General features: G+C 42.4%; 11 protein-coding genes across 17 annotated transcripts; 10 read left to right on the forward strand and 1 right to left on the reverse strand.

Annotated features, from left to right (window-relative positions):
* Window positions 1-109: 109 nt before the first annotated feature.
* On the forward strand, window positions 110-7,658 carry wdr31 (WD repeat domain 31). 2 transcript variants are annotated; one of them, XM_048242508.1, is made up of 11 exons: window positions 110-361; window positions 1,092-1,212; window positions 1,370-1,502; window positions 1,982-2,111; window positions 3,029-3,103; window positions 3,902-4,046; window positions 4,202-4,302; window positions 4,463-4,530; window positions 4,688-4,829; window positions 5,770-5,932; window positions 6,236-7,658. In XM_048242508.1, the coding sequence occupies exons 3-11, from the start codon at window positions 1,456-1,458 to the stop codon at window positions 6,394-6,396; spliced, it is 1,032 nt and encodes a 343-aa protein (XP_048098465.1). In that variant the 5' UTR covers window positions 110-361; window positions 1,092-1,212; window positions 1,370-1,455; the 3' UTR covers window positions 6,397-7,658. The 2 variants fall into 2 exon arrangements, with proteins under 2 accessions (XP_048098465.1, XP_048098464.1); XM_048242507.1 differs by having other exon boundaries at window positions 1,150-1,212.
* A 1,485-nt stretch (window positions 7,659-9,143) lies between these two features.
* Window positions 9,144-13,441, forward strand: LOC125294619 (RING finger protein 225). The gene is made up of 2 exons (XM_048243501.1): window positions 9,144-9,466; window positions 12,702-13,441. Exon 2 carries the CDS (start codon window positions 12,830-12,832, stop codon window positions 13,439-13,441), a length of 612 nt encoding a protein of 203 aa, XP_048099458.1. The 5' UTR covers window positions 9,144-9,466; window positions 12,702-12,829.
* A 10,594-nt stretch (window positions 13,442-24,035) lies between these two features.
* On the forward strand, window positions 24,036-33,558 carry tor4ab (torsin family 4, member Ab). 2 transcript variants are annotated; one of them, XM_048243673.1, is made up of 3 exons: window positions 24,036-24,471; window positions 31,984-32,370; window positions 32,493-33,558. In XM_048243673.1, exons 2-3 carry the CDS (start codon window positions 31,984-31,986, stop codon window positions 33,333-33,335), a joined length of 1,230 nt encoding a protein of 409 aa, XP_048099630.1. In that variant the 5' UTR covers window positions 24,036-24,471; the 3' UTR covers window positions 33,336-33,558. The 2 variants fall into 2 exon arrangements, with proteins under 2 accessions (XP_048099630.1, XP_048099629.1); XM_048243672.1 differs by lacking the exon at window positions 24,036-24,471 and adding an exon at window positions 28,557-29,343.
* A 3,257-nt stretch (window positions 33,559-36,815) lies between these two features.
* On the forward strand, window positions 36,816-37,454 carry LOC125294620 (radiation-inducible immediate-early gene IEX-1-like). Its single transcript, XM_048243502.1, has one exon. It carries the CDS (start codon window positions 36,993-36,995, stop codon window positions 37,452-37,454), a length of 462 nt encoding a protein of 153 aa, XP_048099459.1. The 5' UTR covers window positions 36,816-36,992.
* A 4,962-nt stretch (window positions 37,455-42,416) lies between these two features.
* On the forward strand, window positions 42,417-43,617 carry LOC125294719. The gene has a single exon (XM_048243674.1). It carries the CDS (start codon window positions 42,481-42,483, stop codon window positions 43,090-43,092), a length of 612 nt encoding a protein of 203 aa, XP_048099631.1. The 5' UTR covers window positions 42,417-42,480; the 3' UTR covers window positions 43,093-43,617.
* Window positions 43,618-56,762: 13,145 nt separating this feature from the next.
* Window positions 56,763-77,123, forward strand: ddr2l (discoidin domain receptor family, member 2, like). Of its 2 annotated transcripts, XM_048243706.1 has the most exons (18): window positions 56,763-56,939; window positions 63,874-63,978; window positions 64,434-64,466; window positions 64,652-64,754; window positions 65,102-65,330; window positions 67,341-67,488; window positions 68,356-68,461; window positions 68,716-68,902; window positions 70,088-70,337; window positions 70,754-70,843; window positions 71,164-71,309; window positions 72,161-72,368; window positions 73,636-73,880; window positions 74,359-74,486; window positions 74,791-74,988; window positions 75,440-75,674; window positions 76,007-76,156; window positions 76,268-77,123. In XM_048243706.1, the coding sequence occupies exons 2-18, from the start codon at window positions 63,921-63,923 to the stop codon at window positions 76,400-76,402; spliced, it is 2,649 nt and encodes an 882-aa protein (XP_048099663.1). In that variant the 5' UTR covers window positions 56,763-56,939; window positions 63,874-63,920; the 3' UTR covers window positions 76,403-77,123. The 2 variants fall into 2 exon arrangements, with proteins under 2 accessions (XP_048099663.1, XP_048099664.1); XM_048243707.1 differs by lacking the exon at window positions 64,434-64,466.
* A 3,141-nt stretch (window positions 77,124-80,264) lies between these two features.
* On the forward strand, window positions 80,265-84,842 carry pheta1 (PH domain containing endocytic trafficking adaptor 1). Of its 2 annotated transcripts, XM_048244615.1 has the most exons (3): window positions 80,265-80,430; window positions 81,454-81,558; window positions 82,032-84,842. In XM_048244615.1, exon 3 carries the CDS (start codon window positions 82,053-82,055, stop codon window positions 82,947-82,949), a length of 897 nt encoding a protein of 298 aa, XP_048100572.1. In that variant the 5' UTR covers window positions 80,265-80,430; window positions 81,454-81,558; window positions 82,032-82,052; the 3' UTR covers window positions 82,950-84,842. The 2 variants fall into 2 exon arrangements, with proteins under 2 accessions (XP_048100572.1, XP_048100571.1); XM_048244614.1 differs by lacking the exon at window positions 81,454-81,558.
* A 541-nt stretch (window positions 84,843-85,383) lies between these two features.
* On the forward strand, window positions 85,384-100,557 carry ube3b (ubiquitin protein ligase E3B). Of its 2 annotated transcripts, XM_048243858.1 has the most exons (27): window positions 85,384-85,592; window positions 86,169-86,302; window positions 86,580-86,750; window positions 86,959-87,076; window positions 87,217-87,276; window positions 87,368-87,481; window positions 87,743-87,839; window positions 87,927-88,012; window positions 88,252-88,334; window positions 88,740-88,845; window positions 89,178-89,298; window positions 89,816-89,993; window positions 90,856-91,025; window positions 91,661-91,828; window positions 92,171-92,342; window positions 92,527-92,645; window positions 92,805-92,919; window positions 93,199-93,298; window positions 93,746-93,865; window positions 94,938-95,114; window positions 96,061-96,309; window positions 96,729-96,794; window positions 97,004-97,062; window positions 97,557-97,739; window positions 98,034-98,145; window positions 98,491-98,583; window positions 98,966-100,557. In XM_048243858.1, the coding sequence occupies exons 3-27, from the start codon at window positions 86,590-86,592 to the stop codon at window positions 99,155-99,157; spliced, it is 3,219 nt and encodes a 1,072-aa protein (XP_048099815.1). In that variant the 5' UTR covers window positions 85,384-85,592; window positions 86,169-86,302; window positions 86,580-86,589; the 3' UTR covers window positions 99,158-100,557. The 2 variants fall into 2 exon arrangements, with proteins under 2 accessions (XP_048099815.1, XP_048099814.1); XM_048243857.1 differs by lacking the exons at window positions 85,384-85,592; window positions 86,169-86,302; window positions 86,580-86,750; window positions 86,959-87,076 and having other exon boundaries at window positions 87,222-87,276; window positions 87,368-87,473.
* Window positions 100,558-105,139: 4,582 nt separating this feature from the next.
* aldh3b2 (aldehyde dehydrogenase 3 family, member B2) lies at window positions 105,140-110,031 on the forward strand. Of its 2 annotated transcripts, none has more exons than XM_048243216.1 (10): window positions 105,140-105,291; window positions 105,409-105,604; window positions 106,833-106,943; window positions 107,373-107,493; window positions 107,600-107,685; window positions 107,779-107,860; window positions 108,280-108,669; window positions 108,953-109,119; window positions 109,380-109,479; window positions 109,659-110,031. In XM_048243216.1, the coding sequence occupies exons 1-10, from the start codon at window positions 105,224-105,226 to the stop codon at window positions 109,856-109,858; spliced, it is 1,521 nt and encodes a 506-aa protein (XP_048099173.1). In that variant the 5' UTR covers window positions 105,140-105,223; the 3' UTR covers window positions 109,859-110,031. The 2 variants fall into 2 exon arrangements, with proteins under 2 accessions (XP_048099173.1, XP_048099174.1); XM_048243217.1 differs by having other exon boundaries at window positions 105,219-105,291; window positions 105,390-105,604.
* Window positions 110,032-110,047: 16 nt separating this feature from the next.
* Window positions 110,048-112,859, reverse strand: mmab (metabolism of cobalamin associated B). The gene is made up of 9 exons (XM_048243220.1): window positions 112,699-112,859; window positions 112,501-112,565; window positions 112,182-112,275; window positions 112,025-112,082; window positions 111,873-111,945; window positions 111,605-111,702; window positions 111,285-111,349; window positions 111,055-111,114; window positions 110,048-110,980 (listed from the first exon to the last, which is right to left on the reverse strand). The coding sequence occupies exons 1-9, from the start codon at window positions 112,800-112,802 to the stop codon at window positions 110,896-110,898; spliced, it is 702 nt and encodes a 233-aa protein (XP_048099177.1). The 5' UTR covers window positions 112,803-112,859; the 3' UTR covers window positions 110,048-110,895.
* A 129-nt stretch (window positions 112,860-112,988) lies between these two features.
* Window positions 112,989-122,273, forward strand: mvk (mevalonate kinase). The gene is made up of 10 exons (XM_048243218.1): window positions 112,989-113,377; window positions 114,902-115,049; window positions 115,197-115,344; window positions 116,262-116,417; window positions 117,168-117,271; window positions 117,431-117,476; window positions 117,603-117,693; window positions 118,573-118,692; window positions 118,893-119,046; window positions 121,396-122,273. Exons 1-10 carry the CDS (start codon window positions 113,300-113,302, stop codon window positions 121,545-121,547), a joined length of 1,197 nt encoding a protein of 398 aa, XP_048099175.1. The 5' UTR covers window positions 112,989-113,299; the 3' UTR covers window positions 121,548-122,273.
* The last annotated feature ends 19,799 nt before the right edge of the window (window positions 122,274-142,072 follow it).

Here is a 142,072-nt window from a genome sequence, read left to right on the forward strand (position 1 = left end):
TTTGCTGCTGTCAACCTCACCCATGGCCTCACCCCACCCTGCGCTGTATTCTGTAGCCTACCACGTGACTACACCTAGCCTAGTTACGAAGAAAGCGTCGCTAAGGAAAGTGAGGAACACTCCCTGGTCGAGCCGCATTGAGTTCTACAAGAAAGTTCTTATTTAGAGATTGTGCGCGCGTTGCTGAAGAACACAGACTTGGTTGCAGTGAATTTGTTCTCTTTTTAATTTTCTTGAATTAGTTAATTGTTATGCAACTAAGGAAATGCAACGAGGAAGATTTCTTGTCTGACACGCTATGAAGCCGTCCAGATTGTTAGCTGGCTAGCACTCTTGGTAACGTTACCACTGTCCTACTGAGGTAAGTCAAGATATGGTTAGTTTTAGTTTTGCAACTTGTCAAACGTTAGCTAAATAGATAGCTTCACCCGCCTATAGGCTGTACATTTCTTCTTTGCTTTATAACCACTCGCTCCAATTCGACAAGAGACAAACAGTAACGTTATTCTTGCCTTAACTTCATTAACACAAAACATGACTTTGTTGATGTTCTAAATTGAAGTGATGCATAATGTGAGCCACCCTTAGTAAACTCCCTTATGTTATAAACAAACAACAACGTTAGCTACACTCGATAACTAGCAGTTGAGGTAGCTAGCGTATCTTTAGATGTCAGGTGGTTATGCTATCGAAGCAGACACTGTAGTGTGCATGCATGCCACAGAGGTTGTGGCCATAACTACGAGATCATCTTCTTGCTTAACTTGTCTGTCATAGTACATCTCTGCATGAAGCCGCGAATATTGATTACGGTACAAAATATGAACGACCTCTCCCTCCGTTAAGAATTCTCTTGTATAATGCGTTCTAAGTTATTTGTTTCCATTTGCCTTTGTACGAAAATGTGTCACGATCGGTGTCGAACTGCCATCTTAATGCTTTGGCTTAATTCGATGTGGCAGTAGGCTAATTCATTGTAATAGGATTTCGCAGCCTGCTCGCGTTCTCGCTGTTCAGATGTGTTGTTATGTTCTGGAGCTAACTTAATGTCTTCCCCTCATGCTATCTATCTTCTTTTGCAATCTGGTCAGTATCCATTGCACAGGTTGTTTGGTTATGTCATACCAAAGTCATACCATTTTCCCCCAGAGAATGCCATTCGGGGACCGTGGCTCTACAGAAACTGTTTTGGCTCACATGATTATTTAAGAGGTGTGTACTGGGCTTAACACAATACTATATATATATATATATATATATATATATATATATTTTTTTTTTTTTTTTTTTTTTTGGCTTGTTGATTGTTTACACACTGTATTCATTTAATTGTGGTTCTGTTGTGATCCTCCCTGTATTGGGTGCTTAGCCTGTTACTGCTGTGGTGTGCCCATGTGGTTGGTGGTGCCCAGTCCTCATTGTGCAGCTGCACCCTGGCTCCTCTGAGCGTCAGGCATGGGGAAGCTGCAGAGTAAGCTCCGCAAACGCTCTGACCGCTACAGGTGAGGCCCTCACTTACCAGCTGTTCAGACCCGAACCAGCGCCTACAATCTGTATGTGGATAAACTACATTGCTGTTAAACTGGGTAATGATTTAATGCTTAATGATTTTCTATATATGATCAGTATGGGTCTACTTGGATAATCCTGTGCTGTCTGAATTGTGTCACTAGAAAGGGCAGATAAATAGAGTGCTATTATTCTCCACTAGTGTCTGTAACTGGTGTGTGAGGAGAGAACAGGTTCCTTTTGTGTACACTTCACAGTCAAAGCAGTTTTGGTAGTGATATTCATCAGTGATTTAAATTCATGTTAAATATTCACCTACATTGGTTTTTGAATACACCAAGTATGTCACAGGTGTGTGTCTGTGTCTGTGTGTCTCTTGTGTGTGTGTGCATGTGTGTGTGTGTCTGCATGTGTGTATGTGTATGTGTTAATATGTGTTAATTGTTCCCCTCTCCTCGGTGTCTCGCTGCAGAGCGGGCAGGGATGCGGGCGAGGGCCCGCCAGTGTCGCAGGTGGTGCAGTATGAGCCGGCACACTCGGATGCCGTCAACTGTGTCATCAGCCTTGCCCCTGAGCTCTGTGTGTCCGGAGGAAGCGATCAGGTCAGTGGCCACAGCAGCATTTAAGCAAAAAAGGAAATGTGTGTGATGGGGTGTGACAAAGGAATTGAGCAGCTATGACGTTAGTTGGGATGTGATAAAGGCTAACATCAAGACACGGGGAGATTTTGCATGGATTAATAGATGGTTGTTATAGTTCATACAGTATAGCATGAACATAACAATTTTGTTTGTTTATGTTTGATCTTAAAGGAACACGCTAACGTTTTTGGAAATTAAATTATCTTATTTGCTGTCTCCCCTAGAGATAGATAAGATGAAATATACCCTTCTCGTCTCTGTGCGTGCAGTAAATCAGTCTGATGCACCCACCGTTAGCCTAGCTAAGCTTTGCTCATTAAGGTGGTCAGAACCAACTAGTCTATAGCTCCCAAAAGTGACAAAAGAACTCCAACATTTTCCCCCAACGTTTACAGGTTGTGATTTGTATAGTTACAACATGTACAAATGGCAATGTAAAATTAGACACAGCAATTTTTTAAGCATATGCAGCTCTGGAAACAATTAAGAGACCACTGCACATTTTTCTGATGTCATCCTACGGTTGCTAAGTGCATTCGAATGAGTTGACGGTCATATTAAAAGTTAAGAGCACTGCAAATTTGAATATGACCGTCAACTCATTTGAAGGTCACTCAGCAACCGTAGGATTGGATCAGAAAAATGTGCAGTGGTTTCTGAATTTTTTCCAGAGCTGTACATACTTGGAACTATGTTCTCATTCAGGCAGAGCACTGATACTTGAGATTTGCAGTAGTAACACAGGGGCTTTTCAGGTGCTAGGTGCAAATCACTTTGCCCAGGTAGCAGTGAATGAGCTAATTCCCCAAAATGTTGGCGTGTTTCTTTAAAAAGACCCAAGACTGCCAACCAACCCTTGACCCACTTGTATGTCATAGGCAGTTGTTGTGTATGACTGGAAAGGAGGATCAAGATGCCAGTCCTTTTATGGTCACACCAGAGAGGTCACCAAGGTAATCAAAAGTGTTGTTTTTCGTGTGTCTCATGATTTGTTGCTCTATTTTTGTGTTCTGTGGTTTAGAAGATTTGTGTAGCGCTCTAGAATCTTTGGTTTAGAACTTATGAGAATGGGCTATAACGATCATATTCACATGTCATCATTCATTCTATGTCATCATAGGCCATATAAACATTTTATTTTGACAAGGGAAAACCCTGGTTAGGCCCCTATTCAAAAATAATGCAAACCAGGATATGTTTACCTCAACCAAACCACAGATGAATATAATGTAAATATGTTGTTCCACCAACTTTTTGACACTCTCAAACACAGTAGATATCATGTTATGTTCGTTATGTGTGGATGGTTATATCACAAGTCAGTGGTACCGATGAAAGGTATTGTGGTGCTCTTATTACTTTGTGAGGACAAACAGCCTAAAAATATGGTCAAGATAAGTCTATAAGGTACCTCTGTTGAGGCCAGACTGAAAACAAGAGATGCCTAAAAATCACACATTTACTTCATGTATTGATTTACTTGACTGTATTGCCTGGCTTCTATCAGATTGTTTGATATGTAATAACACTTTGAAAGTTCAATAGTTTTTAATGCATTTGAATGGCTGTCAAAAGTTGACTCTTTTATATAACATTATGGTAACCTAATGGAAAAAAAGATTGTGTCCTGAATAAATGAAATGGTGAAATATAAATCTTTTTCTCAGTCTTAATCAGCTAATGATTTTCTGACTTTTGTATTCCTCAATATAAAAATTATTGTTGCTAATGCTCCTGCTCCTCCCTCCCAGGTGAGCTGCCTACCTGGCAGTACGTGGCTCTTCAGTGCCTCCAGGGACAAAAGTGCTCTCATGTGGCAGATGGGCCGTGATGCAGAGCCCATTCAGGAGTTCTATGGGCATGAACTGGTGGTCAACGGACTAGCTGTCAGTCCAGGTGTGCTCCTCGTGTGTGTGTGTGTGTGTGTGTGTGTGTGTGTGTGTGTGTGTGTGTGTGTGTGTGTGTGTGTGTGTGTAAAATTAAAACCAAAAAAGATTTAGGCAGACACAGATAGGAGGATTTAAGATTATTTATTTATTTTTTTCTCATAGATGGAACAAAGCTGTGTACTGGGTCACGTGACAACTCCATGTGCCTTTGGGACATTGAGTCTGGAGAGTGTCTCCAGAAGAACACAATCTCTCGCAACCTGGTTAGTTTTAAACTACATATAAGTTTCCCATAATGCATCATAGCTCAATAGCTTTAAACACATGGTAAGACATTTGACCCCATAAAGAACACACTAGCACTTTAGCCCTTTGAGGGAAGTATTCTGTTTAAAAGTCCATCTTGATATATCTTCCTCTCAGGTCACTCATGTGTGCTGGGTTCCTGGTGGTACCACAATTGTACAGACGTCTGAAGACAAGACAGTGAGGTGGGTTCAAAAGGGGAGATATTGTATCCAACACTGACCTCCATTTTTGGATGAGCACTGAATTCCAAATGCTTTTCTATGTGAATCAGTGTTGTATAGACCCTTGTAGACCCCATGTGTGATTGGGGCACTCACTGACCATTATGTCCATCTTTAGGGTGTGGGACAGTCGTACATGGCAGATCACCAACGCATTTCCATCCAAGCGCTACATCCAGACTCACTGTGACATCGCCCCAGACTGCTACCATGTGCTCTCAAGCAGCAATGGCTTTGGGGGACAGGGCTGTGAGGCCACGGTGAGTGTGTGTGTGTGTGTGTGTGTGTGTGTGTGTGAGTGTGAGTGTGAGTGTGAGTGTGTGTGTGTGTGTGTGAGTGTGTGTGTGAGTGTGAGTGTGTGAGTGTGAGTGTGAGTGTGAGTGTGAGTGTGAGTGTGAGTGTGTGTGTGTGTGTGTTTGCCATTTGTTCTTCAATGACCTTTCTGCTAAACACTAAATGTCTGTCTGTGTTGTGATGTTACATAGTATATAGAGTATATAGCCAACCCCATGATGTGAAATTGCATTTGTGAAAGGAGTTGTAGATTGTTTTGATAAGTCTGTTATTTGTGCTTTACATCAGCTGTAGTTTTGTGACAGGAGAGCGCTGTTAGTCCCATATCATTCAAAGTTACAGTTTGTGAAAATGGTAGGCTCAAAACAACTGGTCTGCACTACGCTACTATGTGTTATTGCAGAGTGTGACTGTTGTTTTGAGAAAACAGAAGATAAATAAATGTGGTCAAGTTCCTGCTTTAGAGAATGCACAATTTGTGGATGTAAACAAAATGGTGCCACATTTTGTTGTTCTCAGTAACGCACCCAGGGCTTTTACTAGCAGTTAAAGTAGAAACAGGACACAATGGTTTCAAGAAAGAAAACAGCTGATAGTGTTTTTAAAAGCTGGTGTATTAGACGTTGAAAACTTACATAACAGACACAAAATGTTCAAAAGATTTTGAAAGTTCAGGTGTAGCTGCAGTTTCTGCCTCTTACACACATGTTCACAAGATACCAGTTAAATCTAAAGATGGTGCCTGTAAAGTGATTTCTTGAGAATAATCAATCAGTTTTACTTGTTGCACTTTTAAAGGTAATATTGCAAAGGCACCTTTTAAGCTTTGTCATGCCATTAAATCTTTTTTCTGCTTACAAATTGATAAAATATTGACCACTGTCCCTTTACACTGCCCTGGTGTAGCTGTGGGACCTGAGGCAGCCCGGCTGTAAGGTGGTGGAGTACCGTGGTCACCTGCAGACCACGGCCTGCTGCGTGTTCCTGCCCCCCAGCCCCGACCTCGGCTCCATGGTGGCCTCGTCCTCCCATGACTGCTCTGTCAAACTCTGGGACCAAAACACTGGAGGTAACCAAAGCATTCAGTGTCTGTGTGTCATTATAGATCTCTCTCTCTCTCTCTCTCTCTCTCTCTCTCTCTCTCTCTCTCTCTTTCAACAACTGGACACAGTCCTCCATGCATGCTATTCCTTAAAAGTAACTGCTCGTCAAAATTGTAAAACTGCTTGCGTTGTTCTAGCTGTGTAGGCAAAATAGCATTCAAATCAGGATAATGCCTCTCTTTCATACTTTCTCTCTCTATCTCTTTTGTATATTCTTTCCTTTCTCGCACTCTACATTTTGTACTCTCACACTCCCACGCTCTACTCAGCTTGTCTCTACACCCTGACCATGGACGGCGCAGGCCCCCTGGTCTCTCTGGCGCCATCGGAGATGGGCAGCCTGCTCTGCGCCAGCTTCAACGGCGGCCTGCACCACCTCCAGCTGAGCCAGTTGCCCACCCTCAACCTGAAGGAGGTGGCCAGGTTCTGATCCCGCTGGCCCGTGCCCTGGGAGTGCTTTGTGGGCCTACGGGCCCAGGGTGCTCATAGGAGGTGAACTCTGTTCAGTCTGTGACCTTGACCTTGACCTTAGTGTGTAGTTGACCCCCCCCCCGGCGACGCTGCATCTCATGCTCAGAGACTCAGGGAATACAAACTGTGAGGAGAGCAGTGGAAGAGAACTGTTCATAAACTGCTGTGATTTCTCTGGGACAATGAGGAGATGAGCCTGAATCACATGAATAGTAGAGGGAGCTTTTTAGCAAGATGGCTGCCGCTGAGCAGGCTAAAGCTACAAAGCTTCAGTTGAAGCTTCAGTTGAAGTCCAGTATGGCTCAACAAGGAACCAGGCCACACAGGAGAGAATCTGATGTCATTTTTAAAGAATGTAATATTGTTAATGAGCAACAAAGCCATCAGTCAGACTTCATTACCAATTTGTATATTGAGACTGGCTTTGTCTCCTTGTGTTATGTTAAGGGCACAGATGCAATGTTGTTCTCTGGAAAACACCAAACCAAAGATGTTGGTTGTCTTTCGAATGTACCCACTGTAAGCAATATTGTCTGCTGGTTTTGATATTTCACTAAACCAAATTGACCACAGGGTTCACACGATCATGGAAATCCTGGAAAAGTCATGGAATTGTAAAATTCCATTTTCTAGGTCTGGAATAAAATTCTGTAAATTCATTGTAATTAAAATGTATTCTCTTGGTACATACATGTAATGAAATTATAATTACTATTGTACTAATGGATATTTCCTTGTACAATTTCCACTTGAATTTGGCCTAACTACCCTATTCGAAAATGAATGGAAACACTCAGTTAACTTGATTTTCATTGAAAAATAGGGCCCATCTGGAGTAAGTACACAATTTGTGTATGTGTAGGCTGCAAAAGGTCATGAAAGTGTCCTTGAAAACTCATGGAAATAAAATGTCAATGAAAATGGGTGGGAACCCTGTGACCAGTAGTCACTTGTCCCTGGTCAGTCTTGAGTTACTGGTGCACGCAGCCCTGGATAATTCGTGTTTATTTTAGTTTGCCAAGCGGTGTTCGCCCCGTACCACTCAGTTTTTCCGCTCAGTGACCGAAATCAAAACTGTGACTAAAAAAATGTGAATAGAGCAGTTCTCTGGCCTGTTTGCGTTGTATGTCCTCACTCACTCTGTCTCTTTGGTGTATTTATGTGTGTGTATGCGTGTGTGTATATGTATACACTGTCTGGTAAATTATTTTGCAAACCCTGGCCTTGTGCTTTTGCCTTCACTGTTTCCCCTTGCCCAGTGTTATTGTGTAAAGTGCATTTATGGCTGACCTCAGTGCTCACGCAGTCGGGAACAGCTGCTCAATGTAAACAATACCGAAGCATTGACAAGTCTGAACAACCGTTTACCAACACAACAGCAGAGTAGATGTTTTCGGTATCCGTGGTGACCCCAAGTGTGTCCGTCTCACGCAAAGACACACTAGCGCAAGTCCTCCAGCGTAAAAGCAGCTGAGTCACGCGCTGACCGGGTCAAGGAAGTGAACTTAACAGCACTGTGGGGCTGTATCTGACTAGATTAAACCCATCATATTGCGTGGAGGAAAGTTGCTTTACTGAAATAGAAACAGAATGACTACACAACAGTATAGGTAGGTAGAGAGTTGTGCAGTCTCCATGGATTCTGCATGACACAGCAGCTGTGTGGCTTCCAGAAGTGCTCTGTGTTTACTGAAAGCTTGTGAAGTATGTTCACAAGCATGTACACATATACATACACACACACACACACACACACACACACACACACACACACACACACTGGAACACAAACCCTCCAAATGGCTTCCCCTATAGTTTCTGTGGATCAGAGTGGATCCCTCTCTACAGCCTGAGGTTTGGGTGAAGGAAATTGCTTTGAAAGAGTATCCTGTGCCCTGAGCAAGGCTTAACATCACAGCTTAGACTTCTATGACACCAGGAAGGGGGCACGTTGACATATGCCCAGTGGGTCACTGAGATGAACTTTCATCAGGAAAAGAACTAGATACCAATCATATTGGCAAATCTCTAATGAGATCTGTAAACATTGGCGTTATATTTCTGTCACAAACACCCCATTCATCTAAAATTCAAACCAGAATGAGCTTGAGTTTCTATTGCAGAACACATGACTGTTGTGTCAGTTCATTGAATACTATCTGATATCTGATACTACCAAAATAGAATAAAACATTTATTTTTCATTTATTTGAATTCATTGCTCAACATAGACTTCATTTGTTCCAAATACCTTCATCAAAAGTAGTAATTCATGAATCAAATATTTCATACACGTGTAGCCAAGTCAGTTGTAGTCTGTTGTTTATTGATGTGTTTATATTGCAGGTTATATTGCAGGATGCTCTACACTCTCTTTCCTGTTGTTTACATCACTAAAGATCAGAGATCTACCAGACAAACATGGCCATTTTAGTATTTAGTTGTTCACTCTGAAACCTATTTTTCACCTTATTGGCTATGTTCAGTTCTTACAATCTCTCACCTGACTATGACCATGAGTATGTTACAGACTTTGGAGATTGTTGTAGGCCTATGGTATACTGTAGTAAGTACACTAGATCATGGGCACAGTACAGTAAATAACCTAAACAGACAAACGTAATATACCAGGCTCAGTATAGCAAGGAATAGGTCTGGTTATCAATTGTGCCAAAAAAGTTCACCTGTCGCTTCATTTGTTCCATTTGTGGCTACCCCAGTTCCCTTTGACTCGACTTGAGGGAAGTTTACACACCTAACCTCCCACAGTACGTCATTTGACTAGGCTGTGCAGGTTTCCTCCTAATAATTCCAGTATTCAAATGTTGTATTGCTGCATGAAGACAGCAGGCAAAGATATCAGATAGCGAGGCTGTGCTGTGCTGTGTTGGGCTTGGCGAGTGTGGCACTCAGAAAGACTGCAGTCCGTTTCAGTCTTCCACTGGGCCGGCAGCTCATGGCTGCGAGGACCCCGTCATGACCCTGAGACTGGACACAGCAGGTAATGAGGGAAGGACTTGAGGAAGATGGTGAGTCGACGTGTTTTTTTGTTGTTGATATTTTTTAAAGAAATAAGACGAATGCTAAGGGGGGAAAAGGTGATGGAGCTGGACTTTTAATCTTTAGCCATACGTTTCCTTTTGGGATGGGAGTGGTTGTGATCCGTGAAATGATATGGCAATAGAGCTAACATGTGGGTCAGATATTCATATCTTGTGTAAACAGCTACTGCAACACCTTTCTTTTGTAGTAGTCATAGACTCGAACATAACATGAACATAATGCAAAATGACACCAATGAGTTCTTACTTTTTTTTATTTGACTTTTTTTCCTCACACACTTATCACACTTATGAGCATCAACACATTACCCAAAGGTCACTATATTTTCTGTTGTTACAGTGTATTCCAGACTGAATGCAGTATAATATGCTGGAATTACCCAAATTAAACTTATCCAACAACAATATCATATCATAATAGTTCCTCTATGCAAAATACAGTCACGGTACAAGGCAATCAAATGCTTTGGCTTCACCCTGTCTATACTGTCTGTGGCATTTGGACAAGGACAAAATGGCACCACGGCACTTATTCTGTTTTTATGACAACAACTGAAATGGGAAGTCACATAGAATTACAATTGCAAGACAAACTCAGCTTTAGAGAAGCAGACTTGTTATTGAAAGGTCGCCAATTCAACCCTCTAGGCCAGCAGGAAAACTGTGGATGGCGATGTGAATGATCAGTGCGTTTCCTCCCTCTACACCTGTTGCCCTTGAGCAAATAAATAACAAATAAATAGGTCAGATGCAGGTTGGATATCACTGCCCAGTGATAATAAGGAACTTAACTTATACTCTACTGATATTATATAATGAGCCAAGACTGAAGAGACATGTATTGACCTGATACATTTTTAATGATGCATAATAGATGAAGTGATTCATTCATATAATCACCTTAGACATAAGCCTACCTAGTCTAACGACAGCAGATTTAATCAGTAGGAAGGCTAACTGGCTGAAACAGCTAGCAGTTTTCACAGGCACCTGTTGTGTAGGTGATGGACAGTTAATGGATGTTCCTATTTTAGACACACATGGCCTACACACAAACACAAACTCTCTCTAGTTTTGAAATGTTCATTAGTTTTCAGTATACCCATATTTTCAAATATACCCATATTTTACTATGTGTAGCACTGCTCAGTAGTTTTACTTTGTTTCATGTTTTTAACAAATGTTTTTATTTTTATTTCAGTTAATGAAATGTTTTTCACTGCTATTTTTAGTTTTGGTTAACTATAATAACCTTGCTCCGTGCACACAGCCACGTTCATATCTTTGATGTCATCATTAAGGATGAATATTTTCCTCAGCTCTTAGATAAGTGTTTACACACTCACAGGGGTGAACTTAGACGACTATCTATTGTTTACACTGTCACAGGAAGTCTTCATGCGTATCATCTTCATGTGTATATCATTAATCTCCAAAGAGATTCTTTAAATAGCAACAATTTCTCACGTTTGCGAAAGCTTTGCTTTGGTCATGCTGACCACTGCTCTCACTGTCTGGGCCCTTTCCAGAAAAGGTGATGAGAGACTTACAGTTAACGTCCAGTCACACACAGTCAGTTTTTCTATGTTTAAGAGGGGAAGGAGGGCCTCATTAATCTCCCATCCAAAACACACAGCGGGGGCTCATGGAATTTATTGTCATGGGGTCAGCACAGATGAAAGAATGGACATGGGTAACGCAGAGAGAAGGAGACACTTTAGGACGCTATACATACATTCTCAGACCTTTATTCACGTTCTGAAGCTCTCAAAAGCCACTGTCAAACAACAGGAAATTATATATTTAAGACTGAAAAATAGGTTACAACTGCATCATTAAAATATCCCTTTAATATCAGTTAAACTAAAAAGAGAGTTGAATGTGACATGCCTCAGAAACTGAAATTAGTCAGTGTTAAGACAACATTTGAACTACATTATCATTTATTGTTTCTTATTCCTTGTTATTGTTATTTATAATGTTGCAGTACTGCTTTGCATTTCACTTTCAATCTTTCCAAGTCAAATTTGTGTATGAAAGAGAACAGAGATCTAGATTTTTTCATGAATATGAACAAAACCTACAATGTTATCTTGATAGAATGTACCTTTCAACCAGAGCGCTTTTACATAAATCCAGTTTATAAACAGTCTGCACTGTAGTGTTATGTGAGGTGCCGTTTTGTTATTCCATGGTTGTATACTCTCTGCTTGGATAGAGCAGGACAAGAAGCAAGACTCCAAAATCCAGACAATTCCAATTTAGTTCAAATAAACATTGAGAGACACTATTCTATCTCATATTCACAAAATATGTTTAAGGTGTTTAGAAATTACTCGTAGGCCAAGAGCCAGACCAACACGGAAGTTGGAGATAGTGCTGGGTTTGAGGTCCAGTTTAGGGCTGATGGCTGATCGAGAGCAAGTATCAAAAAGAACCACCATGATATGAGTTGGAAATGGATTATCAGTTTAAGGGGCATGAATAATTGTTTGATCTCCAAGGTTGATGGCTGTGATGTGACCTACCTGAACTATGCTATTCTGAATTCATGACATAAGACAAGCCACTACCTGGATTATGTAAAACATGTCAATCTGCTCTTTATAGTTTACCCACCGATAAGATTAGTATTAGCTTGGCTCCACAAACATTGCTGCTCCATGATCCTGTTACATAACTCTGCAATGTTTGTGTGGGCCTCTAGGTCTCCATAAACAGATATTAAGTCAAAACTGAATCCCAGTTGTCTGATAACAGTGAAAACTATGGCAGAAAGTAATCCATTCTGTACAATCTCAGTCTTGACCAGATTGTCCTATAGCAAGTGTCATCAGAATGGACACCAATAAATGCCATCTGCAATACTTTGCTGCTGATTGTTCTGAAAGCAACAGCTTAACTAACATGTTGAAGTAAACTGTCATTTGACCTTTCTTCTCCGAGGTGTAACGTTAAATCAATGTAATTCACCACTGAATGATTCCTTATAAGAAACTTTATTTAATGGAGAACTAGTACTGTTGGTATAAAAAACTTTGGGCATCTTTAAAACCCAGAGTGTAACACTGTAGCTGCCTGACTGCTCTAGCTGTTGACTGCAGCAACTCGAGCTAGGTTTCCTTTAATGCACACAGTGAATGTCATCCAGTTAGGTGGAGACCACAGAAAATAACTAATAATATCTTGCTTTCTTTCTCAGATTAGAAGTGGTGTCATGTCTTTGCCTATGAAACCACATCACCTCAGCTAAGACTCCTTGTTTGCACACACACACGCACACACACACACACACACACACATCCTCCTCTGCAACCTCCACATCTAACCATGGATCCTGACCCTGAGCCAGATCTCCCGCCCTCCGCTGTGGACGACGAAGATGCTCCAGACCTGGAGTGTGCCATCTGTTTTAGCCAGTTCGACAACGTCTTCCGCACGCCCAAGATGCTCGGCTGCAAGCACACCTTCTGCCTGGAGTGCCTCGCGCGCATGAACGTCAAGTCGGCGCAGCCCAACTCCATCCAGTGCCCGCTGTGCCGCGGCCACACTCCTCTGCCTAACCTCGGGCTGCCCAAGCTGGACACGGACTCCACCGTGCTCTCCTGCCTGCCGGCTGCCATGCAGCGCGTCTACAGCATCCGCTTCAGCCGCAGCAAAGGTCGCCTGCAGGTCAAGCGGCCCGACGAGGGCGTCCTGCCCTTGGCCGCGCGGACGGTCAGCCACACGCTGGACGTGGGGCTGCCGGCCGGCAGCGGTGGCAGTGGAGGAGCCGGCGGGGAGCAGTCGGGCCAAGAGCGGGGGCATGGGAGAGGCTGCTTGGCCATGCTGCGGAGGCAGGCGCAGAGGCCACCCTGCCGGGCCTGCATCATGGCCACCACGGTCCTGCTCATGGTGGTGCTCACCATCGTCGTCATCTTCCTTCTCTCGTCTCGGAATTAACACAGTACACTCTCTTTCGCTGCTCAGACAATATCCCTCCCCAAGGGACGAGCAAAGACTTGCAATACAGCATGTATGGTGATTTATTTGCATTGGAAAAACAGGACAGATGAATGAAACTGTACCTGCATAGGCTTACCATAGACTTTGGTCATAGACTGGTTGTGGAAAAATATCATATACATGCATCTATAGCACTTTTATTTCTAAAGCTAACATGTTCTATTTATATTTCTTGAAATTGGTCATATAGGCCTAACTGAAAAGTTGTTCAGAGGGAGAGTTCTCCTTCAGGCTCTGGAATGATGGTAAAACTGAAACAGAGTATCGTTTCTATGCCAAACTGTGAAGTTCTATTTTGCCTACTATTAAAATAATATCTATTCTCAGACAGAGAGAAACAAAGCCATTAAATCTTTCTTGTAAAATAATGCCCTACTTAAATTATAGCAAAGTCACTGTATCACATGACCTGCGACCACATAGACAACACGCCAATTATTTTTTGTTTTCAGGTCTTTTTCCATCCAAGAGCTTTCATGCAAATGACTGACTGGCGCCATACAAATCTACAGTTACTTTTTTGCATGACTCTTGACTATTTGACACTCTCTCTGAAGAAGTCCTCGAATCTAACAACAGGCACACAATGAATTGAAGAGCCCTTTCAGAAGCACTTTTTTATTTTTTTTTGCACAATTAATGTTTTTTTTTCTTATACATTAACAATTTGAACCATTGTTTTTTAATATTTCTGCAAAAATATTTCCCTAGATTATCCTGTTACATTTATTGTCCAATAATTATTGAAAATTACCTTATTTGCATTTAGTTGTCATTATTGATTGATTGAAGATGTGCTATTGTTATTCAGTCTCCAATTTTAGACCGAATGGACTTGGACAAAAATGTGTCCACGAGGTGGCGTGCAATACATTACAAATGTAGTCCTAGGCCTACGTAACCTATTCAAACTCACGACATGCTTGCGCAATGGAAAAGTACAGCATGAGTGAGTCTTCAGATTACTGTAGATGTACACGAGAAGAGTAGCCACTAGCCAGAGAGGACTGACAAAGCTCATGCGATGACAGGATACGCGGTATCGTGGTACTGCATGATCATGCGTCTGGGGATGTCCAGCTCAGCTTGGAAATACATTATTACGCAGGGTGATGAAAAAAACTAATGTGGAATGTTATTTAGGCTATGTTAAAAGTGCGAAACAGAATGAGTTGCTGTAGTAGTCGCATTAATTAGAAGCCTATACATTATAGTAATTATATAGTGATATTTAGATAGTTCATGAAGTAACAGAAGAATCTGACCCATTTGATCGATCAGCTATGAATTGGCAAGATTCCTTACAGGTGAAGAAGCGATGAAACCACCGGACGCTGGAAATGAGCTCATACCATAAGTCATAGGCCTACAGTGGCATCATTATTCCCAACGGTACCCCCTGCTCGTCCACCAATGTGGGGAATTTTAAGCGACAGGAAATGAGCACACAAGCTCCCTCTGAGACTATTCCTAGACAGTGCCTCTTAATGAAACTTCGTCTGACCTGTACAAACGTATTCTTTTACACAAACATACGGGTATTTCTGTCCGTTTGAGGGCGTTTTTGGTAGGTAACCAGGTAAGCCTGGTATTATCCTTGGAACTTGCGTACGTGGTAGCGTAATATGGGTTCCTTGGAAGCCTTTTACATGTTCAATTTCCAACTTCCGCAAGGTAATGAGTAATAATCATAATTTACATAATAAGTCGCTTCGGATAGAAGCACCTGTTAAATGAATAAATGTACATGTAACTTACCTGATTTATTGCTCTACTAGTAGAAATTCAAGGACACAGGGGCAAACATCTGTTTAATCTGTTTTTGTCAAATAGGGTTTTTTATTGGAGAATCATTAGAAAAAAAGAACAAAATTACAAGATACTTGAGCTGTTCAAGTGTCAAAACTGCGGTTTTTGAGAAATTCCTTGCAGAATAGGCTATGTAGGCTACAGAGCCCCCAAAGGACCACTGTGTGAATTAGTTGTGTGCTTTTAGCTCTGGGGTAGCAAAAATCTAAGTTTGCCGTCTTAACGTACAGATTAGAAGATCACATTACCCACTCGAATGTAGAGGACAAAAGTGTGTTGAGCAAACATCTGCATTTCAGACTTCTTTGTCCACACGAGAGTTTAACAGGTGCGACAATTCAAACATTTCCCATAGGAATTGAAATGGCAAGATGCCGCGGATCTCAAAGCAGCTTTTAGGCGAACTTCAGAGGTCTGTCTATGCGGTATTTAGCTTCCCTGATCTCCCGAAAGAAGATCTAGGTGGGTGGGGTCAGGCTAATAAGTTTTCTAAATCAAAAGTATTGCAAAGGGAACGCAAAAGCATTGCAAGGGAGTGCAAAAGGGGCTTTAAAATAAATTCCTACCTCTAAAAAGATAATTCCCACCATGGTCCTCAGGGGCTCTGTATACAGTATTTTGGACATGAGAATTGCATTGCACTGCACTGTACTGCAGAAATGCAGAATTGGAAATTAAACTGCACTACTACATTGTACTTTGTAGTTATTTTTGTAAGGGTGTTAGCAACATTTTCACAAAATAAATGGTAAAACAAAGCTTCTAGCTTGTAGGCCTATCTATCTGTAACTTTATCTTTAAGAGTAACTGGTTGACTGTAGCCTTAAATCATTATCACTCTTGAGCTGAACACGTTGCACTCCTGATTCAAAAGAAGTAGCTGAGAAGTAGGCCAACGCTGCCATGTCCTGATATGGACTCATATCTTTGTCAATGCTACAGAGTAGAAAACATATTAATCACTACTGAGTGAGTGCACTTCAGCTTTTGAGACACAAATATGGTAGATGTCAAATGTTGGCCAGTCAAGTGTCTGCCGAGACAAGGGATAGAAAACAGCACTGTCTACCCAAGAGCTGGACGTATGGGCCACTTAATGATGATTGAAATTTGGTGGCTCTGCCCACACATCCAACACCGACATGACGTGACATTTACTTTCTGAACCTAAACCTTTCAGCCTCTCTAGAACTGTCTGTGAAAACTGCCCTGCACTGTAGGGGTCATTGGCAGCAAATCTCCTGTGGTCAAGGGGGTTATCCCAACACTGTAAAAAGTTTAACGTAAAATTTACAGCAACTTGCTGGCAGCAAATAACCAGCAAGTTGCTGTATTTCACTCTACAGTACACCTAATGTATATGAAATCACAGTACCTATGCCTGATACTGTAAATGCAAACTACAGTAGTACTACCAGTGCTGTAATGTATACAGTATTGAATTGTCTACTGTATTTTTAATCACAGTACTTAGTCATACTGTAACTTAGTACAGTAGTAATACCAGTGCTGTAATATTATATACAGTAATTTTGGGAAATTCATATCCTGCTTTATCTACAGCCAGGATAAATTTGACTAGGCCTAGGTATGGTTTAGGCTACACAAACTTGCATAAATAACCATTGACAACCTGTTATCAGTTTGAAAAGCAAGTACATTTATTCACTTTTTTCCGTTTAGAAATTCTCGTGTGCTGCATCCTAACGTTAGACCAATGGTTGCAGTCAGCCTGATCCACCACCAGTAGCAGAGTGAAGCAGCACCTAGCAGAAATAGAAGAAAAAAAGATAAACAGTGTTAGATAACAATTTTCAACTGAAACTGAAGGCTACTTACAAGTGAAACTTTAGAATAATCATTTATATATATACTGTATGTTTTTTGAGTTTACTGTCAAAATGCCAGGCTGAAGATGGTGTTAGCATAACTCAGTTTCGCAAGGTATATTTAGCTGCTAACGTTAGCCAGCTGGGTGAGCTCATTGATGATGTTTGCTTGCAGCAACACATTTGGCAGCAACAGCCATTCGCGCTGTTCATCCGAACAACGGTTAATGATAGTCAGATGTGACTTAAAGTTAACTTATATCAATATTGCTAAAGTTAGCCTATTAAACTCACAAAACCGTACATGATTACGATGAGTTAACGTTAAATAAGTTAGCTGGTAGCAGCTAAACCTCCACGTTAACGTTAACCAGCAGCACATCATCTTCAGCCTAACATTGTGACAGTAACATACTAGGCCTAGCACTACTAGCGAATGTTTTATATAAATTATATGAATATAATAAACTGTAACTTACTGAGAACTAAGGTAGGCCTAATATAAATGAGACTGCCAAAACGTTAACGTAACATAAAACATTAACGTTAATGCCACCTTCACAGCAACAGCAACTATGATAGCTAGCCTAACGTTACTTAGTTGATCCAACAAGAATGGATGAGTTTGTAAGTTAGACAGTACAACGCATATAGACTGTACACATGCCGAATTTAATGTAGTACAATTTCACAATGAAACATTAACGTTACATAAATAAATGCTTGCTTACCATTAAGGTGGAGCTGCGAACTTGACAGTGCTGAACACCGTTGGTCTGACTGACTGAACTGTTGCTCAAAAATGATCTACCGCCGCCGGACAGTTCAAACGTCGTCGCGCGGTACACGTTTCAATCACCACGTCAAAATTTCCCAGTAAACCATAAATTCATGACTTTTCAATATCTTTTCAAAATGATGATTTGGATGGAAAAACAACATAATATCAATGTCACCTTGCTATCTGGGAGCTTAACTTTGTATTTATGTGCAAAAAGAAAACAGAAAACCCCAAATGATTTTCTGCCATGTTTTTTCAAAATTTTCAAAAAGCTGACAAGTGAGGGAGGAGTCAGATTTATTACTGTGTTATGATTCGCAGCACATTTTTATTACTGTAGTTTGACCATTTTTGACCATAATTCATAGCGAAACTACAGCAACATACTGTATTCACAAATACAGTACACATTTTTCTCAAAAACAGCAGTGATGCTGTGAAAATCACAGAATCTTGTTACAGTGAACACACTGAACTCCTCTGTGCAGCTATGAAACCTTTGTTTCAGCAGGGCCTGAGAAAAGAAGTGGCTACAAGTTCCTGAAATTAATTGGTGTGTGTGTGTGTGTGTCTGTGTGTGTGTGTGTATCTCTGTGTGTGTGTGGGGAGCAGTCGTATCATGGCCACCACGGTCCTGCTCATGGTGGTGCTCACCATCGTCGTCATCTTCCTTCTCTCGTCTCGGAATTAACGCAGTACACTCTCTTTCGCTGCTCAGACAATATCCCTCCCCAAGGGACGAGCAAAGACTTGCAATACAGCATGTATGGTGATTTATTTGCATTGGAAAAACAGGACAGATGAATGAAACTGTACCTGCATAGGCACCTGACCTGTACAAACGTATTCTTTTACACAAACATACGGGTATTTCTGTCCGTTTGAGGGCGTTTTTGGTAGGTAACCAGGTAAGCCTGGTATTATCCTTGGAACTTGCGTACGTGGTAGCGTAATATGGGTTCCTTGGAAGCCTTTTACATGTTCAATTTCCAACTTCCGCAAGGTAATGAGTAATAATCATAATTTACATAATAAGTCGCTTCGGATAGAAGCACCTGTTAAATGAATAAATGTACATGTAACTTACCTGATTTATTGCTCTACTAGTAGAAATTCAAGGACACAGGGGCAAACATCTGTTTAATCTGTTTTTGTCAAATAGGGTTTTTTATTGGAGAATCATTAGAAAAAAAGAACAAAATTACAAGATACTTGAGCTGTTCAAGTGTCAAAACTGCGGTTTTTGAGAAATTCCTTGCAGAATAGGCTATGTAGGCTACAGAGCCCCCAAAGGACCACTGTGTGAATTAGTTGTGTGCTTTTAGCTCTGGGGTAGCAAAAATCTAAGTTTGCCGTCTTAACGTACAGATTAGAAGATCACATTACCCACTCGAATGTAGAGGACAAAAGTGTGTTGAGCAAACATCTGCATTTCAGACTTCTTTGTCCACACGAGAGTTTATCAGGTGCGACAATTCAAACATTTCCCATAGGAATTGAAATGGCAAGATGCCCATGGATCTCAAAGCAGCTTTTAGGCTTAACTTCAGAGGTCTGTCTATGCGGTATTTAGCTTCCCTGATCTCCCTGAAAGAAGATCTAGGTGGGTGGGGTCAGGCTAATAAGTTTTCTAAATCAAAAGCATTGCAAGGGAGTGCAAAAGGGGCTTTAAAATAAATTCCCACCTCTAAAAAGATAATTCCCACCATGGTCCTCAGGGGCTCTGTATACAGTATTTTGGACATGAGAATTGCATTGCACTGCACTGTACTGCAGAAATGCAGAATTGGAAATTAAACTGCACTACTACATTGTACTTTGTAGTTATTTTTGTAAGGGTGTTAGCAACATTTTCACAAAATAAATGGTAAAACAAAGCTTCTAGCTTGTAGGCCTATCTATCTGTAACTTTATCTTTAAGAGTAACTGGTTGACTGTAGCCTTAAATCATTATCACTCTTGAGCTGAACACGTTGCACTCCTGATTCAAAAGAAGTAGCTGAGAAGTAGGCCAACGCTGCCATGTCCTGATATGGACTCATATCTTTGTCAATGCTACAGAGTAGAAAACATATTAATCACTACTGAGTGAGTGCACTTCAGCTTTTGAGACACAAATATGGTAGATGTCAAATGTTGGCCAGTCAAGTGTCTGCCGAGACAAGGGATAGAAAACAGCACTGTCTACCCAAGAGCTGGACGTATGGGCCACTTAATGATGATTGAAATTTGGTGGCTCTGCCCACACATCCAACACCGACATGACGTGACATTTACTTTCTGAACCTAAACCTTTCAGCCTCTCTAGAACTGTCTGTGAAAACTGCCCTGCACTGTAGGGGTCATTGGCAGCAAATCTCCTGTGGTCAAGGGGGTTATCCCAACACACTGAACTCCTCTGTGCAGCTATGAAACCTTTGTTTCAGCAGGGCCTGAGAAAAGAAGTGGCTACAAGTTCCTGAAATTAATTGGTGTGTGTGTGTGTGTGTGTGTCTCTGTGTCTCTGTGTGTGCGTGTGTGTGTGCGTGTGTATGTGTGTGTGTGCACCTGAGACTGTGTCTGGGGTGTATTAGCACAGATTGTTTGCTGGTGCAGAATGAATCACCCTGTGGCAGTATGTGCATAGGGTCGCTTCTCTTTGGCCATCAGGGGAACTTGGCTTCAGAGTTGTGGATTTTACTGCAGTCTTATGGCCGTTCCGTCCCGGACGGTTTTGTCTCATCGACACAAAGTCTAACTGGGAGTGAAGAGTTCAGTTTAGTTTCACAAAGCAGGGATTTGTCGGGGATGAGGTGGGTAGGCTAGGTGCTGTCACGCTACACCAGAGCCCTTCGCTGAGCACTTCTAACAAAGGGGTCAATGCACTCAGATAGCAGTTCAGATCCTTTCATCTGTAAAACTCCATTCACAAACAAAGCCTCTCTGACTCACCAGATCACCCCTGCGCATGTGTGTGTATGTGTGTGTGTGTGTGTGTGTGTGCGGGTGTGTATGAAAGAGAGAAGGGGACAGGAGGGGCAAAACAGCTACCAACATCACAGGCATCATATTACAGCCAGGTATTTAACAGGTATTACCTCAGGTGGTGATTCAAGGGGTGGGCACACTCATGTTTGTGCTGGTGATAATGTGTCTGTTGCTAGGTTACATATTGAAACATCCACAAATGGCTCAGAAGGATACTTTAAGATAAAACCACACCCTTGCACGTGTTTCGGTTGTGGCTAGAAGGGATACATAAGAACGGAAGTTACGTAACAGATAGTGAAATATCGCAAAATCTCGATAATAGAGTCCGTTTACGGACGATACTGTCACTGTAACGAGTACAGGAGTTTTGAGAAGTAGCCTACCGCAGTAATTACAAGGAAGAAACCATGGCTAAGTTTACAGTCTTAACTAAAGACCGCAGTTTTGGTCAGGACAGTGAGTTCAGCTAAAAAAATGCTTTGTTTGTATGTGAAAATCACAAACCCCACCCCCCTAAAATTTTATTAAATAATATTGGACATATTGTGACTCTCTAACTCTTATCTTATGTAGCTGTAGAAGCAAGTCTCTCTGATGTTTATGTTACTGTTTCTGCTCTACAATGGTACTGTTACCACACTGCACATAACTGTACTGTACATCAGGGATGGATAACTGAAGTGGATAACTTAGTCCTACCGGGCCCAGGCCCAGGGGCCCAAGGGGTCAGGGGGCCCTGAAGCCCAAGCCTTTGCATGGAATCATTGCCTCAATATCAACAAATCAGGATGTAGGCTATGAATCTGATTGAATTTAGTATTGGCCTTCCCCAAAATGCGCCAGAATACAGGAAATCACATAACAAATTTAAAAAAAAAATTTGGGGGAGGACCCCCAAACCCCGCCCCTCCCACATATACGACAATAAGTGGGGGGCCCTTAATACATCTGGGCCCAGGGGCCCGAAAGTTCATAATCCGCCCATGCTGTACATATCTGTCCATATGGTTCATACCATATTTATTCAGTTGTTCTTATAATATATTTTGTTATATTATTATTCATAATGGTACTGCCAATACATTGCACATATATGTAAGCCTACATGTTGTGTTCTCTACAGATGGAGTCAAGTCTCCATGCAGAAGTAGATATTGCATGCCAGGTTTCAAAAGTTGCGATCTCAGTCCAATCGTTAGCAGCTCCATCACAGCAAGTTGGTTTTACTGTCTATGGTCCATCCCCAAAGGGAAATGACAGTGTTCGGTGTGCAATTGAAGCAACTCTTTCACAACGATCTATAAAAATAGTTTTAAAAATAGTTTTCATTTATGAAATGGATATCCATGGCTGAGACGTCTAGTTAGATCGTCTTTAATATTAAGTTCTCGTAACACGGCGTAAAGTTAAACTTACGTGTCTGTCCGTACTTCTTTGGGACACCCGTGATCATTATGAAATAACTAAACTATTTATTTTGTAATAGTATTTCTAACATGAATTTATAACATAAAAGTGATGTTAAAATAGACCTCTCCGGAATAAGTCTCCGGAATAAGTCCCGCCTCCGACTCTGGGGTGCGCTGGTGCAGAATTTAGGAATTGTTTTCACTCACCTGGTACTCGGATATAAGTGGGAGTGTGTTGCATTTCCTCGGTATTCCTGGCCTAAGCCAAATAAAACAAACCTATAAAGAATGTTCAGACGTGTCTGTGGGTTTCAGGGAAGAACAACACCTTGATATTCCTTTTCGCAGAATATAGAAGAATCTTTTCTTGAAATAGAATGGAACCACATTTTCTTAGAAGAACCCATTACCGGCTCCTGGGTTGACAAATAGACGGGCAGAGTCTGATGATCAAGTTTAGAAAAAAAAAAGGCACACTAAGGTCGGTCCACGGAGATTTTGTTCATTTGTACGGCTCTTTCTTTCTAAGGCTAGGCTATGAGCAAAATCTGGGGAATGGAATCCCATAATGTTACCACTTGCGGTCAAAACACCGTTTTGTTCATGCATTATTAACCTATGGTTAACCTACATAATAATTATTTTATTCATAAGAAGTGAAGTTTAAAATTTTGAGATTCCAGACAAAAGCTACAAGGTAGGTACCGGTAATTAGCTCATTAGCTCAAATCAGTGGAGAACTACTTTGGGGGAAAAACTCAAGAGGGAAACAAATTAACCGAGAATTCGAAATCGAAATCAAAATTCCACTGGAGCTCCAAGCGTAGGCTTCACGCCGCATTACACCACTCAGCTCTCATAGTCAAGTTCAAGTTGTTTATTGTCATGTAGGCCTACTCATAAAAGAAATTATAAGTAACAAAATTATTGTGTTCAAGAGCCAGCTCAACTTTAAAGAGTAAATTAAAAGTAGGCTATTCATTAAAAAGGTAAATATTCTGTGTGTATGGGGGGTTAGGCCTATACCATGGAATGAGTGCTTGTGTGTCCACCGTGGTTTGTATAGAAATTAATATTAAGTGACACATACACGTAAAAGGGCAGTTTTTTTACAAACTCCTTGGGGAATGATTTGGAAAATTTGAGGAAGCTTGAACTATCAAATAGGATGGCGGCAGACAAATGGCCAGTGAATGAAAATCTGTCGGTAGCAGTATGATTGTCACACACTTCATAGGCAATTTGCGCAAAGCTAGAAGCGGACCTGCGCTTATCCTGGACACCGGTATGTTTTGCACAAAGGCATGGGACATCGCGTAGGCCTGTCGTTCTCATGTTGGCCACAAACTTGTCTGTAACCCTGTGTGCCTCCACTGCATCAATTGCTCTTTTCTGCAGCTGTGCATAGAGCACATCTACACGGGGCATGATCTTGTAGAACAGGTCTAAAATGAATAAAAACTCGGGATCTAAGAGCATTCGAGAAAACCCTTTAGCCTCTCTAACTGAGATTGTATCAAAATGTCCAGATGTTTCAATTATTTCGAAACACTCCAAAATAAGCTTTTAAATCTTTTCTGAGATCTTGTGAAAAAGCCGAGAAACCATAAAGATCCGAAGAAGACACGCACTGAGGATGCTGCTGACGCAGCCTTTTCCATCACCAGGTTCAATTGATGTGCATAGCAATTAGGGTACACGTCTTGCACTTTCTTACGCACTCCACCAGATGCTCCTCTCATGACACTAGACCATCAAATGTCTGTGCAATCAGCCTTACTTTATCTGTGTCACTCTCAGGTGAACAAACTCGTAGGCCTACCCGATTTCGCACTTACACTGTAGCCCTCATCGAGTTGTGCTGCAATATTAGCTTTCCCCAGCATGGCTAATTTGCACAACTCAGATGCTAGCCTCAAGTTTTTTGCCTTCTCTGAAAATGTTTCATGTCACACACACCTACACTAGCCTACTCCAAACATCCCCTTGTCCCCCAGAAGATCGGAAAAGCAGGCATGGAAAATAGAACATTTTATTGCGTTTAGGACAACCAGAGCTTCTTATCAGACATATGGCCTACCACGAACGTGAAAATGTCCGATTAAATGACCGACTCTTGTCCTTTGTTTGTTGGAAGGAGAAGTTACCCTTCCTGGGGCGCAAGCTAAGGTAAGCTAACTGGCTCATTTGTTTTGTTTTCTGATGGACTGTGCCTAGGTTGATGGTAGGCTTTTTATGGTTTATGGTTCAGTCCGCATCAACGGGACGGACCAACCTAGCCAACTTAGACCATGCCTAGGTTGGTTAAGGGTATTTGGATGTTTGTTGTTGTAATATGGTGGCAGCATGGGGCGTAAGCTAACTGGCTAATTTGTTTTGTGTTTGTGATGGGGCCTAAGCTAACTAGCTAAGCTAACTGGCTAATTTGTTTTGTGTTTGTGATGGGCTGTGCCTAGGTTGATGGTTGGTTGGCCAGGGTTTTTATGGCTATGGTTCAGTCCACATCAACGGGACGGACCAACCTAGCCAACCTTGACCATGCCTGGGCTGGTTAAAGAGTATTTTGGGTATTGGATATTTCAATGTGGTAATATGGTGGCAGCATGGAGGGGAGTGTCTCCAGGACGCTGGTTTCACTGTTAAGCCTTCATGAGGTGTCGTGGGCCTAACTTAACGAAACATCGGTGAATGAGGGTGCCCACTTTATAACCCCAATGACATGCCGCATGCTGAGTACAAATATGTCTTCTGAAGGCTTAAACAGAGCCCAGCCAAAAACTCCAATAAAATTTGTATCAACTTTGAGGGACAGCTATGACCATGCAGGAATATCCAGACCAAACGTGACGATTTTGCTACATACTATTCCTATTTATGTACCAGCATGCAAAATTTGAGCCTCCTACATGGTTTAGTTCTTGCGCTGTGGGCTTGTGAACTTTGACAAAAAAAAGGGATGGACAAAATCGACACCCCCCATTGGTGTTTTGGGTGCCCTGTGAAACTGGCTGTATCTTGGAAAGTATTGATCTTACATAAGAGTAATTTTACAGTGTGTCTCCTGGGTAACATAGGTACATCTGGTAATTTTTTCAGAATTTTTTGAGACCTAAGTGCGTGGGCCCTGGTTGAATTGACGTGGAATGACCCTACAGTAAGTTCTGACGTCGTATTGGGTGGGCAGTGGCATGATCTGCCCACCCGACCTTCTACTAACCGCACTCTAGCTGCAGTTCCATTATCGGTCGACAGATTTACATAGGCTGAAATGTGACGTAGTAGGCCTACAACAACTATGGATATGATCATTTCGAAATTTCTTTGCAAATCATACAAAAATGTAACATGATTGAGTACTTTGCCACAGATTACAATAATAAACAAACAACATTTTATTTAAAAAAATATTTTGTGGATCTACTTTTCTAGTGGATGAATCGTTAGTAGGGCTCTGCCCCTCCTGCCCAAGTGAACGAGCCGCGTCTGGTAAAATGCAGATAAAAACAGAGTGTGATAATATATAACCCATATTTAGCAGCAAAATGGACATAGACAACATATCAAATGTTGAAAGTGAAAATTTGGACTATTTCATGAAAATATATGATCATTTTGAATCTGTGCTGTGCTGTGCTGTGCTGCTTCAGATCTTCATTTAACAAAATTCTGTAAATGTTTAGGAACTGAGGAGACCAGTTGCTAGAGATTTGAGAAAGAAATGTTGTCCCATTACTGCCTGATTTAGGATTTCAGTTGCTCAACATTATGAGGTATTCTTAGTCATGTTTTTAATTCCATTATGCACCTAATCCACCTAGTTTGACAAATCTGGACTGCAGACAGGCCATTTTAGCACCTGGACTCTTCCTCTTTGGAGAAATACTTGCAGAATTCATTTTAACATTGTTTTCCTGAAATATTCAAGGTCTTCTCTGGAAAAGACATTGCCTAGATGGCAGTATATGTTGCTCAAAACTTGTATACATCATTCAAAATTGATTGTGCTTTGCCAAATGTGCAAGATGCCCATGCTGTAGGCACTAATGCTCCTTCACACTGTCATAGATGTTGGGTTTCGAACTGAGAACTAAAACAAGTTGGATCGGTTGGATACTTACTCTCCTCTTTAGCCCAGTTACAATTTTGGCTGCAGTTTTTTATTTATTGAGTATCAAACTGTGCACATAGACAATGGTTATCAGAGGTTTTCCTGAGCCCATACAATGATGGGTCTGGAAACAGGTCTGATGTTGATGCAGTGCCATCTGAGGCCCAAAAGACCACGGCCATCCAATTTGTTTTTCAGCTCTTTCCCTTGTTTGCAAAGATTTATCTGGGTTCCTTGAATGTTTTAATAATAATATGTCCTGTAGATGATGAACTCCCCAAATACTTTACAATTTCATGTTAAGAAGCATTACAATTACATTGTTTTATCATTTGTGCACAGGTTTACACAGAATGATGAATATCCTTACATCTTTACTTCTAAGAGACCCTGCCTCTCTGGGATGCTCTTTTTCATACCCAATCATGTTGCCAGTTCCCTAATTAGTTGTGAAACATTCCTCCTTTTGTTTTCTTTATCTTTACAACTTTTCCAGCATTTTTGTTACCCCCGTCCCAACTTTTTTTTGGTATCAAATTCAAAATAAACATATCCATGAAATAGTCAAATTTGTCATTTTCAACATTTGATATGTTGTCTCTGTTCTCCCCCCCACCACACACACACACACTCCCCCCAGGAAAACCAGCTCTGTCCCACATTTCCCTCCATACAGATCTTACAGTAGACTACTACGTAACTCAGCTGAGGGCTATATGACACTCGCTGTAGGCCAGGAACAGAAGTCAGACTCACGTTTCTGTGTGAGTAAGCAAAGCCAAAGGCATTTTTTAAATGGGTCTTCGGGGGCCGTGGGGACCTGCTGTAACCTTTTTGGGCCCCGGGGAGTCCCTAGTGGGCTGCCCACCCCCCAACCCCACTGTTCCTGTAATCAACAAGTTCATGGTGCCCAGCAGACCGTAGAGGGGACACCACCGTCTTTGTTGTCTCCGCTGGGAAAAGAACAACCATGGCAAGGGCTTGGGGCATTCCTCTAGGTAAGGTGGGAGCAACAGAGGACCGGGACACCTCCTGCTGTTCAATTGTCCCCCATGTTGAATCAGGTGTTGTTGAGCCACAGAGACTTTCTGCAGAATCAAAGCATCATACCTTACTAGGGAAATTGCTTAATATGTGAAAGTTACATTTTAGTGTCAGTCCATGCACACGTGCCTACATACACACACACACACACACACACACACACACACACACATACACACACCCCCAGCTGACTCAGACCCGGCTCTTGTTTGTGTGCCCGCCCTACCCCCACCTCCCAGCCTCCCAGTCTCTCCAGCTCTGCATCCCGGTGACACCCAACGACCTAAGCCACCATCACCTCACGCCCTGTCCCCGCCTGACGCCTCCTTGCCTGTGCCTGTTGAGGTGTACACGACTCTGGCAGCCTTGACAGGGACATCAAGGAGGTGGTCATCCCCCAGCCCCCACCCCCACACCCCCTCAATACCAGTGCAACACTCACCTCCATCATCACAGGCTATCGTACCCCCACCATCACTGGATATTGCACCCCTCCCCCACATGGCAATCACGAACAATGAGGTGACAACGACCTCAGTCAACAGCCATCATACACACAGATCCCAGATGCACCCCTCCCCTCCCCTTACACCCCCCATCATCACAACAGATCAAGTGAGAGCCCAACTAAAGAAACTGCGCATCAATAAAGCAGTGGGGCCTGACAGACTGTGTCCAAGGCTACTCAGGCTGAACTGGGGGAGCCACTAAAGCACATCTTCAATTTGAGCCTACGCCTTGGACAAGTTCCAACACTGTGGGTCATGTCTCACCCCTGCACCATCACCGTGACACTCACTCACACAGAGCACCTTACCTTACCTTACTATGCACAGAGAATCACAGGCTCAGTCACTGCCTCAGTCATTGCAAGCGCCTCTTGATTGATTAATCACCACTATGTGGATACTGTTTTTAGAATGGATTTAGATTAAGTGTTAGTATAATTTGTATTTTAGTATATTTAGTATATTCTTTATCTTCTACTGTCCTTATTGCTTAGTTGTGTTTTTATATTATATACTTTTAATTACTTTTTCTGCTGTTAGTGAATGTGTGTGTGTTGTCTGTATGCTACTGAGACCTTGAATTTCCCCTGGGGATCAATAAAGTATCTATCTATCTATCTCTATCTATCATCCTCCCTCCCTCTCTCTCCCCTTCTCTCACCCCTATGCTGTAATTCTCAATCTTTCCAGTAAGAGTCAACACTGGATCATTGCCCAGGGCAGGATTGTCATTGAAATCCAAACAGATGCTACCTTGAGAGCACGGCTCTGAGTGGTCGGCCTGTTTATCAGGCAGCTGTGCTGGGAGTAAACAGCCAGCAGGCCTCCTTTCGCTATGTGAGGGGAAAAAATGGTCAACACTGGCTACTTCAGGGGGAAGTTGCAATGAAAACACTGCATCCAAATCACCCCCACAAACACCACAGCGGATGTGTTGTACAGAGGCACACCTAATGTAAACGCATGCATGCCTGTTTACAGAATGCAAAACCTGACAAGCGAGCCAGAGAGAGGGAGCGGATGAGGGAGAATAAGGAAAAGAGACAGAGACAGTAAGAAAGAAAGGAAGGAAGGAAGGAATGAAAGAAGGAATGAGGAAAGAGATTGAATGAGAGCAGAGATAGATTGATTGCAGAGGTGGAGCTCTGTGCGGGTTCACAGGGTGACAGAAGAGTGAGGAAGAGAAAGGGTGGAGTGAGAGAGAGAGTGTGGAGGGGGTGGACGACACACTGGTGAGCCCTGGCCGATCTGCAGGAGCTGCCTGTGGTGGTTTTCTGGAAGAGTGCATCTGTGTCACCTACTTTTTGCCCCCGGGAGAGGCCTGCTCCTCCGATTGACGGCAGAAGCGGGGGCTGTGGATACTGACCATCGATGCCAAAGGTAGGCGACCCCCCCCCCCCCTCCGTTTGGCGCTCACTTAGACCGCATCCCTTCTACTACTCTCGGTCACTCCCTGAGCTCAGGACTTTCTTTTTTTTGAAATCCTGGTTGCCTTTTTCACCCATTCCGCATCTTGCCTTTTTGGTAAAATTCTATGGTGGCATATGTATTGACATCAGTGGTAATATTCTGAATACCCAAATGTTAAACTTTGACTCATACTGTGACTACACTACTGGCTGCTTTGACATTTGATTGCTGTGAAGCCGTTCGGTGCTCAGTGTTTGAGCGGGACAAACACACATAAACACACATCAGTTGTTATGAATACATTTCAATTCTCCTTATTCTGAACAATTTGTCTCAATATTCTATCCTCTACTCCTCTATTTCACCCATACTGTGTTCTACCATAATGTGTTCTTGTTTCCTGTCAGAGAACACTGTCCTGTAAACCATTTCCATAATGAACACTTAGGTTTGCATAACTGCCCACACAGAACATCTAGTTCACTGTAGGTCTTCACAGATTCCAACGGGCTTCATTGAAGGTCACATATGTGTCCTTTACACGCTCACACTCTCTTTCCATTAAAGTGTTTGTCTGTCGATTCCATCACATTTACAGTACTTGTGGTGACTTACTTACTTACTTCGAAGCAGTGAACACATCATAGAACCGACTTCAGTGTTAGGCTACATCCATAGAGGTTAAACACAGCAACCACACTTTTAAAAATTCTAATTCAAATTCAAAGGGAACTAACTCCTTGACCCCATTTCCCCCATACAATACCTTATGTTGTGCAGTCATGCAGATGAACACAGTCAGCTCTTTCTCTGATGATATATGGGAACTTTTTTTCGTTGTTTGCTTACCAGAACTTTTGAATAGCCACTTCCTGTTTTAAGATATGCTGTTCTAATTCGGTCATATCTGATACACTCAGATAACAGCTCCATAAAAGACAAAATATATTTCAGAAAGTGGCTCAAAGCATATACTTTTGGCAGTGCACAACCTGATGATAACATTTAATGAATCTATAAAAGTTTGTTGATAAATTGATGCAGGAAAAATACCAGCACTGTACACATGTTTTGCCATCCTCTTAAGTAATGGATTAACTATGTGACAAATTTCCTCAGCGTGCTGCACAACAGACATGTGGTTAGAGCTAATAACGAAAGGAGAAACACAAATTCCTCCTGACTAATTTTATTGGCTGTGGCAGTGGATCCAGGCCAGTAAAAATGTTATGAGTGCAGGAGAGGCTGACCTCAGGCCTGTGGAGAAGTCAAGGGGAGTTCACCATGGTGGGTTCCTAGGAGCTAGAGCATGCGCACCGCAGCCAAGGAGATGAGTATGTAGCGGGGTAGGATGAGAGAGGGTTCAGGCGGAGGGTTGTTATGACAGCAGGGTCACCCAGGGGCCACAATAAAGAGCAGCGCAAGATTGAAATGAATGATAAACCGATGTCTTGCCTGGGGTACCGCATACATGCAAAGACTTTCTATCCTCTCTCTCTCTCTCTCTCTCTCTCTCTCTCTCTCTCTCTCTCTCTCTCCAATACTCAAACTCTTTCTCTCATGATATCAAATTAGGCTAATTAGGCTCAATGCTCTACTTGCCAGTTACAAGTCTGAAATAAGACATCTTGTCTCTGCCCCAGGCACAGTCACGCACATTAGATGATAAAGAAGGTTAAGAAAATATTTTACATCATATGCAAAGCACAGCTCTAATGAGTTATTATTACAGTAGCTTTCCCAGCAGCCATAGATTTATTGAGAAATGATTTAAGTGCTGCACAATGCTTCATATTAATTATTGGCAATAAATTTAAGATTTCAGTCTATCAGGGCAAAACAGATTGGAGGCCAAACCAAAGTCAGCTCTGATTTGCATCCAAACTTTTTCACCACTCTTAAAGGTGAATTCCGGTGTGATATTGAAAGTGTATTGAAACATGATACCGAGTGTGAACGTATGTCTCATAGCCCATCTCGGCTTGTCCCCTGCACTCCAAAATCTGGCGCTAGTTAGCCGATGCTACCAACAGCTTTTTCAATAGTGGTGCTTCGGCATCGGGCTAGCCATGCAAATAAATCACTGTTTTACACCCATTTACGAGACTGCTGAAACTGGAATCCATGCATTTCCACTGAATTATTTTTGGAATCTGATACCTTATCATACCTGTTCATTCTTACTCGTTGCTCGACTTATCGTGACTAAATTCAAGATGGCTGCAAACACTAAACTTCGTGAAGATACTGTCTGTATAAATCGTCTTGTAAGTAAACTACCAGTGCTTTTTCAAAGTTCTCAATGTCTCGTTTTAAATGTCAGGGCCCTGGGAAGTCTACCAATGAAGTGTGGAGATACATTGAGCCTCGTAAATGGGTGTAAAACAGTGATTTATTTGCATGGCTAGCCCGATGCCGAAGCACCACTATTGAAAAAGCTGTTGGTAGCATCGGCTAACTAGCGCCAGATTTTGGAGTGCAGGGGACAAGCCGAGATGGGCTATGAGACATACGTTCACACTCGGTATCATGTTTCAATACACTTTAGGTCAATATCACACCGGAATTCTCCTTTAAAGGTTTCTCACACACCAGCTTGTTTTTGTACAGATGAGAGACAATGACTTGTCCAATGGGGGGCTGGAGAGCCAAGTGGATGAAGAGGGGAGGGGGGAGGAGGAGGAGAAGAAGACCACGCCCTTGAACCCCTCCAGCCAATCCCTCTTCTCCCCACAGCTTAAGGCCATGATGCGGATACGGAACAAGTACCAAGCCCTGAAGAAGCGGCGCATCAGCTCCAACAGCGCCGCGGCAGCGACCCCCAGGGCCAACATGCCCGAGGTCTTTACCTTTGAGCAGCTGACGGAGCAGAAGAAGAGGAGGAGGAAGTCCCGCGTGCTTTTCCCCAGCGACAGCCGCAAGTTCCTGCCCAAAGAGAAGGAGAGGAGTCGTGCGAAGCCCTTCTTAATCCTCTTCAGCATCATCGTCTTCCTCCAGGTGTTCATCTCCCAAATGAAATTTGGAATCCATACTGCATTAAAGTACAGCTCGTATTGCACTCATTTTTAAAGGTGTTCTACATGTAATATACGTATGTGTCTTTTTGTATTGTATGATAGGTTTACAATGCCATTGAGAACCTAGATGACCATGTGGTGAAGTATGACCTGGAGGGCTTGGAGAAGACCTTGGGGAGGGAGGTGTTTGGCCAGAAGCGAGGTGTGGAGACTCTGATGGAGCACCTGCGAGATTACCTGTCCACTTACTCCCACAAGCGGCCACTGGCGCTGTCTGTCCACGGGCCCAGCGGCGTGGGCAAGAGCCACCTGGGCCGCCTGCTGACGCGCCACTTCCGCTCGGTGGTGGGCGACCAGCTGGTGGTGCAGTACTTCGCCCTACACAACTGCCCGCCGTCGGAGAGCCCCGGGCGGTGTGCGGTGGAGCTGACGGCCCGCGTGGCGCAGGTGGTGGCCCGCGCCGAGGCGGACGAGCGCATTCCCGTGGTGGTGCTGGACGAGGCGCACGCCATGCGGCCGCCCGTGCTGAACGCCCTGCTGGAGCTGCTGCGGCCCGACCAGAGCAACGAGTTCCTCAACATCGTCTACGTGCTCCTCGGCAGCCTGGGCCACGAGGAGATCATCCGCCACGTCCTCCAGAACTCTTCCTCCTCCTCATCCTCCAGCTTCTGGAAGAGCCAGGAGGACGACATGGAGGACGTGATCCGGAGCAGTCTGGCCGAGCAGCACCCGCTCTGGGCAGAGGTGGACGTGGTGGCCCTGACACTGCTGGAGAAGAGCCACGTGGTGGAGTGCTTCCTGGAGGAGATGACGCGCGAGGGCTTCTACCCTGACCTCGGGCACGTGGATCAGCTGGCAGGGGAACTTTCCTACTACTCTGCCGGGGGACGACAGTACTCACAAAATGGCTGCAAGCAGGTGGTTGCCAAGGTGAACCTTCTTTGAGTGCAGCCATTTTAGCATGGGTGTGAGTGTGTGTGTGTGTGTGTGTGTAAGTGTGTGTCTCTGCCTGTGTGTCCAGATGTACCTCAATGTTAATGACAGTCTTTTTAATTCAAATGAAGAGCTCATGACACCAATTATATAATGGCTATTGACATTCTGTTTTTGACAGTTTTTTTTTTTTTAATTCACAAATGTGTTATTGTTATTAAACATAGCAACTGAATTACCTTGGCCTTTGACGTATTCCTTTCAGTAAGCTTTTCAACAGTTGGGCTGGGTGAATGAAATGCAATGGGTGATTTCATTTATATAGAATACCGCAAAGTTCATTCTAACTGGAGTTCATGTGATGTGTTTTGTTTCTTGTTTTGCGTTTGCTGTTCTTTTGGCACTGTCGTGTGAGGCATCCATCAATCTTGCTTGTTGTTTGGTTCACACTCGCCTCCTTGATATGATTGACACTTCAGACTTGGGCTCACCTTTCTTTTTCGCAGGTCATACAGAGTACCACGCCTACTGTGATCACTGAACTCGGGTTACAGCTCCAGGTTGCCTTAGCCTCCAAAGCAAAACATTTTGATAGACTAGCCTATTCCCTCGTCTGCATCAGCTAAAAATATTCCCCATTGAATTCCCACATTGCCTTGAGACAAATGAAGGAGACACAGTATGTCACGCGATAGAAGTACCTAGACTAATGGATTTGGACTGCATGAACTTGTTGGCAGAGGACACAGACCACACTGCCTTGAGAAATTAAAAATTAGCTCTTTATGAAGATATTTAGAAAAAGCTGATATGCACCAGTGTTTTTTAAAAGGGTTTGTAAACTGATGACTTTGTAGTTTTAGACATCTAACTTCTTCATGAACTATGGCAGAGGTAATAGGTAGACAGTGGCTGGTTCATTGGATAAATATTTAGATTTAACATACAAATTAGTGGTAATGATGTTGTTTACCTCAGTGCATTATAGTAACATATCACCTAGCTTTATTTTCAAATAATTATCATAATCATAATTATTATAATTTATTTCCATTTAATTATTATAAGTTGGTTAACCACATAACATAAACATTACAAATACAATCACCAAGACAGACATTAATATGACGTTATTATCATATATTACGTTATACATATTGGTTGTATTATTCACTATATATACATTGTAATACAATAATTCATGCTTGCTTTCTTTTCAGATAGGCACGCCAATCACAAGCACCACTCCTTTTCTAGAACTTTCCAATAAACTATTGTTGCCATGACTGTCAGCTATTGACAGCTAACAGCAGCAGCTGACTAACTTTATTTATTCACTTAGGAGTGATATCACACGCACATTCAAGGGCTGGTAGCAAACATCAGTCAGAGTACCTGCCTGTACATACGCAGACTAATGTGTACATGGACACAAGTAAAAGGAAACTTTCAGTCAAAATAAGTGACCACATGTTTATCATGTCAAGGAATAATACCTACAAAATCCATCTTTAGGTCTCATAAGAAAAAGGGTGCTTGATGTGGAAACATTGGAGGTCAAGAAACAAAACAGAAGTGGTTGGTGTTGAAACGCAGGGGGTCAAGAGCGGAAAAATACAGAAGTGTTACAGAAGAGGTCAGAAGGCAGTTGCCATGTTTGCCTGTGTGTATAATTGCTTGATTGCGTGCAGAAAATGAACAAGCTGCCATCCAAATACCAGCCCATCAAAGGGAGAAAAACATTCTTTGCATTTTTTGGTTTTTCTGCGGTGAAATACTTAGCAGTGCCCGATGGGTGGAGAACACTTAGCACCAACTGAGCTGATGGGCTGGCTGACAGTGAAAGGGGTTGGCCCCACATAAATATTTACTGCTTTAGTCTTTCACTCTCTGACTCAGGCAATACAAGAGTTTCTCATTCTTTATACATGCTCCTAATGTTTTACTGTTTAAACAAATCAAACGTAAATGCAGTGACTCTTCACTGGGTTTGTATACAAAACACACAAAGAAGAAAAAGTGACAAGTCACAGTGTTGCAAGTAATGCAACAACAGTGGGACACGTGGATGTGTTTGTTTTGAGTGTTTGTGCGCAGAGTGCACTTGTCTTGAGTGGGTGTGTGTGTGTGTTTGCAATAGAAGTGGTCAGAGCCCAACCGACGGTGGCCATTAGATAACCACGGGTGTAAACACACGCACAAAACAAGATATCAAATATAACTGAGTCACAGCATTCCTTTGTGGGAGGCATGCAGGGCAACACTGCACAGTCCATGACCTCTGTGCCCTGGTAGTTTGCATGGTCATGCATGTTTTTAATCTGGAAGCTCGAGTAATTTCATAAATGTATTGAACCTTATGCAAGGCATGTACCTATGAAGTGTGTTTGAGCCCTTCAATCCTAGAACTCTTACATGTGACATGGCTTTCAGTTTTGTGCATAAAATAACGCCTATTTATGGAAGTGTTGATTATCAGTACAGATTAACTATACAGTGATTAGTACAGCTGTTCTCACTGACTCATCTGCAAAAAGTGCAGCCCTTTTTAATTATAAATAAATTATATATTAGCCACTGCAGGCCCTCAAGCCTCTAGGAGGAACGCACAATTAGTCCCCATTTATTGAATATTTTACATTTTGTTTAGATGAATCACTGTTCAAGTTGTGGTTTTGATTGATTTAAGTCACAGGTCAGGCAGGTTTAGATAGCTTTCACAATATGCCCAAATAGTTTAGACTGCGCCAAATTACATCAAAGCAGTTTATGCAAGTGAAGCCATCACACCTTGGTTCTGTGGAGCAAGATATACAGTAATACTTGTTCTCACATACTGAGAGGGTAATTCACTTATAAGAATGTGACTTTAATTTTGAAATTGGAGCTTTCACTGAATACAGCTTTTCATATCTTACATAACTTTTATTTATCTGGTTAATTATCTGGTTTAGTTCTCCATAGTATTTTGTTTTTTATTGTTGCAGAGTGTAGATGAAATGAATCAATTAATTTGAAAAAGCTTCACATCTGTCTACAGTAAAATGTACTGTACTCAATTAAAACATGTTATGCACTTCAAGTGATCTCAGACACTAGTGAATCTGGGCATGGCATTACATCTGTTGAATATCAGAGGCTCCCAGCTTAGCTTCCAAGTCATCATGTGTGCTAGCGATGGCTGGCCCAGACAGACGGGCACCTCCCGTGCAGAGGCGCAGACACGCACCAGACGGCTAATGGCTAAGCAGCACGCTGCCTGCAGTCGGCGGTTGGGGAGCGCTGCTTTCTGGGTGTGAAAAGGTCGTTTCTTTTGCCTCTAAATATAGATGGCACTAAACATGACCTGAGAATGTGAGGCGGAGACGACGCCTTCAGGTGAGGCCGGGGACCCTCCCACTTCTCCGCTATTTAAAGATGCTGCAGCGTGAAGCAACCAGGTGTGCACAGAGCCGACTACTGTCTTAGAGAAGTTAGAGGACAGAGATAAAGCCATAGAAGAAAGTCAAGCAAACAAACTCTTTCAGAACTATTTGAGAAGGGCTTATAATCTCAGAGAGCAAACCACAGATCAAGGCCAACAGGAGGTCCGCTGAATGACAAAAGAAAACCACTTCAAGTCTTTACACGGAGAGAAGCTTATTCAGCTGCAGTTGAAGCCATTTCATCATGTGTGCCACAGAGCAACATCCTTCCCGCTGCCAAACTCTCCAAGCGGAGCGCCGAGATGCCAACCCCACGGCAGGGCGCTTGGAGAACCCCTGGGCCACCCCTCTGCGTCCTCGCACTCGCCGCCGGGTCCTCTACCCGCCGCTGGTGCGCCGTCCCCTGCCCACGGAGCGTCCAGACCCGGCGCGCCGCTGGTTGCTGCTGCTGTCCGCACTGCTCTTCCTGCAGATCTACACGGAGGAAGTGCCCTGCTGTGCCTGGGACCCCCTGCAGGCTGACGCCGCAGCCGTGAACCCCCAACAGCAGCATCCCCTCCACCACCACCACCTGCAGGAGTGCGAGGCCCTGGCCCAGAGAGGGGACCTCCTGCCGTGGGGGCCCGCCGTGGGTGAGCTGGACACGGAGCCCTGCTGTGAGCTCAGCGGAAGCCTGCCCACCCAGGCTGAGCGCGCCGGAGCCTGACTTATCTTTGCCGACTGGCTGACTGGAAGAGGCAATTCACAGGCTTTCGGTAATAGCGGGGCTTCTCTCTCTCTCCCTCTGTCTGTGTGTGTGTGTGTGTGTGTGTCTGTGTGCATGCATGCGTGTGTGTGTGTGTGTGTGTGTGTGTGTGCGTGCGTGCGTGCGTGCGTGCGTGCGTGCGCTGCAGACAGATGAGGGGAGTAGAAGGGAGGGCAGAAAATTCCAGCACGCTGCACACAGATCCGGCTCCAGCTGCCTCCGCTGCAGAAGCAGCAGGCTCCCAGCCGCAGCCCGTAACCCGATCCCCCCTTTGACGTCACAGGGCCGGTGGAAAGGGAAAGGGTTTGTGTCGGAAGGCTGGAAGGCGGGAAGGCGGGGTGTCAGGCGCCCCGTCTGTTATTATGACTCACAGAAAAAAGAAAACACTGGAGGATCCCCCAGCGAACAATGGGAGACGTGAGCACTTGACTGACTCGGCAGCACGCGTCAGCGTCTAACTAGTCTCAGTTGCTCCAGAGCATACGTAATGCATTGAGGCTACAGTATATAGACAGTGTGTGTCTGTGCTTTAATGTCTAGCTTTGGTGAGCTGGCAAAAGAGGAGAAGGGGGGAGACCCACAGACACCATGAGTCAGTTTCCCGACTCCTTCTGATGTGGAGGTTTCCCTCCTTATTTGTTTCGCTTTTGTCTGTAAACAGTCTGTAAAAAAGTGTATAATTTGTATATATAAAATGTATATAAAAATGATTAATGTCTACAAAGGTTAATAAATGACCATGTTTTTCTACTTGAGAAAATAACAATTTAATAAAAGTCTTGATAACTTAATTGTGTCCTTAATTTTTTTTTTTATTAAATCAGGAAATTGGATCATATAATTAAAAGTTCTATCTAGTGAATGAAATAAATCTTTGGGAGAGACAGAGGAAGTGTGAGAAGAGGGACAAAGTGAAACAGAGAGCAGAGGCTGGAGAGATACCTGATGTAGAAAGCGTTGAGACACATGTGCATACAGTTACCCCTGACACAATCACACCTCCACCTACACACAAAGGTATGACCGCAGGAGTACATCACCTCCAGATCACAGGCGTGAGGTTGATTAAGTAATGTGAGGAATGTGCGCCCAGTATCACATCAGCATCTCTGACATGACTGTCCTGCTGAGAGGATACAGACACGCCTTCTGGCAGTGAGCTCAAGGTCTATCTACTGTACCGCGTCTTTCCTAATCTGTGAATGACAGCATGCATACCCCTATTAACTTTTATGGTCATTTTTTTTCTACCATGGATTGGGACCTGACTTCAACATATCACATCACACAACAGAGTCCAGATCAAAACCTGATGAGGCTTTGACATGACATCATGTGCAGGTGAAAACGAATGGCTCATCAGTGCTGCTCATCAGTATAGCTCATAACACCTGTCTCATCCGTATTAGACAGACACACACACACACACACACACACACACACCTGTAAAAAGACCTCACAAAACACCTGCTTAAGGAGCTACACTCACTGTTTTAACACCCAGCCACTGCTCATGCACCTTACATGGCAGTAAACGCCTCGCTCAAACTGCCAGAAGTGGATGTGAGTCCTTATCGGCTACACTGTTTGTCACTAATATTGAGTCACCTCAACTGCTTCATCACTGCATTTTAATGATCATGTCTAACTTGACAGTGTTTTTGTTTTCTTTTACTTAGCAACATCTTAGCTACTACGTGTGCACCTATAAACTACACTGCATTTCTTTTCAAGATGCTACTGACCAATGTAGACATACAAAGGGACAGTGACTAATTGATATTTAAATTGGTAATCCAAAGATGAGGATTACACCGAGTGTGATTGGTATGGAAAAGACACTAATAATGATTTATAAAGAAAATCTTTAGGCATGTGCCCTTAGACAACTGACCCAACAAACAAACATATTTTCGCTTCAGGTTTTTCAAGTTGTTTAATAAAAGGTGGTGTATGTGTTTTGTATGTGTTATGCATTGATGTGTTTGTGTGTATGTGTGTGTATGTGTGTGTGTTATGTATACGTGTAGATTTCTCTAATTTAGGCAAACTGTGAATTCAAGAGTTGAACAATGTTAAACCTCTTCCAATCAGCCAGCAGTCTACTTTTAACTGAGAACTCTATACATATTGCATAATATGGAAATATCTCCATATCTACGTAGAGTTCCTTTCAACCAAAAGGTTACTTTCTCCATTCAACATCACAAATAGCTTACAAAACGTCATCAATGCCGTCAAAAATCCATATATTCCTCTACGTTATGGAATGCACATAAGTGTGTGAACGGTTAAGCATGAACTATTCCTTTGTTCAGATAGTTGAGAAATCTTAAGACAGAAGGAAATGTCTCCACTTGGTTTTGTGAGAATGACTACCTGACAATGGCCTTTGAGGTCATTCGCCCTGAAGGGATAAATCCGGTTGACACATCCATTGTTGAACTAAAGGGTAAATATTCCCATGAAAAGGAAATACAATACCTTGGTATTTGTCAAACTAACTGAGGGTTATTTATCAAAGTGTTTCTAAAAATAGGGTTAATGTTTCTATTCTGAGGAGAGAAAACTTTAACATTATAATACATACATTTGAAATGTCTCATTTGATTTTTTTTATATTAGTGCTGTTGTTGGTATGTGTGTGTCTTTTTAGCTTAGTTTGTATGTGTGTAAAAATTGTGCATGCCGATGTGCTTGATTTTGTGTGTGTGTCTTGTGTCTGTGTGTATTGTTAGCTTAGTTTGTGTGTGCATAAAAATGTGTGTGTGTGTGTGTGTTGTATTATACTATTGTAACTGCATGCAGATCAGAGTGCCACCTGTTGGTGACCCTGCCATGCCATGGTGGAGGATGCCATGGTGTTTGAGAGCACTGATGATCTGCACGTACACCCCAACTCTGGTGCCAGACGCCAACCAATCCCAGGGCTGCACTTGATTGGGAATTATATCACAACAATGACCCACATATCCAAAGGGCTGTCACTGATTCCTGATAATGATCACATCTTTTCAGGCTGTCACTCTCAATTTACTGACAGGCACCGTTTCCCTGGAAGCATTTGAGGCCATACGCTGCAGCATTCAATGCATACGGTCTTGTTTTCTAACACGGTGTCAGTATTTGACGGCATTAGAAGACAATGACAAAACAAACTATTAATATCTTTGAGCAGTTCAATGAAAATGTTTTTTTTTTTATAGAATCCAAAAACAGTACACTAGCAGCATCCAGTAAGGAAAGGCCTTCATCAGTGACTGATAAGGAAATAGGGGAAGACAGGAGTATGCTTGCTCTAAGTTCTATCACAAAACAGGTTCTTCCTCAGGTGTAACTCTATACATGCCAACTGTGGCTATTTCTCATCAAATACTTGTGAGATTTGCATTAAACCTGTAAGGCACACGCGCTGGCATGTTACCACAAATGTCACATGGGTTGCACAGCGCCTGACAGAATGCAGGCGCTTAAGACTGCCTTTGAAGGCACTCTCCTTTTTGGCCACATTCCCAGACTGCCCTGTCGTTCCCAGGCCATTGGGTGTAGTCATAAAAATGCACATGGTTCTCACACACCGTACCGCATAACTAATGGCTAATGGCGAGGGGACCAACTCCTTCTTGACTGTTGTGGATCTCCTTTTGAAGATGTGGCTTTTGGAAGGGTGACACACCGGCAGTGATTCTAAAGTAAACACTGCACACCTCGAGAAGGCATTCCGAGAGAGAATGACTTTCACGCCCTGGTGGCCTTTTTTCAGACTGCCTTACAACAGACACCAGACAGGAGAATGCATGGGAAACGGAAAATGGCAACGTCTGATTGGACTAAACAAGTCACTCGCTCAGTCACCAGGAAGGCCCACCCTGACTTCACACAGACAGAATCCTTTTGATGAGTTTCATGAGTGTCTGCTCACGTTTGCACTAGGAACACACTGACTAGTCGTGGAGTGCGTGCCCTCCCCCCAGACTCAAACTCACATACACTATCCCTCAAATGTCCAGCCAAATAGAAACGTGCTCTTTCTGTGTGGGCTGCCTATCTTTGGTATGGAAATGGGTAACAGGAATTTACTCACCCTCCCTTAATCAAACAGTAACTCTCTGACCTTTTCTTGCAGAGGTCCAGAAAGTCATGCATGCAGTCATCAGGCATTCAGATAGCCTGAATTTGAGTGAAATTTCTCCTGGACTACTGCATCTGACAAAGACTTTACAATCACTGTATGCATTCTGAAAAGGAAGCTGCATTGAAGTTAAAAAAGAAGATGATATCCAACAATCATATTTACTAAACTGCACTCAACTCAGCTGCCATCCACCCTTACATATCAGAGTATTTTTTTTCTTCAAGGATTAAATATTTCCCTTACATTTTAGAGTAGCCTGATTGAGTTTTAGTGCTGTTAGTTACTGTAGTGTTAAATGTATGTTTTTTTTTACAAGAAATAGTAACAAGTTTAAAGCTACCTACTCCACAGAACACAATTACTTCTGAAGGTCCAAACTATAAACTAACAAATACATGTATTCAGGCCATACTCACACAAGTTTATAATGATACTTTTTCTAATAAGACACTGAATGTTTAACATATTTTGATAGATGGGCCCCACTACACATAAGAATGTCTCAAATAACCTCAGGAATATGACCAAATTACAAAATTGAAAACATTTGAAAATATTTTTATTTTAGAACTGTTTAAATAACATATTTCCCCTGATTCACACTGTCTACTCATTTCAGCGTTCATGCTGTGAGATAAGTGCTGACTTTAATAGGAAACAGATTTTTAAAAATGTACTTTTCGCCCTTGGGCAATGTCATAGCGTTGGCGCATAAGGGAGTGGCTTTCTTTATGGGCGTCTCTTAAAAGCTTAAAACTATATATAAATAAACCTGCGGACACATTGACTAACAAGAAGTCACTTGGCTGACAACACATACAGCGAGGAGAACTGAAAGACAAGAATATTACCATGTATACGAGATCAAACAGCATCGTATTGTCTTTACCGACAAATAACTTTTTCCAGGAGAACTTTTCCTTCGCCTCAATGCCACGGAGCAAAGAACCAGAGATTTTCACCTTCGAGCAGATTCCTGCTCAGGTTCAGCACCGACCCGCTGCGGTTCTCCGCCAGCGGAGGAAAAACACTCGGGTCATGTACCCATCGAACGTTCGTAAATACCTTCCACCAGTCGAGAAGAGTGCTGCCAAGCGCTGGCTGGTGATTCTGTGCCTGGTGGTGTTCCTACAGATCTGGACCGAGGAGGGGGTCATTGACACGCAGACCGAGAGTGCCGTTCTGGACTCATCGTGCGAAGAGACACCCTTCGGCCAGTACCAGGTCCTGTCGTTCCAGTCCGCAGAGGAGCAGGCGCGCCAGATGAGGAGCGACTCGGTTGAGTCTCCAGAGAAAGAGCAGGAACGTCTTTCCAGCGAACAGAACACATGGGGCACGCTGCTGAACACCACTTGCCCCAGCTGCATGGAAGAAATCAAGTGCTCGCCAGGGCAAAACACAAACAATGGCTACGTCGTCGCTCTGCTATATACAGTTCACCACACACTGGGAAGCGACAACTAAAAAGAACTGACACTTGAGTCGCCGAGACCCAACACAGAACAAACTACAACTGCCTCACCCGGTTGAGAGACCGAACAGAGAGGGCTTGTGCCCCCCGTGAAGGGCAGACAAGAGAAACACTTTGATGGCCATGGCCTGAGTGGATCATAGATCTACACACACAAATTGAAGGGACACTGAAGGGACTGGCACTGATTGCTGACGTTACCTTAAAATGACACTTGAACGGCTTATAGATACATACTTGAAATTGCTTTGAAGGTAGAAATGACAGTTGTGAAATAACAGAGCCTTACGAGTAGACCTTAGTCTAGGTACTTGCATAACTCCTGAAACCTGCTTGATGATGTCATGTTTGACGTTTGTGTGTGTATTTACTTTTAACTGACACTACTTGAATTGAACACTAATATTGTATTATTTTTTGTGAAGTTGTTTTAGTTATTTATTTAATATGTTATTTTAATATGTTATTTATTTAATATTTTGGGCTTATTTATTTGTGAACAATGAACGTAATATAAATTAAATATGTACAAACTACTTCTTGGTCTCTGTGTTTTCTGGTTTCAAAATAGCATCAAACATACAAAAATGGCAAAAAAGTCAATTACAAACAATCAACCAGGTATATTCTGTTCTATTCAGTTTGTCTTGACAATACAGTTATGAATAAATGGTTAGATCATTAGACTTACAAATTGTCAACAGGATGTCAGATAAAACAATTTGAAACCTGATAATTTAGACATAACTGTTTGTCACAGAACCACTCATTTTAGATCCTTGGGATCAAAAGTGATGGCATAGCTGAGATGCCGATAGTGAGACTTATTTTCACAAATACTTGGTTGGTGGAATGTTTGGTAGTTTGGAAACATATGGATATTGTCACAGATTCTGGATAATATTATAGGCCTACTGGCGAGAAGCAACAATTTCTTAGCAATCACATAAAATGTCATGGCATTGGATATTAATAATACAACTCAAGACACCTAGACTCAGGTAAATAATAGCAGGAATTAAATGGTGCTTTTGCCATGCACTACTCTGCATGCTGAGCTGTGTGTGTACCCAGGGCAGGACAAGTGACAAGACCTTTCTGAATTAACTGGATCTCAGAGGAACACATAATTGCCAAAGTGAACTTTATTGTCAATCAACCATGCAAGAAGCTGTTGCACAGTGGACAGGAATTGTGTTTCTCCACACTCCATGTGCTGGTTTGTAACAACATTCAACAAAAAGAGGTAGTGCGCAGACAGGTACAGACAAATCACAACAAAGACAGACATTTGGTATTACAGCTTACATGCAGACAAATAGTAGAGACAGACAGGACAAGGTATTGCACAAGTTAAAAGTAAAAAATGTGCACAGTGTGTCAGAGATATAAATTATGAGGTATATTAATGAAGGAATAGTGCAAAGTGCTGGAATGAGGGAACGTGCAAGGTGTTCATGATATTTTCTTGAGTGAGTTGAGTAGCCCGATGGCCTGTGGGAAAACACTGTAGCTGTTGGACAATACACACCAATATTGTCACAAACAAATTCTTGAATTTCCCCTGGGGATCAATAAAGTATCTATCTAGCTATCTATCTATCATGTAGTTATTCAGGACGTAATGTAGAGCACAGTTAGATCAAACCAGGGATGGATTACTGCACGGGCCTACCGGGCCCAGGGGGCCCTGAAGCCTTTGCATGGAATCATTGCCTCAATATCAACAAATCAGGATGAAGGCTAGAATCTGATTAAATTTAGTATTGGCCATCCCCAAAATGCACCAGAATACAGGAAATCACATCAAAAAAATGTAAAAATTTCTGGGGGAGGACCCCCAAACCCCCTCTCCCACATATACGACAATAAGTGGGGGGCCCTTAATACATCTGGGCCCAGGGGCCCGAAAGTTCATAATCCGCCCATGGATCAAACTGTTAATTTACAGTTATGTGACCTACAGCTAAGAATTACCAAAGTACGCAGGAAACGAGTTGAGACTGATACAAAAATATATTTATTTTCCAAATTGTCAAGTTTGTCACAAGCAGTCTCTACAACGAGACTAATAACATTCAAAATGTATTAGTTCAATATCCTAAAAGTTCTGTATACATATAAGTCTTTAAAAAACAATGACAGTTTGGTAGGGCACTCAATAGGCTTCAAGTTTACAAAAAGCCTCCACAAAGATCAACCAGGACAGGGTCTCCTCACAATAAATAGTGGCACACAGGACACAAAAGAAAACAAAAGAAAGGGAAATGTATGATTTACAGCACAGCAAAAAATGGCCTGAGCCAAGGTAAGGTGCACTACAAGCTGAGCAAACAAAGGTGACCAAAGCAAACACTTATACAGATACTTTAAGAGTCTGCTAAATGCTCACAGTGCAAGTGTACTAAGTAGGCCTACAGAGTTATAGCAAATCTAATTCAACCCGAGTCATAGACCCCTATGGCTCAGGAGTAGCCTACCAGTTTCCAGTATGGATGAGCCAAGTCAATGGTTAATCCCGTTAGTAAATCTATGAACTAATACCGCCGGGAGCATAGACCCTATATGCCCCCGGAGTAACAGTCTCCCGTATGGAAATACCGTGTGAATGCACCAAGCAGCCGTCTATAAACTAATACAGCCGAAAGCATAGGTCACTATGCCCCGGACTAAGTCTCCCGTATGGAAATACCGTGTGTATGTGCTAAGTCAGGAAATAGCCGTCAGTAACTCTATGAACCAATACAACCGGAAGCATAGGCCCCTATGCCCCCGGAGTAACAGTCTCCCGTATGGAAATACTTATGGTTAATCTATGATTTCAATGTTTAGTTTCAATGTAGCCTACAGTGCAATCCTGTGCAACGAGCCAATAGGCCTTCAAACACCAGTATGGACAAAATCAGTGTGGCATTCAGTAAAAGAAACGAACAGAACGAAAATAAACCAAGACAAAACAGTGGCTATTATCACTACCAACACAGTCGTTCCTAAAACAGATACAACCATAGTTGGTAAACTACAACCATGCACTATGAATGCAGTAGGTGTAAACTTCAAATGTTTGTACCTGCTCCACGCTGTTGACATAAACTCCCGAACCCCTGCATTAAGCAGTCCAACCTCCGTGTGGATGCAGCTCGCACTATAACAGTTGTTACGACTGAACTGATGTTAGTTAGTGCACTTAGAACAAAACGGGAGGTCATACCTAATATGCCTAATGGACACAGCAAGGAACCTCCAACGTTCGTTTGGCATATCCCTTGTCCATCAGTTACTATGTGCCCAGTCTAAAAGTTAGACACTTGACTACCACAGCTACAATACATTTCTATGTCTGCTCAAACATAGCATACCTGTGTGAAAGCTCTAAACCCCCACAGTAGTCGTCCTAAACGAGATGCTTTGCTTCGTTGCTGAACTGAGGACAAGTATTCTACCAGCGACGACTCGGCAAAAGCACAGGTGTTGTGAATGACAAACGAGATCAAACGATACTTTGCCACGGACACGAGAATTCATCCCGTCAATCACTGTCAAAGTAAAAGCCCCCCTCCCCAAATCAACAAACAGCTCCTGCTGCAGGCTACAGTTAGAATAAAGTTGTGGAAGTATTTAGGCCTACTGAAACACTCTAATGGACAGATTCTTTATTGTGACTTCTATTTTTGGAAAGAGCTATCTCACTTAGCTGGTTACAAATCTATGTTTGCATTGTTTATACACAGTTCTCTATTTCAATATTTAGGTTTATTTGGCGTCCAAGTGTTTTCTTGTTATTTAACTCAACTGACCTGGAAAGAGACAATGTTATTTTACAAAAAACATTGGAAGTAAAATTCATAATTTATTTTGTAATGCATTTTACATCTTTTGTTTTTGTTCCTTTAAATATAATCTTGGTACTGCATAACAATGACATTCATTCTTGCCTTTAGGGATAAAAAACAACAACAACATTAAATGCAATATCTTTCCAAACTCATCCAAAGGCCTGTATGTGTGTGTGGGTGCCACACAGAGAAGAGCAGGAGGGGCTGACACGTGTTAGTGCTGTTTGTCACTGTTTATCTTCCCCATGTGATTGTTTAGCCTGCATTTGATATCTTTCATTCTTCTCCAACAGTGGGCAGGCCTGGGATGGTGGTGCCTCAGGCCACAGTTCCAAGGAAGGAAGCTACACCAAGGGTGGAAACTCCCGACCACACTTACTTCCTCCTGCGTGCAGTGGTTGGTTTACACTTCAGCCGACTCAAACCGGATAGGTAGGAGAGGCCACTTGACAAACACGCGTACTCAACACAACAGAGGCCCTGCCTTCCCTACCCCCTTCCCACCTCACACACACACACACACACACACACACACATAGACACACATTAAAACTCCCTCCTCCTACCACTCGAATCTTCACAGTTGGTCGGGCATTCCTGAGCAGTGAGTCAACCAGAAGCTGTGCTGATGAAACTGGGGGAGAGGCTAGCAGTGCGGGAGGGGAGGGGTATGAAGGAGGGGGGGAGAGAGAGACAGAGACGGAGGAACACACATGTGATTGGGCAACAAGATGAAGGGGAGATTTGATGATCTGGCCCATACAGGAGAAATGAGGCAGAAAAGGCAACCTGTTCAAACTGGTGCAGAAACATAATAAAGAGAGTGAGTTAAAGGAAGACTGAAACTCTGTAGTAGAATTCCATGGAATCCACACTTACCCTGGACAAATATTGTTCATCTTTGAAGCTTTAGTTATTTTTCTTTCACAGCAACACGTATTTTGATTCCCCCCATCAACCATTCTCTTTTCCAATTTACTGATGGCAATCGGTACAAACTTGTGCAGACAGAAAGCTCATCACAAAGATTTAGACAGAAATGGCTGATAGAGTTTGAAGAACTCCTACTTAGGAATATAGTTCATCTTTGAGGATAAGATGATTTACTGGTAGTTGCAAATGTCTAGCTATTTATAGCAACAAGTCTTGACTTTTCCCCCCCATCACCATTCCCTTTTTCATTTTACTGATGGCAATCTGTACAAACTTGTGCAGACATATAGCACATCACAAAGATAGAGAGAGAAACAAAGGCTGCTACAAAGAATATCAAATCTTCATTGTCTCTTAGCACTGAAGTTTTTTGAATTTTGAAGCATAGTTTCCTTACTATGTTTAGTAACATGTCTTTGACTGGGCCCCCATCAACCATTTTCTTTTTCATTTTACTGATGGGAAACTGTCTGAACTTGTGTACAGGTACTTGGCAACACAGAAAGCGCAAAACAGAGATGGAGTGGGGAAAAGAATAGCTCATTGAGAGTGTGTCACATTCCACTGTCACTTCAACAGAAGTCTTGTGGAATGTTGAATGTTGTTGTTTCATGCTCATATAGTTACTATTTTCTGCCTATTTATAGCTACATGTCTTTGACTGGTCCCCCATCAACTATTTTTTGTCCAGTTTACTGTCAACTGACAAATGAGCTCTCAAGTGCACTAAACAGTCACCTTCTTTGATCTGTTTAATGTCCAAAACAGTTTCTACAAGGGGAGGCTGAAGAGTCAGAAGAATGCAGCTGGAAGAGGAAGGAAGAAGGAGGAAGAGTATGGTGGAGGGGAATCTGCAGGATCACATGGCTAACTCCACGGACTGCGGTGGCTTGGCTAAGCAAGACGTGCCCTCTAAGCAAAACACTGCCGCAAGTGACCGCCATCAAAACGAAGCATGCTTGCTGAGGGTGTGAGGTCTGAATATGCTTGGTGAATGTGCCCTCTGGGATACACTTAGTTATGTCCATTTATTCCTGCTGCCTGTATGGTGTATGTGTGTTATTTAATACTGAATTTACAGAGTATTTATTGTGTCCATTTGTGTCTTTTAACTAACCTGTGAAGCTTAAGACACATTTCCACATCTGTGAACAATAAAGAAGACTATATTATAAAACAGTTACAAGCCTTTAAGAAATTACTTTTGAAAACATAATGCTATTGCACTGCAAGTAGTGTAATACTCAATTTATATTATCTGTGAAATGAAGTTGGGTGGGGCGGTGCAGGGCGATTCCAAAGGCCCTGCATTGACAGATGACCAACATTCTTATTATAGGGAAATAATAAAGAAGGGCATACATTGTTCAGTGCCACATGTATCCTCTGTACCTTTGTTCTTGTGTTGTCATACTTTTTACCTGTAAGACTGATATTTCTTGCAATGTCATCATGAATGCAAGCTGTTGGGGGTTGTGTATCCTTCAGTTGAAATGGTTTAGTGCAAGTTGTGATGAGTAACGACCTTTCTCTTTTTATAAGTGTTGCGCTCAGCAAAAAATGGCACACCTTTTTCTTTGTGAATGTGTCACATGCAGTTCTCACAGGGACTAACTTAATTTAGCATGGAATGTGAGATGGAATTTATGCTATAAATAAAATATGTGTGAATGGTGTTGCCAACTATGTGAAACATGTTGAAGTTTACATTGCAGGCAGAGGAAGTAGGTGTGAGACACCGAGAGAGGTGGGCGAGTTTCACCTTCACATTTGGTTTCTTCAAAAAAAAAAAAAAATTACATGACAAAGCATGTTTCTAGAGATCCAGAGAGAGGCATGGTTTGCTTTAAAGTATGACTGGTATGAAAAAGGAAAGGCTCTCTGTGAACATGTTGACATTTCAAATATGGAATGACAGTTGACTAAACAACTAGCAGAGGTTTGGAATGCTGTCTCAGTTCCGTTTCATTGTTCTTTCAGAAATTATTTTCAACCTGAATATTTCTGTTGGTATCTCCAAACCAAACACGCCCAGTTGGCCTAGGTGTGCCACCTGTGACTAAAGTGGATAATTCACCCAGGACTTCAATGGTATTCGAGATGATGACTTTCATTCAAGTAATACTTCAGCAGAAAGGAAACGGTTTGAGTTTGGTAATCACACACATGCTAAGCTGAATTGGTCAATTGGTTTCTGTTCCTCAATTTGAAGCAGCTATAGGCCTACTCTGACAAGCTGCGTTTAATTCCTAATAACTTTTTATTTTACTTTTGTCTAATGAATTCAAATAAAGTTTGGGGAAAGCACAATTATTTGGGAGACTTTATTTTGTGATATACCCTATAGATAGTATCACAAATCTTTTGGGATGGATTGACCGTAAAGACTGACCGTAGAGACTTCCTGCCACCTTCAACCCCCGACGACTATTTCCTCTGAGGGACGATGTGGCAAATTTGTGACTTAACAGAAGAGAAAATAGATTTTATGGAAATTCTCATATTATCAAGGTGGTACGACTGATTTAAGCAGAGGTGGAAAATGTCCAGCTTCAGAAAGTAAAAGTCCAACCATAGGTTCTACCTGTGCACTTAACACAGGTGATTTCACTAATTAGCTGCTCTACCTGGCTGAAGAGTTGTGCTAATTAGAATCAGCTGGTTTAAGTTAATGATTGGCACAGATTAATGTATGTGACTTTTACTTTCTGAAGCCGGACTTTCCCACCACTGGATTTAAGCATCTAGTGAAGACTGGCATGATGAAGACTAATTGTGTATAAGACTAAATGTGACTCAAACTATGGCCATTTCACACTGAAAAGGAAATCTTCAGTGTACAACTGCAATCAGTGATCAAGGTCAACCACGTAAACTTCCTATCGATCTATATGTTTGTATACAGGCCCTGTTTTTCATCCAGAGTTCCGTTCTGACATCATATCCTTCCCCCCAGATGAAAGATTCCGACTGTGTTTTTAAAGCTTTTTAAAGCAAACAGCTCTTATGCCACCTGTGGAAGTGCCGGAACAGTCCCACACACGCAACCATTACAGCTGTGTTGCAGCATGGATACACATACACAAACAGACCTGCTCTAACTTTCCTTAATGTTTCCTCAGCTACCCACACAGAGTGAAAACACCATAAACAAGCTGCAAGTGTGTTCAAGTCAATTACCTTATAGCCACGTGTACACATTTGAAAATGACAGCTGGGGATTGAATAAAAAGTTGAACTTGTACCAAAACTGTCTATATTACGAGAGTAGTATACCCTGCTATTGTGTGTATTGACATAAGAGCGCCACACCCAGAAAGGTGAGGGGAGGGCGAACTCCACACCTCACTGAAAAAGAGGCCTACTGAACATTGATGTGACACAGAGATTACAGAGAGCTATGTGAATAACTGTACTGTATATGTAACACTAACATCAACTCCTCCATGTTATCTGTGAAGTAATCTGATTTGTTGACATACGCTAAATGTTTTGTCAGTATTTTTCAAATAATTGTTCAGATAATGTAAGCAGTGGGCATTTGTGGCATTGTACCTATAAATGAGTCATCAAAAGTTAAGATATAGTTTGTTTAAATTGTGATATACAAACAATAATTACTTCTTTAAGGCTGCATATTAGGGCCAACTTCCTAATTAGTGGGGGTTTGATGGCAGAGGTAATCACACACACATAGTATAAGTATAAGTAAGTATAAGTATAAGTATAAGTATAAGTATAAGTATAAGTATAAGTATAGTACTCTTTTGATTCCATGAGGGAAATTTGGTCTCTGCATTTATCCCAATCTGTGAATTTGTGAAACACACTCAGCACATAGTGAACACACAGTGAGGTGAAGCACATACTACGCAGTACACACTACGCAGTACAACACACTACGCATACTCCACACTGAGCTGCTTGCTACAGCGGCGCTCGGGGAGCAGTGAGGGGTTAGGTGCCTTGCTCAAGGGCACTTCAGCCGTTCCTACTGTAGGCCACGGCTGGCCCCACATGCCCAGTATTGTGCAGCAAACATATTGCCAAAAAGGAAATGACTAAGCCTTAAAAGGTTCAATAGTTCAGTGATAACTTTCTGACATTATGATTTGACTGACATACAGTATAGTATGAAAGAAGGATGTTATAACAATAATTAGTAATAATAGTAATAGTTTAGTAGAAGTATTTCATATAGATATAATGAAATTAAATTAGAGAGAATGAGAGAGAACTTTCTGTTAATGGGCATGACGACACTGATAACAATAACTCTTCGTTAGTCACACACCACCTTTGAGAAATGGTGGCATTGCTTTCAATGTCGGCGTAGAATGCAACTTTTCAACTTTTCCTGAGAACCCACAATGAACCATTACATGTAGGAACTGCAGTCTCATCAAGGCCTGTGGCTGCAGGTTAAATAAAAAATATACCTTCAAGTCCTGTCATGTGTCTATCTGTCTATCAAACACATGCTCACACAAGCAGAGCTTGTGTTGAAAAAAAGAAGAAATCGCTCATTTAAAATGCTACCATATCAGATATTATATTGGACCCTTTATTTTGATAGACTTTATTTGTATGTCAGTCATTGCCATGTGCAAGGATAGACAAATACTGGCTCATAAAATGTAACAAAGTAAAATACAAAATACTGATGTGAAAAATGTATTTTATTAAAATACAAGTAACCCACACAATAATAATGGTATACCAACTTTTAAAAGAAACAAGGCATATTATTGAAAACGTATCCCCAAGAGACAAGAAATGCTATTTTCTAATTGGCTGGCAGGGGGTTATTAATTCTGTATACTGGGGCACTATGAAGTAGATCTGGTAAAAAAATGTAATCAGTGTCCCATATCAATGTAAACGATGATTGAACTGACAAGAAACAGACTTTGCATTAGTGGAATCAACTGTAACATATAGCAAACCCACCATCAGTTCCGTAACCAATGAATGTAGTAAGACAAATTTAATAGGTCGTCGGCCTCTTTTTAAACTGAACAGCATTTCCCTTTTTGTGCTATAAATGCATGCCAATTGCCCACATACAGTACATGACTGCCAACATGGGGGACAAACAGAATAACATCCTGTAAGGTGTCCCGATATACAGAATTAATTAACTTGATGGAGAAAACTCTTTTTACATCGGGGAGGTCTTCGCGTGCGTCTCCTCCATTATTTCTGCATACATCAGCGGATGTTATCCCTGGCATAAATCCTCATGACAAATCCATTATTAAGTGGTTTTAATGGTCTGCTGTCTGCTGTAGTGTGAATGAACATCAGCTATTAGGTACTAAAGGGTACTAAAGGTAAAGGTGGGGTCCATGTCCTAATGTTCTCCCTCAGTATCTTATCTGTATCGTTTTTAATTTTTAGTTTTGTAGTACTTGACACACCTGACAATTCAAGCTCCTGAAGTTAGTTACTTTTTCATTTTTTTCAACTTTCAATGTTCTAAGGGGATGATGAAACAGAAAAGACAGATATAATGCTTCTAAGTTGTCTACAGGGTGACATAAGTATAGTAAGTATAAGTATATATACTCTTTTGATCCCGTGAGGGAAATTTGGTCTCTGCATTTATCCCAATCCGTGAATTAGTGAAACACACTCAGCACACAGTGAACACACAGTGAGGTGAAGCACACACTAACCCCGGCGCAGTGAGCTGCCTGCAACAACAGCGGCGCACGGGGAGCAGTGAGGGGTTAGGTGCCTTGCTCAAGGGCACTTCAGCCATGCCTGAAAATTGATCCATAAAATTGATGGCACAAACAAAACAATTGGGTTTACAACCCATGTTGACCATTTTGGCTCCCTCAGTTGACTTTTAATGAAATGGGGGTAATGAAATTAGTATTTTTATGGACAAATTGCTATAGGTCAACTTTAGAGCTGAATATAGGGAATTGCCCAGGATATCATCGGGCACCCACCATATTCTTATGGAGTAACCCCTAGGCAACAAGAAACAGCAAAGAAAAAAACAAACTTTAACCGACAAAACCAAGTTAACCAAGATTCTGGCCTTTGGTTCCCAGACTATGCTTATTGTAATGGTTATAGGTAGTGCATTTAACTGAGTGATGAATTTTGGCTTAGAGAAAAAATTACAGATTTTATAGAAGTATCTAAATATTGGAAATACTCTAAATACAATCCCTCATAGTATTTTGTTACAAACTACATTAAATTTGTTCCAATCCTGCAAAATACAAATGACAAAATATGCTAAAGTAATTAAATACATATTTAAGATACATATAATTAAAATACTGCCCATGTCTGTGTTAGACATAATTTCACCTGTAAACACAAGTAGGCTACGAGCCTGAATATATGAAGTAGGATATGGATTCACTTAAATTGAGGACAAAATCGGACAGGAACTAGTGTGTGATATGCAGTCAATTGCTGGCACATGAGAGCATGAAACCTAAAATCAAAACCAAAATGTTACATGGAAACCAAGCACCCTGTCAAAGACAAAGACTTGACAAATGTAATGCCAAACATAATGTTCCAAAAAATAGGCCTACAGGCACTTCGCGTGGTCACTATGAATGACATCCTGTAAAAATACTGATGTTTGTCCTTATTTACGCTTCTCTCATCCTCTCAAAGGAACTCTGGATCTCATTCATAGTGACCATTGGATCCTTGGTTACCTGTATGACCAAGGGCCCTTTGTCAGTTTGGCTAAGCGGACAGATCTAGGGAGACTGTTGGTTGTTCCAAACTTTTCCATTTGAGAACGATGGAAACTACTGTGCTCTTGAGCTCTTTCAATGCTGCAGAAATGTTCTTGTATCCTTCCACAGATCTGTCTTCACACAACCCTGTCTCGCAGGTCTACAGACAATTCTCGACCTTGTGGCTTGGTTTTCACTCTGACATACACCATCATCCGAGAGACCATATATAAAGAGATGTGTGTCTCTCCTAACAATGTCCAATAAATTAATTTAGGCACAAGTGGACTCCAATCAAGTTATAGAAGCATCTCAAGGACCATTGATGAAAGCAGGATGCACCAGAGCTCAATTTTAAGTGTCATAACAAAGGGTCTAAATACTTGTGTAAATTAAATTATAAATATAGATTTACAAAACACTCCAAACACCTGTTTTTTTGTGGAGTGTTGCGGTATTGTGTGCAGATTGATGAGGAAAAAAATTAGTTGAATCCATTTTAAGATGAGTCTGAAACAAAACAAACTGTGGACAACTTAAAAGGGTCTGGAAACTTTCCGGTTGCACTGTATATTTTTTTGCACTATGAGAAGAGGATATGTGTCATATTATGGAAAATTCCAGTTAAAGATGCAGTCTTTTAATATAACCTATGACACTTGCTGGGTTGTCACTGTCCTGACTGTGAATTGTCACTAATTGTCACTATGCCAGCCAATCAACAATGCTTTTTCAGGAGCATGAAAGCAGGGGGGCATGTGAATGACTGTTGACAAAATGACAAATAACAACACCAGAATCAAGGACTAATGCCCCTAGTGGATCTAAAAGAATCTATTTCATTTCAGGGCAGAGAAGCAAGTGAGTTTTAGCACAGAGGGTGACTGCTTCCCCCTGCTGGGCATAATGTGGTTTGTCTTGAGAATTAAACAACAATTATGTGAGAGCAGGCAAGACAAGCTTTATAATGCATGTCATACCGAGAGGCAAATTCAACATGCTTACATCAATAAAACTAAATATATATATATATATATATATATATATATATAATAAATAACAAAATTGCAGTATGATTACAATAAAGAGCAATGTTTGTACCTAAATCATAGGCACATACTGTAAAAAATGTTTTAGAATGTTTGAAAATGGATTTAAAAATAAGGTTATGCTAAATGGAGTTTCACCATGTCTTGGACACTGCATCTACTAGTCAGCCTGAGCCCATGGATTGAGACCTACTTGGTTTATATTCTTTGAACATGACATATTCTGAGCCCATTCCTTCAGTGGCTTAGTAGCAGCACTTTGTTTCTACTCTAATCTATTCTATCTCAATCTGGAAACCTGTGTAAAAATTGGAGTGTAAAGAATGGATATGATTATCTTGGTCTTCCTGGGACACTAAGGGTGGGTCTTTGATTCTGGCTATATTCATATGATATGAAGGCTGTTTTGGTGATTGCTTTGATATGGTTAGTGAAAGTTAGATATCAGACTAGAGGGTCTTTAGGGATTTTTTTAAAATCTGGATAACATTTTAATTGACAGTGATGCCTTTAAATCTCTACATAGAATGATCTGTAGTGATAAGTAAAAGAAAAATGGTACAATTTAAATTAGAACAGTTCCAAATTACATACAGATATCATCATCAAGAATGAATGAACAAAATCATTAGGAAACTGTGTAAAATAATATTATATACCATTAATCTAAAACAACAATAAGAAATGTTACTAAAAAGTCACTTTAAAAAGCTGACATTTAGTTGCAGACATTGGCCTATAGGTAGCCACGGCATGCACATTAAATAATAATCCAGCTCTGGATTTAGTCTCTTACCCTCTCTAGACCTACATGTTATTCAAACAAACCTCTACTACAGTATATGCTGTGTGTATGTGTGTGTGCGCGCGCGCGCGTATGTGCGTATCATGTGCGTGTAGGCCTACATGTAGGCCTATAGCCGGTGTATGTTTGAGAGAGAGAGGGAGCTATTGCGTGTGAGAAAGAAGTACTGCTTGGGATGCCAAAAATGTTTCACTGCATTTCCCTGCATTCAACGTCCATGACCAGCCGAGGGAGTCTTGTTTCATAGTTAGTGAGCTATTCAGCTCTACTCGAGAGATTGTATTGCACCCCCTTCTCTAGTGGCCGGAAGCGGGATGTGATGTAAAAATCACATTGAAACTTTTTTTTCTTGAGTGTGCACATCTCCCGATGTATTGTAAAACAACGAGGAAGATCACTTTACTTGAATATTTTCCGAAGTTTTTAACTGGGTTTTGTACCTTGATGCAGCTTCGACAAAGATAAACCACTGTCGGAATCCCGCCAAGATCCCAAAATCAGGTAATCGATCATATTGACTGCAGGCCACAGGACGAGTTTGAACAGACAAAAGTTGTTCCTCTGCTGTTGATGTTGGCCTCTTTGTTACAGTTGGAATACCGAAACAAAGAGCATTATGGACAGCGCGTGTTTGTTATAAAGTCACATTGCCTGAACAGCTGTTGAATGTACACTGTGCATCGTTAAAACAACTTTGCAAGTACGGAATAGGTAAACTAACGAGTGAGTTTATAGTTTTACGGGAAAGAGAGTGTAGGCTATGGTTAATCGAAATATGCTTCATTGGATGAATCTGTTTCAGACTTTCTCCTAATTTTTTGATTGTCTTTTTTTCGTCTCACATAGTGTGTTGGATAGTTAAAAGTACCGTTACGAATCACGAGCTTCATTGTAGCCAATGTGATAGCCACATCTTTGTTTTCTTGGCATTGGAGTGGTTGGATTTGGATTTGGAGACTGACGTTAGCGATAATTTAACGGGACAGCGGTGTCACATTGGAATGGGTTAGTCTTTGTAACATGCCCATCTAGACACAGGCAAGCAATGCCATAACGGCTATTGATTCTTATTAGGTTTTCTCCATAGTCAAGACGAACTTTCCCCAGTGTTCCCGTTACCCTAGCCATGCGCGCGCATCTCTAGCGGAGCGCACGCTCCTCCACTTGTAGGCTATCAACCCAAGGCCTCCTCGCTGACGGTCCATCATGACGGTCCATCGTCCACTTTAACCTGAACCGAAACATATTCAAACTCAAAGACGTTTTATGTATTCATACTGTATACAATATCTAAGAAACAAAATGGACAGATAATGACCATGCTTATTGTGATGTGTCAGCAGAACACTTGATGAACATGCTTGATGAGAAGCACAAAGAGTAGCCTACATGTCATGTGCCTAATCAGCTGTACAAAATGCTTCAGAATGTGAGAGTTCAAAGTGTACATCTTTGGACACACACACACACATACACAGAGACTTCTCAATATGTTCATTTTCTTTGTTTTGTTGACCAAGTCAAGTCAGTTTATTTATGTTTTGTAGTTATAAATCATAAACACAAATCGTCTACAATTGCATGTTTTGCATGTGAATATGTGTTTGCTTCTCATTTTCCCAAGGCAAAAGACCAACATTATTTACATTGTATTGTTTAAAACGTTTTATGATGCCTTTACAATTATGTGTTAAAAACACTGGGTGTAATGTTGGTAATAACATACTTTAGCAAAATTCCATAACCCAAAAACACCAAGTCATGTCATAAGTCATGTCATGATGTGTAGAGACAACAGTCTGTTAAAGATATGAAATTTGTAGGCTACTTAAACAGTCACAAAATACTGGAGAATTGGGCATTTCATACCAGCACAAATACTAATGCCAACGATAGGCTACTACTGTAATATGGCTACTGTGGTGGCAGTCATGGCAGCCATGGCAAATGGAGAGGTGTGTCAGACAGGATGTTATTCTTGGTCTTTCCTCTGGTTTGAGTCAGTTTTCAGTAATTATCTCTGAGATTAACTTAACATTGCTGTTGTCGTTGCTGTACTGATCTCAGCATTCAGGATGTGAGCTTCTGGCTAATTTAGTCCACTGAAATTTATAATGATTCTGATCAAATTAAATGTCAAATCATCTAGACAATACCGTCAACGAGCTCCTGGGATCTTTTTACTTATAAATGATATCTCACAAGGCAAGGATTCTAATTCCATACTCGTTTTCTAGCTGTTCGTACAGTTCAGCTGTTGTGCTAAAACACTGCAGTGTCTGTACACATGCCTGGTTTGGTAAATGGGAAAGAAACAGACTAAACCATAGAACAAAACCATACTAAACCATAAACAATCCCAGACTAATCCATAAACAATCCTCAGACTAAACCATAAACAATCCCAGCTAAACTGTACAAGTGCGTCCATAGCACAGAAGGGATGGGTGATGGCCTATTGAGCACAAACATGAACAATTTGTTCATGAACTGCTTTAAGTCAATTCTGAAACGTTCACTTGTCATTTTAGGTCTATTGAGAACATTTTTGCCTTGTCCTTGTCCATTTGACCTATCCTGGCCACGCCCACCTAGATCTCCTTTCAGGGAGATACTAGTCTGGAATACCTTAATTCACTAATGTTTCCATCGGTTGGGAAGAGGATGACGCTATAGTTTCGAAATTGAAAGTGGCTGTGGTAAACGGTAGTAGCAACCCCTGCAAAGTGCAAACATAAATAATTGCTGTCAGAACAATGTGTACATGTAGTTACAGCAAAGGTAGGCCCACATACATTGTTTCCTGACTGCCAATGCTTTTTTATCCAGTTGTTAAGTCGTGATGCAATAATGTGGCAATAATTCTTTCTTTGGGTCCCCATAGACAATAAAAGAAACTATTTTTTTCTGCTTTTCAAAGTAGGAGGCCTGGATGTTACCTTTGGTTTCATCATCCGGCTGCACAGCTACGCCATCACTCCGTTAAAGTTAAGCGATTTTTTTAACCCTCATTAGGTTTACAGGCTGTGAAAACCGGCTGGCTGTGCTAGTAAATGTTTATGAATAAAAAAAAAAGCTCTTGGGCCTGTGACGTCAGACTTAACCGAATTGTCAGTTTTTAAAGTTTAGGCGAAGTAGGAAGTAACATTATGAATCCCTGATCAATTGTTTGGCTGGACCAGTGATTACAAAGTTAAGCTATATCTACGCCCGTCACCATACTAGTGATGGAAAGGTTTCCTAATCGGGAGTGACCAGACTCTATTCACAAAGTGAATGAGTTTGGTTTCCAGGCTACATTTGAACTACCAGAGTATACCTTTAGGACTGCTTGTGATAGTGGTTAAGGTGTAGGGAGAAAATGACAGACAGTGGAATGACTATACATATCCTTGTACTTGGAATAAACGTATAATTCCTGCTTTTTTTGTTTTAGGAGTATTTTAGTTTTAGTTATACACATATTGTGATGTAGCCTGACTCCACCTGTCTACGTACTTCCGCTCATTTACATTGTGTTACATTGACACGTTGTGTCCCCCGTGGTTAACATACGTCATTACCAAAGGTTACCTAGCGTTCATGGGTTCATGGGCTTCGGAAAAACCTTTTTCCGAGTGAAAACATCATCATTCCGCGTCATTCACGTCACGTAATGTGTGAGTCAGAGGTCGGGAACTGGGGCTAGATTTTGCTAACAGAGTTGCCCAGTTAGGGGCTCGTCATCACTTTTGTCGTCACGTTGTAGTTCGTTTGTAGTCCATGTGGCCTTTCATGTCCAACAGGTTTAATGTGAACTTGGGAATTTGCCGTTTTTGTCACTTGAAAGCTGCATATCTTTCTTTCACAAGCGTGAAAGTAGCCATGGGAGTAACAAAGTAGCCATGGGGGCGGTCCTTGTCATTCCGAAGTGCCCTGAATGCACCATTAGTGATTGAACTCGAATGATTTCAAACTTCAGACAAGCGTCCACCAACCAGGAAATAAATGTTTTCCAATGGATCTAGGCCAGACTCTCAGCAAAGTCAGAGAGTCTGGTATCCAGCAAAGATTCTAGAACAGAGCTCTGTGTGATGTATCGCAGACAATTTTCTAGTGCGCAGAATCACTGTATCGTGATAGGATCGTTATCATGGACAAAGTATTGAAACAGTATCACAAGTTACTCTGTGATTCCTACCCCTTTTGTTGATTGATATATCTGTAGACAAGCCAAAAAGGCATTTGAAGCTGTGTTGAACCAACATCACTAAAGCTTTACCTATAGTGACTACTGGCTACAACCTTATCTGGTGTGCAATGTGCCCAATGTAATACTGTTGAATAAATCATTCATTACTGTGTTAAGTAATTCAGAGTTACATGTTTAGTGTTAGTTTTGCTGGTTGTACTGTACTGGTTGTACTGGCTATAAAAAATGTATGTATGGAGTAGTAATGATACATGTCCATAACCTATGATGAGGATGTATTTGCAAAAAAACAAAAACTTGCAGTGAAGGACTTACGATAGGGTTCAATTTCACAAACTTGACAGTGGTTAGTTGAAGATGTTTTTGTTTTTGTCGGATTGTTGTTGTGGATAGTGTGTGTGTGTGTGTGCAGTGGTCACCAGTTGAGCTGTACCAGGGCCTTCCTGTGGGGCTTCTGGTCAGATGTCTCATTTTTCAGTCACACATGCATTATGTCAGTGGGGGTCTCAGTTACAGAGCAGTCTCTACCCCTGGTCAGCATAGGTGGAATGACATAAGTACTGGCTTCCCAAATGCACATTTGGTTTTTGAGTTATCTGACATGTCTTGGCAGGCTACGCAAACTCCTAAAGTGCTAGAGGAAGATGGTGCTTTCCGTGTTCTTTTCTTTAGTATGTGTGTTTTTATGAATTAAAAATATGAAGGACATTTTTTGTCCCAATTGTCATGTGTTTCTTGTTGTCAAGGAAGCACTGTTGCCATGTGATCTACAATCCAATCTGCAGTTTGATTCTTTTTTCACCCCTCCAAGACCCACTGTAAGAGCATTGGTCATGTGAATGCATGTAATTGTACTGTAGTCTTCGAGCCCCGCTGTAGTGATTCTGGGCTCTTGCCAGGCCTCCCTTGAGGACCATGTGTTGCACATTGTTTATCATGTTGCATAATAAGTAGATTAAGGCCAGCGAGCTAGCTCCGGCGCTAGTGCTATTGCTCCCAGCGAAAACAGGCCAAGAGTCCAGGGGAGGGAGCACGTTTGTGCTTTGTTCTCGTTGGGCGCTCTGATTTACTTACCTTGGGCATGCTGCGTCCTGCAATGCAAGCTGAAATACGTGTTCTGTTTGGAATCTGCATTTTTTCCTCTTTCCATTTTTTTCTCACTCTCTTCTTTTTTTGAGTCGACCTTCTGAAAGTGGTGTGTGGGTGGAGGCTGTGTGTGTGTGTGTGTGTTTGTGGGGGGTGATTACCTAAAGATGAAGGTATGTGTGTTTATGAGTTTGAATTTGGTGAGAGTTGTTTTGGAAAAGTGCGCACCCTCTCCATTTCTTGTTTTAAGCAGACACCCTTTGGTTGTTTGCGTTTGTTTTGCTGCTCTGTTTCCTCGCTGGTCACACAAGGCCCCTCTGAAAGATGAGCAATGACACAGGAATCCGATTGCCGAACAGGCCTCGGCTTGTGCCCAAAAATTACATAAACCAGCTGCGACTCTCCCTGTGCTGTTACTTATCACCCCCACCCCCACCCCACCCCACCTTGTCACCCCCGCCCTCTGAAAGCGCCCCACTGCCTCCCCCTCCCCTCCTCTCTACTCTCACTCTGTCCCTCCTGCGTTCCTTTAGGAAAACATATTGGCTTCTGGTTCCCCTGAGGCACTAGGTTATCTGTGGTGCCCGGTGAGCTGAAGAAGCCAAAGGCAGGGTCGGGGCGGCGCCACGTGACATGTGGGATAGCATGAGCACGCCACTGCTGCTCTCAAGAAAGGAGAGAGAGACAGAGAGAGAGACAGAGAGAGAAAAACACTCATCAGCACCAGAGGAATGCGAGGAGATGGGCTGGGGAATGAGGGGAGAAAACAAGGGGAGGGAGAGAGAGAGAGAGAGAGAGGGAGAGAGAGAATTTTGGACCGCATTCCTCTGTGGGTTGTGTAATGACTGTGAAGTAATGTGACATTAGCCTGGATTTGTAAACTGCTCATTCATTACGGGGGCATTGAGAATGACACTCTTCTCTGACCACAGTCAAGAACAGGGTGTAACTCTTGTATGCACTGTGCTCCACGATGACAATAACCTTGGGGAATACGCTCTAAAAACTACATGTTTTTAAAGCTCTAACCAAACCTAGACTGTCTTTGGGATGTGAAGAGAGTGCATTAAATCCAATGATGACTCCTAATTTTATGGACTTAAAGTTTTAAGTTTTAATTTTATCACCTCAAATGAACAGGTGATAACAGTGCTAAAACACTTAACCATACTCTCTGCACACATACTTTCAGGAGTCATGTCATCCTTAGAGTCGAACCTAGTCTTTTAACTAAATATGCACCCAAAAATCAGTCTCAGGCGTATATATTTCATTAGCACATGCTGTTCTGTACCTGACCTTCTATGTACACCCTCAGCATTTACTCTTGGCACCCACAGCTCTCTGTCAGAGTATTCTTTAGCGGAGTTGTGCTGGGCCTGGGGCTACAGCCCCAGCGGTATCCCCAGGGGAGTTGTAAGGAGTAAGAGCAATGAAAACCAGAGACGCCGGGAAAGAGAGTGAACGAGAGGGAAAGAAAGAGGGGGGGGGTGAGGGCAGGAGAGAGGTAGAGAAGGGGTAGCATGATAAAGAAAGAAAGAAAGAAAGAAAGAAAGAAGGTGAAACTAAAAGGGGGTAGAGGAAAGGGGGAGAGAGCGGCGAGTGCAAGCAGGCAGGAGAAAGACGAGCGGCTGCGGCAGGAGAGCTTGGGTGGGCGGGGGTGATGAGAGAGATCGTGGGGAAGGGTGAAATAACGAAAGACAGAGATTACAGAGCAAAGAAGTCGATAAGCCAAGAGGAGGAGACAGAAAAAAAGTTTAGCAAAGACCAGAGAGATACCAGTTAGGATTCTGTGCTTTGTGTCTTGTGCCGCACCATCAATGCTTTGTGTGTATTTGCACAAGTTGCTTTAGGCTGTTGTCATGTGATGATTGAACTCCTCACAGTAGGCAATGAATGTGAGGGATATGTGGATATGGTTTGTTCTGGAACATTCTCGAAACTCTCTCAGGTTTATTTTCATATGATAGAAATAGGGGTCACGCAGTCATCTGAACTCAGTCTCCACTCCTTCACTCTCACAGAAATTATTATTTTTTCTTCAGGTGAAAAGTGCACTCAGATCTGCCATTCCAAATGTTATAAAATGTCAGATTAGCTGTGCTCACTACATCAATTTCAGTGTTTTTGAAAATCTTTTTTCCCTTCTATCTCCAGAGATGTAGTCTCTGTCCAAGTCTGCTCGCAGACATCCAAGGCTCACCATGCTGTTTTTCCTGCTGCTGGTGTTACAAACCAGTGCCAATGCTCAGATAGATCCAGGTGAGAACCAAGCCCAGATACTACATACATACTACAACCATACTACTATTACTATTATTACATACTACTATTACTACTACTACATACTACTATTACTATTATAACATACTACTATTACTACTACTACATACTACTATTACTATTATTACACACTACTATTACTACTACAACCATACTACTATTACTATTATAACATACTACTATTACTACTACTACATACTACTATACCTATTATTACATACTACTATTACTACTACTACATACTACTATTACTATTATCACATACTAATATTACTGCTACTACATACTAATATGTTAAAAAGCATGCAAAGCTGTTGTTGTAAAGCTTCCCTAGTTCTTAGAATTATTCCAAACTGATCTGTATACTTTACATCCAAAATGCACTATTGAAATAATAACCTTTTCATTTATTTTGTCTTTTTAATTTCATATAGACTTATATTCCCCCAAATCTCTCTCAACCTTCTGTGAGAACTTCATATTTTTATTCTATTGTGTTTTGTTGTCATATGCATATTGCAATACTGCAACTAAGCCAAACCTAGAGTATATGTTATGGATCAATGTAACTGACGTAACATACTGAGTGGAAGAACCAAAGAACCTGGTTGACCTCATGCTCACAGTCAGTTGACTGATGTCTTGGTTGCAGCACATTGCAGATACCCTCTTGGGATGGAGGATGGCCGGATCAAAGATGATGACATCACTGCCTCCAGCCAATGGTATGATACCACTGGACCCCGTTATGCAAGGTAAGGTCTGAATAATTGTGGGAATACTGAGTATGGATGACTTATCTTTGAGAAAGCTAAGTTCTTTGCTCAAACCCTTTTTTGCTGTCAAGTTATATTTGAATAGGTTACCATAGCAACAATAGTGAGCTAATTTCCCTCTCCCCTGACACTTTTTATTTGCCTCCTAATCTTTTATGCCACGGGGCATTCTCCATATTCCAACTCCTACTTTACGGGGCTAATTCTCTGCCTTGTCTTCCTGTCTTTGTGTATGTTTCCTCTCTCTCTCTCTCTCTCTCTCTCTCTTTCTCGGCACTTGTCTCAATCTTTCTGCTCTGTCTTCTTATCTCTGCCTCTGCTCCCAGGTTGAACAGGGAGGAGGGGGATGGGGCATGGTGCCCGGCGGGTCCCCTGGAGCCCACAGATGTTCAGTACTTGCAGCTGGACCTGCGCCAGCTGACATTCCTCACAGTCGTTGGCACCCAGGGCCGCTATGCCCGCAGCTCTGGTAACGAATTTGCCCGCTTGTACCGCTTAGACTACAGCCGCGACGGTCATCACTGGATTTCCTGGAAAAACCGCCTTGGTGACAAGGTACAGTGACAGGCTCTTTATGCCCTTTGCTGCCGTTGTGAGGAATTGTGATGCTGTCAAGTTTCAGGTTTTTGGCGTTTAGTTCGGACATTTTTATTGAAAGCAAAATGCAACCCTGTTTCCAAAAACGTTGGAATTTGGTGCCAGCAACACATTTAAAAACTAGAACACTGATTGGGTATAAAATGAGCATCCCAGAGAGGCAGAGTCTCTCAGGTGTAAAGATGCGGCGGTATTCATCAAACTGTGAAAAACTATGTGGGCAAATGATGAAACAATATAGGGGTAATGCTCCTTCACATGACATTTGGAAGACTATGGAGATTTCATCATCTATAGTACATAAAATCTTTGTACGCAAGGGACAGGGCTGAAAAAACAATGTTTGATGACTGTGATATTTGGGGCTCCAGATGGCTCTGCATTGAAAACGTCTGATAACTATTGTCTACTATGAGCACAGTTTGACGCGCCATTCACAAGTGCTGGTTAAAACTACTGTGCCAAGAAGAAACCATACAATGACATGATCCAGAAATGCCACTGTCTTATCTGGGCCTGAGCTCATTTAAGATGTACTGTGGTTAGACCAATCAAAATGTGTAATTATTTTCAGAAATCATGGACTCTGCAATCCTCTAGGCTAAAGAGGAGAGGGACCATTTCTTGTAGGCTTCATATATATATGTGAATATATGTGTATATATATATGTGTATATATATATGTGTGTGTGTGTGTGTGTATATATATATATATATATATATATATATATATATATATATATATACACACACACACATATATATATATACACACACACACACACACACACACACACACACACACACACACACACATATATATATATATATATATATTGTTTTATCAATGAAAAGTTAGACTGTGAGTTACTTCTTTCCAATACCATGATACTGTGACACATTGCATGAGACCAGTGGAGAGAGGTTCCCGAGACCTAATTTCAGTCGAGATAGGGGCACCTGGTACTTCACTGGGTAAAAGCTTGACAGATCCAGGAATACAACTGGGTGGCAGCTTTTGACCTGCGGCTCATAGGTGACCACCTAGTGTCCATAGTTTGGGACACAGTACAGTTTTATGCATGAGAATCACCCTGACCTGGTTGAAGACAGCACGCTCATGGGACTTAAATAGGTAAGGAAGACACTGGATCAGGCCGTAGTTTGTAACGCGAGCTGGGTTGAGTGTTGTTTTTTTTTAAGTAGTGGAGTAACCGGAGCCTGCTGATATGTGGTGAAGAACATGCCCGTTGTGGGCGATGAGTTGATGATATGTGAGAGAGCAGAGGTTGGGGAGCTAGCGAGCGAGTAGGTCTAAATCGTCCCGTCCTGAGTCCAGCCCTCCTCGTTTGTTTGCTCAGTTGTCATCTGGTGAGGTATCACAATAGGAAAAAAATCATTGGCTTTCGTTTCCAATGCATTGGCTCAGTGGTAGAGCCAACCAGTAACCCTCTCCCAACAGCCACATCAGTCAAACAAATAGGACCTTCAGAATATATATGTGTAAAAACAAATTTCACTATGATCAAGTCTATCCAGTGTACATATAACCTATTGGAAACATTTTAATACACATTTGTATCAGAGACTGTATATAATCATGATACATAATATAAGAATATTATTCTGAAGAACAAAGTTACTCAAATACATGGTATAGCATGTGTGCCATACATTTTAATATAAACATGTAGGCCAGATAGTTTATTTTTTGCAATACCCTCGAGTAATAGACAAAACCAAGCTGGACTATTTTGCACTCTTCGTTAAAAGTCCACCTGCGCCCTGCCAGAGTCTCTGCGGAGAGGTCTGGAAATGTGTTGCCTTCCTCCCGCTGAACATCTGTTTCCTGGGCTCTTTTGTGCAGCGGTCCATTAGTCGGTCCAGCTCCCCCCAATTAGAGATTTATGATGTGATATTAACTCATGAGCATGCTGAGGTCACTCTCGCTTCATTTCCTCTCGCTAGGTGATCAACGGCAATAACAACGCCTACACATCCGTGATTAAAGATCTTCACCCGCCCATTATCGCACGTTACATCCGGGTCATCCCTGTCACCATCGTGTCAACCACCGTGTGTATGAGAGTGGAACTTTACGGATGCCCTTGGACTGGTGAGGGCTGACCGCACCAATTTGTTTTCTGTTTTCTCCATCAGTCAGAGTGGTTCTAAGATATGTGCTATGTTTACTTAAGGGGGGGGGGGTTGAAAGTTTTTTGTGTTTGCTGAAATAATGACATCATGTCCATTGCAGAGAAAATCACAAAGAAAATAAATCAGAGACTGTAACACATGTCGTTGTAACATAATAACTATGTTGCTATGTTGCTATTCTTTAACTCAAGAAAGACTTTTTTCTTCTTTGATTAAGGTAGTGTAGTCACTGGTTTGAATTAAAGAAGTACATGCAATATCTTACTTCTAAAAGAGTTGTTATGAAAAGTTTAGATTTCTTTTCTGAAAAATGAGAGGGGTTTTTCATTAATCCACCTAAAATCTTCTGTCACTCAATATGTTGCGTGTTTCTTTGGCTTCTGATTTCTTTGTTTCTGGTGTTGCCATGGGCACATGCTATGGTGTCGAGGCTGTGATGCATAGGAATAAGACCTGCCCTCTAGTGGCCCCCCGGTGTACTCAGTCAGAATGATTTGTTATGAGTTATGACATGATTAAACTGTTACACAATTCTTTGGGTTGGAACTGTGGCCACCAAGTAATTAGACTCAGTATAGACAAAACAAAAATATCCCCTTTAGGAGCCAGTGAAATTGTTTTGTTGGAGCGTGTAATGTCTATCAGAACCTCAAACTTAGTGCCCCCTTTCACTTTGTTTCACTCTCTCACTCAATCACTAGTATTCTCTCTCTCTCTCTCTCTCTCTCTCTCTCTCCCTCTCTCCTTTTTTCCTCTTTCATTTGCTCCTTGTAACTCTCTCTCTCTCTATTTCTGTCACCCTCTGCCCCTAACTTGCTCCCTGTAGATGGTTTGACAGCATACAGTGCTCCGGAGGGTCAGGTGATGATGGCCCCAGGATATTCCGTTGCCACGCTCAATGACTCCACTTACGATGGCATCTTCGAACGCAGGTATGTGGCCACATGCTGCTGTCACACACACACACACACACACACACACACACACACACACACACACACACACACACACACAGAGCTGTTTACTCTGCCACAGTGTTCTCCCTCGCTTTGGGCTACAATATTAGACAACCACACCACAAACAGATCAGATCATGCCATGCAAACCCGATTCTATTGCTACATGCTACTCTGTGCCACCATGATAAGCACCAAAAGCATCACTGATTTTATCCTCCTTTTCTCAGAAAACTGAGTGGAGGCCTGGGCCAGTTGACCGATGGCGTGATCGGGCAAGACGACTTCCTGGCCACCCGTCAGTACAGCGTGTGGAACGGATACGACTATGTGGGCTGGAAGAACGACAGCCTGGGCCCTGGATACGTGGAGATGGCATTTGAGTTCGACAGGCAGAGGAACTTCACCTCCATGAAGGTCAGGAAGACAGGGTGGATGTTTAAAACTACTATATGTCCATATTCACTTCTATATTTCACTGTTCTTTAGAGTTATGTGTTTTCTGTTTACATTTTTGTTGTCATTCCATGATTTGACCACAGTGGCTGCTTGGTAGGGCATGATGGGCTATTAACTACATTCTTTGTGGTTTACATGTCTTTCATAATATTGGCAAAAACATGAACCATAACACAAAGCTTGCTTATTAAACTATTCATGTTACAGAAGATCCTCATGTGCTAAGTTCACACTTAACAAACAAGTGCTGATCACCTCTTAGTTCATTTTCTCAGCCGGCATATAGCATGGAATGTGCAGTGGAAAATACAGATGGCAGCAGCAGGGGACAATTATATGATGACTGTATTGCATGATATTCTCAGGGTCCCTGCAATATAAATGGTACTGACAGTAGTTTTGAGAACATGCCGGGACCCAGTAAGCCCATGACATTCTCTATTCCTGTATTGACAAGAAATAGAACACAAATGCATCGAGCTTATAGGGTAAACCAGTCCAATCTCCTACCCGTACCACATCAACCTCAGATTTCCCCCATGGATCATATTTCCCCAACACTTACAGCAAAACTAGCACTCCTAAATATCAGATCTCTTTCAAACAAATCATTCTTAATTTATGATCTAATTTGCACACACAACCTTGATTTTTTTACTTTTAACTGAGACATGGTTAGATCAAGCAAACAGTGCTGCTATTCTCATCGAATCAGCTCCCCCAAACTTCAGTTTCTTGAGTGCTACCAGAGCAAATAAAAGAGGTGGGGGGATAGCCACAATTTTCAAGACGTCTTTTCAGTGCAATCAGTCGTCATTCGGTGACTTTACTTAATTTGAATATCTGTGTGCATGCATTAAGTCTTCTCCTCAGATTCTCCTCAATTTACAGGCCTCCAAAACATTCAGCTAAAGTTTTTCTTGAAGAGCTAGGTGAACTGCTATCAGTTGTTTGCATAGAGTTTGACTGTCTTATTATATCAGGGGATCTGAACTTGCATGTGGATAATCCTGAAAACAATTCATAATCGACTAAGGAAGTTAGTTTAAAAAGACACTTTTGAATTACTTTGTTTTTGTCAGTAAGAGTGTGAGTCTGTGGTCCATCAGTGTCCAACCGACATCTCTTCCTCCCCTCACACAGGTACATAGCAACAACATGTTCTCTCGGGGGGTGAAAATCTTCTCCTCCGTGGAGTGCTGGTTTAAGTCACGGCTCATTGCCGCTCATTGGGAGCCGGAACCAGAGGAGTTCCGCACCGTCCTGGATGACCGGAACCCCAGTGCCCGCTACGTAACTGTGCCCCTGGGCCGGCGCATGGGCAGAGCTATCCGCTGCCGATTCCACTTTGCTGACACGTGGATGATGTTCAGCGAGATCTCCTTCCAGTCTGGTAAGGTTGCACAGAAGGTCACACACAATTTAGAAGGTATTTCTCTCTTAATGCATGCTTAGACAAGCCCGTCAGTAGAGTATCCTAAGGGTTTTTGTTTTTGTAAATCTATGTAGCACTGGACATACAATTCCAGGCTGATAGCACAATGAATAGCACAAAGTATTTCCCATAAGTTCCCATAAGGTCTCTGTGGAGAAACTTTAAAAGGTTTTTCAGCTAGAAACAATGAATGCTATGATAATACTGTATAGACGGACCGTCATAGAATCGGTGACATGTGGAATTGACTTCTACTGTCGCGACTAGACAAGCGGGCCTACAGTGAAATTGTCATTGCTTCGGTCCGTGTGGAATTGAACTGTGACACTAAAGTAATTTGGTTCCTATCGGTGATCTGTCCTTTCTCTCCTCAGCCCAGAATGTGATCCCTACCCAGACCACAACTGTTACAACACCATCTTGGCCCAAGAATCCCAACTCTTTGCCTACCACACTGAAAACTGGTAAATGACCAAACCTATTCCCTCACCAGTGGACTGGGTGGCATTTAAAGCAAATACAAAAAGTATCTCTTTTTTGCTGACTTCACTCTAAATACCTTTGGACAGCACAATAGTAATGTCCATCCATTTGGGTATCATGGGTTTAATAAAGTGGTGGTGAAGGATCAGCCTATTTCAGAGTGACAACCCTGATAGAAGTTCTCACTAGACTCAGTTTAAATTGCTTGCAGTGTCTCCGAGGTTATCCAATTACTTTAAACTTGAGTGGTCTATTTAAGTCCTGCTCCTGTGTGACCGTCCCCTTGTGTGTCTCTGCGTAGTGACGACCCCGTGGCAGAAGACGAACGCGCCTGAGGAAAGCAACACCTCCATTCTCATCGGTTGCTTAGTGACCATCATCCTCCTGCTGGTGGTGATCATTTTCTTGATCCTCTGGTGTCAGTACGTGTGCAAGGTGTTGGAGAAGGTGGGTGTAGGAGAGGTTAATGGGTTCACCATGTGTACATTTTCATATAAAATTCAATTTTGCATTAACCTGCAGGTGGCACCCAGTTAGAGGGACACATTTCAGTGTCCAGATGTCAGTTTGAAATGGCAGCACCAGTAAAAACAAAACTTATTTTAAGCATGACACATTACATTACATGTTTTACATTACATTACATTTGGCTGACGCCTTTTAACGCCTTTTAACTTACAACATGGTAAACAATTTAAAACTTTTTAAAAAAATTCTCCCAACAATTCTAAAACAATTTAAAACAGTTAGTGCATCAGTGAGTGCTGTTTCCATACAGTCAAGTGTCAGTTCTAGTCAGGTGATAAGTGCTAGAAATAGCAAGTGTAAGTAATGCTACGAGAGTAGATATTCTCTGAAGAGCTGGGTCTTCAGGATTTTTTGAAGATGGAGAGGGATGTCCCTGCTCTAGTTGGAACTGGTAGTGTGTTCCACCAATGAGGAACAACAGATAAAAAAGTTTGGATTGGCCTGAGCGTACCGGTGGCAGAGCTAGACGTCGTTCGTCTGATGAGCGCAATTGTCGGGAGGTAGAATATGCCTGGATGAGGGCATTCAAGTAGGTGGGAGCAGAACTGGAGACTACTTTGTAGGCAAGCGTTAGAGACTTGAATTTGATGCGGGCAGTGCAATGTTTGCTGCGGGCAGGTAGCCAGTGTAGCTGGATGAGCAGCGGGGTAATGTGCCTTTTTGGGTTGGTTGAAGTTGTTTGAATAATACCATAGAAACAAACTGCTCTTAATGTTCAGGTTCAGCAGAGCTTTGCCTTCTGAATGCCATTGTGTTTTTAATCCCATAAGGCTCCACGACGCATTCTGGAGGAGGAGGTGACAGTCCGGCTCTCCTCCAGCAGTGACACCATCATCCTGCAGACACCCCCGGTGCCCCCGCGCGCCTCCCAACCTGACCCCCCCTACGAGAGGGTCTTCCTGCTGGACCCACAGTACCAGGACCCGGCGGCGCTGAGGAACAAACTCCCGGAGGTGTCACAGAGCGCTGAGGCCTCGGGTGAGTGAGGAAAGGGGAACCGCTCCGCAGATAAATATAGCCAGTGGCTCATCTCAGCTTTTCATAAGCTCCTCCCTAGACTGAGGGACATCAAAGTTAGACTTGTACTCACAGAGTTGTTACTTGGAACACAACTAACTTCCTATGAGCTCTTTTTAGGTTGTGTATTTGAATATCCTTAGTCAACTGAAGTAGTTCTTCTAATGGAATTTTTAAACTAGTGTTTAAAAATTGCTTCATTGCTTCATGTGCGGTGTTCACTAGCATTTGTGCCAATGTTACCACTGTAGGGACAAAGGCAGAAAATGTTATGTTTGTTTTTAGATGTTCTGCTTTATTTTGACTTTTTACCACTGTCAAGATAATTGAAAAATTTAGACATGTAAACATGAAGGGATGTTTTAATAACAAAATTCAGTTTACTGTGGTGTGGTTGTGGGAATGGTAGATGTCAGTCAAGATACTGTAAAAATGCCCCCCTTTGTGTTCTTCATAGTGGTAGATGAGCCTAGCCTTGTATTGGACTGCATATTTCACATGTACTGTATAGAGTCTGAATGTAGTTGCAGTTCACCATGTTACACTACATTGGCTATATACAGTGCACCAGTCTGGAAATCCATTATAGCACTGAAGTCAGCGAAACAACCAGCTTAGTTGTCTTACAGTATGTTTGAGCCTGCATGGAATTCTTTGTCTGGAATGGATGCCACTTTCCTGTCTGCATATTTCCCCCCCTCCGCAGACACTTCTGGACAATGCGCCAGATTTGTCTCTGCATTCTGCCTCTTCTTTACTTATTTGAATTGCTAATCCCTCAGGAATGTTTCAGAGGACATACAAGAATGCAGTGCATGCTGACAAAAGCTTGAGTTTCTCTCTCTCCCTTTTTTCTCTCTCCATCCCGTACTCTGCCACACGCCCAGGCCCTCGTGCCCTCTAGCTTGTAATGCTGTTTCTGACCTCTTCCTGAAACCTCAGTGCATGACACATGCCCTGTCTCATGGTAAGACCTTGCTATCCTCTGTCTTTTCTTCTTTAGTGTGTTAAATCATCCTTTTCCGTTAGCAATACTTGTTGAAGCTATCATGATTGTTTAATAGGAGAAATGGTCGTTACTTTTATCGGATGTTGTCACCAAAATAATTGTATAAACTCTCACTGTCTTTCTCTCTGTTCTTATTTGCTTCTGCCTTTGTCCTTCTACATCTTCCCTCCTTTTCCCACTGTTTCTCCCCCCCCCCTCTCTCCCTCTCTTCTCTTGCAGGCTTTGGAGGTGGCTACGCAGAGCCTGACGTGACCCAGTGCACTCCTCACCAGTGCTTCCAGAGCAGCGTGCCCCACTATGCAGAGACGGACATCGTCAGCCTGCAGGGAGTGACCGGCAGTAACATGTACGCCGTCCCTGCCCTGACCGTCGACTCGCTCACGCGCAAGGATATCTCTGTGGCCGAGTTCCCACGGGACCAACTGATCTTTCGCGAGAAGCTGGGAGAGGGACAGTTTGGGGAGGTGAGGACAGAACTCCACCCCCCACACAGTCACACACACACACACACAAACACACACACACACACACACACATCATCCTCTCCCACACATGCACTTTTGATGACCTGCCCATTCACGTTGATAGTACCTCATATAACAGATATCAAGCTGATATAAGAATGTATCTAATAAAATGAATATTAAATCTGAACCTCTTTGTCGTCACTCGGAGCCTATAACTCCTCTGCAGCTGGCTCAGCCAGAGACATTTATGTAATGACGATCTCAAGGGGTTTCACAAACACAGTAATGAGATCTTGCTTGGGAATATGTACCAGCAGGATATTGTTCTGCACTCCCCCTGTCTTTTCTGTTCTCTTAAAGTCAAAGTCTTTAATTAATCACTTTTATGAATGCCTGCTTTAATGAGCCTCACATAATTTAGCCCTGTGTAACCTGGCCATTGACCTGTGATTGGGATGAATATCTGTGTCCTCAGGTCCACCTGTGTGAAGCGGAGGGGCTGTTGGAGTTTTTGGGAGAGGGTGCCCCCCTGCCGGAGATGGACGACAGGCCAGTGTTGGTGGCCGTAAAGCAGTTGAGACCGGACGCCACCAGTACTGCCAGGTCTGTCAGCCTTTGGGTTCTTTGGCTTTAGTAAAGCGAATCTTAGCAATAGATGTGACATTAACATTGTTTTTTTTTTTTTTTAAACGTGTCATATTTACACCTAATGGTAAATCATAGTGTTACAATGCATTCAGTGCCTGTTAACAGTACTTAAATCACTGGATATCTGATCTTAAATCACATGATAAATGAATGGACCATTCCTTGGTGAGACATTAACTTCCACTGTATTTAATATGCAGTATTTGCACATTACTGATTATTCACTCACCGTATCATGGTCCTCTCATGGTGTTGGCAGGAATGACTTCCTGAAGGAGATTAAGATCATGTCCCGACTCAACGACCCCAACATTATCCAGCTGCTGTGTGTGTGTGTGAGCTCGGACCCGCTCTGCATGGTCACCGAGTACATGGAGAACGGCGACCTCAACATGTTCCTCTCCCAGAGGGAGATGGAGAGCACGCTCACCCACGCCAACAACATACCCTCTGTCAGGTCTGCTCCTGACCCCGGCCATAACTTTAGGAACTAATGGTCCAAAATAACAACATAATCTACAAACTAAACATAATCTACAATCTAGGGGTGAAATGGCATACTGATAAATACACGTAATTGAGGTATTAAGCACATTTGGATTTCTTTGGTTTAATGCCGTAGATAAGGGGGTTGATTTAAGTCATTTTTACGCACATTTAAAATCAATCGGAGTTGTACAAAAGTGCTTTCCATTTAAGAAGAACTCTCCTGGCATTGATGTATTGCAGTGGGCAGTGACAACTTAAAAGACAACTTTTTTTTATAGAAAAGTTCTTCGGCTGAACCAAACAAACTTCAAACAAACTTCTTGCTGATGGTAGTTGCTTACAATGTTACATTTTGATGTGAAAAGCTGCGCAGAATGGTAACTTTCTCTTCCTTGCCCACATTCTTCTGTGCCCCACAGCACGTCGGACCTCTTGCACCTGTCAGTGCAGATTGCCTCTGGCATGAAGTACCTGGCCTCTCTCAACTTTGTGCATCGGGACCTTGCCACTCGCAACTGTCTCCTGGATCGCCGACTCACCATCAAAATTGCCGACTTTGGCATGAGCCGCAATCTCTACAGTAGTGACTACTACCGCATCCAAGGACGGGCTGTCCTGCCTATCCGCTGGATGGCTTGGGAAAGTATTCTACTGGTGAGTGGAGATCTGTGTGTGTGTGTGTGTGTTTTGGGGGTTGAGTGTTATGTTTGCATGTCAGCTTGGTTTAGGTGGAAAGATAGAGATTGTGTCTGTGTTTTTGTGTGTTTGTTTGTGGGCGTGTGTTTGTGTTTTTTTACCGATGGCAAGTTTTTTGCGCTTTGCCTGTGAGTTCGGCGAACAAGTGAGGAAACATGCATCTGTGGATGTATTGCACGTGCTTCTCAGCTGCCTGTGTGTTTGCAGCAGTTCTCCCTGCATCTCTGTAGCCTATGTGTGAATGTGTCTAGCGAGGCTTTTAGCGTGTTTCTGTTGTCCGCCACCTCCAGGGGAAGTTCACCACTGCCAGTGATGTGTGGGCGTTCGGTGTCACGCTCTGGGAGATTTTCACCTTGTGCAAGGAGCAGCCGTACAGCCTTCTGTCTGATGAACAGGTCATCGAAAACACTGGGGAGTTCTTCAGGAACCAGGGGAGACAGGTACACAGACCAGCCCAACTTCTACTCATGAAATAATTCTGTTCATTTTACAATTTTAAGGTGAACTGTCTTCGTTTTATTTTTGTAAATCTTTTGTATTTTTTCCCCCAGATATTTCTCTCTGCCCCGCCACTCTGTCCGGCCTCTCTGTTTGAGTTGATGATGCATTGCTGGAGCCGAGATATCGGTGACCGGCCGTCATTCAACTGCATCTATCAAGCCTTGCGGCCACATGCTAACCCGTGACTATTCACCAGAACCCACCGTCTCCGGTGAAGGATCCTCTGGACTCCCGAAGGCAAGGGGGAGGATCAGGAGACGGTCCAGCAATGATGTAGCTTCAGCAGCGCAAGAGGACATCTGTGGGATGTGGGTGTGTGGACCCGAGTGACGTCCAGCATTTTTTAAACAACAAGGAGGGGGGAGAAAAAAAGCGAACTTGACGTCAACTCGCTGTGGTATCTGCGTTGCGTTGTTGATGCTTAAATCCAAGGACACTTGATTAATGTTTATTTTGTCTGTCTCTGTAATATGTTTTCTATAAATTGTACCTTTTCACATCCAAGTGTTACAACTGAATCATTTCAGTTGATACCAAAGGAGAGGGGAGGAAAGAAATGGAGAGGGGAAAAAGAAGACTGAATGCTAGATGGAACAGAGAACCAACAGCTGGAGGGCCTGTGGTTGTAAAATGTAAAGCACTGCTGTGATTTTGTTTCTTTCCTTTTGCCCATGTTCCTTACCTACCCCCACACTGGAGTATGACTTAATAATCTTTCTATGTTTTATAGTATGTTTTTTTTTTATTCTCTGAATATGAATGTTATGCAGGTTAATTTGGATGAGGCTAGGCTGGCAATCTATGCTCCTAGCTCCAGCAGAACTACTGTCATTGCAGAGTGAAAGCCCTAACGGAGAATAGGGTTGTAGAGCCACAATGGACTGATGTGCAATGGAATGCACTGTCTCCCCAATTGGAATGGGCTGCATTATGGGCTGTATGGACTCCACCCCCTCCTAACCCAAACATGAAGAGGTGGAATTGTCTTGGCCATCTTAGTTCCATCAGTGCTCCACACATCACACTTAATTCTTGTTCACTCTTTTTACATTGTGCATAGCATAAGACCATAGGTCTAATGCGTCTTTGCACCATCTGTTGGTGTACCAATAGATAGGCCCATGCTGTTGCCACCAGCACTTTTAGTGTGCAGTGTTCAGTGTTCAGTTAGGCTGGTCTGTGGAAGACACTATAAATCCTCAGCAAAGCTCAGCACCCTCAAGTGGGTACGCTGCAGTAGACTGTCAGAACGTGCGTTGTGCATGTGTTATTTTCATATGGTCCATATTGTAGTTCAGATATTTCGAGAGGTCTCAGTTTTTACTGGACCTCTTTAAAAGGCACATGGTTTGGGGGAGTTTGAACAATTCAAAGCACATATTACTTTACATGCTTATTCCCCTGTATGCTTGTATGCCCTTTCTAACTATAAAAGCTCATTCATTTGTGCTCATGTTTCATGTTAAGCCTTAATAATTATGCCAAATTGGATGTGCATGTGATCATTGTTTCAAAGCAATTTCACATTTATAGAAACATGTGAGACTGTGTTTTTTTCCTCCATCTATTGTTGTTTTGCTATGTGATCTTTATCATAATATGATCATTTTTATAGTTAATTTTTACTGTATCTAATTTGCTGTCGTAAGGTATAAAAGACATTGTTGTTAGGGCTGCTGGGAAGTGTCACAATCTGGAATAGTGAATGAAGCATTCCTAATAGCGCTGGGATCCACTTTGAGAGGCAGAGAAGGGTCAGGGAATTTTTGTGTGCATGCGTTTCTGTTTGGTGCCTGGCATTGCATTCCGATCAGCAAACCTCAGGGCCAGGTTGACCTCTAAACTCAAAGTCTCCCAGTTGCATTTGCTGAAGTGAGCCTGTGGTCTTCTCTGTTATTACTGAGTAGAGCCTTGTTTATTCTCTCTCTCGCGATTTGTTTTCGTAGCCTTTTTGTTTTGTTTTGTTTTGTTCCTCATCTGTTGCAGATGACGTGAGAGTGAGAAGGAAGTGTTAGGCTATGGAGTGCATTATGTGAACATACAAATGTGCATACACCGTGTGGCTGTGTGAGTGTTTTGTATTTGTACTGTGTGTGTGTGTGGGGGGGGGGGGGGGTTGAGTTAAGATGACCTTGTGAGAATGACCCAGCAGCGTGGGATGGATTTTTAGTTCTTATTCTCAAGTGGATAACAGCTGGTAGTTTCAGTAGTATGCACAGTCTCAGCACTTTTGACTGAAGGTGTCATCCCTGATGGCTGAGTGACAGGTTGCTCTGAAACAAACCCATGTGCAGCCTTCTGTAAAGTTTAGCTATGACTTACAACTGTTCTGTGGTTCAAGATGCACATCTCCATTTAAAAAAATTAAATAAATAAAAACAGTAGAGCATTTAATAAAAAAATGAAACTAGAAGCATCCCCTGTCTAAATATCGGCATATACGTGCATGCAAATTATTGAGCATTATTAGTATTAAGTATTAGTATTAGTACTAATATTAGTGTGCAATCAGTGAGTGGCGCTTTGTTAACTGTGTGCATATGTGTCTGTATGAGAGAAAAATGTGTCCCAGTGTGCTTGCGTTTGTTTAGATAAGTGACTGCTCTTTCCATACCTTACTTTTTCTTTAGCTATAGTTCTATCTCTGCGCTCTGTAGGATGTATGTGACTGTCATGTACATAGTGTAGTCAGAATAGATGTATAGTAATATATTGGGATCTAAGGATGACATTCTTGCACCATCGTGTAACCCTCTTGAGTGTTTCTCATTCTTGTCTCTTATATTAAAAACTAAACCTTGTCTTTACTTGCTGGATATTTATTTGTGTTTTTGAAACCATAGCTTATCCAATCATCCATCCAACCATAATTTATTATACTGTAGGCTAGATTTCGATTATGATATGATGATTTCGATATGATGCCCATTTATTATCATATAGGTTTAGCCAGAGTTTATCCCTAATTATTTTTTTTTACCTGGGGTACCTAGCGAAAACACTTACTTTCGAAGCATATGCACAGCATTTAGGAACATTTTCAAATAGATAAAACCAATACTTGAATGCGCTGCAAATTCTGAATCAAAGAAAAGTCAAAGACACAAAAAACATAAAAACAAATGCAATGCTGCATGAAGCCTAACACAACTCATTCAACAAGGCCAAGTAAACAAGGAGCAGAAGGTTACACTTTAAGGGGTCCCCACGAGAGCCTATCCTAATTTCTTTCATATTGTTTTGTTTAAAAATCATACTGTAGCCTCCACCCTGCCTGGTGAAATGCCCCCTTGCTGACTTGGTATTTCCTCGAATGTTCGTGTCTTGCAAGCTCTTGTAAAAGTCAAGGGAGATAATGTTACCTTCTGCTTATTGTTTATTTAGGATATTGTGAAAGACTAAGGGCATTAAAATAAGAGGCCACATGTCATCTAATTTGACTCTACTTGTCTTCACTTCTCCACGCTCTCTGGTAGAAAGCTTAGCAGAGGCCTGACTTATTCCATATCAGGCATCAATCAGCGTTTGCTGTTCTTGTTCTCATGCTTTGATATTAACAATATTTACTTACTGATTTGCGCTTGTTTTTGTGCATTTGCATAGGCTTATGTTTTGTTGTTATTTTCATGTGTTTTGTTTGTTTGCATGTGTTATTTTTGTGATTTGCTGCTGGTTTGACACATCAGGGGTCATTTGACCACATTATGTCCAAAACATTCTGGCAACACTAATTTGTCAGTTTGCTACAAAGTAAGCAAAGCCACACCTCATATTCTCTAAAAGGTCACAAAATTGCCACATATAACAACAGGAAGGTAGCCTACACTGCGTTTACTGAAACTTTCCACCAACAACATTCCGACAACAATGGTAAGTTTGCAGCAAGCCATCAACATTATCTATCAACAATAGAAAGGTAGGCTATCACTGCATCACAAGAGAGTGGCGTACATCACAGAGATGTGTGTAACAAATTATTCTGCTAATAGTTTTCACAAGTCTATGTAAAAAGTCTACAACAAAAAAAATAATCCAGCACGATAATAGGCCTAAGCCTTTCAAGGATTCCGTGCCCCACGTTGGCACAGACAGATGTCTGGCACTTCGGATTGGACGCATGAAGATTCCATTGTAGCACGTGACCAGACCAGAGGGAAAAGGAAAGGAAAGAATGAAGAAGAAAGGAGACGGCGGAAAACGTCTTAAATTGACGGTAAGTTTTTGAAATAGCGACATGACTGTATATCTGTCATGTTAAAAGTTAAGTGTACATTGTGAATACACACAAGACATATATACTGTTATATCGAAAGCAGGCTGTATAAGTATTGAGAATGTGCTGACGCTCACAATTCACAATTTCAGCGAACGGTCCTCCTCCTAAATCCTATGAATTCGTCGGGTAGCTGCTAACGTTAGACTGCTTACCCGGGCAAACTCGCTCAACATCAAACTATACCGCCATTTCCTTGTGTGCCAATTGATCCAACATTCCTCGAACAGTTGTTTTTACTGGCAACATTGTGTGAGCGACTTATTCTGTAGACTACAGCTGTTTTGGAACCAAATGCTAGCTATGTAGCTAATTGACGATGCTGCTGCACCCACCCAGCATCACAACAATTGCAGACAGTTTTGTTGTCTGCTGTCATAATTCACACTTTCACACAAAATTGACTGGATAAGTAAGTGGATATCAAGATAAATATTAATGAACAATCAGAATATGAACGATCGGCGACACTAATTTAATTAACATTTAAGTCTCCTAAGATGTAACCTAGTCTATAGAATATTCTATGTTCATTATTGAAGTTGATTTTGGGATATGATCTTATGCAGACTGAGACGACCTATACTCTTGGTGAGCAACTGTTTAAGTTGGCTTTGTGCCATAGTAAGTAGGGAGGAATGAATGTCAGGGTAAACAAGGCGTACTTTTCGCAATGAAACCTCTCCTGTATTTTGGGATATCACATGCCCTTTCCATTTTGACTACATACCAGAAAAATCCATTTAGTCATTCGTGTTGGTTTACTTCCAAAACAACTTGTTTATTTCTGTCAGTTGCCCTTTTCTTGAGCCACTTTTCAAAGTTTTCTTCTTTTAGTTGATGTATGTATGTATGTATGAGTCATTGTCTGTCAGTCATTGTCAGTCAGTCGTCTCATTCACTCTGTCACCCACTCCTAAATGTTTCCAATTTCCTCATTTTATAATTTTTCCTTTAACACAGTAAACATTCAGTGATGTGGTATGGCAAGCTCCGGTGTTGTGAGATGTAGTGAAGGCAAGCCATTCCACAGACTTAAGAAGGTCCTCCAAAGGATTTGAAATATTGGTGAGTGTGTTCACTGCTGAAATTTAGCTAGATGGAAGCTGCTGTATTGCAAGTGTTTAGTCACAAGTTGTACTGATACATTGGACCTTCGTTTATTGCTTTTTGTCATTAAACCATTTTTAAGACAATGGTGCTTGATGGTAATTATAACCATGTCTGTTAGATCACGAGGAGCTACCATATCAGTGATATTCATGGTGGTTCTGTGTCTACCATTTCATGAAAACATGGAACTACACCAGTAGGACGAGGAAATACACCTGTTCATCATGCAACAATTGCTTTTACATTTCCTCAATTCATTCTGTTTTGTGTTTTGGACAGCTACAGTAAAACATCAACTGAAATATCTCATCAGCCACTCCTCACAAACCATATCAGAAAAAATATAGCAGATCAGCAGATCAAATCAGGAACTTAACTGCGGAGTTAACTTGTGTCTTTAATGACTGTGTTTTCGTCCACATCACTAGCTCCTCTCAGGCCATGCAACCATGAAGCTGAACGAACGCAGCGTGGCTCACTATGCAACGTGTGACTCTCCCCCGGACAAGACCGGCTTCCTCTTCAAGAAGGGGGAGCGAAACACGGCCTACCACCGACGCTGGTTCGTCCTCAAGGGCAACATGCTGTTCTACTTCGAGGAGCGTGAGAGCAAGGAGCCCATCGGCGTCATTGTGCTCGAAGGCTGCACGGTGGAGCTGTGCGAGTCGGCCGAGGAGTTTGCCTTCGCCGTCAAGTTTGACTGCGCCAGGGCCCGTGTCTACAAGATGGCCGCCGAGAGCCAGGCGGGCATGGAGTCATGGGTGAAGGCACTGTCGCGGGCCAGCTTCGACTACATGCGGCTGGTGGTGCGCGAGTTAGAAAAACAGCTGGAGGAGCTTCAGGAGGGGGCCCGAGGGATGCAGGGCAAGGCCAAGGGCACCAGGAGACAACAACAACAACAACAGCAGCAGCAGCAGCAGCCATCACCACGGCCCAAATCAACTGGGTCCTCAACAGGCGGCGCTCTCGCAGCGTCCTCTACGTCTCAACCCCAGGGCCCCACTGCTGGAGCTGCTGTGCCAGCCGCCTTAGCACTTAGCCAGCCAGAGGACGCGCAGCCGCAGACTGGTCATGCCAAGGAGAACGGCGTGGCGTGGAGCAAGCCGTCCGCCTTGACCAACGGGGTCCCCGAAACACTGGGCGTGGTCTGGGATGCCGATGGGAGCTCGAGGGGTGATGGCTTTAGACCCCCGCCGGTGCCGCCGCGGCGGAGGGGAGGCTCGGGGTCAGCCCAGGGGTCACTGGAGAGCCCCTTCTCCCCGGAAACAGGGTGCTTCTCCAAACTCCATGACTGGTACGGGAAAGAAGTGGCCGAATTGCGAGTTGAGTGGCTGCAAAGCCAGTGAAGTGTCGGAGCACTACAGTTGTGCTTCTGCTCTTCCTTGTTGCAAAGGTTGTGTCATCGCAGACTGTGCCATTTGCGAGAGCTCTATTTCTTTTTAAAGAAAGTACTGTACTTAAGATTCCAAACCAGCAGAGAGGGCTTCCACAGATTGGTTCGTAAATCCAGCACTTTTCTGGTTCTGTAGTGCTTCCTGTGCCCACAGGGAATGCAGTTAGCAAGACATGACAAGACTACTCATGTATTGTTTTGTTTTGCAAAATGTGGGAAATTCCACTGTGCTTTTTTTCCAAATTATAATGCACAAAAATGTTCAAATTGAATTTATCCAATACTTAACTGATTTTAGTGATCTGAGAATGGACTCGGATCTCCTTTTCTCCTTCTCAGTCAATTGCTATGGACCAATGATGTATTGTATGTAGGCATCAGAACGGTTGTTACTTTGCCTTATGTGGTTGTGAAGATGTCAAGATCCCACCACTCAGACCTACTGAGTTACAATAGTTTACATAATAACCACTTTTTTTTTTATGCAGAATTTTTTTTCACTTTAGCCTTTGAACTATTTATGCCAGGAATTAATGGGGTCATCTAAGCCTTGTGTCAACATGAATTATTAACATCTTATGAAAAGCTCATTTGAAATAAACAAATGTCCCAGACTCCCAGTGCTAAACAAAGATACACATAGAACAGTTAGTTGTCCATCCCTCTTTCTTACCCTTTGTCAAAATGAGACAATGGCTGATATACTTACCGGGCCAGCACCAAGCTTTCAAAACATTTCAAATGTTAACATTTTAGTGCACATTTCAAATGTTACATTTATAGCTTAATGGATATTATACTGTTATACATTAACATGCAACTTAATATTTGTGTCTACTCACAGTTGGTTGGCCTGATGGCCTAATATTGTGATGTTATGTGCCAAGGTTGGGCTGTTTGTTCATACATGTATCTGTGTTTTTGTATTATGTTGTATTATGAGGTTAATCGGTACAGATAAATGAAATGTTGTTAAAATACGGAATAGTCTAAGCAAATGCAAGATATTGCTGGGATTATTTTGGAAACAGTATGAACCATTTAGCCATGACTTGCTTTTTTACACCAGGATACTTTCAGTAATTTTGTAAGAAAATTGCATAGTATTTTGTGACCACATTATCAGCCTCACACAGCGCCTTGCCACCTTGTTATTTGTTTCAGTCCTTAAATTGATAAATCCAGATTTAAATACATACATGACAGTGTATTCACATCAGATGGTGATAGCCACTAGGCATTATTAGACTTGAGAATCAAGAAGACACATGTTCGGTACATCTACTGACGCTGACTACTGGATACATTTATCTATGTGCATTTTGACCATTGGCCATCCAAACTGAACTTAAGAAATACAGTATGAGTTCAGTTATGTACATTCCTAATCTTAACAATGTCTGAAGCTCGGAAGTAATAATCATGGACATTTGTTTTAACTTTTTTCTTGAGACCTTGGATGTTTTGATCTGGTCACTGATACTGTTCCATTACTATGCATTTTTGTAATTGTTTTCAGTGGTTACATAAATTTTATACATTACAGTGATGAGCATAATCCAAATGGGATTAGTAAAAAAAAATGAATATAAAAATGTAAGTGATGTTTATTACCCCTCAGTCAGAGTATTGTTTAAAAGTACTACTTGGTATGATGGTGCCAATTTCACATTATTTAAATGTATTCACTACGGATATCTATTTATAAAAGATGACAAAAAGAATGTGGCTAATCAATATGTGAACAGTATGTGTTGCCTTGTGCTCCATCTATTCAATGATTCCAAGATGTTCAGTGCAAATGATGAAAACAATCATAATAAAATAAAGTTTATGGATTCATTTGCCCTTTTCTTCAGTGGTTTTTAATGAAGGCAATAAACTGTGAAACATGCTTGCTGTTACTGTTTTCTAAGACATTGCAATTGTAGCAAAGAACAGTTTTTTTTTATATATATAAGCCCACACTTTTTTTTTAGACATTAACAAGTCTGAAATGGTCAAGGTCAATGATAAGGTAAAGGGCACTGGTCTCCCATCAGTGTGAAGTGAATGCTTCAACAGGAGCCACAGGCTAACTGTGAAGTTTATCCCAAAACTTGTTTGCTTATCAGATCATTTCTTGATTTTAAACACTGTATGCCAGTCTTTCACTGGCACATAACTAATGTTATGTTCCTTGTAACTTTTGGCAGAAATATATGAGCATTAAATAACTCAAAATATAAGCCTAGATAGATATAAAAGTGAGCTACATAGTGTTACAAAGGACAGTAAGATGAGTGATGAACAGCTGGGTCCATGCCAATTCTACACGAGCGGCCCTCTACCGGTTGAACATGTAACAACATTGCCACTCAGTAGCATCTCTTTCCGGGCTGCAGAAGTGTACCTACTATTTGGTCCCCCACAATTACTGAAAAGGGTTTAGAATTGCTGGCTATGACACCTCGGTGTATAGTTATTCTCCAATAAAATACTGTGTTGAATCTCATGTTCCGTTTAATTAAACAAATCGAAAAACCTCGAAAAAGGTGAAATGTTTCCTCCGGAAGAGTTTTCAAGTGACAATGGGAGATTAATCGCTGCAGTCGCAGTAAGAAGCTGTCTTTGTTTACATTTTTTAACTACTTTCTGCCTCGCTCAGTGCTCGTGCTCTTAGTCGTTTGGCTTTACATGTCCTTGAATTGTATTTACTTCTGACTGTCAGTAACTGTAATATAAACAAAACCCTGTAACAAACAAACTAAAGATATCCTTGCAAGGAGGCTATCCGGCTAAATAGCTTGGTCGACAGCTAGATCACCACAAAAACATTGACAAGAATGCTAAGCTAACGTGAAGTAGCCAGCTAACACTATTTTGTGAGGCTTGGCAGTATTTGCTTGCAGACAGCTATCGAAAACACTTGGACATACTATTTTTATGTCATTCAGCTTCACAAGGACAGAAATATTGGGTAATTAAGCTGTGGTGTTGCTAAATGTTAGCAGCTCTTTCCTGATGTTTTTAGCCAAAGTTAGTTATTGCCAGAGTAACGTTAGTCATTATAAGCTGATAAGTCGAGCTCTAAAGTAATATTTAACTGGCATCATGCGATGTAGCCTATTTGTGGTGTAATTTCATGCAATGTCATTCCGAAGTGTTCTTAGACAACATGTCTCCTTTGCAGAGTTGACACCGATGTTATTGGACTATTGTATTGGAGATAGATGAGGAGGTGAATTCATGAAGGAACAGCAATGCACTAGAAAAGGGATCCAGTGAAGTGTGAACATAGAGCCGAAGTACCCAATAGTCTTACACGTAAGTATCAAGTCTGCGTTGCCAGCTGTTTTACAGTGGGTGACTTAAGATCAAGGCAGGCAGAGGTAATACTACTTCATAATACTGATACTGCTATCTTTACTTGTGTAGAGTAACTTAATGACTTGCCTCACCTTTTTCAACAACGAAATTGAAATACCAGTAGTTAAAATCACTCCTCTTTGCTTATAACTTAAGAATGCTGATAATAATGGATCATCCACATAATGGATCATATGACCCTGAATCTGAAATCTGAACTCTTGTCTTTGACCAGGGTCAGAAACATGTTCACTGCAACCCAGACCTCCAAGACCCAGTTCTTGGACAAAGCCCGGCAGCTGAGGGAGGAGAGGAAAGGTTACAAAGAGAAGGAGAGAGCTGCCACTCTCATGCAGGCGCTGGTCAGGAGGTTCCTCTGTCGCTGTGCATTGCAGAAAGAAATCAGGTCTGTCATTCACTACACGAGTAAACCTGCTGTTTGGCAAAGACTTCTGATAATGTCAGGAGAAAAGGGCTAAGCAGCATAACTGTAAACCAAGAGCTTTGTATTGATTTGTGGACTTCTTATTCAATTTAGTCATGATAAAGAGGCCCAGGCCTGAACAGACTCTCTACTGTCTGTTCACCATGTGTCTTCTCTGATTTTCTTGCAGAAAAGAAGTTGATGAGTTTTTTGCTGCCAGCGAGGCGGGCACAACGAAGAGAAATGCATTATCCATATTTAAGATTGCACGGAAGTTATTGTTCATCTGTGGCAAGGATGACAAATTGGTAAACTTGGAAATTTGAATTTTATACAGTTTCAATTAATTTCCGAATGCACAGATATTACTGCAGGAGATTCAATTTAACGTAGTATACTCATTTAGTTGTTGTTATCCTTCTCTTTTTTTTAAATCAATCTCATACAGCGCTTTGAGAAGCTCTGCCGTGCCATTCTCAGCAGCATGGAAGTTGACAATGAACCTAAAGTAAGTTGATAAAAATAAAATCCCTGATCACTCCACCCTCTGTATTCTGAAGCTCTTGCTGATGTATCTTGTTTGTTGTTAATGTGCATAGGTGTGGTATGTGTCCTTGGCCCTGTCCAAAGACCTCACCATCCCCTGGCTCAAGCAAATTAAAGATGTCCTGTGGATGTGCTGCGAGTTCCTCAAAAAAACTAAAGGTTGGTCAGTCAGTCTTATTCAGCCGACCACACGTTACCATCTTGCTGCTGTGTGTTTTTCAATGATCATTTTTTGATAGCAGTGATGCTGACAGTGCAGTTATTTTTTTTAAACTAGGACAAACTCCAAACTTAGTCATCAGCTTTTTTCAGGCTAAATGTCTTTAAATAATCATTGTTGTCCTCTCCTCTTTCTCTCCCGATTTATCTCTTGCTTTCTCCCTTCTCCATCCCTTTCTCTTACGGTCTCTCTCATGGCCTACACACAGCCTGACATAATGCAGGACAGTAAGCTGGTGACACTACACCTCACTATGCTCATCACATTCACTGACACTGCTACCTGGAAGATTGTGAAAGGGAAAGGTGAGTGCAAGCAGTAATAGGCATCATGCTTCATGGTTTCCATAAGGAGAGACTGGTATTGAACTTTTTCTTTGTCACCCTTACTAGGAGAACCATTGAAACCGGCCCTGAATAGAATGTGTGAGAACATCATGGGCCATCTCAACCAGAAGGGATTTTACTCCGTGTTGCAGGTATATCTTCATATCAGTCCCTTAGATTTTTTTTTTTCAATTTTCTGTTGTGATTTAGGAGATAGAGACATAATAGCGCATATCTTTTACAATGTTTTAAGTGTAAGTTTTATGTGTGTTAAAGAAACATAGACATGGCCAGTTACAGTTCAGCAGTACTTTGGATGTATTGCTTTTCTCATTGGTTTTCAAAATTGGTCAATATGCTGATGTGACATGATATTTTTAATTTCCCATAGATTTTGCTCACAAATGGATTGGCAAGATCCAGGCCCTCTCTGACCAAGAGCATGTTAACAGCCATATTTACACTCTCCCTCAGGTAAGACTGTCAACATTCAGTCTTTGCTGCCATATGTATGTAGCCAGGTTCGAGCTCCGGCTTGAAGGAAGCAATGCTTTTGGGGGCAGCCGTGGCCTACTGGTTAACGCTTCGGACTTATAACCAGAGGGTTGCCGGTTCGAACCCCGACCAGTAGGAACGGCTGAAGTGCCCTTGAGCAAGGCACCTAACACCTCACTGCTCCCCGAGCGCCGCTGTAGCAGACAGCTCACTGCAACAGGATTAGTGTGCTTCACCTCACTGTGTTCACTAGGTGTTGAGTGTTTCACTAATTCACGGATTGGGATAAATGCAGAGACCAAATTTCCCTCACGGGATCAAAAGAGTATATACTTATACTTATATAGGTAGATGTACAGTAATGTACCCTTTTTCTTATTTCAGACCTGTGATCGCTGCACACTTCTCAGATAACCTGCTGAGGTCCTTCCTCATCCACATCATGTCTGTTCCAGCAGTCATTTCTCACCTCAACACACTAACCCCTGAGGTACTTTCATTACCGACGCCCCTCTGAACTACACACAACTGCCCTTGGGTCTTATGACTAGGGGAGTGTTTTAAAATAAAATAGAATCAGTGGGTAGTTGGACAACAGTCATTAAACCTAGTTTATAATATAACTGATCAGTTTTATGTGTAGGATTTTCTGTTATTTAGGGGTGAATGATTGAACAGAGTTGGGTGGTCTGTACGCAACTCAATATCTGTGAAATCTAACTCTTCTCACACACACACATATTTTGTTCTGTACAAAGGATGACTGACCTAATGAAACGTGAGTATTACATGCCTGGTGACTATACTGTATTCTCTCATTAGTGCATGGCCACTATCCAGACTCATGACCTCCTGAGGAAGTTCATCTTGTTCTTGAGTCGAGAGGAACAGTGCCTTGATATCTGTGTCTGCCTGGAGGGAAGTCACACACTGTGCTTACTAGGTAGGGTGTGTGTTTGTGCAGTCTTGTTTTTGTTTATTTGTAGGCATACACTCACTAAAACTATTGTTTACTATTTCTTTTGTTATTTCATTGTTATTTAAATCTCTGCATCACTGAAAATGAGGACTTCCCTCAATGAACTTCTGAGAATAAAGAAAGGTTGAATGAATGTGTGAGAGACAGGTCCTCTATGATCGTTAGTCCATCACATTTACAGTATTCACCTACAAAAACAGGTAGTAGCTCATGGACTAATGCTGGATGTTGCTGGATGGACTAATAGAGGACCCACAGGCTTGGTTATTTCTGCTGATGTGTGTCTCAGATGTCAGATATCCGCTTCAGAAAGCTAGAAAGTTACAGGGCTCATGTTCCACCAATTTGCAGAAGCAGGTTGTTTCACATGCATTGTTTAAACCCCTTGTTCTTTGCAAAGCCTATTACAATTTCACCCAGGTGTGTTTAGATGTGCCCTTCTTCTGTGTTGATTCTAAGCACATTGTTGATGTTCTTACAGGTAACCTTATTCACCTGGGTTTCCTGAATGAGAAGGTGCTGGAGGAGGAGGCCAACCACTTTGTGAAGGACCTGACGGACATGCTGTCGTACTGCCAGAGATACGTGTCTCAGAAGAAGTCCAACCTCACACACTGGCACCCCGTATTGGGATGGTTCTCCCAGACTGTGGATTACGGGTCAGTTCTGAACAAAGACTTAACTATCATTATTATACTGTCATTATGGTTCTTATATGTGGGTAGCAAAAAACAATGTCAGGGTAGTAATACTTATTATAAAATATCATCAATTTGTCAACAGTCTGGGTAAACAAATCGTTGCAAATAGCATGACCTGAAAAGGACATGGTCATTGCCTGTTTTTCCCAGAAAGAGGTCAGTGAAGAGGCCAGTGAAGCATGCTTTAATGCAACACAATGTAGGTCTTTCAAGCTCATTTGGATGCCACAGTGACTTGGAATAAGGGAAATGGAGTATCTGACATTGTCGACGTGCATCCGGAAACTCTGGTATTGCACTATGTAATGTTGTTGTAGTGGGTAGGAGCGTGACCCATTTTCTTGGTTTTAGACAAATTGGGTACCCCCTTAGTGCTAAATAAGAACCCAGTACGTTGGCAAATGACGAGAAGTGGAATTCCTACATTGTATGACGTCAATCTGTGTGAACAAATCCAATCTCTGGCTGCCTCGGGGGACAGAGAAGGCCTTCACTAACATCAAACCAGTCAGATCTGAGAGGTGTCCAGTCAGTCCAAATAAGGACCTTCAGTACACGTCAGTTATTATGTCAAATCCATGTCCATTCACATCTGCTTGTGCGTAGGATCTGGTGGATAAGCACTACATGCAGGGGGTGTATATTTCTCAGGCCACAAGTATCTGTGTAGCTCCTTGAGGACTACGGATATTGATTAACCATCTCTCTGAATGGGAAAATTATAAACGATTATGGGGAAAGTAGACCCCTTTTTGCCCATGAGTGGCTCTATGATGCTGAGTGATGTCCTCTTCCTGTCTCTGCTGTTTGACCCGTGTAGTCTGAACGAATCCATGCCCCTGGTGACACGGCAGCTGCAGTACCTGTGGGGCGTGCTCATCATCCGCACACTCTTCTGCGACGTGCTCAGCAAGAAGCTGGAGGCCCAGGAGCCCACCCCTCCTCCCCCACCTCAACCAAGCGCGTCGCAGAACAACCTGCCGGTCAAGAGTGAGTACAATGTACCGAAGACCTGTGAGCTTCAAAGAATGACACCAAATTGAATGGCAGTTGAAAGCATGTCTATACTTATTATAATGTATACTTCCGAGAATAAATAAAGGTTGAATGAATGAATGAATGTGTGAGACACTGGTCCTCTATGATCCTTAGTTCATCACATTTACAGTATTCACCTACAAAAACAGGTAGTACAGTAGCTCATGGTTGCTGGCTGGACTAATAGAGGACCCATGGGCTTGGTTATTTCTGCTGATGTGTGTCTCAGATGTCAGATATCTGCTTCAAAAAGCTAGAAAGTTACTTGTGCCACTAATTTGCAGAAGCAAGTTGTTTCACATGCAATGAATGAAACAGATGAAACCATGTGTTTACTTATTACAATGAACTTCCGAGAATAAATAAAGGTTGAATGAATGAAAGCATGTGTTTACTTTAAATATTTATAATCATCAGTGATCATTTAACAGCTATTTAACAATAGTTTGTCCTGTTGTGAGTTTGGCATTGCTGTTGCCTTACCAGTAAGAGCTGTCGTCAGGGTGATAGCCCTCCCTTCCACACGTCTGTTGTGGTGAAGAAGCAGCTCCCTAAGTTGGCTCTCTCTTTCTCCCTCTGCCCTGCAGACCTGTTCAAACGGGCATTCCAGAAGTCGGCATCGGTGCGGAACATCCTGAAGCCAGTGGGCGGGAAGCGCGTGGACTCGGTCGAGGTGCAGAAGGTGTGCAGCATCTGTGTGCTGTACCAGACCGCCCTGACCACCCTCACCCAGATCCGCCTGCAGATCCTCACCGGTCAGTCCCACAACATAGCCATGGACCTGTATGTTTGGGCATATATGACAATCAAACAAATGTTAGCGCAAACTAATGATACAAATGTTCAGATATGTATGGTGCTCTCCCCCTAAAGATTGGGATGGAGTCTGTCATTGATATTCAGTGTTCATAATTATTGATCATTCCTAATCATTATGAATGTTCACTGTCTATTCATAATTTACTTATATTAATTTAACTTGCATCGTTTATTCATGTACTTGTATGTGTGACAAACAAACAAATGTTCTGAAAAATAAACAATGCAACACATCAGACACACGCCTCATGCATCCTTGTGTGTGTTTGTGCATGCAGGCCTGACCTATCTGGACGACCTGCTGCCCAAGCTGTGGGCCTTCATCTGTGAGCTGGGGCCACAGGGCGGGCTCAAACTCTTCCTAGAGTGCCTCAACAACGACACGGAGGAGTCCAAGCAGCTGCTCGCCATGCTCATGCTCTTCTGCGACTGCTCACGCCACCTCATCACGTAGGTCACACACACACACACACACACACACACTCTTACACACACCTGCCTTATAAATACACCTAGCTGCACCTTAACTTTTCATTCACATTTGCAGCTATTTGCTGTTTGCAGATGAATGGTCAGTAACATGAACATTCTCTCTTGTGTAACGCAAACATTATCATTTCAATGTGCATTACAGGATCCTAGATGACATTGAAGTCTATGAAGAGCAAATATCGTTCAAAATAGAGGAGCTTGTCACCATTTCCTCGTTTCTCAATACATTTGTCTACAAGATGATTTGGGACGGCCTCCTTGGTGAGTTTCACACACTCAAACTATCAACTTTACTCCAACAATTAATATTAATTCTCCAATGAATGACTATCTCAACATAGAAACAGTGATGGCGTGGGCATGTGTTCCTGACTGTTCTGGGTATCTGTATGTGTTTGTGCTCTCTTTTCTGCTTTGTAGAGAATGCCAAAGGTGAGAAGCTAGATCTGTTCCATAGCGTCCATGGCTGGCTAATGGTCCTTTACGAGCGAGACTGCAGACGGAGATTCTCTCCAGATGACCACTGGCTCCGCAAGTGAGGAAAACACACACACACAAACACAAACATAAACACACACACACACATACACACACACACACACACACACTAAGACATACAAACAAATCTCCCTTGTCTTCAAAGTCTCCATGAAGTGACTGTTCAAAAATATGTACACCCCATTTTGTTGACAGTTATGGCACGCTCATTTAATCTCTACTTGTGCACACTAGGAATTCATTTCCTTTTCCTGCAGGCTTACTGTATATCTTTGTCTCATAGTTGTCCTCCCCTCCCTTCTCTCCTCTGTGTCAGGGACCTGAAGCCCAGTCTGCTGTTCCAGGAGCTGGAGAAGGGCAAGAAGAGGGCCCAGCTGCTACTGCAGTACATCCCGCACGTCATCCCGCACAAAAACGTACGAGCGCCCACTCTCACGCCACTGACCGGCACTCCCTCTCACAGCATGCCCCAGCCTAGTCTCTTGAAATAACACTTTTTGTTTTTTTCCGTATGATTGTGATGATATAAAAACAAATAACCACAAAAAGCAGTTGATGATGATGCTGATCCACGAATGTGAGTTCTTCGGCTAACAGTTATGTTTATGTTACAGAGACTGTAGAGGCCACTCTAAATTTAACTTTAAATTATACAAGACAATATGCTGGCAGCTGGTGAGCTCACTACTGCTAGTGTGTGTGTGTGTGTGTGCGCGCGTCGTCGTGCGTCGCGTGCGCGTCGTCGCGTGCGTGTGTCGCGTCGCGTCATTACCTACCCCTGGATGGGATGAAATGCAGTGGAAAAAAAGTCCTTCAGGACAAATAAAGTCACTTAACTGGTTTCATTGTGGCTGTGTTCTCAGCGGGTGCTGCTGTTCCGGAACATCGTGATGAAAGAGAAGGAGACGCTGGGCCTGGTGGAGACGAGCCAGGCCTCCCCGCACGTCACGCACATCACCATCCGCCGCTCACGCATGCTGGAGGTACGGAGGGCAGCCCCTCAACACGTGCAGGCCACTACACTGCACCCCAGCCTTGTCTCAGCACTCACATGTTTAATACCAAACTGCCAACATAGTAATGCACCAGGAATTCTTTTGAAATACTTTTTTGCGATTTTTTTTGTATTAATATTGATTTTTAAACATGTAAATGAGGGGTGGCACAGACATATCCAAAGGGCACAGGCACATCCAAAGTCACCAGTTACAGCTGTGATGAGACAATGAATCCATATTATTACAACAGTAATACTGTAGTAAAGATACATTTCACAGGTGTATAATATATTGTATTGTACAAGTATTGTTATGTCCCTTGTTTAGGGCTTAGGGAAATAACAAAGAGCAATAACAGGCAGACAAAAGATATAAAGTTAATTATATGTATTAATAACAAAAATAGAATAACTTAGGAAACTAAGGCTCAATTTTAAGGTTAACAAAAAAGTACGGGCAAACGCAGGAAAAATCACCAGGCCTCCAAAGTAGACCTGAACAGGCTTCAGTTCACTTCCCGGCCTCTCACCCCGGGAGTGGCTGAAGCGGCAGAACAAAAAACAACTCTGGCCCGAGGCTCGGCCCGAAGGTGGCATGGAGTGGCGTGACGGGCGTCTCAAAGAAAGTCGGAAGAGCGCGCCTCTGCTGACGTCATGGCTGAACTTTTAAAGGGCCAGTAGCCCGAAACATCCAATGACTGCAATTGGTCAATTAAGCTGCACCGGCAATCAGCAAACTGGCAAAGAGGCAATCTGCAACATAAGAATGAACAAGGGAGCCACAAGCCACAAGGAAAAGATATTTTATATATATATATATACGACCACAGGGTCATAATAGTATGTTGTCCCTTGTACAGAAAATGATTCATTTTGAGATATTATGTACATAGTAGTGAAAATAGCAGTTTTAAGATCTGTGTCTGCTGTTTAGCCAAAAGTTAAGTCTCACCTTCTGGGTCCTTGTGTGGTGATGGTGGAGTCCTTACTGTACACCATTCAGCCAGATATCCAGGAGTGCATCCTTAATCTGAAGCTTGTCTCTTCACCTCCTCCAGGACGGGTACGACCAGCTCCGGCGATTACCAGTCAACTCCATCAAAGGAGTGATCCGTGTGAAGTTTGTCAACGACCTGGGTGTGGACGAGGCTGGTATTGACCAGGACGGTGTCTTCAAGGAGTTCTTAGAAGAGATCATCAAAAAGGTCTTCAACCCTGCACTGAATCTGTTCAAGGTAAACACGTACAAGTTCTCATCACCTAGCAGTGTGCAGTGTCCATCCTTCCTTACATTCTCACTCAAGCATAGAATTTGCCATGAGGAATCAATTGTCAGGTGACATTAAATGACTGAACATGCACCTAAAGGATAGATCTTCCTGAAAACATTGCACCTTCACTTCCTCAGTCTCGTTCCTTTATTCTGGTTGTGGATTAAGGCCAATTAATAGTCTAGGCAGCGTTTGTTACGTGACAAAATATTTTACTTTCATTTAACAATGAAATGTTACATAGTAACAAAAATGTACAAGTTGTTATAGAGACTAGGTGATGTTCTATTCAACATTTTTTGTCATCGATGCAGGACTATAAAAGTGTATAGTATTTTTTGTCTAGTGACACTTGTTGCCTGGACTATAAATGAGCCTTTAGGGACTCTTTTTGCTGCACCCATGTTTTCCATTTCACTCTGCGCTGCTGGATTTAGTCAGCCAGAACAAATGTGTTCAGCCCAGGAGTCGCATTGATTAGTTCACAAAAAGCTGTGGTAGAGAGCAGAGGTAGAAAGACAGTGCATACCACAGGGGTTCGCCCGAAATGCTCTGTCGTTGTCTGTCTCTTCGCGCTTCTTTATGTGTGTGTCCACGTATGCGTGTGTGTGTGCGTGTTTGCGTGTATCTGTGTGGACGTGTTTGTGTGCGTGTGTTTGTATGTGCGCGCTCGTTTGTGTGTGTGTCTGTGTGTGTGTTTTTACGTCTGTGCGCACGGGTGCGTGTTTGTGTGTATGCGCGTGCTTCTTTGTGTGTGCGCCTGTGTGTGATTGTACGTGTGTGCACCCATGTGTGTGTATGTGAGTGTGCATACGCACGTGTGTATGTATATGTGCGTGCATGCACGTGTGTGTGCATATTTACGCGTGTGTCTGTGACACGTCTCATCCGTGCCCCCACGCCCGTCTAGACGACCAGCGGGAACGAGCGCCTCTACCCGTCGCCCACGTCCAACATCCACGAGAACCACCTGCAGCTCTTTGAGTTTGTGGGCAAGATGCTGGGCAAGGCCATGTATGAGGGCATCGTGGTGGACGTGCCCTTCGCATCCTTCTTCCTCAGCCAGGTGCTCGGACACCACCACAGCACCTTCTACAGCTCCATCGACGAGCTGCCCTCGCTCGACTCTGAGTTCTACAAGAACCTCACCTCCATCAAGGTGCGTCCGGCACTGCCTGCTCGCGTCCACCTGTGGTGGACGCAGTGCTCAGTGTAGTTGGTGTGTGCTGCTTGAAATGCTGCGTATTATCTTACGTGATATCTTTTTTCCGGATTGTGCGAGGGGTTGGGTTTTCCAGAAATGGCACTGTTGTAAAATTGTATTCCAAAAAGCTAATATTTACTATATTATATATATTGACCAATATTTAATATTTCAAATGAGATTGACACCTCAGGATTACCCAAATATTACAAATCTGAGGTGCGTGGTGTATTTCCAGGCATTTAATAATAATCTTACTGTTAACAACACCCCACTTTCCCAAAGCACCATATACTGAGTAACCTCAGCAGTTTGGTTGGGATTATCTATGAGGGCCTGATCATTTGTACTCATGCCACTGATGTGACTTCCAGCGCTATGATGGAGACGTGAGTGACCTGGGGCTGACCCTATCGTATGACGAGGAGGTGATGGGACAGGTATGAACAACACAATCTAATACGTCAGTGGTCATGTCAGTGGTCATGTCTGTTCCTCTCCCCAGTTTATTTCTGTGCCATGCGGTCACTATTGTGCTATTGTGTGTGTGTCTCTCTCTCTCTCTCTCTCTCTCTCTCTCTCTCTCTCTCTCTCTCTCTCTCTCTCTCTCTCTCTCTCTCTCTCTCTCTCTCTCTCTCTCTCGCTGCAGTTGGTTTGCCATGAGCTCATTTGTGGTGGGAAGACCATGCCTGTGACCAATGAAAACAAGTGAGTCACTGACCTACGTCAGGCCTCTGGCCTACGTCAGTAAAAGAAAAACAAAGTAAACAAAGAGCTTTAGACTTGCACTGTACGTGCTTTGTCACCATAGTCCATCTGACTCCTGCTATTTTAGAGTTTGGTTCTCTTGGATATGATTAAGATTTTTTAAATGGAGAACATAGCAGCCTACATAATCAGGCTCAGTGACGCCATCGTAGAACTGGAAAGCTCTAAACTCACGTTTTGCCCTTTCGATAATCTTCTGGCATTCAAAACCTGCTCTCAACATCACAAGCACTAGTGAACTTGAATGTACTGGAAAAACAAAAAACAAAGATGGCTCATAATAGTTTTGAGGCTTCATAGAACAATACCAAGCAATGTCATTCAACTGACAAGCGCAGCACAGTGTTTGTCTCAGTTGACTGGGAACTGAAGTCTGCGTGACCTCTCCCTCATGCCTCTGAACTTTTGACCTCCACCACTACATCTATCTGCAGGATCAGCTACATCCACCTGATGGCGCACTTCCGGATGCACACACAGATCAAGGAGCAGACGGCGGCATTCATCCGCGGCTTCCGCTGCATCATCAACCACGAGTGGCTGCACATGTTCTCCACGCCCGAGGTGCAGCGCCTCGTCTCTGGGGACAACGCCGAGATCGACCTGGATGACCTCAAGTGGGTCCCATCCATTTAGTGACTTATTTGACTGATTAGTTGATCGATGTGTTTGCCGTTTGGTTAATATTGGAGTTTCAGCTCTCTGCTTTCTAGTGAGTGCTGTCCTCCAGCTTGTCTTGCTTTATGTGGTCTTCACCCATAGACATGACCAAATGACATGCAAAGCTTTTTCCCCACTCAGATTGCTGTGAAACTCTGTTGCTTCTTTGTAACCTTATACCCCCACACACACACACACACACACACACACACACACACACACACAACCTCTCTCTTTCCTTCTTTCCCCAGGAAACACACTGTGTATTATGGAGGTTTCCACAGCAGTCATCGTGTGATCATCTGGCTGTGGGACATCCTCTCCAGTGACTTCACCCCGGAGGAGAGGGCCATGTTTCTCAAGGTGACCCCTGCCTGCCCTCTCTCACCCACCCCCCCTTTACAGCCTGTAGGACAGTGCAGTGTAGCTCCTCTGTGTCAATCAGTCTGAAAGTTTGTAAGAAAAGCTTCTCTTGCGCAACCGCAGAACCAGGCTTTATCTGTATTGTCTTCTACATGTATGACCAGATCTCGTATATTAGTAGATGTGCCAACAACATTGTAACATCTAGGCTGTCCATATGTCTTGGAGGGTTCAGTTGTTACCTGCCAGAGTTACAGCAATGATAAGACACGGTGATATGGGTTTTCACGTTGATCCTGCCCAGTGCACTGACCTCCCACTGTTCTCTGTGCTGGCTGTGTGCAGTTTGTCACCAGCTGTTCCAGGCCCCCTCTGCTGGGCTTTGCCTACCTCAAACCCCCCTTCTCCATCCGCTGTGTGGAGGTGTCCGATGACCAGGTGAGGCACACTGACGGCCTGCTGAAGGTTTCAAACAAAGCGTAAATGGCAACCTTAAAAGGATGCAGTAGGTGCATCGCAATTACACACAGCGTTGACCTCTGCCCACCCATCTAAAACGTCCCCCCCAAAGACGAGTTAATGTTCGTGTGTGTGTGTGTGTGTGTGTGTGTGTGTGTGTGTGTGTGTGTGTGTGTGTGTGTGTGTGTGTGTGTCTGTGTGTGTCTGTCTGTGTGTCTGTGTGTGCATTTCTCTGTGTGTGTGTGCATTTCTCTGTGTGAGTGTGTACTTATCTGTGTGTGTGTACTTATCTGTGTGTGTGTGTGTGTATGCATTTCTCTGCCTGTGTGTGTGTACTTATCTGTATGTGTTCTCTCCCCAGGACACGGGGGACACTTTGGGCAGCGTGCTGCGGGGGTTCTTCACCATCCGCAAGAAGGAGCCAGGCGGCCGGCTGCCCACCTCGTCCACCTGCTTCAACCTGCTTAAGCTGCCCAACTACAGCAAGAAGAGCATCCTGCGCGACAAGCTGCGCTACGCCATCAGCATGAACACGGGCTTCGAGCTCTCCTAACGCCCAGCCCCCTCGGCCAGCCATCCAGCCAGCCAGCCACGGAGCACCAGAGCGAACGCCGCATGCTCCATCGCTTGTCACACCCATATGTACACACCTACACACACATATACACACACACATACACACACACACACACACTCACACTGAAAGACCTATGAGGCAGTTGAAACCCTGTGGAGATGTATGGAATCCCTGGTCCCCTGCCTCCCCTGAATGACTTACCTGTAAGATAAGAGAAGGACTACTAAGCTCTTTCTTCCTAAAAGACCCTGTCTCAGCATCTGAAGCGCCTCAGGAGCCTCAGTCGCCTTACTGAAATTAGACCCTCAACAGAGGTGGCCTCTGCGGCAGGCGTTTTTTTGGGCAGCCCCTCCTGAACTTCTGCGGAGTTTCTGGCCCCTCAGCAGCGGGCAGTCTGTCCCTCTGCGCCGGAAGGAAACTCTCCCATAGAGGCCAGAGCGAGCGGGACTGTCTGTGCGAGGCCTCCGCACTAAACTCTGATCCTAAAGAACTCGCCAAAGGAGTGGAAAGGAGGGGGGGAAACGAAGCAAAATGACACACCCTTGGCGTTACGCCAGTATTTCTCAGGCCCCCCCCATCCCCTGGTAGCCCCTGGCCATGCGAATGGGGATGCAACCTTTGACCTGGAAAGCAATACAGACACAACAAGACAACAAAGCCATGCAAGACACGCACACTCACCTAACCTATCTACACACACACACACACACACACACACACACACACACACACACACACACACACACACACACACACACACACACCTACATATCTCCATGAACCCAGACAGAATGAGGAAATGGGGGTCAGTGTTCTGTGGCACAGCTTGTTGACGTCTGTCTATTGAGGAGCTCAGTGCAGCGCCAGTGTGGCTGTTCCTCTCGGCTTCATAAGAGTGTGTGAGAGTGTGATTAAAAATGGACAGCACTGAACAGCTTGGATGAAGTAATGCTGTGGAGGTAGTGTAAGAGACAGAAAGAATGACCTTTTTGTGAAAGACCCATTTCATCTCCTATAGTTCTCTCCCTTATTCTAACACTAACAGTCTCCGTGTGGAGGTGACATCCTGCACATAAATGAAACATTTATTTTTTTGCACATCTTTTAGACATATGCAGAGACAGTGTCCTGTTGTACCACTTTGCTTTTGAACTGACACACCTCTCACTCCTTAATGTCTTTACAATGACAGATGTCCATGTACTGTTTAACATTTTTGATGTTAGGTCCCCTTTTCTCTCATTTATTTACATTTTAATGTATGTTATATTAACACAGGCACTGAGTTGTCCTATTATGATGTTAACCTCCAGTCTGAGGTTTGTAGCCAGAAACTTTGTCCTACTCCATATGGGTTCCATAAAGAGATCTGGAAACAGTGCCTCCTGCATGATATACACTGTATCTCTCCACTACCTGCATCACCCCTGCTTTAAAACGAAAGGCTCAAGCCTTTCACCCACACACTCTTATCCAGCTCCATCCTATACACATAGCCTGGCTCTGCTTTCATAGAGCATCATTACAAGAGGAGAAACAGGAGGAGGAGATGGGGAGGCCTTCTGGAGTCCTCGGTGATGACATCAGTCTGCATTCTAGTCCTCTGTGTTCATCTGTCCCTCCCTCAAGACACGGCATTTGGTTTTGGGGGGAGCGCATAAGTGTTCCAGCGGAAATGAAGCCATAAAAAGGGGGGGGGTATTGCGAGAGCAGGAACTGTGGAGTGAGTGCCACAGGCAGAAACCTGGCTTGCACAGTCCTGCAGAACTGTTCACTGGGAATTGCCATGTGAGACTTGACTAAAAGTGACTTTTTTTTAACTCAAAGTGTGGTGAGAAGGAAAAAAACAAACAAGGAAACTATTAAAGGACACCTCTTTCCTAGTAAATATGGACGTTATAATAAATGATGTCATTGGCTAGTTAACAGAGTCTGTTAAAACAGGTCCACCCTCTTGTCTGCCCTGTATACTGAGCACAAAATCAAAGTTTTCAGTTGAAATTTTTTTGCTGTTTTTATAGCTGTGGAGAAAACATTTATTGCTACTCAATATGTTGTATATTCAGGATGCTGAACTCTGTGGTGACCAGGCGAAATGTGGTCAGTCATTCAAGAGGGGCAACATTGATGGACAATTTGGCAATAGCTTGTTTTCAAACTTACATTATGCAAAACCACCCAATTATGTCACCCGTGGGTTGTCCCCAATATACCTCCATTGAAATATTGTGAACCCTAGTTATATTTGTTGTCAGTGTGTACGCAATCATACAGAACATGACACACATGGTAAATTGTGTTCTTATAACGGACAGAACAATGCTGTGCTACAGAAAGATGGCAGAAAGATGTCCAGATATCATGTCAAATTTTGCAAAACAAAACATACCCTTACGGAGTTTTTGTGAATCCAGAAATGCATTTCAACAATTGAAACAGATTTTCTGTCCAGCTTTTATTTTTTGCCTAGCCACTCTGTTTATGGCTTTACAGCATTTTGTCAAAGATAGCATAACAGCTCTAGGGGCAAGGCATATTAAAGCCTGTATCTTCGAAGGCAGTTCCACTTTCAGAATCGCCACCATTTCCGTTAAGGGATTTCTTGTATTTATGAACACTTGCAATTGCTATTGGACTTCTGCTGAAGCACTGGTGAGAATGTGTAAGGGCTTTAGTAGAACCTCACCTACTCCAGCCCACCCTCTCTCTCAAAAAAGGAAACTGTCACAAGCATTGAGTCACATGTGAAGCCTGTGAGATCTGGTAAACAGGCTACCTGGGGATTATCTCAGATGTGCCAGACTTTAGCAAGACAGAAAGTTACCTCAGTGGATGTGACTACTGTGAGTCTGATGTGCTTTGATGATGTCACATATTCATGCATATACTAATATTTGTTATAAAGAAAGATTACAACCTTGAAAAATAGCAATTCCTTTGACCCTTTGAAAGAAACTTTGCATTTGGTTGCACCATGTCAAAGGCAATTCAAATGAGACAAAAAATGAAGTGAAAATGTCTATGTAAATGTGTATATATATATATATATATATATATATATATATATATATATATATATATACACACACATTTATATATATATATATATATATATATAAATAAAATGGTCAATCGATCATGTAAAGCTTTGAATATTCTTTAAAAAAAAAAAAACTTTACTTAACAACTTACCTGTTGTGGTTGATCTTCATATGAATCATTTTCAAGCCTACTAGTCAGGGGGCCAATTCTGAAAAGGGCTTCCGTTAAGACTTTTGCGGACATGTTTTGGTACAAGCTGTCACCCTATTTTTTTAGGTAGAAGACACCCTTAGGTACGATATTAGGGTGGTTGTCAAGCTGAAATTTTTTTTGTGTGATTTGTACAAGCAATTTCAGGCCAATTGTTTGGTTTCCTGCTCAACACGACATGCCAGCAATAAATGTTGAATATCTCCACAACCAAGTCAAGTCAAGTCAAGTCAGTTTTATTTGTATAGCGCATTTAACGTGCACAGAGTGCAACCCAAAGCGCTCCAACCACAAGGACCATATACATAAAAAGGTATCACATGAAAGCTAACACTCATGGGCTGTCTGCAGAAGTGTCAGAATTGACATTTATTGTACAGTGTAAGAGATAACAGAAATAGAACATGAAAAAAACAATCTCCGCCTAAAGAGAACCAGTTTTCAAAATGAATATCATCTTAGAAACATAACATAGTACCCCAAAACCTCTATTAATCAGTACCCCTATCTATGGGAATGAGTCAAGCCAAGTTTAAAGCTTGTAGGGAGAGTCAGTGCAATACTGCACAAGTTATAATTCTTTAATGTCAAGGTGGAAATTTAGAACTGTAGATGGTGGTCTATGGTATATTTAATAAACATATCACTATAGTTATTAATTCCATCCTAACATTACTGCTCTCTCACTTCTTTAGGGTTAGGGGTAAGTAACTAGTTAGTAGTAATAACTATATAATAGTCGTATGGCAAAGGTATGTTTTTCCCCATCCAAGCAGTGACTCTCAGGTAGGCAGCCAACAGAAGGCACCCAGGGACCATGTCCATGTGCCCAGTCTGAGTCCTGGTCAGGAAAAGAAGAGTTTACTGTTTTGATAATGAATACCTTCCCAATACAAAACATGCATGCATGCATCGAAGGGCATAATATAAATCTAATCTACAAAACAGTTATTACATTACATTACATTTGGCTGATGCATTTTTAAGCAACTAACAACATGGTTAATTTATAAATAGCTTTATAAAGCAATTCTCTCAACACTTATAGGACCATTTTAAAAAGCTCTAGTACAATAAGAATAAGTGCATCAGTGAGTGCTGTTTTTTAAACAATCGAAAGTCAGTTCTAGTCAGGTGGTAAGTGCTAGGATCAGCAAAACTAGTTATTACTGCTAACTAGTTACTAACCCCTTACCCTAAAGAAGTGAGAGAGCAGTTATGTTAGGATGGAATTAATTACTATAGTGATATATCAATTAAATATAATTTGTGTTACAACCTGGTACATTAATGAAGTAAAATAGCACCATAGACCACCATCTACAGTTCTACATTGCTGACTTGAAATTAAAGAATTACAACTTACAACTTACAACTCTCCCTACAAGCTTTAAACTTGGCTTGACTCATCCCCATAGGGGTACTGATTGATAGAGATTTTGGGATACTATGTTATGTTTCCAAGCTGATATTCACTTTGAAAACTGGTTCTCTTTAGGTGAAGATTGTTTTTTTCATGTTCTAGTTCTGTTCTCTTACACTGTACAATACATGTTCATTCTGACACTTCAGCAGACCCATGAGTGTTTAATTTGATACCATTTCTATGTATATGGTCCTTGTGGTTGTGGAGATATTTAGTGTTGGTATGTCATGTTGAGCAGGAAACCAACAAATTGGCCTGAAATTGCTTAAAGTCATACACACACACACAAAAATCAGCTTGACAACCACCCTAATGATCATGCTTGCACATATATTGGATTATATGGCACATTTCCCCAAAATTACAGTAGGTAACATGGAAGAAAATGAAAGCACTCTGGGGAAAAAAATCTGCTTTTACCACTTATTAGAATATAGTGTTAAAATGGACAAAAAAACATTTTCTAAGCTGACAATCTGGCTAGAACACATGTTGAGGGGTTAAATATTAATACTGGATAGGTTGTATGCTTGTACCAAAAAGTGTTTCGACAGAGTTTTAATATCAGTTTTGGCCCCTTGACTATACTGGAGTGACTTCTTTATGAAACTGTGTAGTCTGAATCTGCAGGGTAGTCTAGGATTTTTGTAAGATAACAAAAAAAACGAATAAGCCTGCCTTCATGTTTGTTAATGTTGATTGGAGCTGTAATTGTTGTGAAAGTGTCTAATTAGTTATTTTGGATTTATAGCTATCCTTTTCATTTAGAGGTTTTGGAGTTGTGAAACAGTTGCTCAAGATATTTTGATAGGATTTGAGAAAGTTTGGGTTTGGGGATCAGCAACTGCGCAGTCTCAGTCACAAGTTGCATGTGTTGGGTGCTGGAGCGTCCTTGTGTGTGATCCAGTGTGATTTGAAAATACTTTAGTTTGGTTTTGGACATTTGTTGAGCAAACCTACAAGAAACATGAGTTCTCCGCCTAGTCCATCTCCAACGAGATGGTTCAAAGCAATAAGAAGGTAAGATGGGCCAACTGATAGAATATGGATTTATTTATTTTTTAGAAGGCTGGTAATCGAATAACAGGTAGTAAGTTATACATTTGAATTTTTATATCTTCAGCTCCAGATTTGTTTGGATTAAACTCTCGACTGGATAAGCAGCTTAACCTTTTTTAGACCTACGTAATTTGACTTGAAAACGCCAGGCTATAGGCTATTTGTGACTTTGTTTCATTTTTTGGTTGCCATAATCTGATTGGCTGGCCTAAGGGGCCCTGCTTCTCAGCGTCCGTCTAAGAACACTCAGGAATATTTATTGAGATTGAACACCGAGGAAAATTGTGTGGCGTGGCTCATGGAATATGAACCGAGTCAGAAAAAATACAGCATGTCGTTCATGTCAGAGAAACGGCCGCATAACATGCAGAAGGTATCCGACGTTTGATTTAAAAGGAATGCCAATTTAAGATAACCTAGAGTGAATTATTGCGCAGGCTATAGGCTACTCTTAAATACTATGTCCTTCAGCAGTTGGATTCTTTCGCAGGACTCGACACGGAGATCTCTGCTTAAAGACTGGACCAGGGGAATGTGCCGAGATGCTAAAGAGGGCCAGAGCAGCCTTCCAGTCTGGTCGAACAGCGAATGAGTGCTTCCGACTGGCCCAGCTCGACGCCGTGATGCGCTTGGTCTTTGAGCATGAGTGTGACTTTGTTGATGCACTAGCGAGGGACCTGCACAAGGTAAACTCAGTCTGGACACAGCACTTTTGTTGAGCTATTTATACATGCAGCAACTGCAAAATAGTTTGGATTCAAATGTAATCACACAACAATGGTAAGCTTACATGCTGATCTGGATACAGGTGTGCACGGGAGTGCCCTTAATGAGTCTTAATGAGTGCCCTTCTAGTGTTGTAATGCAACACCCTGTAAGATGCCCCTTAAAATGATCTATACTTGCCGTTCCCTATGTGTGTCCTTCCATTGGAAAAGGGTGCCATTATGCAGTGCCCTCTATGCTGCCCCTACAATTGTACTACATGTGAGAAAGAAGTGCCAACATAGACGCTCCTCTAGTGGATAACATGTGATGCAGTGAAGTAAAGGGTGTCCCTACTTGCATCAATTTAGGGAAGTTTCCTAACGGATGCCCCTGCAGTGGAAAATATGTGGTAGATGCCTTTATAATGGGACAAACTTGAGGTTCCCTACCGGTGCCTTTCTGATGAAAGAAAATCATGAAGTGCCCTCTTAAATAGCACTGTGGCACTTTGAAGAGCCCTTGCAATGAAAAGGAACAAATCCCAGTAAAATGAGATGTAGTGCCCTACAGTCTTCCTTACCATGTTGATGATCTCTCTGCACTGTCCATATTTTCATTTTCAATGCATGGGGACTTTAGGCCGTTACAATAATAACACAAGCATTCATGTCACTGCAGACCCTCAGCCCTATCTCACAAAGAAAAAGAAAGTGAGACCCAATTACATTCATGCTGTGACCTGATAATCATCTACGTAAATCATGTGTGATAATCATGCTTTGTGATTGTCATCTTTTTTCCACAGCAAGATTCCTTAAATATGTTGATGGCTATGCCATATTTGTAAATCTCAATCTGTCCATGTCTTTCCACAAACCCCGCCAGAAGTCATCATTTACAGAGTTATTTTTTAAAAATGTTCTCTTGCGGTGCATGCCCCGGGACCCCCTATCTTTGCCAACTCTCTGAGGTTGGCCCTCTTCATGCACCCATGGGCCACAGAGGCTCCTGCTTGACACATAACCTTTTGCGTGAGCTTGGCACTCCATGTCGTGACATAGGTGCGCTTTTAGTTTTCTTGTTTTGTTTTGTTGTTTTGCCCCTGCCCTTCAAAAAGTTTGTGGACGTCACTGGGTCTGGATATAGTTTTGAACAATATTTTTACAGTATGCTCACCTTTCTTTTAATAATGTTGGGTCTTTTCAGCCTCGCTTTGAGACAGTGGTATCAGAGTTAATTCTGGTGAAGAATGAAGCTGTCTATGCCATCAACAACCTTCGTAAATGGATGGAGCCACAACGTGTCGAGAGAAACCTGGTGAGACTGTTATGTTCAGTTCAGATTGCATATTAGTTAGTTGCACACAGTCAATGTTATTTTGTATTGTTAAGATTATAAGAGACTCAGACATCTTAATAGAAAGAACCGGAAAAACAATCTCGCCTGTTACAAAGACCCACATTGTGCTGCGGGACCCAAAGCGGATTAAAGGGTAATCTGGAAAAGGTTTTCCCAGCTTGATTTGGGCATGGCTATTCTTATGCTTTTTTGTTTTTTATACAGAATCAGTTTCACACAGAAAAAGATACAACAGTGGCCATTTTCACTGATTCCTGTGTTAGGGACTATATACGCTCATAAACTTCCGCTGCAGTTAGGCTTCTAGAGAGATAAGGCCATTTTGAGAGATTCAAGAGATTCTTTAAAAAAATAAACAAACAAAAACATTTGTGTGGTTTGGACCAGTCCACAGCTCTGGATGAATGCATGGTGGTGAGCGAGCCTCTGGGCACAGTATTGGTCCTTGGGTCATGGGCAAACCCTGTTCAGCTCTGCCTCGTGCCCCTGATTGGAGCCATGGCTGCAGGTACAGACAGTTCGGCCTGTCTTCTTTTCATGATGGCAGTAGGTCTATAGGCCTGTCATGTGTTATTATTGTGTGTGTGTGTGTCTGTGTGTGTGCGCGCATGCAGGGAATTGTGTGGTCATCAGCCCCTCTGAACACTGTGCTCACACAGCAGAGCTCCTTCACCGACTTCTACCCTCTTACCTGGATAATGTGAGTGGAGCGTTAATCTGCTTTAAAGGCCCAAACCTCTGGCACATGCATGCTCCAAGAGATCTAAGATCAATCCTCTCCCTCCTTCTTTAGGAGTGCTATCATATTGTCCTTGCAGGGACAAATGACATCTCTGAGATGGTGGAACTGAAGTTTGACTACGTCTTCTTTTCTGGTAAAACTTTTATATCATTCTTTAGTCAGTACACAGCTTGTATGGATTTACATTTCATCATTTTAGTTGTTTAGTTTTTACCATGCAAAGAAGTCTTTTTGGTAATTAACTCGGGAAGCTACCTGAGGTAATCACTGTCAGGTTCCTCTCATAACCTAACATGACTGTTGAGCTGAAATACCAACAGCCTTTCACTAGATTTGCAGATTTCACCTTTAATGATCAGAAGAGGGGTGACCAATCAAAGCCTTTAACACACTCAGTTGAGACGCTGTATGATGATTAGGGAATTGAGTGTTGGAGGTATTTAACATGATATACCATGTGATTGTCATTGAGCACAACAGTGTGCGTGAGTTTGACCTCCCAAACCCAGCCCGAGAGTGTGAGGATGACCAGTGGTGCATTGTGTTCCGCAGGCACTCGTGAGGAAGGTACCAAGGTGTCCCTGGCCGCAGCCCGCAGTCTCACGCCGGTCACTCTCGTACTGAGCGGCAAGAACCCGTGCTACGTGGACCAGACGTGTGACATAAACACCACGGCGCGCCGGATCGCCTGGGCCCGGTTCCACAATGGCGGACAGAGCGTGGCCTCGCCGGACTACGTGCTGTGTCACGCCGACGTGAAGGAGCGGCTACTGCAGGCTCTGCGCTGTGCCCTGCTCATCTTCTATGGCTCGGACCCGCGCGAGTCTCGCAGCTACGGCCATCTGGTGAACATGGAGAACTTCAGCCGCGTCAGAGACCTGCTCTGGAGGTCAGGGAAGGTGGTGATGGGGGGTCAAGTGAACGAAGCGGAGAAGTATGTTGGTCAGTGCCACATTACATTTGGTCATCACGCACATTAATCTCAAACATGTAGTGTCTGTGATGGCCTTGTGATTACAAAATGATTACATCAGGGTTTAAAGTTCACACAGGCAACGTTTCTGATTTTAGATTTTAAAATGGAAACATTTCTGATTGAGGCATGGACATTTTCCTTCTTTAAGCCCCCTTACATACAGTATAATTCCCTGTTGATTTGTATGTTTTAGTCATGGTGTAGTTTGAGGATGTGTTTTCTCTAAATGACTCCTCTGTTTGTCTTTAGCACCAACACTGTTGTCAGATGTGTCTGAGACAGATCCAGTCATGCATCAGGAGTATTTCGGCCCGATCCTTCCTGTCCTGACAGTAGAAAGTGTCGATGAGGCCATCTCCTTCATCAACAAGAGAGACAAGCCTTTATGTGTTTATGCATATTCCAGCAACAACAAGGTAAATGGTAGCTGTAACAACTCAGAAGTCTACACATTAATTAATCTTACTGCCCGACACTGTATGAGATGTGCTAGCGACATACACGTCACCCACTGGATTTTAGCCCTCTTGCTAGCATCCCAGCCTCCCATGTGTGAGACTGCGAGAACAAGTCCGGTGTAGGACTGTGATGTCTGTATACAACACTGTTTATACACCCACAAATGCATGGTTGAATTGTGACTGACGGAGGCTTTCTGTCCATTTCCGTTCTGCAGGTGATTTCCAGACTGATGAACGAGACCTCTAGTGGAAGCTTCTGCTCAAATGACAGTGTCCTGCAGAGTCTCATGCCTTGCCTACCCTTTGGAGGAGTGGGTGAGTGCTATTTTAACTGTCTTGTCTAAAGTCCTTTCCTGGAGTGCCTTGATTGCTTTCCTTTTCAATATTTTGGTGTGTTTAGGTAATCATTACAGCCTTCATATTTTATAAACATTGGCTACATTTTTTGCGGAAAAAAATATATACCAAAAGCACTTAACCAAAACTCATTTTAGGTCAGAGTGGGATGGGCTCATTCCATGGACGCTACAGCTTCGACATATTCTCTCACAAGAAGTCCTGCCTTTTGCGGGGCACTCGGATCGAGTGTCTGACCTACCTGCGCTACCCGCCTTACGATGACCGCAACCTGTCCCTCATGACATGGGCCAGCAGCCTGACGCAGAAGAGCCAAGGCTGGTGTCAAATTCTATGAAGGCTTTGATGAAAGAGTTAGTACGGCCTTCATGATGAATATGTTTAGTGCTGTGTCTGTGCTAGTGTTCCTACCAGCTTTATGGCAACTACATGAACTGAATGTAAGGAATTCTGTTGCAGGTCTGCTGGAAAAGAACCTCAGACTCAGTCTAGAAAATGGTGATTGACATGCAACCCAGGCACTGTCTGTGATGCATAAAAGATGTATTTAATTCATTGAACAGAAGGTATTAATTAATCCGAGTAAAGGCAAATCATTTAATCTATATGACAACGATTTTGTAATCTTGGCCACAACAGTTCATCAGGGAGGCATTAGGGAGATATTTTGCAAATGTGTGTATTTTTCTCTCCCCCTGTGCCTTCTTTTTCACATTTGCAATGTGGACCTCATTGAAATTCAGTTAGCTCTTGAACATGGATTCACTGTTGTTAAATAATAATTTATATTGATACATATAACATTATTGTCTGCTAGAGTTTCAGTGTGTTTCATCAATTCCATGACTTTAAATTTAAATATCTATTTTCACAAAGAACAAAAAAAGTGATTCATCATGATTAATCACAGCAAACTGCATCAATAATGAGTTCAATTAAAAAAAGAATATGCATATGTACAGAACTCTATAAATAACATCAAAAAAGGAGATGGAGTGTGAATATTATCTGACCGGAAATCTAAGGAATCTGAGTGTTAGGTCCAGGGGAAGGGTGGGTACCGATAAACTGAAGAATGCCAGAGCCCTCTACTGTACATTTATAGCAATAAGAGGTGCTTTTACCTTTCTTTTAAAAAAAAAAAAAAAAAACTCTTGACTAAGCAAGGTGTTCCACGTTACAGAAATGTCATGTGGAATTCCATAGAAACGGGCATGTCTTGTGGAATTACATAAAAACCTTCTCCATTGTGTTCGACTTGATACATTTTATAGTTGAAGATCAAATAAAAATACAAGCTTTGATTTCACACAAAAAACAGCCAGTTTCTCAATCAGTATGATTTACCCACTTCCTCCCGAACACACACGGGTGTTATGTAGGTCTTCTGTAGACACTTTCAGCTGCTCCCTCCTTCATGGCCGCATACCTCGCCAGGGTGAACAGGTAGTCGCTGAGTCTGTGTGTGGAAACGAAGGAGGGTTAACAGCTGGGATGGAATGGGGATGGGTGGTTGATGGGTTACATCACTACCTGTTTAGAAACTTAGCAACATCAGGATCAGCCTCCCCTGAGCGAACAATAGGGGCCACACTAAGGAAGAATAAAACGGGTTAAAATGGTAAAAAAAAAAGTGTATACATTAATTGTAATGATTTTAAAAAAAAAATGAAGAATTGAAGTCCTTTAAAACTGAACGAAATGTTGTTAATCTGTGAATGTGTGTTCATGTACAGTATTCTCCAACAGAGATTGTTGCTGACCTTCGCTCGGCCCTGCGACACACTGCGCGGGCTACATGTAAAGAGGCACTGCTCTTTCCTCCAGACTGCAGGATGAAAAAACACATGCACATCCCTCAATGTGCATCACTGGCAATAACGTGTGGGTATTACATGACAACATCGTACCATTAACAGCCTATACTGTACCTACACCCTATATATTTCCTTGCTAAGATGGCAACATGACTGATTTAAACAGAACAAAACAAACTAAAAAACATGCCTTGCATATACTCAATACAAATGGGTGAATGGCACTTCGTCTTATATTTAGTTCTAGTCACTCAAGCGAACCTTACAGGCAATATGAAATTAGTCAATGGTGGCAGCTCCGCTGTGTACTTGTCAATCCAACTCTCGAGCTCCAACACAGGCTGGGGACTAAACTTGGTCTTCACTGGGGAGAGAAAGAAAAAAGATGCCTTTTGAAAATGTTGACCACACCAGGCCCGAAGCAGTGGGTCTCCCTTGATATTTACCCTGTAAGCAATCTTGTTTGTGGTCTATAATGTCTCAAGCAGTTATGTTGGTCATGATGGGAGCCAATACTACTATAAACATATTTACCTCTGTGACTCTCCCTAGCTGATGAGAAAGGGGTGGCAACATTAGATCCCACATCTTGCAACACACACTGAATCTGTACACACAAATCAAATTTCAGACCAGAACATGGGAGGTATAAATTCCTGTGAGCAATAAAATGGACAGTGACAGACCTTCTCAAGCTCTTCAATAAATTGATGTTCCTTGTCCTTGCAAAACTCCCTGGCCAATCTTTGAGAAGAATACAGGGGGTCTATTAGAAAGCAATGCATGACAAAACCAAACACTTGCCTTCTGATAATCTTAATCCAACAATTTCACTGAGCCTACCCTATGGCAGACGACAACTCATCTGTATCACCCAAAGCCTCGAAGATGCTGTCTTCTTTTGGTCTTCTCTCACCTGTGAATGTGCTGGAAAATCCTGCGTTTGTGGAACAATGAAACAGGTAATGATTTGTCTCAATGATCTGAATTTAGTCTAGAAAGAAATTTTGTGGATTTTTAAATAATTACTACAAGAATTCGTCAATCAGTAGTAGCCTGCTTCATGTTCAAGGATCTACAGTCAAAGTCACAAGAGCAACATCAAGGGTGTTAGTAGTGGTGAGGTAACAGAACTGAGAATTAAACAAGTCGGTTGCAACACCTTTATCTCCAGTTTTGGTGTAAATTTTCGGAACTCTAGTCTCTTCATCTGACCTGGTGGCAAAACTTGAATGGGGACAAAAAAGAAGAGCATTATTTCAACGGGGTTACTAGCACAGACAGCTGTAACTTCTACCACACAATGCTATCTTTGCTTCGCTAGCTAGCCAGGGCGACAACCAAAGAAAATTAATGTTACCTTCTATCTGTCCTACATATGTGTCGTATCATGTACATCTGTGCACACTGGCTTGACCAAAAGATACAGCGCATTTGCAAGCGGTTGGTCACAGCAGCTGCCATTATTGTCAGTTTCGTAACAAGAAAGCAAGCGTGATGGTTATTCTTGCTATCGTCGTATTTACATTCATAGTAATATGTCTGTTATAGGCACCCGTACAAAGAAGGCTGGGCTTTCCTGTCACACGACCGATACGTCTGATAGGCTGTTTAGTTCTCGATGATTCCGATTGGTTATTGGGCAGTCTGTACATAAGGCGTTTAGCACTCATTGGATTTTATCGGGAATGCATTCATCCGTGTGTTGACACTTCATCTGACTTATGTGTGGCAAGTTCACAGTGAGGGATTGTTAAATAGAGACTGCATTTGACCTTCTGTTAGTGAAACTTATTAGACACTAGTGGCGGCGAGTACAGCTTCATAGCGGATAGCTAGCCTGTGATCGACTGCTAGCCAAGCATCTAGCTGTGTCTTTATTGTATTCAAGCGACTGTTGTTTTGGCTCATGGTGAGCAACTTTAAGAAATTTCCGTATTCGTTGTGCATTGAATTTTAGAATGCACGCTATTGACTGCATTGTTTCAGCACCAGGAAAAGCCATCCTTCATGGAGAGCACGCTGTCGTCCACGGGAAGGTGAGTGAGCCTGGGCTCCGGGTGTTGCTGATGTTTTGACAGATTACTAAAACGTCGATTACTGAGACTCCCGACCTTACCTTATCTAACATTTAAGTCTGTCTTTGGTCTGGCCTTGAGACCCTCAATTTCCCATGGTCATTAATGATACGGTGAGCTACGTGGTCAGACGCGCAAATGAGTGCCTGCACTTGTTTGGAACAAGCTGATGTTAGGCACATTTGCAAGTTCCCAACTGGCCTTTCAGTAGCCTACTCGACAGGTTTGTCCATGGCAACGACTGGCATACGGATAAATTCTATCAAAATTAAGGTCTGACATCTGGAGAGATTATTCTGGGTGATGTTCATGTAACATGACGTTACAGACTTCTAGAGCACATACCAGGGCAAACAGAGCATGTGCGGCTATCGTGCGTAACTGTATCTGGTAGCATCAGACAGATTTTTGACAGATGTTTACCAGATGTTTACAAGATGTAGGCACATTTGTGCTCCATTATTGTCTCATATTAGTAACTAAACCCAGAATAGAAATACAAAATATTAAATTAAGTATTAACTGATCCAGTGTCATCGTATCCTAGGCACTTGAAATATCCATAGTACATAGGACAGTAAATATCTGATCAGCCATTCTGTTTTTGCACTGTCAAAGTTGCTTGAATATGCATGGGTCATTCTACAGATTTGGTGCCATTTGTGATTGAGGAGGATGAACAAATGAACATTAAAATGGCAATCTTTTTATTTTATTTGATGTGACAAAGTGATGTGTGTACTTGATAGCAAAACTTTTCTCCATCCTAACATGAACAATTTAGCCATTCAACCCATTGATAAACAGTGTGTGGGATGAAGAAACCTTCTTAACTATGGGTTTTCCCTATAAAAGTGTTGAAAGCCTGAGATTGACCAAGTCCACATATATCCACCATTAATCATAAATCCACCATAAATTATTTAATAGAAAGTGAGAGAGAAACTGACCACTTGTCATACCATGCTGTTCTGAAAACGCCACCTGTATGACACCACCTCCACCTGCTGTATGACACCACCTCCTTTATAAAAGATGTCAAAAGGATCAAACTACCATTTTTTGGGAGGGGGAAATGGTTGTGCTACGGGGTTGATTGAAACACAGGGACAGGGTTCTTCATTAACAAATAAATTGCATTATTATTTAACACTATGTACTCAAAATGAGTCACGTTATTTTTATAATGGTCAATGGGTACAGGTGAAATTCTTGATAGTCTCAGGAACGGCAAACATATATGTTGAAATAAATCTCTGTTTAGAACTCTCTTCCCAATTACATAGAAAAACATGTAAAACTTTGAAATGTTGCAATCTAAATGTAGTTTGATCAATGTTCTGAAAAGTTATAACTAGGCTACATCTTAGGACACTGATACTACTTAAATGCCACGGTATTTGTAGAATGGCCCATATACTACAATTAAAAATTATGCTTTTTTTTATTATGTGATACATTTAGCCTGTAATCTCAATGTTTCAGGTTGCTCTGGCAGTGAGTTTGAATTTACGAACATTCCTTCGACTTCAAGCTACCTCCACCAGCAAGGTCTGCATCAATCTACCTAACATAAACACATTTTTGTCCTGGGATGTCAGTGCACTACAGCATTTGCTTCAAGACAAAACCAGTAAGTGAACAGTGCATCTGTTAAGTTTCTGTGTTCATCATGATGTAACATACATCAAATTCCATTTATCACATCATACCTAATGTTTGTACAGTGCATGCTTTATTTCCATACAGGGGGTAAGCTTACCTGATATTTATTTTACAGTTGACCATGGGAACTTAAAGGAGCTGGATGCTGATCTAGTCAGAAGGCTACGAGAGTTTACCGGAATAGAGGATGGAAGCACTGACACCCGGAGTATGGCTGTGTCGGCCTTTCTCTACATCTACTTCTCCGTCTTTTCCAAGTCAAAGTAAGAGTGCTACAAAACACATGCTCTTTGATGTGTTTAGGTGATTGGGAATTGAGGGATTGCAAAATCCCCGTGTGGGCAGATATCAAAGCTAGACAAGTGTGGCAATACAGTTGTGACGTGTGGTGTTTGTGGTGGACGAAGAAAACCGTTACTCTGCTCATAGTGCCAATACACCCTGATGGTGGAAGAATGATGAGAGTTTTTCACTAGATCGAAGGCTGGAGTTGTGACAAGCGTGCGTGAGTACTGCCCGAGGAAAATGAGCAGACTTGTTTATCACTCAGATCCATCAAGAAGCTCTTTTATTGACGCTGACAGTCAAGGCTTTTTACAGAGGCTTCTTTCTACTAGGCTTGCAGTGTGGCCGCCAACAAATGTCGTGGAGTCTGTTATAAACTGTATGGCAATATAATACCCTTGTGGAGCGTCCCCATTAGACAGATTGTAGTATGTCTTCTCAGCAGAAAATGTCCTTGGTGTAATCACCATACACACATTTATGGTCCATTTCATGCTGCAATTCTAATATAATTGGACTCTTGAGTTGTAATTTATCATGCTCCTTAAGGAGGCTGAAGTAATGCAGATCAAGAGCAGTGAGCTCTCCAGTGGTGTTTATATTTGTTTGTTTTCAAAGATATGACATTCAGTTTGAAACGCTGTAAACATCCTCTTTAATGGACCAGATTCAGGCTTGACAAGTGGTATACATTTGTTTTGTAATAAGAATGATTAAGTTTTAAATTAATATAATAAAGTCAACATCATTGAGAATCTGTATGCTTGAAGAAGCTTTTTTTTTCTTTTGATTTTTGGTCATCCAACATTTAGCTGAGCACTCTTTGTGTGCAGTCCTGGGTGTGTGTACGTATTGCCTTTTTATTGTTGCTGACTGGAAGGGTGATGTGTTGCAGAGCGTTGCCCAGCCTGACTGTGACTGTCTGGTCGGAGCTGCCCACGGGAGCTGGCCTGGGCTCCAGCGCCGCCTACTGTGTGTGTGTGGCCGCCGCACTGCTCTCAACGCAGGGGGCCGTCTCCTGTCCTCTGGGGCCAGATGGGGACACAGCCAGGTAACATACACACACACACACACACACACACACACTTTCATACAGATTATTTTGGGCTGCATACTAACAGCAAGTGTTGAGTGAAGAAATACTGGCCATTGCAGTGGGTTCTGTGGAAGAAATTGGACCTATAGGATCTATAAACCCTGAGAGAGACTGAGATAAGGCTTGACTTTCTTGTTAGTAGTTTATTCACCTCTCAGGTCTCATGCATCAGGCAATCTGTACAGAGAAACAGTCTGTGCACCAAAGAGATAATCACTTGTTTCTCACACACACATTTATATTTTGTATCATTATACTTCCTTTCACACACACACACACACACACACACACACACAACTTTAGTACAATGAGTTAGAACATTAGGTTAAGAACTAAGGACATTTAAAAAACACACAGGCCTGATTTGTTATTTGCACAGAAAAGTTACAGAAACAGAAGTATCAAATTAAAAGGTTTATGCTCTTACAGAAGCACAAGTATCAAAGCAAAAGCAATAGTTTAAATTCCATCTTTGTAATTTTCCCTCACAGTTCTCACAATGCTCTAGTCACAAGAAGAAACATCAGAAACAAGAAGCTGACAAATGGATCCTTGTTGTTTTCCCTGTGTACTGTCATTCCCTTGTATTTTTTAGACAAAAGCTCTTAGCATTTTGTATGGTAAATCTTTGCCGCACTACTGAAACTGCTCCTGTTGGTTCTGACTACATGGTGTGGATTGATATGTGTCTCTACCTTGGCTCAGGTGGAGTGGTGAGGAGTTGGAGATGATCAATCAGTGGGCCTTTCAGGGGGAGAGGATCATCCATGGGAACCCCTCAGGGGTAGACAACGCCGTGAGCACATGGGGTAAGATGGGACCAGTACATCAACATCATCATGCTCACCCAACCCAGGCTCGCTAAGATGATGTGGACGTGTATTTGTGACTTTTTAACAGATGTTTGGACCTTTTTTGACAGCATTTATTGATACGATAGTTCCCTGTTTTTGTTTACTCTTTCATAGGAAGCATACTAAGATATCATGCTGGGAAGATTACCCCTTTGCAAAGGTACCCCTCAATTAGATGAATGCTTCTTATTTAATGAACAACAAAAGTGATCTGCACACAAACGATCATCATTGTATGGTTTGGCATCTTTCCCCCTGCTAACTTTGGCTGTAATGGTCTCCTCAGGGTTCCCACGCTCCGGATTCTCCTCACCAACACCCAAGTGCCGCGCAGCACAAAGACACTTGTTGCCGGTGTGAAGGACAAAATTAACAAGGTACGGAAATGGCCGCTCCTCACGCGCTCCCAGTCCTGTAATTAGCATAATAGCTGCAGCTGCCACAGTCACTCAAAGCTCTCTGGGGGATCAGAGGCTTCTATTTATGAAAAAAAGAGGAAGAAGCCAAAAAAAAAACAAAACAAAAAAACGCAACAAGACAGGAAACTAAAGTGCTCTGTAGACATCCCCAGGTGCTGTTGCTGTGACAACAGTGACGGGTAGGTTGTCGCATAACAGGGTGAATCCAGGTCGGGTGGGAGGTGGGGATGGTGTTTGCTTTACCGCAGCGATTATGAAGGAAGAGGAGTGAAAGTTCGTGCCCTTTTTCACCGGGAGTGTGCCGCAGCGTGCACATCACTGCTTCCTGCTTAATCAGGAGGCACTAATTGTGCTTCTGAAGGGCTGCCGCTGTGTCGTGCTCTGGTTAATTACGATCATTACTTTAGCCAGAGTCAGAGATGAAGGGAAGGAAGCCAGAGGATGTTGCAAAGCAGGGCTCCATATGACCCTCTGGTTCAATGAAACCACTTTGTACTAGCTGAAGAAATGAAGAGCTCATACTACCTTTTGCATGGATCTTGGGTTTTGAAATGAGATTTAAGAAGAAAAATGACATCTAAAAAGGAATCTGATGCAACTTTGGACACATTCACCTAATGTGTACCTTGGAAACAGTCAAAAGGAAAAGGGTTCAAATCATTATACACTCATTGGCCACGTTCATTTTGAGAGTAAGAAGATAGACACACTATCCAATATTTAGCAAGAATGGGATCTCCCCAAAGCTTACCGTATGTCAATCATTCATGAATCTCACCTTGTCTACCTTCTTTCTCTCTTTTTATATTTTCTTTCTCTTTGTTTCTCTGTGTAAAGTTCCCGTCCGTACTAAACCCTGTGCTGGAGTCCGTGGATGCTGTGTCCTGCATGTGTGAACAGACACTCATGGAGATGGCCAAAGGCTCACCAACAGCAGAACATTACGCCACATTGGAGGTACAGACAAAACAAGAGTGCCCAGTAAATACCTCCATCAGTAACCTCATGTACTCTCTTATCTTATCTAGATGATATGTTTATAATATGTAGAAATCCTGACATGCCATGAAGCCGTCTTATCGATCTCATCTCTTTGCTTTGGAGCAGTTTGACTCATTTTTATTTCCCTTTTTTTTTATTTTTATATTTCTGCACAGGAGCTGATGGATATCAACCAGCACCATCTGAATGTGATGGGTGTGGGCCACCCCTCACTCGATACCCTCTGCACAGTCACACTGAGGCGGGGGCTGCACAGCAAGCTGACCGGGGCCGGAGGCGGGGGCTGTGGCATCACTCTCCTCAGACCAGGTGCACTCACATGCTCGTGTGTGTGTGTGTGTGCGTGTGTGCGTGCGTGTGTGTGAGATGGCCGAACAAGAATGAAATCGGGCTAAATCGTGTAAAGTGTTGTCTGGCTTGAAGCTGGTGCTAAGCAAATTAGTAAGGTTTCCTTTGCAGGAGAGCATGTTGGGAAGAATAAATACATCCTGAGGTATTTTAGAGATTCAAAATGTTGAAATGCATTTGAACTCTATGCCTTCAGATTTCTCCTTCCTTTGGCTTCATCTCTGTCAGAATAATATTCTTAGTTTGATGTTGTTTGAGTTCTGTTGGAGTTTTGGTTCTTTGGTATTTTTGTCTTTAGTTTTATCTCTGTGAGTGATGAGATGATCAGTTTTGTTAAATCGGGTTCACTTCAGGGTTTGTTTATATCCTAGGCTGACACGTCTGATAAGAAATGGGTGTAGTGTTGAGTGTAAGTTGGCCAGAAAGAGATTTCTTGCTTGTTTCCTGACAAGATCTCAACAGGACCTGTCAGATGTCAATGCTTCATCATCTTTGTTTGTTTTGTTTATGCCTGAAGCATCTTAACACACAGAATCTTAATCAGGATGCCAGATTTCCCAGTATACAGGCTCGGATGATTGCAAGTCTGATAATGGCAGCAAGCTGGGTACCTGCTCTTAATGCCCCTTCTTAGACGAGGGAAGTAAATTGCTTCCTTTTGCAATTGCCATTTCAGTGATTACCTACTTTTAAGATGTAGCCCAAGACCTGAAATAAATGGCTTCCAAAGAATAGGCAGTTGTCACTTGTGTTGCAGGAATAAGATAAATACATTTTACAAGTTTAGAAGAAACATATTTAAATATTACACTGCTGACTGTTGAGAAGCCACAGCCTTAGGCAGAAATGGCCCTGTCAGGAAAATGGTAAGAGGGGTTAGGCCGAGCAAAAGAGACGCTTATCTTATACGTTAAGCTTTATACACTCTATACCCTGCATGCCTGTGTTGAAGTTTCAGACAGCAGCAATCAAACAGCAAACTTCTCTTTGCTTTGATAAGCAAAAGCAGTGATTTGCCTTACTTCTGGCTGAGGCCCAGAGAGAGAGAGAGAGAGAGAGAGAGAGAGAGAGAGAGAAGAGAGAGAAAAAAGAGTGTATGATTGATAAAAGGTGTGTTGGCAGGGCGACTGTGGGGAAAGGGTGGGGGTGTTGGGAGGGTTGCCTTGTTCTGTAAGAAAAGGAAACATCAGCAGAATTGAAGTGCTAAGGCACAGGGAAGTGGATGGAAGGCAGAGGGCTAGCATCATCACAAGGCCGGCCATGGGACTGCCCCTGTGAGCGTGCTGCAGCTGTCAAACTGAGATCTGCTGTTGGACACAACAATGCATCAGGTCACTAGCAAGTGTTAAAGCTAGAATACTCCAATAGTTTTTGTGTTTGAAAGTGAAAATAGTCAGACAATGATAATTTGATAGTCCCAAGACATTATTACATTATTTCCTAGTATTCCCACCCATTGCATACATTATGCTTCTATGAAGTTTGTAGATAAAATACAGAAACTAAACTTTGGAAATAGATTTTCTCTGATCTTTCAGAAATGTGATTGTTTTGGGTCATACTGTAGACATAGGAAAGCTACACATTGCATCTTTAAGCAATATCTCAACAGACTTGTGATCAAATCTCAATCTGCCACAGAAATAGCACACTTCATGGACATTTCCACTGACAGCAGTTATGATATGTCTATTTGGAGAAGAACAGAAAAACTGTGATTTGAAGCACTCTGTAATGGAGGCTTTGGTTCATAAAAAATGGCACTTGAAAGTCTAATTTTACCAATGTGACTGTCTGTACTGCTAAAAATACAAATCCATTATAGGGCTAGGTCTCTGGGACGTCTACAGACTTATTAAATTAAAATGCATGGTGTCAGTGGTGTGGGGGGTATGTGGTTGGGGGCTGCTAGAGGACACTCTTTAAAGCCTCTAAAAAGACAAGGATGGCAAGGAGTTTTCCCATATGCTTGTGGATACTTTAGACTGGTGATTGTAGAATTGGCATTCTATTTAGAACACACGTATGTGTCTCCTGTACATTGGTGTCCTGTACATACGTTAAATCTCTGACAGGACCTGGAAGTTTGTTTTTGTTCAAAGAGCAAAAGATGTAGCTCAAGGTTCTTTCTGGTGAAAATAAATGGATTTATCAGCAGCTTATTGTAATTAACGAGACCGCTTCTTTTGGCTTCGTGTTAACGCTTATCAACCAAAAGCCTTCTTTGATGTTCAGAGGCCGAGTGTTTTTTGCAGATCTTGATGAACTCGTTGCTCTGACTCCTTTGATTTCCCCCTTTTACCTTTTCAGACACAGACAATGCGGTGGTCCAGAGCACCATTCAGGACTTGAAAGACACCGGCTATGAATGTTGGGAAACGAACATCGGCGTGCCTGGAATTCAGCTGCACTCTCCCCACAGCATTAAAGAGGAAGTCATGAATGTTTTCAACAGCTACTAACAGCAGCAACTGGCTGTACCTAACAGATTGGCACACCATCTGAGCAGTCATAACAGCCCATGAAAGCAAGGCTACAGGATAGGTGACCACGAAGAAGCTGTCTTTTAGGAGCTGGGTGTTATAGCCTACCAGAGACAAGTGGTGTGTCAATTCTCCAGAGAATGTTATACATTGCACTAGAAAGAATATCCTCAGAGTAAGGACGCAAATGCATATGCCTGCCAATATATCATGCCCATGCGTGTGTTTGTTGTGGAATGCTAATTTATTCATTCAGACTGATGTCTGAGAGGGCTTGGCTATATTGTTGCACAATAATAAACATGGCATAGATATGGACACAAAGATGTGGGAAGTGGATCTCTCAGGTTGTGGTGTATTAGTAAGGGTGTAACGGTATACAAAAATAATGTTTCGGTGTGTACCTCGGTTTTACTGCTAATCTAAAATGAACTGACAATATTGCTGATGCACAACGGGAATAATATGTATATACAGTACAGGCCAAAAGTTTTGACACCTTCTCATTTCAATGCATTTTCTTTATTTTCATGACTATTTACATTGTTCATTCTCACTGAAGGCATCAAAACTATGAATGAATCCAAAGTTATTTGGCCCAAAGATAAATATTTGTCAATTATGGCTTGCTGAATATGGTATTAAATGTAAAAAAAAAAAGCACCTTTGAAGAAACTAGAATATAAGACGTGTTTTCAGTTATTTCACACTTTTTTGTTAAGTACATAATTCCACATGTGTTCACTAATAGTTTTGATGAATCTACAATGTAAATAGTCATAAAAATAAAGGAAACTCATTGAATGAGAAGGTGTGTCCAAACTTTTGGCCTTTACTATATATATATTATTTTTTACTAAACTGACATATGGTCCATTACTTAATATGTTGTGTGGGAACTCAAATTTGAAACATTGTCCACAAGCAAAAAAGCCTGACTATTGTTAAAGACTGCATTTGGTACATTTGGTACACATCTATTGAAAACGTCCTGTGCCGAAACCGTTTGGTACAAATATGTGTACCTTTACACCCCTAGTTATTAGTTGCTTTGATACTGGTTGGCCAGTAGATGGCATTATCTGTTCAGGTAAAGAGCTCTCACTCAGAAGAATGAATTGTCTGGATTGAATTGAGCTTGATGGGGACTCATCACTTCAGTCAATCCGTTCATTTTGACATATTGTCATCAGTTGCTGATCAAAATGCTGCCTTTGGATCACTGTACACAAATCATGTCAAATCATGTAAATTCTTTAATCATGTCAGTTTTCATGTGAAAGACAACAATAAATCAGTCTCGGTTTACTATCAGTTACGTTTACAGTAAATGTCTTAGCCGTTCTGTGGAAAGCGTTGGTTTGTAGCTCAGATCTTCACACGTCTGCGTAGCCTACTACCCTCTTTGGTGCTCTCCAGCTCTGTGTGAGGCTCCTTTTTATAAATATTTATTTTGGTGCTTGTCACAGTCTCTTTGAGGTGATTACACATACCATAAATGACAGTCCCTGTTCAAAGCCGCGGTTGCCAGGAGACTCCTGGCCCCCTTCCAGCGCTGGCTTTAGTTCATTTCGGAAACACAATGTGGAAATTAACTTCTCTGCACTTTGTCAGGAACCGCAGCGGCGGTAGCAGCAGGGGCAGATTTTTCCTCAAATCCCCGAGCAGCCATGTAATTCACTTGGAATTCTGCGGAAAATAGGAGATAAAAAAAGACTATCTTTTGAAGACCATGCCCCAAGCTGTAGAGAGGAAATTTCAATTATATTGAGCAGACTCGTCTTTTTTCTCTCTCATTCCTCTGCCTCTTCTTCTGAACATGGAGGGGACTGACATGCCCCCCCCCAATACCTTTTACACTGAACAAATAGGTCCGCACATCAGTCCTGCCCACGCTAAATGACTTTGCCCCTGGACTAGTGGCACGAAGCGTGAAAAATGTGCCGGCTTCGCTTTTCTCTCCCTCTCTTTCTTCTGACAAATTTCTGAAGTTGCTTGCTGAGGCTCACATCCAGATAAATCTACACAGTGGCCGTGATTACACGAATCAATTCGCCCCCTCACCCCTCTTCCCCCCCTTCTCAAAGTCAACGGAGTCGGAATGCGTTGAGGGAATTGCATTCCAATCTTTGATCATCTGTAATGAAAAGATTGAAGCCTGTCTCCGAATGGAATAACAGGATTACCAAGGGAGGATGAGAGTAACATCAGGCGTTTTTGGAGAGGATGGGGGGCAGCATCTGTAAATCTGGCTTTTCAAAGGGATGTAGGATTACAGTCACACGTGCTGCCATGGTACCCACCACACACACACACACAGACAGACACACACCACACACAGACAGACACACCACACACACTCGCTAGCACACACTTCCAGTGAGTGAGTCAGAGAACAAAAAAGAAAAATGATAATAAAAATAGTGTTCATCAGACAGTCTGGCTTCATGCTTTGACAGAACATTTTCAGAATAATATATTGCTCACATACATGACCGACTGGAATGAAAGTGATCAAAATGAAGAGAGCCTGAGCACGTTTGAGGGAAAGGTCAGCCTTCGGGAGTCTCGGGAAATAATTGATTCCCCCTTTCTCCTATTTCAAATATTGTTTGTATGCTTTTAAATGTCAGGGGGCTTTAGTTGGATTGTAGTCAGGGGGGAGCCAGACAGCCTAATGTACGGATGGGTCAGACATCATGAAGTACCCCCCCCCCTCTCCCCTAATAGTCTCCTCTTCCTCCCATTACCCCCTCTGCTGTGTCATCTTCATGTCAGGGGCAGCTCCGTACCGACCGGCCCCATCCCACCCATCATCTCTGGGCACGGTGGGCCCGATGCCCCTGCTGAAATTTAATTACCTCTGTGCTTTTCAATTGCTGTTGCTTTGACGAGGGGCAACAAGAGAAGAGACGGCCCCGGCCACAGCCAGCCTTTTTTCATCTGCACTCATCCCCCTCTCTCTTTCTCTCCTTTTTCCCCCTACGTCTTCTCTGTCTTTCACTTTGCTCTCTTTCTTTGCTCTCTCTCTCTCTCGCTCGCTTCTTCACTTTCTATCGCTCTGTCTTTTCCCCCTGCGAGGCACAGATGGTATTTTTTTTATCAATGTCAGTGCCAGCTTCTTTCTGCTCTGATGAATAGATTCTAAGGAGGCCCTGACATTATTTCAGATAACAGAGGGAGTGCAGGCGAAAGAGGGTCAAGGATGGAGGGAGGATGCCAGCCGTGGAGGAATAGAATGAAAACAGTATGCAATGCTGAACCAGGGCTTTTCTTTCTCTCTCTCTCTCTCTCTCTCTCTCTCTCTCTCGTGCTGCACAGAAAGGAGTGCCTTCATAAACGATTTCCCTGTCAGAGCTTGTCAAACCGCATCAGCAAACAATAATAATGCCCTTATAATAATAATAATGCAAATTGTTGTTTGTTTGTGAATATCACTGTTAGTCATCAGTCGATTGCAATTGGCCTAGTTGCAGATTATGCCCCTGAAATGGGAACTAATTAGTGTATGCAGCAGTGAAAGCCGTGGAGAATAAAAGCTTTATATCAAAGCCAGTGGACCTACAGGTCAGCGCTCGTTATATTTTTCTGTTCCGTCTCATTAATGTTAATTAAATTGACTCAATTTACCTTTTAATCTGGATTCATATTTTCTAGAAGGCATTGTCTCCCATGAAGTCTCCAACAAAGGCTTGTCAGTATACAGCCCCATCTAAAATGATCAAGTCAACAAGATTTAACAGAAAGTGAACTGACTGTACTTTTAGAATTGAATAGAATTCATTTGAATATTGGAAGTAAACAAAGCAAGCATTCTCAGTGTTTTACTTCAGAGGTATTTGTGCTGGTGTGCTGTATGATTCATGTAGTGCCTTCTCAGTCTTGTCAGACTGTGTAGGCCACCAGCAGTGATGATTCGCTGTCAAAAGCCTAGCAGGCACTTATACACTAGATGCTGGTCCCAGATTCCGGTCCTTTAAGATGAAATCTGATCTTGTGATGGGGCATGTATTCTGGAGAAGAAGGTTTGCTTCTCTGGAATGTTTGTTGTTAGTTGCCCACTGTAATCACAGAATCTTCATGAAGCAGTCACTGTGAATGTATTTACTGATTACAACAGACCACTTATCTTTTAGTGAGAAATGATAAAGCCCAAGCTTTATGAACATGTGTGTGTGTGTGTGTGTGTGTGTGTGTGTGTGTGTGTTCAGAGGGTATCTTTATCTTTGGTGGACTTGAGAACAGTAAAGAGATCACCTGACCTGCACTAACTAATGTGTGCTTGCGCTCAGGTCTTTCAGGTCATTGTGAATTATTTGCTGCATGGCTCATATTTTCAGGTAGAGAGTAGATAGAGGATTATTATCGGTGGCCAAGCTGGCTAGAAAATAAAGAATGCGTAAGCGTACAGATTTCTGTCTGGAAGAGAAGTAGCTGTGTAAGAGACTAAAATCACCTCTCAGTTTTAAGCCCGGGATTCAGGTCTTAAGCCAGAGACTATAAATTACCACTGATGCTCTCTCCCTGTTCTGCCTACATAATGTCTTTATTAGACTGCGCTGTCATTCTAACATCTATCTTGATCACCACCGTTAATCACCACTGATATATGTTGATGTGGAAAATGTAGCCTACTTGAAATTCAGCTCTATGCTTTTATGTTACGTTTACGAAAGGTGCAGTGATCACTGAATGATACATGACTCAGGACAGTGCCATGGAGGACACCAATGGAAATGGAAATAAATAGCACAGAAGTCATAGAGCTATCTGAATTATCCCTAGCAACATTATGTAAGTGATGCATACAGTAGGTTTTAAGTATTAAATTACGTCTTTGATTTGAGTCATGAAGGTTATTTACAGTTTGTCGTAGGTTCATAGTTTGTTGTCTGTGTGCAAGGGTTTATGCATTTTATGGATTTAATCATTTTGCATACCTAAATGAAACCCACCATGTACATTTTAATGGGCTGTTTTTCTTTTTTAAATGGAGTCAAATCAAAATGTCTAAATATCAGTGGGAGTTATTTCTTCCATTTAAAGTGAACTTCAGTATTTGCCATTTGGTACTACCTGACATTTATGCAACGCAATCATGGGGTTTTATCTGTAAAAGTTATATATTTTTTATCAGTGAATACCTGGAATATAATTGCATCAACATCTGATTGAGCGGAAGGTAGCAGAATGGATATTGATCTGTCACTCATACTGGAATTGTTGAACCTTTATGTCAGTCGAGGCAGGTGCATTCACAGGATGCAGGGACAAAAGAAAGGCAGAATTGAACTCACAAATGCTTTATTTAACCAATAATAAAGCATCAACTTGAAGGCGTGAAGAAAGTTTGAATATCAGAAAAGTTTTACTTTTTATGTTATTAAAACAGCTTGACACTACTGGAATAACCATCAACACTACAAGCCAATATTTAGAGGGAAATTAAGAGCTATTTTGATTTCATTTATTAAACTTTAGTTGACTTGCTGAAGCAGCTGTATAAAAATAAGAAGGTCTCCGCTCATCAAAGCTTGTGCTTTAGTGGGTCTCATTGATTTGTTTGGATAATCATTCCTTTACCCAAATCTTTTCATGCTGACCACAAACCCCTTATGGAGAAGCACTGCCAACTAAAGACATGGAAAATGCTTGCATCATTTTGCAAGCTTTCAGAAGGCATCAGAACATTACCCTGGTCAGGCATTCCCTCTCATCGTTCCTAACGTCATTTCCTCTCGTTGCTGATTGGTCCGCCATCCTGGTGGCTGAGAGAAACATATATTGATTGAGAGGAGCCAGGCTAGTATCTCAGTGAAATGAAAATGAGCGAGATACTAGATGGGCAGTGTCAGGCTAGAATCAGAATACAGCTCTGCAGCCTGACGCGTTAAAGGAGAATTCCGGTGTGATATTGACCTAAAGTGTGTTGAAACATGATACCGAGTGTGAACGTATGTCTCATAGCCCATCTCGCTTGTCCCCTGCACTCCAAAATCTGGCTAGTTAGCCGATGTTACCAACAGCTTTTTCAGTGGTGGTGCTTCGCATCGGCTAGCCATGCAAATAAATCACTGTTTTACACCATTTACGAGGCTCAATGTATCTCCACACTTCATTGGTAGACTTCGAGGGCCCTGACATTTTTAAAACGAGACATTGAGAACTTTGAAAAGCACTGGTAGTTTACTTACAAGACAATTTAAACAGACAGTATCTTCACAAAGTTTAGCGTTTGCAGCCATCTTGAATTTAGTCATGATAAGTCGAGCGAAAATAATTCCATGGAAATGCATGGATTCCAGTTTCTTCCAGTAGCAGCAACTGGAGTCCATGCATTTCCACGGAATTATTTTTGGAATCTGATCCCTTATCATATCTGTTCATTCTTACTCGTCGCTCGACTTATCGGGACTAAATTCAAGATGGCTGCAAATGCTAAACTTCGTGAAGATACTGTCTGTATAAATCGTAGGGATGGGCAAAGCGAGGCTTTATGAAACACTGAAACGTTCGAAGCAATTGTGCCGAAGCAATTGTGCCTCAGAGCTGTTTAGGGTGAAACAAATCTGTGAAATGCTTCGTATTGGAGATGTACTCTTTGAAGTTTGTGGCTTACTGTGTTACCTGTGTTCAGTCTTTGTCAATGAAGTGACAATAAAGAAATTCCTATTGCTGCCGCTTGTGTTCTCTAAATCACTTTCTTCCTATAAAAACTCTCGATTTTGACCATTCTGAGAGTTTAGTTGAAACTGTGTGGTTAATGATGAAGTAAGAAAACATAAACAGATACGATCTGAAACAATACCTTAAATCAAACGGGGATCGAAACACATTTGAGCAGCCTGGGCTAGGCCTAACGTGCAAAAAACGCCCTCACTAACCACTACACCATCATGGTTATTGCTTAAGAATAGTCTTCACTGTTAATTGAATGCGCGGGCACGCCTGCCGACACCGGTGAAATGCACCGAAGGTTCACTTAACTTTGGTCACATGACATGGGGATTTTGAACGATGTTTCGAAGTAGTGGTCACATGACATGGCTGTTTTGAACCACATTTCGCAGCAGTGTTTCGAAACACTTCTGCTTCGAAGCCTCGACACTGATTCGAGACATCGGTTTCGAAAGTCACACCCCTAATAAATCGTCTTTTAAGTAAACTACCAGTGCTTTTTCAAAGTTCTCAATGTCTCGTTTTAAATGTCAGGGCCCTCGGAAGTCTACCAATGAAGTGTGGAGATACATTGAGCCTCGTAAATGGGTGTAAAACAGTGATTTATTTGCATGGCTAGCCCGATGCCGAAGCACCACCATTGAAAAAAGCTGTTGGTAGCATCGGCTAACTAGCGCCAGAATTTTGAGCGCAGGGGACAAGCCGAGATGGGCTATGAGACATACGTTCACACTCGGTATCATGTTTCAACACACTTTAGGTCAATATCACACCGGAATTCTCCTTTAACGCGTCAGGCTGCAGAGCTGACGTGAGAGCTTGAAGGGCACTTGGAGAGTTCAGACCACCATCAAGGCCAAATGTTATGAAAAATGAAATATAATTTGTAGATGTGCCCCATGATTCACTCCTGCTCCAAAATGTAATGGGTTCTCCCTTGGCCTATGCTACTACACCCCTCCGGCAAGTTTCATGAAAATTGGGCCTTTGGCTAGTTTTTCTGTAATCCTGCTGACGGACGGACGGACAACCAGACAGACAGACAGACGGAATTCCAAATTAAGAACGTTCCTTTAAAATACTCTTTTCTGGAAAATAGACATTGGTCAATCTGTGAAGCCCTCTGTGACATGGATCTGGCCTCAGTGTTAGTTTTAACCCACTCAAGGCTCCATCAGAGATGTCTTAGTTAACCATAAGCAGCAATAATTATAGTGATAATAGTCTTGTACATAATATAGATAATTGTCAGTGGTTTTGAGTGTTTTTTTTATTTGTCCTCTGTAGCATCTTCCACTTCTTCAGGCTTGATATTTTAACGATTTTCACCCTTTCACCTAAATCTGAAATAGCCATCTCCCAAGATTGCTGTTAAAAGTCTGCCAATAAAAAGAAACTGCTGTGTCTTTTGGAATTTGAGCAGGCCATCCTTTTCAGACTGAAAGTAATTACACATTCCAGCAACACTGAACAAAGAACTTAGCGTTTCCATATAGATCCAGCTTCTTACCCTTGTAAATTTCATTTCTTCTGTGTAATATCCTTCCATCTTTCACGCTGGTGATAAATGGGGGCATCTAAACAGTCCGTTTACATGTAATTTAGCTGTTAAAGCCTCTTTAATGAACCTTTGACCAATATGTAAATGATGAACTTGATGTCATTGCCTGCTGGATGTGCACAGCAAGTGTCCCTCAGAGCCAGATGCAAATATGAATGCAAATGACGGAGCAGTCCTGCCAGGCATATAAAGACTAATCATTCAGGGTTGAGGCGTACAGCTCCATCGATGGACCAAAGGACAATCCACGGACTCCTCTGCCCGTTCAGAAACACATCTTTAAAACCAGACACCCAACAACAACAATGTAGGCAAAATATCCATTCATCTCTGCCCACTGTCCCATATATGGGAAGGGACTGGGTTTGTATTCCAGAACATTTTCCGACTTACCTATACAAGCTTACACAAATTCTTTTATTCTTAAATGTGTCTTTAAATGAAAACACATGGCATATGATTACAGAATCACTGTTAGTTTGCCAGTGTTTTTTTTACTTGTTTTAGGAAAACAATAATTATTTTCGGCTAAAATGTGTTCGGCTTTCACAGTACATTTCTGTGCTTTTAATAAATGTCACGTCTTAGAAAAAACACACAATAAAAAGGCTCGGTGAGAGAGACACACACAGTGTACAGCACACATACATGTTTCTCAACACATTAGACATGTCTAAAGTAATGACGCCTGTTAGCTTAACTCCCTGTGGTGTGTTATTTTTTTTTCGTTAAAGGGCATTCTGTGTTTTTTTTTTGTGCTGTGCTTAAAGTCTGCCACTTTGGGGACCCGAGCTCTTCTCTGCCCGCTGCCGCTCCTGCTGGCCATTACAGCCCAGCTGCAGGGTAAACAGCAGCCCTCCTGTCCCGCGATTATGTTTATCTTTTTGAGCTCGGGAGAGGCTCTGCAGGGGATCTGCCGCCGCAGCTGCCTGCTCTGCACTGCTCTCCTCTCCTCTGCTGTGCTCTGTGCGGCGAGGCGCGGCGCTCCCAGGCTGTAATTACTGTGATCCAGGTAGAAATGTTCATATTTCATCCCCCCGCATCGCCGATAACATCTAATAATCTGAAAGCGTTTCAAAATTGGTATCTTTCCCCCTCGCTCGCTCATGCATTATGAATGAGCCGCTGATTGCATTTCTGCATAGATTAGCAATCATTTCACAGACTCTTTTAATGTTATATATACACACACACACACACACACACACACACACACACACACCACACACACAACAACTTGGGAAGTGGCCTCTGTTCTTTCTCGAGGTGAGACATCTGTCCGCTTAAAAACCTTGGCTGATTTCATTTTTTTCACATATTTATTTATTTTCTGCTGAAATATTCTTTTTTTTATCTCCCTCTCAATCTTCCTCTTCCTGATGTATACCTCCATGCATGTCATTGACAGGAGAGACTGCTGCTGATTGTCTTGGTGATTGTCTGACTATTCCAGGCAATTGGGAGGCCCCTGGAGCATCTGTTTGGCTATTGTTTCAGTGGCTTGCTTGCCGCCTGCGCGCTATCTTGTCTGTGGGCTGTTTCTAAAGACTGGTCAGCTGCTGCTATTAAGTAATCAGTGATAAGTGGCGGCGGTGGTGGCAGTTGGGCTGTTGACTAGGGCAGCCCGCTCTCTCACTTAACTGCCGTCTCCCAACTGAAAAAAAAAAAAATGGCTCTTGATGTCGATGAAAAATTCCTATACTATGAGTCCAGAGGAACAACATGTGGATTGCTCTTGAAACAGTAATGTTTATGTAATGTTTACTATCAGTTACTATCAGCCCAGTAATATACATTTGTCCCATATGCCTCATTTGAAAAAGGCTATTCATTTTGGCTTAATGCATGTTCCATACATAAAATAAACATTCCATTTGACAAATTATTCTGGCATTATGCTACACAGGCCTATATATAATTAATTAAGTCAGGGAAAGGGGACACACATCTTCTGGTTCAGACCAAGAAAAATAGTTGTCACGCAAAAATCAGCATGAAAGCTGACAAATAAATTGAGCTTGCCTGCATTTCTCTCCCACTGGCGACTTGGAAAATGGATCGCTGCGAATTCCACCTTCGGGTCAGACATGCTGTTGATAATTACAAATTCTGCCATGATATGAAACCATTGGCCTGTTGCCACTGTGGCACATTTCATTAGCATGTGTGTGACAACGTATGAGCTACGTTTGTGGACTCTCACAATGCAGTTAACGTTAACTAACTTTAAGCTAAATGGTCTGGGTCGGTCTGCCGATATAAAATACAGTGTGTTCTCCACAGGTTTCTGAGAATTGCAAAATGAGCTCCACTGTTTTTATGTCGTTAGTTTGGCACCCTACAGTGTAAGTTCTATCAACATTAAAATTTATAATTTGATCTTATTCATAATTCAAAAAAAGCTTTTCGGAGGATGGAACATTGGCAATGACAGTGGATTTTTACAAAAAATGTCTGTCGATTGGAAAAAGGCCTTAAGCAGAACCAGCTCGACCCAAAAGGGCCTGTAGCAGACGCCTGTGAAGCTGTCGGAGAGTCGGAGAACTAGAGGGATATGGTGAATCATAGCGCAGAGATATATATCAAAAACTCTAAAGAGAAGGGGGCTGAGAGAAGGCTGCGTTGGGGCCCAGCTGTGGCTAGTAGGCTAAGGTCATCAGGCACAGGGCAGCCTCCACAGCACCAGTCAGGTGGGTAGGGATGATAAATAGGGCAGCATGAGACCAGTGGTGTCCTGTCTTATTAGGAGTAGCAGGAAGAGGGAAGAGGGGAGAGAGAGAGAGGAGGAGGCCAGGGATGTCCAGTAATTGCTCACAGGACACCTGTTTTAGCTTGTAATCGAGCGCTGAATGTAAAGGGATGGTCTGCGCGGGGAGCTCTGTGTGCCTCCTGTTCCTGGAGCTGATGAAACAAACTACAGCCACATCTGATGCCTGAGAGTAGAGGATAGGGTACAAGCAGACATTCCAGCCCCCTGAAAAATATGTCAAACAATATTCTATAGATCTAAAAAATCTATAGAGCAGACCAGATCTACCATCTGAAATGTACCAGCTAAATGCTAACAGAACACAACACACAACAGTATTAGCTCATGGACGAGACATTGTGTTCATTGGCCAACTTTGCACTCGGCCCATCATTTAAATCACAGACCAAGAAAGCTGACCTGGCCTTGGCCCCCAAAAGAGCTTCAAGAAGGCACCACATATCAGGAAGAGAGAGAGGTGCAGATAGTGAAGTCTACCAGACTCAGGTGTCAGTGTGAAGTCTTTGTCTTTGTAGCCTTTAAATGGAGAATCAGCATGAAAGGTAAATGATAGCATTGGGGAGTGTTTATATACCCCAAAGTGGCAAATGGAGTTTAAAAGAAGAAGAGGAAGAAGAGAAAGAAGAGAAGCCTCAAGCTATAAGGCCTTTCAATCTTTTGCACCACGGGCAGCCCAAGGAATAACAAAAACCTGAGATGAAGGCAGGAAAGTGGGGCGTCTCAGAAGATTTGATGCATTTCAAAAAAAGCACCAAATCCTTTAAAACAGTGTGAGGATGCATTTCAAAGTCAGACGAAGATTTAACAGGTAAGCGGAGAGAGGGACAGAGAGAGAGAGAGAGGGGGGGGGGGGGTGTAAGACCTGCTGGGGTTTTGTGCTGGTTGGAATGCGGACGAGCGGGCAGCTGCGCTCGCGACCTCACCCCTGTCTGGCCTCGGCTGCCCTCCCACACAGGTCCACTCTCTGACAGCCCATCACAGCTCTGCGGTCACAGCACTTTTTCTTCCTCTCTTTTTTTCTCTCTCTCTCTCTTTCACTCCCTTCCTCCTTCTTTTTCAAGGGAGATAGTGTCTGATTGGGATCAGTGTGTGAATGGCCCTGTCAGATTGGATAAGCCGACAGTGTGCCCTGTGACGGGGACATATGGCATGTTTGACAGGGGGGAGAGGGTGTGAATGGCGCAGAATGATAAAGTGCTGCTTCCCCCGGCAATGTCACGCTTTCAGGCAGCGAGGCGAGGGGAAGGCAGGCGTGGAAGGCAGGCACTGACCACAACTCAAGACAGGCAGCCTGGGCAAGGCGAGACACAAGGCCAGGGAGACCAGACCCACTCCCTCTGCCTCGCTGCCTCTGACATCTCCTTCAAGGTCCTGGGCTTCTCTTTCCCTCCCTGTCTCTCTCTCTCTCTCTCTCTCTCTCCCTGTCTCTCTCTCTCTCTCTCTCTCTCTCTCTCTCTCTCTCTCCCCCTGTCTTTGTCTCTCTGGCTGACATCCTGCCCCTGTCCTTAGAGGCCCAGCAGTGACCCACTAGTCCTCAGTCAGTCTGTCAGCGTAGGGGGTTGTAATTGGATATCAGTTCAGTTTAGCTGTGAGGCAAGGAGAGGCCGCCTGCAGTGGGTTTTCCATCGCCGGCCTTCTCCTTCTCTCGCTCTCCCTCACTCTCTCTCACTCCTTCTTTCTCTCAACCTCCCTCACTTGTTCTCTCTTACTCTCTTTCCTGCTCCCTCGCTCTCTCCCTCTCCCTCTTTCTCTCTCTTCCAACGGTGAGGATGCCCATATTGTCTCTTTCTCTCGCAATCACCAATTTGTCTCAGCTGATAGATCACATCGATTCGCAATGTTGTGTACACCCTGCCTTTTTACAATTGCCAGATCCACTCACAGCGAGGGGATCACAGAAGTGTTGGTGGTAATAGAGTTTTCCCCCCCTCTCTCTCTCCTTTCTTTCTTTCTTTCCTTCTTTCTTTCTTTCTTTCTTTCTTTCCTTCCTTCCTCCTCTCCTTCAGTGCCATTGCTGCTGGTGTCACTGCAGGAGGTGGCTGTGTGTGCGAGCGGTGGCAGGGACTCGGGCGCTGTCACATGTCACCGGGTGTGTTTGCGTCCGTGACAGACAGCCTAGGTGTCACGCTCAAGCTCCAGTGCCCCGGTCGTCACACGCCTCAGACTGGGTTCCCCCCAGGGGCCCATGGTCACAGAGGCTGCCCGCCATCCCGTCGTCACACACACACACACACACACTATACACACACACACTCCTCCACACACATAAATCATATGCATAAACACACACACATTTACTCAAACTCCATACATATCCTCAGGTTGTTTAGACAGGGAGGTCCGAAGGTCATTGACCGATTGCTGATGGCCAAATATGGCTCAGATGTTGTCAGTACCTGTGCCTTATAAACTGCATCTCTCTCCATGTCCTATTTGTCCCACATGTTGGCCTCACTTTCAAGGAGCTCACAGCATGGGACAGGTCCCCCAGGTCGCTCGCCACTTTGGAGCCCAATTGTAGCGGTGATTATTACACGGCTCTTCACAAGACAAGTAGAACGCTCCATTGGCTTGAATGGGATTTCCCAAAGTTCTACAGTAAAATATATTAATTTATTCCACTGCTTGGTTGAACTTCCCATTGTCCTACGTGATTTAGAACGACCATTAATCGTATGTTATTTGCACATCGATGAAGTAGATCCATTTTTTGGCCGTATCACACTTGTATATTAATTTGCCGAACTCGTTGTGAAGTTTAAATGAACTGTCACGTTGCATCCGAGCTGTAAAATGCAGACGTTCAGAACATGGCAACATTGTAGCATATGACGGAGGTGGCTTTTAGCTAGATGGATGACAGCAGGCTAAGTAAAATATTGATGTTTCAAAGATAAAGTTCATCAGAATCTTGGGATACGCCCGCTTGACAACGGGAGAGATAGAACTAACGACTGGCCTTTGGCCGTAGCAACCATCCATTTAGAACTAGTAACGGCAGTTTGTCCTGCAAGTTGAGAAATTAGTTGATATGTGTCGGAAGAAATTAGTTCTACAAACAAGACAGTTTTAGCGATTAAAACGTTAAAATTGTAACAGGAAATGGACACAACGCAAGTGGCAGATAGATAGATAGATAGATAGATAGATACTTTATTGATCCCCAGGGGAAATTCAAGGAAACAGCAACAGTGGAATGAGCGGGATAATGGACTTCACGGTGGTCTGTTCACAGAAATGAATGCGCTTCGCGTCGGGGCCGTTTTACAACCTCGACCGTGCATTAACTTCTGTGAACAGACCACCTTGTCGTCCATTATCCCTTACTTAAAGGTGCGATTTGTAGGATTGTTACCGAACGTTCTGCAGGCCAAAATCAAAACACTGGTGAACGTTCTCAAGACTACCAGACGCGAGCCTCTTCTGGGTTGCCAGATGTAATGAAGACTTAGCTAACGTTAGTTGACCTGCAGCTGCTTTAACGTTTCTCCAACCATGACCCAGTCCCAGCTACATTATTACGGAAACAGTGAAAACAAAAATACCTCTCTAACCAACGTAACATATTTAGCTGAAGTTAGCGATGCAGATGGAGTTTAGCCTAGGCTACCTGTTGTGGAGAAATATGGCCAGCTCTGCGTCAGACTTGATATTCTTCGTTTGATGAAGACGTCACCATCTCAGGAAGCTCCTCCGATGTCCACTTAATTTGTTTCTTGTTTTAATTTTGGAAATTTGCCTGCCTCTCGTAGGCGTTCATGACTACAACTGACAGCTGTTGACAGTTGGCCTTTGCTAATTTGGCAACCCAAATAGGAGGACGTGCTAGCCCATTATTAATACGCTACTCTAGAATTAATCGTTAAAAAACATAAAAACGAAAATTCCAAGAGATTCGCCCGTAACTCATTTTTTTTTCATGGGTTTTACGGGTTAGAGTAATGTTGTCAAATAAGCCATTACTTCAATTCATCGTGTTTCCTTACTCTCTGACAACACATGGTGATCATTTTTGGAATGATTATTTTCCATTATTTCCTACATACTGGACCTTTAATGTCACTATATAGTACTGTATGGATGACTGACATGCGTTTTTTATGAAGGTTGATCTAATCCTGTGTTGTTTGATCACCTCTCCCTGGTCCCTATAATGAATGTAAAGCTTCCTAACAATTTGCTCTCTCATACAATCATCCATTTTTTTCTTTCTTTCTTTTTTTTTTAATGCCAGTGGTGCTTGGACATAGACAGAGAAGCTGGTCTGAAAATACATCCATTGGGATGCCAAATAGGAGAGTCACACTCTGTCATGTTTTACCCAGCAGCAGGTATGGGGAGAGACTAAGGAAGACCACTGTATGGGGTAAGGAACAGAAACCCTGTTGTGCTGTATTAGCTCTGCAGTTTTACCCTTTATACTGTAGGTCCCTCTGGCTACACTGTTTACTGCGCTGTACTGCACACATTAGGAGCTGACTACAATATGGTACTGGTAACATATGGTAATGGTAACATGGTAATGGTAAAGTATGGTAATGGTAACATGGTAATGGTAAAGTATGGTAATGGTAACATGGTAATGGTAAAGTATGGTAATGGTAACATGTGGTAATGGTAAAGTGTGGTAATGGTAACATGTGGTAATGGTAAAGTGAGGTATTAATGGTAAAGTGTGGTAATGGTAGCATGTGGTAATGGTAACATGGTAATGGTAAAGTGTGGTAATGGTAACATGTGGTAATGGTATAATATGGTGTTGTGGTATGTTATGATGCTTCCCTGGTGTCACAAGAGTGGTTTTGTTTTAAAATAATAATTTAGGAGGAATGGGAAGTATTGATAGGACTATGTAACTTTTAAAAGCTGATGACTAAAACATCTTGAAATATTATTGGATGTGTTTTTCCTCTTGAGATGGCTTCTCTGTTGTAGACAGGACTACAATATGGTAAGTAATATTGACATTTAATGCAATGTTACATTGGTACTATTGTGAATGTAACCTAGCTCCATATAGCCTGTTCCCCTCAGTTCTGTTTCCACCTAGAAGTAAACGGGTCTGGTGAGATCAGGCAGTTTTGAGATATGAATGGGCAGTTGTGGTGGGAATGTGCTTAAGGCAAAGATATTACAGTATAATATGGGCTTCACTTCCTTGTTCACATAATCACAGCTTTGCAACAGAAGATTTGCAGATAAAACATATGATTTCCAGTGATATTCCTTATTAAAAACAAGATAATCTACTGCCGTTATTGACTGAATTAATCATTAATAAATGCCAAGTCCCAAGGGCTTAAATAACCTTGAGATTTCCATCGGAGAATCCCGTAAAGAGAATCAATTAAATCGTGCATAAAGGACTTTTCTGATGCATGTGCCTTCTGGTGCTAGATCGAACAGTGAAAGTGTAAAATAGCTTTCATCCAGTATAGTGACACTAGTGACAACATGGTGACATTTTCATTTATGGGAGAATTTCACCTTTTAAAACAGTTTTCTGCCTCTCACAACAGAGGTCCAGTTGAAACTGTGCATTTGTTAGATTTGCTAAAGTGCAATGGAGCATTTCAGTCATTCTGTCTAATATTTGTCAGGGTTGTAGCAGGTACAGTAAATGTAAATGACCATCACCTATCCCCACACACATCAATAGCTGAGAGAGGCATGTTATTAATCTTGGTGGTCAGGGAGAAGCACTTATATAGTTAATTGTGTATTTTTCAGCATGATTGAGGTGGAAGGTTCATAATCGTAGGATGTGGATCCCCCCCACCCCCAACAGTACAACTGGGCTGAAGTGAGAACCTAGTGCATACATTTTCCGCCATTAGCTGTTCACCCATAGAAAGCACCATACCTCATACCATGTTTGATATGAACAGCTGTTATCAACGAGATAGCGTCACGCAGTAAGCCCAGGTGGAGGGAACAAAATGGCCTTTTGAGCGAGTGTGCTCTAGCATATCGGCGCGGCGCCCACACCCTCCACTTCCTCCTCTCCGTGCAACCTCGTCCCCCACAGTAATTAAGAGAAACATTTTGTGGTGGATTACAGGGGGGACCCTGCTTTGCATTGTGCAAGTCTGCCTGATTAATAGAAGGCAGCTAATTTCAGCCATGGAAGGCAATGTTCCAAAATGGTTTCTAATTACACATTAGAACCGTGAAAGGCCCCCACCACTGCTTCCTCCATCCACTAACCCCTCCCGGCACACACACACAATCACACACACACACACACACACACACACACACACACACACACACACTTTCCCCCACTGCCCCCTACAGAGCTCTGCAGGCTAGCTTGTCGCTGCATGAATGGTACTCCCAGGAGTCAGTAATGCCAGCAAGCAAGCCTACCCGTTACAATCAGCGGCAGATGTCAGCAATCTAAGATCACTGGCATGATGAATGTGCCAGAGATGGCATTGGGTGGCCAGAGACGCCAAATGAGAGAGAGACAGAGAGAGAGAGAGAGAGAGAGAGAGAGAGAGAGAGAGAGACAGGGTGAGAGAGAGAGATGATTTTCTTTAATGGTGGTTATTTCACTCCAGTGTCCATCATAAGAAGGCCAAAGTAAACAACCAGGTAGACTGGAGAAGTGAGAATGAAAAAAAAAAATAGCACAATAATCTCCTGGTGTCATTTGAGGCGAAAACATCCGTGCAATAAATCCACCTTTTCCAACGTGAGGTGTAATTCATCACACTCTTTTGCAGGTTTGAAAGATTGCCAGTCGGCTTGTTGAGTGCACCTGGCAACGTCGGGGATGATCTGCTTACAGTCACCGGCAATGAGGCAGCTTCCACCCTGGTCCCTCTCCCCTGGGTGGTCAGCTCAAAGGCCTGGGCATCTGGAGATGATGCCTGCGTAGTGGAACACGAGCCCCTGTGTGTCCCTGCATTTGCATTGCTATGTGGTTACAGTTGGGGGAGGCGGGGGTGACAGGAACAGCTGCACAGGGAGCAGGGACTGGGGCTTTGAGGATGGGGAGGGAAGAGGGGGTCGGGGTAGCAGTGGCGGTAATTTAGAGAGATGAAGGTTTTCACCGCTGGTGGCTTACATGCACAGGGAAGGAAGGTGATATGCCAGAGTGCATGTTATTTTTCAAACTGCATAAATTATCAGGCAGTTGCTCAATTGGCACACAGTAGTGTTTGATGCTCCTCTCCAGAGGCAATTTATTCTTATGACAATGATAGATTTCTGTGTAATCTCATCCTTTGTGGTGGGAGACATGCTGATACAAAACCATATCTCCTGTGTGTCTGCTCAATCAAGTGCTCAAAACAGCAATTGAATTAAGTGCAGATGAAAAAGTAGGCCGCTGCAATAACCCCTGCAAATAAAAAAGCCTTACTCTGTGCATATGTAGGTAGTGTTTGTAAACATGTACAAAATCCCAATTTCATGGATAGTAAAGATGACCATTGAACTATGTGATTAAACTGACATCTGAAACATTTAGGAATGACTATATTCATGGCTCCTATGGACATGTAAAACTGTATGCCGTTCTTGAGTTCACTGTATGTATCAAGTCCGTATGTATGTAAATAAAGTCCCCATGTCGAGGCATTTGCCAGCATTCAGGCTTCTGTTGTGTGGTCATGTCAGCTGGCATCAGCCCCTCTCTAATTACAAGTGGAGTGCAAGCCCTCTGGAGGTCACCTAGATGATTAAATAGTGATGAATCCATAGAAAGCCAGAGATGAACTTGAAGGAAGTGTGCAGGCGTGGAGAAGAGCGGACAGGAACTCCAAAAAAATGAGAGAAGCCCATGGCCAGTGAAGAATGGTTGTGCTTGCTCCGGTCTTCACCTTGCCGTGGAAACGCGGGAGGTTTGAGTCAGCCCACTCACTCTCCTTCCAATTCATCAGTGGGGGCCGTGACAGCTGAAATTCTATCAGAGAGGAAGTGGAGGAGGAAGAAAGTGCAGGATAATCCCTTTCTCCCAGACATTGATAGACTGTGTGTTTTCTGGAGGATGGGGTGCAACTCCGTAAAGAAATTAGGTTAAAACCGCTTCGGGGGGTGGGATTGAAGATAATTGCCCTTGTCTGTCACTAAGAGTAACATCCCTCCAGTTGCCACTGCAATGACTGCCAGTTAAGATAGGTTGTGTACTTTCTCTTTCTTTCATTCGCTTCTGTTTCACCACCTGCACATCTTCTCTTCACTGCTGAGGAGGCATTTGTCTTCTGCCGTTCCTTGTGGTCACCTTCATAGTGGCTGATTCAGTGTCAGTGCCTGTTGTTATACAGCATCAGTTAAGCCTTGAGAAGCCACTGAAAGGCATTTGCATCCACATGTTGTCGGTAATTAGTTTTAATGCCTCTCCGAGTTTTTTCTTTGCTCTCTTGAAGCCATTTCTGCACATTTTTTTCTGATGAGTAGGCCTACCTCAAATATGACGCCCCCTTGGATTCTGGGAAATGCCACCGTCAGCGTTTAAGTGAGTCCTCTACCAGCAATTCAGCAATATTGAGAAGTGTGGGGAGGTGGGGGAACTAGCAGAAGAAATATACATTCATCAACATATTTTTTTTTCTTTCGCCCTCATCTGATCATACAAAGATATCTCCTGCCGACTTGAATCTATCCATTAGGCAGAAATAGAGGACTTGATTTGTCTAAGGGAGGAGTTCCCTCCACCCCCATAACAGCAAAACACTGAGAACAATGTCAACTATTAGATAGATAGATAGATAGATAGAGAGATGCTTTATTGATCCCCAGGGGAAATTCAAGGTCTCAGCAGCATACAGACAACACCTATGACATATATACAGACAACACCTCAGACATTAGCCTATGTTGTATTCAACATATGCAAAAAAAAAAATGTTCTTGGCAAACACCGCGCTCTCCCGATTATTCTCTTGTTTCTTTGTGGGTGCGTAATCCAGGGAACTCATAGAAAATAACAAATGGTCGCACTCCAAAAATCACATATGCAAAATGCAAATATCATCTATATATATATATATATATGTATAAGAGTGGCTATGCTGCATTGATATGCATGTCTATGAACATAACGGCCCTAAACTGCCAATGTGTTTTTTCTGTTGCCTGTTAGTTAGATCAAAGTCTTTTGATCCATATGATAAACGCAGTAATGTGTGAGGGCCAGTCCCCATTTTCAGCAGTGGCCCTTCTATGCACATCATCATTGTTGCAGGTATCCCAGCAAGGCGTCTCCAAGCGGTCCCACCCTCCCCCGTTACTGGCTGATGAGCGATGAGCGGAGCGGCCAGCAAACTGGGAGGGTGACGGCTACAAATATATATCTTCTGGCTCCCTCTCGTCCACCCTCCGGTGGGCTCCATAAAATAGCATGTGCATGCCCTTTAGGAACGCAGGAGGACAGAGACAGCAAAGAGAAAGAGACAGGTGGGGATGGAGAGGAGGATAGAGAGAGAGAGAGATGGAAGATGAGGGCGCCCAGAAGAAATGGGGTGAGTGATGGAGGAGAGACGCAGA

Source organism: Alosa alosa, chromosome 5 (assembly GCF_017589495.1).
Source record: "Alosa alosa isolate M-15738 ecotype Scorff River chromosome 5, AALO_Geno_1.1, whole genome shotgun sequence".
In the NCBI taxonomy this organism is placed as follows: Eukaryota; Metazoa; Chordata; class Actinopteri; order Clupeiformes; family Clupeidae; genus Alosa; species Alosa alosa.

Coding starts and splice junctions, on each gene's coding strand:
- wdr31 (XM_048242508.1), top strand. CDS start 1,456: ATGGGGAAGCTGCAGAGTAAGCTCCGCAAACGCTCTGACCGCTACAG. Junction 3,104..3,901: donor ACACCAGAGAGGTCACCAAG/GTAATCAAAAGT, acceptor CCTCCCTCCCAG/GTGAGCTGCCTACCTGGCAG. Junction 5,933..6,235: donor CTGGGACCAAAACACTGGAG/GTAACCAAAGCA, acceptor CGCTCTACTCAG/CTTGTCTCTACACCCTGACC.
- LOC125294619 (XM_048243501.1), top strand. CDS start 12,830: ATGGATCCTGACCCTGAGCCAGATCTCCCGCCCTCCGCTGTGGACGAC.
- tor4ab (XM_048243672.1), top strand. Junction 32,371..32,492: donor GCATCATCGTCTTCCTCCAG/GTGTTCATCTCC, acceptor ATTGTATGATAG/GTTTACAATGCCATTGAGAA.
- LOC125294620 (XM_048243502.1), top strand. CDS start 36,993: ATGTGTGCCACAGAGCAACATCCTTCCCGCTGCCAAACTCTCCAAGCG.
- LOC125294719 (XM_048243674.1), top strand. CDS start 42,481: ATGTATACGAGATCAAACAGCATCGTATTGTCTTTACCGACAAATAAC.
- ddr2l (XM_048243706.1), top strand. CDS start 63,921: ATGCTGTTTTTCCTGCTGCTGGTGTTACAAACCAGTGCCAATGCTCAG. Junction 73,881..74,358: donor GAGAGGGACAGTTTGGGGAG/GTGAGGACAGAA, acceptor CTGTGTCCTCAG/GTCCACCTGTGTGAAGCGGA. Junction 76,157..76,267: donor TCAGGAACCAGGGGAGACAG/GTACACAGACCA, acceptor TTTTTCCCCCAG/ATATTTCTCTCTGCCCCGCC.
- pheta1 (XM_048244614.1), top strand. CDS start 80,389: ATGAAGAAGAAAGGAGACGGCGGAAAACGTCTTAAATTGACG. Junction 80,431..82,031: donor GAAAACGTCTTAAATTGACG/GTAAGTTTTTGA, acceptor CCACATCACTAG/CTCCTCTCAGGCCATGCAAC.
- ube3b (XM_048243858.1), top strand. CDS start 86,590: ATGTTCACTGCAACCCAGACCTCCAAGACCCAGTTCTTGGACAAAGCC. Junction 92,646..92,804: donor GATTTGGGACGGCCTCCTTG/GTGAGTTTCACA, acceptor TCTGCTTTGTAG/AGAATGCCAAAGGTGAGAAG. Junction 92,920..93,198: donor GATGACCACTGGCTCCGCAA/GTGAGGAAAACA, acceptor CCTCTGTGTCAG/GGACCTGAAGCCCAGTCTGC.
- aldh3b2 (XM_048243216.1), top strand. CDS start 105,224: ATGAACCGAGTCAGAAAAAATACAGCATGTCGTTCATGTCAGAGAAAC. Junction 107,494..107,599: donor GATTGGAGCCATGGCTGCAG/GTACAGACAGTT, acceptor GCGCGCATGCAG/GGAATTGTGTGGTCATCAGC. Junction 108,670..108,952: donor CGAAGCGGAGAAGTATGTTG/GTCAGTGCCACA, acceptor GTTTGTCTTTAG/CACCAACACTGTTGTCAGAT.
- mmab (XM_048243220.1), bottom strand. CDS start 112,802: ATGGCAGCTGCTGTGACCAACCGCTTGCAAATGCGCTGTATCTTTTGG. Junction 112,566..112,698: donor ATATGTAGGACAGATAGAAG/GTAACATTAATT, acceptor TCCCCATTCAAG/TTTTGCCACCAGGTCAGATG. Junction 111,115..111,284: donor TGTCGCAGGGCCGAGCGAAG/GTCAGCAACAAT, acceptor ATTCTTCCTTAG/TGTGGCCCCTATTGTTCGCT.
- mvk (XM_048243218.1), top strand. CDS start 113,300: ATGCACGCTATTGACTGCATTGTTTCAGCACCAGGAAAAGCCATCCTT. Junction 115,345..116,261: donor TCCGTCTTTTCCAAGTCAAA/GTAAGAGTGCTA, acceptor GATGTGTTGCAG/AGCGTTGCCCAGCCTGACTG. Junction 118,693..118,892: donor AACATTACGCCACATTGGAG/GTACAGACAAAA, acceptor ATTTCTGCACAG/GAGCTGATGGATATCAACCA.